General features: G+C 40.7%; 5 protein-coding genes and 1 long non-coding RNA gene across 9 annotated transcripts in view; 3 read left to right on the plus strand and 3 right to left on the minus strand.

Moving 5' to 3' along the window:
* The first annotated feature begins 1,640 nt into the window (after positions 1–1,640).
* eno4 (enolase 4) lies at positions 1,641–16,215 on the plus strand. 3 transcript variants are annotated; one of them, XM_007903592.2, is made up of 13 exons: positions 1,641–1,990; positions 4,356–4,484; positions 5,455–5,645; positions 7,050–7,189; positions 8,496–8,662; positions 9,928–10,059; positions 10,594–10,662; positions 10,876–11,034; positions 12,035–12,160; positions 12,639–12,834; positions 14,049–14,116; positions 14,785–14,902; positions 15,466–16,215. In XM_007903592.2, exons 1-13 carry the CDS (start codon positions 1,805–1,807, stop codon positions 15,537–15,539), a joined length of 1,755 nt encoding a protein of 584 aa, XP_007901783.1. In that variant the 5' UTR covers positions 1,641–1,804; the 3' UTR covers positions 15,540–16,215. The 3 variants fall into 3 exon arrangements, with proteins under 3 accessions (XP_007901783.1, XP_007901786.1, XP_007901784.1); XM_007903595.2 differs by lacking the exon at positions 10,876–11,034; XM_007903593.2 differs by lacking the exon at positions 4,356–4,484.
* Positions 16,216–16,253: 38 nt separating this feature from the next.
* shtn1 (shootin 1) lies at positions 16,254–62,632 on the minus strand. Of its 2 annotated transcripts, XM_007903596.2 has the most exons (18): positions 62,322–62,632; positions 60,073–60,125; positions 56,025–56,085; positions 52,152–52,246; positions 47,351–47,519; positions 46,505–46,602; positions 45,474–45,555; positions 43,002–43,096; positions 41,401–41,547; positions 38,306–38,459; positions 37,012–37,120; positions 36,345–36,433; positions 33,903–34,000; positions 32,674–32,733; positions 31,221–31,332; positions 29,348–29,543; positions 28,820–28,857; positions 16,254–17,074 (listed from the first exon to the last, which is right to left on the minus strand). In XM_007903596.2, the coding sequence occupies exons 1-18, from the start codon at positions 62,377–62,379 to the stop codon at positions 17,055–17,057; spliced, it is 1,734 nt and encodes a 577-aa protein (XP_007901787.1). In that variant the 5' UTR covers positions 62,380–62,632; the 3' UTR covers positions 16,254–17,054. The 2 variants fall into 2 exon arrangements, with proteins under 2 accessions (XP_007901787.1, XP_007901788.1); XM_007903597.2 differs by lacking the exon at positions 28,820–28,857.
* On the plus strand, positions 62,185–78,022 carry LOC121849461. Its single transcript, XR_006085225.1, has 3 exons — positions 62,185–62,219; positions 64,024–64,148; positions 77,910–78,022. It is a non-coding gene; the product is annotated as an uncharacterized LOC121849461 (long non-coding RNA).
* On the minus strand, positions 67,740–97,378 carry atp6v1ba (ATPase, H+ transporting, lysosomal, V1 subunit B, member a). The gene is made up of 14 exons (XM_042336597.1): positions 97,221–97,378; positions 82,994–83,049; positions 82,077–82,175; positions 81,434–81,527; positions 80,086–80,163; positions 78,880–79,019; positions 76,297–76,398; positions 74,943–75,040; positions 74,202–74,325; positions 72,471–72,621; positions 72,207–72,289; positions 71,116–71,220; positions 69,961–70,090; positions 67,740–69,734 (listed from the first exon to the last, which is right to left on the minus strand). Exons 1-14 carry the CDS (start codon positions 97,327–97,329, stop codon positions 69,589–69,591), a joined length of 1,515 nt encoding a protein of 504 aa, XP_042192531.1. The 5' UTR covers positions 97,330–97,378; the 3' UTR covers positions 67,740–69,588.
* A 16,462-nt stretch (positions 97,379–113,840) lies between these two features.
* Positions 113,841–120,451, minus strand: vax1 (ventral anterior homeobox 1). The gene is made up of 3 exons (XM_007903598.1): positions 120,208–120,451; positions 116,386–116,573; positions 113,841–114,317 (listed from the first exon to the last, which is right to left on the minus strand). The coding sequence occupies exons 1-3, from the start codon at positions 120,449–120,451 to the stop codon at positions 113,841–113,843; spliced, it is 909 nt and encodes a 302-aa protein (XP_007901789.1).
* Positions 120,452–140,917: 20,466 nt separating this feature from the next.
* kcnk18 (potassium channel, subfamily K, member 18) overlaps positions 140,918–144,179 on the plus strand; it is a 10,970-nt gene continuing 7,708 nt past the window's right edge. The window contains exons 1-2 of the mRNA XM_007903639.2: positions 140,918–141,146; positions 141,803–141,943. Coding sequence (XP_007901830.1) covers positions 140,918–141,146; positions 141,803–141,943 — 370 coding nt within the window. The remainder of the gene's footprint in view (positions 141,147–141,802; positions 141,944–144,179) is intronic.

Raw genomic sequence — 144,179 nt, forward strand, 5'->3', positions numbered from 1 at the left:
CAGAGTAAGCGATACTGTCACCAGAATGCATTAAATAAGATTCCCAAGGAAAACCTTTTATCACTTGGTCCACAAGGTATTGCCGGAGCATTCATCTGAATAGCGTAACAGTGAAGTGATAATCCCTTATGCGGTGAAAGCAATTTTGAGTCAATCTCTCTCATCAATTCTTACTGACCAGGATCCACTGGTTAAGTCTATTCAGGAGTCAGAAAGTATTTCAGAGAATTGTAAAGTAAAACGTGAGAGGCTCATCTTAAAATTGTATAGTGCATATCTGTGATTCCCCACTAGTCGATCATTCTGACATATCCCTTCCAGGCACATTATCTTGGCAACTAAAATGAATTTTAAGAGGTTCGTTCCCAATGACTTACAATTCAGGGGGTGGGGGGGGGGGGAGAGCAGATCCTAGTGCATTGCATTCTGCAGAATTTTGTGACACACTAACACTGTACAACCTCCAGAGCTGCGGAGGGGCACGTGGTTTGTGCTTTGGGGGTGGTCTTGGCGTAACAAGACCTGGGCACGTTGACCTTCAAAATAAGCCGTCACTGACACGACTAGCGAAGCCGTTTCAACAGAATAAATAACAATCGCATTTCAAGAGAAAAAGGACAATACTCACCGTGATATATTTGCAGTTCTTTTTTTAACTTAAATGATAGTTGATGTTTCCCCCTCCCACTCTCCCAAAAAATAAATAATAATAATAATAGTAATAATAATAATTTGGTCACTTCAATCCACGGCTGTCTGCGGGGGACGCTCCTGCTGTGCGCGATTGGCCGCCGGGTCTCGCCCACAAAATACAGTCAGTCACTACACTTTACGGCGTATTCCGTGAATCGCTTTGAGGCGTCTCGAAGACGTGATCAGACGCCATATCAAACGCAAGGATTATTATGATTATTACTGTTATCATCGTGATTATTATTATGATTACTATTGTTATTATTATGATTACTATTGCTATTATTGTTGTTATTATTATGATTATTATTGTTATATTATTATTGTTACTATTATGATTATTATGATTGTTATTATTATGATTGTTATGATTGTTATTATTATGATTGTTATGATTGTTATTTGTTATTATTATTGTTATTATTATGATTGTTATGATTGTTATTATTATTATGATTGTTATTATGATTATTATTATGATTATTATTGTGACTATTATGATTATTGCTGTTGTTATGATTGTTATGATTGTTATTATTGTTATTATGATTATTATTGTTACTATTATGATTATTGTTGTTATTATTATGATTGTTATTATTATTATTGTTATGATTGTTATTGATACCAATTCAGTTCGCAACAGTGTATCACCACAGGAGAGGAGAGCCACGTGACGTGCAGTGAGGGGGCGGGGCGAGAGGGAGAGAGAGTGACAGGGGGTGGTGGGTGACGGACCACGTGACGGTCCCACCCCCCCCCCCCTCGGCCGGGCACCTTATATGGGACAGAGCGAGCGAGAGCGGAAGACCACGTGACAAACACACGAGCAGAGTGGTTGGCTGGGCGGGGCGGGCGAGAGCGAGCGAGCACGTGGACAGCGCGCGCACGCACGCACGCACGCAAGACCACGTGACGAGCCAACGGCTTCCCCTCCCGCCATGAGGTAGTCGCTTAGCAACGAGACGCTGGCGGGTGGGTGAGTGAGCGAGTGAGTGAGTGAGAGGGAGAGAGACGGTGTCGGTGCAGACGCGGCGGTTGGATCCGCTCCTGTACAGTGCAGCACCGGACGGGGTTTTGCTCACGGGGACCGAGGCTTGAACCCGAAGCGATGGCGGCCCAGTCTCCCGCCGGCTTCGTGCCCTACGGCAGGCGGACGCCCAGGGAGGCCCGGGAGCGGCACGAGCTGAAGCAGCAGGCGGCCGAGTACTACCGCGGCAACCAGGTGGTGCAGGAGATGCAGAAGGTGCTGAACAGTATGTTCAGCCAGAAACCGGGGGATGTTTTCGGGCACTTGGTGGGTATTTTTTTTTTTTTTGCCGCCCCCACCCCCCCGCGCGCGCGTGTGTGTGTGTGTGGGGGGGGGGTATCGGGGGTCTGGGGAGGAGTGGGGAGAGAGAGAGGGGTGTGAGAAGTGGGGGGAGGCGGTCAAGGAGGGGCAGAGGGGAGGAGGAGGAGGGGCGGAGGGGAGGAGGAGGGGCAGAAGAGGAGGAGAGGGGCAGAAGAGAGGAGGTGGAGGGGCAGAGGGGAGGAGGGGCAGGGGGGAGGAGGGGCAGAGGGGAGGAGGGGCAGAGGGGAGGAGGAAATGTGGGGGTGGGGCAGGGGAGGGAGGAAGGGAGGGGGAGTGGGTGAAAGTGGGGGCAGGGAAGAGGAGGGGCCAGGGTAGAGGGAGGGGGAGGTGTTGGGGTGCAAAAAAAATTAAAAAGAAACAAAAAAAACACCCCCCCCCCCCCTCACACACACACACACACACACACACACACAGAAATGTCTGCAAATTAAAGGATATAATAATCTCTCACCGCAGGCAGGCGAGACCCTCGTCCACCCATCCAGGCGCGCTTCCGCAAACTCCCTGCTCGTCAGGGGTCTCCCGAACTCCTCCCTCCACAGGCTGCAGATCATCCAGAACTCTGCAGCCCGTGTCCTCTCCCGCACCGGGCTCCGCGACCCTCTCACCCCCATCCTCGCCCAACTCCACTGGCTTCCCATCACACAGAGGATACAGCTCAAGATCCTGGTCCTCATCTTCAGAGCCCTCCTCGGCCTTGCTCCTCCCTACCTCTGTGACCTCCTAAACCCCTGCCAACCTGTCCTCTCCTCCTGCTTCACCTCCCCCGCCTTTCTTGCCCCACCATTGATGGGCGGGCCCTCAGCATCTCTGGCCACACCCTCTGGAACTCCATCCCACAGCCCCTCCGCCCCTTTCAAGATCTTTCTCAAGACCATCCTCTTCGACTGTGTCTTTGGTCACCCTCCAACCCCCACCCTCCTCGCGCCCCCATCCCTCATGATCCTAACCACCAGGTTGGGTGCGGATCCCTGACTGTCCAGCGCCTCGGGACGTCCTCCTGATGTGTAAACGTAATTTGCTGTGTGGTGATGAGTGGGAGGGAGATGGTGGGTTCCAAAAAACAAACGAGAAAAAAAAACACCACCATGCGCCCACACACACAAATGTCTGCAAATTAAAGGATATACAACAAGATTCCATTTATAAAGCGCCTTTCACGTCAGGAGGAAAATGGTGAGGGGAGGGAAGGGAGGGAGCGAGGAGGGGGAAGAGAGTCGAGAGGGGAGCTGAAGGCTCGGTCAAAGAGAAAGGTCTTGAGACCGGCCTTGAAGGAGGAAAGGGAGGAGGCGGCGAAGGCACTGGGGGATGGAGTTCCAGAGCCGAGGGGCTGAGAGGCTGAAGGCCCGACCACCGATGGTAGGGCGGTTGGGGCGGGGGACGTGGAGCAGACCAGAGCCAGAGGAATGGAGGGTACGGGCAGGTAGGTAGGGGGATAGTAGGTCGGAGAGGTAGAAGGGAGCGAGGCCGTGAATGGCCTTGTAGGTGAGGATGAGGATCTTGAAATCAATCCTCTGGGGATATAAAGGATATAATAATAATCATTGCATTCTGTACTGTAAAATGGTTTTGACTGTGTGTTTTGTGGGCAAAATAAAATACTTGCTGGGAAAGGGTGGTTGATTCCAGAACACTGGAACCTTTTTTTAAATAGCAGCTGGATGCTTTGTGCTGGGAGGACTATGGGATACAGGTGTCTACTGGAGGGATGAGATCAGGTGGGTCAATCTCGTGAGTGCATGTCAGCTTGGCTCAGGGGATGGCACTGTAGACCTTACTTCAGTAGCTCTGTGCATTCAAAGTTGCACGATTCTTCACCTGGAGAGAGATTAAGGACTGGAACAGGTTCCCAGGAAGGGTGGTCAAGGCCAAGATCTCAGAACGAGTACTTCCAACCCAAAGGCCACTGGCTCCATGTATACCAGCATTTTATCTGTTTTGACATGATAAGGCCACGCACGATCCATTTCAAACCCACACGTTGGAACACAAGTTGATTCATCAAATCAATGTGGAAGTGGCCACATCTGAAAAGCAAAATAGCTGAAAAGACGCACATTTAAAAGCTTTGAAAAGAAGTTGCGCTTACGAATAGGCAATTGCCAATTGTACTGCCAGTTGCATTTTCAATATTTTGTTTATGGATTTAACAACAACTTGCATTTATATAGCGCACCTTAAGCAGAATAGCGTCCCAAAGTGCTTGACAGTGGCGGAGCATGATGCCGAGCTACTTAAGGCTACAACTGATTTTCAAAAGCATTTTAAATGGTATATTTGGATATCTGAAATAATTTATTTTGTTCTGCAGGGTGATTATTTCTCTGCATTGGCAAACCCACCTTCAATAACCAGGTTGGTTGGAAAAGAAGTGTTGGATGCAAACAGTCAAGCAACAGTGCAAGTCGAATTGCTATGTACCATTAGGAATTTTGAGAAGGTTTGGATCGATCTCTGAAAATAAGGGATTCAATTTGGGTTATAATCGGATACTTTTGCTGAGGCTGGTCACATTCATGTTTTTACAAGTAAATTCCACATTTAGCAATAATGTTTTAAAAAGAACAGTCACACACATTCTAATATAGAATATTTTGCTGTAAAATTGTGATATTGTCACAATAAACAATATCATGCCCCTGATGGAAAGCAGGGTTCAGAGTGCTTCCGACACCTATGTTGAAAAGTATTGCTGAACATATGATTTTTAGGAATCATGGTACAGTATTTGCATTGTTTGTCTACGAACTAGTTTATCAACAAATTAGTGCATTTTCATGACACTTGAACAAATAAATGATCCCCTGTTTTGTAAGTTTACATGCCATACCTTTCCAATAGGTCATAAGGCATGGAATACAATTTTATCAATGTAAATTATAAATATAATTCTATTATGAATAAAAATACTTATTTGAAGCAAAAAGCATCAATGTATTTAAGTGGCTAGAATAAGTGGAAGAAACTCTTTTGTCGTGTCAACGGATGCCTTCATGTCTATCTGAATCGTAAAGCAAGTAGAACCTCAGTCTAACAACTCGTTCAAAAAATAGATAATTATCTGGAGTAAATAATAAATATATAAATAGAATGTTGAACCTATTCCACACATTGATCTATTTGATGTCAATTTCTTTATTTGAGCTCTGAAATTGAATAATTCTGATCAAAATGTCCTGCCTTCGGCAATGTAAATATGAGCCTGTTGATGTCCAAATCTGGAAAAGGCTAAATTTTCTGTATATTTATGCTTAAAATTAGAGTGGGATTAGATATCTCATATGGGGAAAAAAAAATGAATGCAACCTTGATGGCTGAAATGGCCTGCTTCTGTGCTGTAACATTGTATAAAATATGTTCTGAAACTATTTGATTCATTTTACAGAGTATGCCTTTTATTCATTTTACAGAGTATATGTACCGCCACCTTGCCCAGTTTTTGCACTGCCCTTTCCCCAACATCATCCGACACTGGGGAAGCAAGTAATGAGAAAAAATATGAATCTGCTCGTATAGCCTTGGAATGGATTAATGATCCACTAAACTCCATGCTGACAGGAATTTTGCCAGATAACCAGGCACAAATAGACAAACAGTTGAGGTATAATCCTTTGAATCTATCTTTTCCAATTCTTCATTACTCCTTTAATTCACTATTTCTGCACCATAATAGATTTTTAATCAGTACAACAACAACAACAAGATTCCATTTATAGAGCGCCTTTCACGTCGGGAGAACGTCCCAAGGCACTGGACAGTTGGGTCAGGACCCGAGCATTGGGGGAAATGGTTAGGGTGAGGGGAGGGAAGGGAGGGAGCGAGGAGGGGGGAAATGGTGAGGGGAGGGAAGGGAGGGAGCGAGGAGGGGGGAAATGGTGAGGGGAGGGAAGGGAGGGAGCGAGGAGGGGGTAGAGAGTCGAGAGGGGAGCTGAAGGCACAATCAAAGAGAAAGGTCTTGAGATCGGCCTTGAAGGAGGAAAGGGAGGAAGCTGCGAAGGCACTGGGGGATAGAGTTCCAGAGCCTCGGGGCTGAGAGGCTGAAGGCCCGGCCACCAATGGTAGGGCGGTTGGGGCGGGGGATGTGGAGCAGACCGGAGCCAGAGGATCGGAGGGTACGGGCAGGTAGATAGGGGGATAGTAGGTCGGAGAGGTAGGAGGGAGCAAGGCCGTGAATGGTCTTGAAGGTGAGGATGAGGATCTTGAACTCGAAGGTGCCATAGGGAAGTCAGAAGAAACTTCTTTACCCAGAGAATGGTGGGAATGTGGAACTTGCTACAAGGAGTAGTTGAGGCAAATAGCATATATGCATTTAAGAGGAAGGTAGATAAGTACATGAGCGAGAAAGGAATAGAAGGTTATCCTGATAGGCTTAGATGAGGAAGGGCAGGAGGAGGCTCATGTGGAGCATAAACACCAGCATAGACCCATTGGGCAAATGGCCTGTTGTTGTGCTGTATATTCTATGTAATTCGCATTTTCTTTAAAAAAAATTAAAATCAATAGATTTTTCAACTTAGATATTATATGGTATGAAAAGTGTACCACTATAAGTCGGTGTTCTATATAAAAAACAATGATATAAGAACATAAGAAATGCAAGCAAAAAAAGAGCAAGGTCCACTTTGTTCGCCTTCCACCTTCCTGGCAGTCGCATGCACATATGTCCCAAACTACCTATATATTATTCCCATAATGTTATTTCCTAAAAGAAAACAATCTTATCTGTGTTTGAAATGATATGTCCTTTGCAAACATCTGTGGTCAGAGGAGAGAGTTTTTATACCATTAGGAACAATTAATGCTGTGTTTACATTACTTTTGTACTGAAATCTGGGTTCATCAGTACAATTCAGAACCGTATCTTGTGGAGCTACTTTTGGAGCATTTTGATCGATATAACTGCAGTCCACATACATCATTGGAAACCAATGCTCTCAAATTTAACATTATTGGATGCTCCAATGGTTTCATGCAAAAATACTAACATATGACTTATGTTACACAGTGAATACTTTAAACAAAAATTGGAAGAGTACGAAGAGCAAAAGAAAAATGAACCTGAGCCAGTGGTGGTAGAAGAGCATGATGTGACCCCAATTCCAGTTGTCAGTTCTTCATTAAGCAAGAAAAAGAAAGCTCTCAAGCGTTTGTATCAAAATTGAATATACCTTATTCTCAAAGAATGCAATTTTGGAAAATTAAAATTGTTCTTACTTATAATAATAATAATCCTTGCATTTGCTATAGCGATTTTCACGTCGAGAGGACGTCCCAAAGCGCTTCACAGAACACACTGTAAAGTGAATTGACTGTATATTTGTGGGCGAACGCGGCAGCCAATTGCACTCATTTTGCTGCAGTAGGCACTTCCCTGTTGTAGATCCGTTCTCCCAGCAGTTGAACTTATTCCACACCAAATTACAGTGTTGAAGCTTTCTGGAAGCAAAATTACTTAACACTACTTATTGCTGAAAACTTCGACTCACAATGTCAGCCCTCTGAAGAGCCATTCCAAGGCCTTTGGGTGAATTCCATGTGGATCAATAGATCCTTTTTATACAGGACCTTGATTTCCCTGTGCCATTAAGGAGTTATAAAAAGAAAATTGTAAAAATAAGCAGAAGTATCAGAAAGGCAAACAAAAACTTCTATTCCATTAGATTATCGGGCTATAGCAGGCTATTGTCTTCTTGTCATGTCTGCTGTTAAAAACTGACCAGTATGGAGGTGAAATGATACAAATTACTTAAAGATTCATTTGGCCCATGTGAACTTTATTTTGACTCTACGGGAACATGAAACTGAACAAATAAGGAAGAACTGATAAAAATTGAAATCATGCAAAATTAAAGGGTATCCCTACAATGTCCGTGCCATTTCATCTAAATGCCCAATCAGCTATTGACACTGAATCATCTGCAGATGAATCTCTCAATGTCAACTTTGAAAATAGGTGAACTGAGAAGCATAGTAAGTGTAAATGTCTGGAAAAATGTATTTGATGAAAATCAATTTCAAATGTAAATTTACATCATTTCAAATGTAAAAAGGATTTCTGTAATGAAATATGCTGAGCACCAGGTGTTAACATTTCAATGCCCATAAACTTTAATAATTTCATTGTGGGCAAATAAATTTTAAAAAAATTAATTCAAAATAGCCAAAGGAAAATGTCTTAAACTTGTGTTTTCGCCCACAAAATAAAAGTCACTACACTTTACAATTTATTCTGTGTAGTGCTTTGAGACATCTCAAAGACATGACAAGGCACTATATCAAACAAGGATTTTTATTAATATTTACTTGTTACTTCTCTTGATTTTAAAACGATAGTAGCAAAGCTCTCACCATTAAAATAATTTTCTTTCTAAAACTTAGTTTTACTTCAGAAATATGTTGGATTTTTTTTCAGAAATAGATCAACTTACGTTTATAACTTGTTGCTTTTTAGGCAAGAAGAGTGTTGCTGTGGAGAAGCCAATTACACCATTTGAGCCACCAGAACTGGTGCTCCCTGGTAGTGTGGCTTTTGGTGCAGTATCACTAGTCTTTGCAAAAACAGTGGCCAAACTCAAAAACATCCCCCTGTATATGTATATGTCCACAATGAATCAACAGGTACGAGGATAGTACATTTGTTAGAATTTAAATGTAATGTGTTGATTTGGTTAAAAAGTGTAAGTACTGTAATTTATGAATTGCATCAGTCACACACCACAACAACAACAACAAGATTCCATTTATAAAGCGCCTTTCACGTCAGGAGGACGTCCCAAGGCGCTGCACAGTTGGGTCATGATCTGAGCAGGGGGGAAATGGTTAGGGTGAGGGGAGGAAGGGAGGGAGCGAGGAGGGGGGGAAATGGTCAGGGTGAGGGGAGGGAAGGGAGGGAGCAAGGAGGGGGGAAATGTCAGGGTGAGGGGAGGGAAGGGAGGGAGCGAGGAGGGGGAAGAGAGTCGAGAGGGGAGCTGAAGGCTCGGTCAAAGAGAAAGGTTTTGAGACCGGCCTTGAAGGAGGAAAGGGAGGAGGCGGCGAAGGCACTGGGGGATGGAGTTCCAGAGCCTCGGGGCTGAGAGGCTGAAGGCCCGACCACCGATGGTAGGGCGATTGGGGCGGGGGACGTGGAGCAGACCGGTACGGAACAGAGGGTACGGGCAGGTAGGTAGGGGGATAGTAGGTTGGAGAGGTAGGAGGGAGCGAGGCCGTGAATGGCCTTGTAGGTGAGGATGAGGATCTTGAAATCAATCCTCTGGGGGATGGGGAGCAGTGGGGGCGAGCGAGGGCGAGGGTGGGAGTGATGTGGTCGCGGTGTCTGGTGTGGGACAGTACACGAGCTGCAGAGTTCTGAATGACCTGCAGTGTGGAGGGAGGTGCCAGGAAGGCCGGCGAGGAGAGAGTTCCCATAGTCCAGCCTTGAGGTGACAAAGGCGTGGACCAGCAACATTTAAGTCATGTAGCTGAACAGAAAAGAACAGCTTAATGTGTGTGGTTCATAAATTGATTTTCAGGTTCCAATGTTTGACTTGTATACCAGATTTCATGGTAATGTTTTGTAGCATACTTTGCATTACATTTTCTGGGTACAAGTAAAATGGTATTTTTCAGTGAAATATGTAGACAGTGACTGATAAGTACCCTTTGGTGACATATGTTCGACTGCAGATAGTCTCTACTGTTCGGTATCCGATATGACAATCGAAGTTTTTTAAAAAAGGCTTTGGATAAAACTATTGTGCTGAAGTTATGGGGGTAAGGGGAAGAGGGGACGGAAGGGGCTTTGCTCAATCCAGAAATTATTCAACAACAAAAAACAGATTTAGTGTATTTTTTTATATGTTTCAAGCACGACTTTCTAGAGCTCCAAATCTTTGTTCTTATTTAAGGAATCCCCAAAAGAAATGCGAATTCCGATTCCTATGATAAGTTTGTTTAATTGTGGGATATCATCTGGAGGAAAACTATGCTTAATCAAGGAAATGATAGGCGTTCCAAAACCTGGTCTCAGTTTTAAACAGGTAAATCATTATCACATTCTTATCACACGTCTTTACCTGGTTGTGAATAATCCTTTAGATAAATTGATCATTTACCTCACAGCTGTTTGTGGGACTGCTCATTAAAAACGGCAAATTGCATCTGTATAGTGTCAGGTTGGGAGGAAGTCCCAAAATGCTGGACAGTGAAGGGGTTTTCACCCAAGGGAGTTGGGATCCTCTGCTGCAAATGGTTTGCTTACAATCACCCTGTCTCAGTTGGTAACACTCTCACCTTCGAGTCAGAAGGTTGTAGGTTCATGCCCCATGTCAGGACTTTGAATTCATATAATCTAAGATGACCCTCCAATGTATTTTTAGAGGTGCTGTCCATTGGGTGAGATGTTAAACCAAGGGCTTGTCTACCAGTTCAGTTAGGCGTGAAAGATTCCAGAGCATTTCTCTTGAAAAGAGAAGGGATTTTCTCCCGGCGCTAAATAATTGCAAGGTCCTTTCCTCTATTCTGCACTGTTGCTCTTTCAGAAATAATTTAACGATTTAATCATTCTCCTGCAGGGTCTTAAAATGATGATCGATCTTCACCAAAAAATTCTAATGTTGTCAATACCACCACAAAGAAATTTGGTAAGAATATAGTAAATACAGTATGTAGCTGTAACATTTATCAGTCATCACAATACAATCAAGAAATCATATTCAGCTAAGAATAAATTGATTCTCACATTTATTTTGTGTTAAGATTAAAATAGAGGAAGCGTCTAGTATTTTTTTGATGGAGTTAAATCTTTCAGAGGTAACAGAAATTTTTAACTGAAATAATGTCTCTACACTATTTAGCGTGAAGTATTGTCTAGTGCTGGCTGTGTACTTAAAGCATGTGATCGACTGGAACAGCCTTTTGAAATAATCGAGGAAGCATGCACTGCACTTGAATTAACGCTAGGGGAAGACTTCCATTTGATTATCAATTGTGCTGCTCATGAACTGATGGATTATGTGAGTTAACTTTATGCTTCTCTACCATGCAATACATTTATGCAAGTTTAAAATTAAAAGAGAAAAAACTTCCCTTCTAATATTGTTATTCATGATCACTTTATTCAACACACACGTTCCAAAGTGAGTGCTTCCTAGTAAGAAATGATCCACTTTGAAAGCTTTCCTCAGACCAATAATGTGCCTCAATATTAAACCCCAGTCGCGTGCCCTGTGCTGAATGAATGTGACCTTGTTTTCACCAGTTGACTTTACTGTGTGCAAAAAGATTACTGCTGGTGCCTATGAAACCTATCACTACTTGAATGTAAAAAGAATAATTTGGTCACTCAGTCCACCACTATTTGTGGGACACCGCTGTGCGCAATTTGTTGCTGTGTTTCACCCACAAAACATTCAGTCAATTCATTTTACAGCATATTCTGTGAAGTACTGTGAGACGTCTCGAAGACGTGATAAGGTGCTATATCAAATGCAAGGATTGTTATAAGGATTATAGTTATCTGTGAAGTTTAACTTGTTGCGGCATTTTAGGGTTATCAATAAGCTTTTAGTTGCTAAAAAAGAGAATAAGTCTTTGTTGGCTTTTTATAATTTTATCTAAATTGCACACAATTAATTCCCATTTTTGAATGTAGCTTTTTAAATATTTTGTGCACTCAGTACGTGATGTCAAATGGGCTGCCTGTGTATAGCATGCATGCACAATGCAGAAATAATGGCCACTATACAATATTTGTAGTCGAAAAGATTGCTAAAAATCAAAAACACATTTGAAAAAAAGTTAAAATAAATGTTAATATTATCTATGATTTTTGTTAAAAAACAAAAACAGCAACTCTAGATTGAAGCATTAAAAACATACAATTTCTTTCTTTCTGGTTTTATGCTGTAGATATATGCCAAGTGTGATTCAGTTGACCTTGTACCTATTACCATTCTATACAATGACCTCAGCTATGGTTGAATTGAAGGTGAGAATTTTTTTTTAACTTTCTAGACCAAGGAGAAATATGAAATTATGAGTGGAGTACTAAAACATCCTGATGAAATGATGGAAGTGTATGAGAACCTGATTGCCAAATACCCATCAATTATTGGTTTGATAGATCCTTTACGAAAAGAGGTTAGTATTTGTGAATTCAAATTATTTAGACGAGTTGAACTTTGGTCAAATGAGAATTGAACGTGGATTAAATGAAACAGTTATTTATGAATGCTGTATATCTAAGCTTAAGAAATATTGTGGTCAATTCAAAGTGCAAAGAACCGTAAATTGAAAGTTTCTATTTAAAAATGTAATATAGGACCTATTGTGGCATATACTTTTTTCAATGTCAGTTTAAGATAAATTGCATGTTTTATAGAAATGCTCATTGCTACATATATGCAGTACAAAATCACATTTGTATAGCACCTTTCAGTCTGGAGGATGTCCCAAGGTACTGGCAAGTCAGGGATTTGGACCCGAGCTGGTGTTGGGATTGGGAAAGGTGGAGGGTAGGAGGGTGGCCGTAGGCACGGTCGAAGATACTGAATATGTTGAATGTATATCTTTTTAGAAATCTCCTTACAACTAAGTTTTTTTTTATTATTTTGCTTAGGATGTTGAACAGTGGATTTCACTGTGCAGTGCTTTTAGTTCCCAATGTTATCTCATAGCTGATGTAGCATCAAAATCAATGGTCAAGCTCACAGCAGAGCAAAATCTCAATGGAGTCAATTCCACTTGTTTGGTCTTGAAATACGCTAACCAATGCACACTAACTGACCTCACTGAAGTAACTAAAGTGATAGAAGGTGAGTGACAAAAATTGAGAATATTTGGTTTCCTATACAATTTAATTCAATTCAGAAAAATATTATGTTATGTGGATCGGTGTCAAAGTAATTAATAAACTTCATAAATTCTATTAGGGATGATAACCAGAAACTCAAGAGCATACTTACTTAACAGTAAGAAACTACTACTCAACAGCACTTATTAATATCTAATCTGATATTTAGTATTTTTTATTACGAATTAGTAATTATAATGTCTTAGCTTCTCGTTATTGCTGTTGGCTGTTTGTTATTATTGTCATAATTTATTCAATCTTTTTAGTTTTCTGCATATTGTGTAATAATCCAGATTAAAAAGTAAAAATACTCCCCCAAATATGACTAAATCTAGTAATAATTCATTATTGCAATTTTATGATACAGATCAAATCACAAACAATGAAGTTAATGGAGCTCTGATCCCTGAATATTGAACACATCATTCTGAAACCTTCTATTAAGTTTCCTCTTAACCTTCTCTGCTCCAAGGAGAATAATCCTAGTTTCTCTAACCTCTCCTGATAATTGAAGTCCCTCATTCCTGGTACCATCCTGGTAAATCTTTGCACCCTCTCCAATGCCTTGACATTCTTCCTAAAGTGTGGTACCCAGAACTGAACACAGTCTCTCGCTGAGGCCTAACCAGTGTTTATATAAAGGTTCATCATAACTTCCTGACTTTTGTATTCTATGATCTATTTACAAAGCGTATATCCCGTATGATTTTTAACAGCTTTATCTACCTGTCCTGCCTCCTTCAAAGATTTACTGATATGAACCCCCAGGTCTCTCTGTTCCTTCACCCCATTTAAGATTGTCCCATCAGCTTATATTGTCTCTCCTCATTCTTCCTCACAAAATGCATCACTTCGCATTTCTCCACATTAAATTTAATCTGCCACTTGTCTGCCCACTTTACCGGTCTGTTTATATCCTCTTGCAGTCTTCTGCTATCCTCACCGTTTACTACTTTTCCAGCTTAGTATCATCTGCAAACTTGGAAATTGTGCTCCCTATACCCAAGTCCAGGTCATTTATTAAGATCAATAAGGGCAGTGGGCCTAATATTGACCCCTGGTGGACACCACTGTCTTTCACATACAATAACATCTCGAAACGCTTTACAAAGAGGTACAAAGATCAAAGTGCTAGAGTGGCTGAAGCTCAAACCTAAAACCCACTTTTTGTTGCAGAGCAAGATCGTAGATTTATAATTGGCTGCACCGAGGGAGAGACCGCCGATGACAGTTTAGCTGACATTGTAAGCAACTGAGACGTCTAGAAGACGTGAAAAGCGCTATATCAAATGCAAGGATTATTATTATTATTATAATATAAAAGATCATCATGCCTCTCCATTCTAATGATGGTTATCTTATTTTTCTTTGCACCTTTAATCATCAGACACTTTGGGAGTTATGGAAAGTCCAGAAAACTAACAGTACTTGAGTTAAAGATTCGAACAGGGAACGGAACCTCAAATATATCAGTGGGACGAGCAAAAAACAGCTATATCAATTTACATCATTAATCATCAATGTATCATTTTAACCCCTTGGTGGGGAATAAGATCCCTCATGGAGATTAAGAATGAAGAAGGTCCTTCGAGGCGTCTCAAAGCGCTTCACAGACTATTCTGTAAAGTGAATTGACTGCATATTTGTGGGCGAAACGCGGCAGCCAATCCCTGCACAAGGGAGGTTTCTTTACCTGCGGTTTGAACTTTCTACAATATGTAAACCATATTGTACCAGATTGATCTATAAAAAAGAACCTGCCGTGTAACAATACGGTTTTCAAACAGAACTCCCATCACTAATTACAATTTAAAGTGATCATTATTAATTAGGTTTTCTCTTCAGTTTTATAACACCCTCCCCTCAACTAGCCCCCTCCCCCCCTAACGATTGTCAGTATTTATTCCTTTAGGCTGTTGCTCTAGGGGCTAGCCTCATCAAACTGGGAGGTCTACATCATGGCGAGCGGGTGGCAAAATACAACCGTCTGCTGGCTATAGAGGAAGAATTGGCCCACAGGGGAGCATTGGGTATGGGCTGCTTCATTTTATTCCCTTTCAGTCTGTAGAGAATGGGAGACAAAGATTGTGGGAGGAGTAAGAAAAATTGCTCAGCTGGAGGGAATGAGAATCCTGAGAGTCAGCAAACCACACTCTGTCCAAAAGAAAAGAAAGCATCTGGCAAAAAACTGCACTGGTCCGCGTAACTGACAACTTAATGGTACTGGATGCACACATAAATACCAATTGGTTTCAATCAGCAGACTATATCAATGCTCATTTTATTATTGTCCTGCTGAATTTAGTACCTTCACATCAATACCCGTCTCCTAATTTGAACGCCAGCATTATTATAATTGAATTTGCAGTCCACACAGCTGTAAATGTTGAATGCATTAGATTTTCCGGTTGCAGCCAGTGTTCCGTGTGCCTAGTATTTGCTTACAATACTGTGTCAGCGAAGAGTAATTAAGACTGGCAGATCAAAAGTTCAGTAAATGCATAGCAAACTTTTGGGGGAATTCTTTGCTTATATCGTCCATTTAGAATCTGTACCTCAACGTTATTTGGTGTTAATTTGTTATTTTTTGCAGGTCGTGTATCCAAGCATCAATTTCCTGTCGTCGCCAAAGAGATTCCAGAACCTGAAGCTGAACCAGAAAGTTAAACGCAACTTCAGGAATTCTGTGCAGCTCTAAAGATAGCACAAAATTGTTCATTGAAAATGTTCTTTTACTTACAGTGAACAGGATGTAACAGTGGAAATATCCTTGTTCAAATTATAGACCTTTTCTTTTCAGATTTAATTTTAAAAAATTCAGATGAAGAAAGAAAGCTGGTTGTGGATAGTTACGTAATTCCATTCAAATGGTATCATAGTTTGGTTTACAGAAATTTAAGTAGCCCATTTTTTTGCTGTGGTAACCATTCTTTCATTATTAGAAGAGTAATTTATATGTATTTTGATTTGTTAAGCGATCATATGAACTCGAATAACTCCACGTAAATATGTGGTGAACAAAATCGTTTTGTAATTACTAATATTGTGTAATTTTAGGAATGGATATAATACCCCTATATTTTATAGTTAAACCAGTTAAGTAAAAATGAAAGAAATTGAATCAAAATGACAGATGCTAGATTTAATGGTAGTTGCTATTCTCTCATACCTTAGACTGTACTGATGGAAATGTCTCATTAATAAGTATGTTTTATATTTAGAGCAAAAATCACACTTCAAGTAAACTGGTCTCTGGACAGGTGTATTCAGCTCTCAGTTATGTTCTCATGCAGTGTACAACGAGCAAGAATAATTCTTTAATAAATATTCTTCAAAACAAAAACTGGAAATTAAGAGACTGAACTGCCATTATTTGTACAAAAGGAGCATTATATAAAATTTTATTTTGACAAGGTTATTAGCTAAATTAGAAAGGAATAACACGGTATTTGAATTAACACAATGTGACAACACATTCGGGTGATTGAGAGCAAAAGAAAATGGGATCTATCATGCTTTGATCACTAAAATAATTTCTCTTTTCACTACTTGTTTATAAGATACCTTTTTTTTTGCAATGGGAGTCTGTTGGATCCCAGTATGTCTATGAGATAACATCATTATTCTTTAATCGAAAATTAAAATGAATATGCAATTATTTTGCACAAAGACCTACAAAAAGCGGAACAAAGATTAACCCATTGCTCAAGCATAAAATCATTAATTCTGAGCATACCATACAATCGTTGTTTTGCACACAAATTCAAACGAAATATATTTAAGCATCTGATTCATTTATATACTTTTCTCATGGGATATTCTAATATATAGCAGGAGTTTATTAAGCATCATTTAATCTTAAAAACTGAAAGTGCACTGCAGTTGATTTTTAGCATTGTACATTGTTTAAATTTCTTGCAGTTTTCAGAAATAGATGCTCTATTCTTAAAATGTTAAACACAATCTCACAGTTGATATAGATATATAATGAAATACACGTAGAAACTTAGAAAAGATTCATCCAAGACAATAATTTGATTCCTCTAATTAGCCAATTTGGCCTTAAGTAATTGTTTTTCAACAGTTTGCTAAGTACCGTAATCCGCAATTTGCTGGTCACTATATTGTTGGCTGCCTGGAATCGGGGTGATTGGATTGAAAAGGATTTCTTCATTGGTACTTTTAGCTAAATCTCATCCTGCCTACAAAAAAAAAGGAAGGTGGTATTAGTTCAAAGAAGACAGAGGTCAAAATGGTGTCACTTTCTGTGTTCAGACATGGTTTTAACATATCTTAAAATATTCTAAAATAATTGTATAAACAAACATTGATTTTCCAATAGACATTTCTACAATGAGGTCTGAATACTGCAATATTAAAACCACCCTTCAAAGGCCACAGTGTCCTAGAAAGAGGATGTTTTCTGTGTGATATTTGACTATCAGCGAGTACTTATGCAGATCTTTGTGCTAGGAGATAGCTGGAATGAAGTGTGCAAAGAGAGTAGTTTGTTGTCTGTGGAAGAAACCGACTTGATGAATGAAAGATTTTTTTAATTCCATGATTTTTTACACTACGAATCGGGAATATAATTCAAGACAGAGAGTCTGGTCTCCTTAAATATCTAAACTCAACTTGCGTAGTTGCCAGGCTGCGTCCACACAGTTTCCCCTCAGAATTCAAATTGGTCTAACGAAACTACATCAGCTTCTTTTGAATCAGGAGGAGTGATTGTATAGCTTGCTCACTGACGAGATGCAGTGGGTTCTTTTCGTTTCAAGAAATCCATTATGTACAGATAGCAGCTCCAAATCATCCGGTGAGTTTTGGAAGCACAATAAAGGTTGTGCAACATATTCTGGCGAATTTTACACAGCTTAAAGGTCACTAACGTGCGACAACCAACTTGCAGTGAAAGTTTATGCAGATAAGAAATGGATGGTCCGGATATTTTATTCAAGATAATTATTTTCCTGTACTGCAAACAGTTCGATTTTGCAAATAGGTTCTGCAAATAGATTCGATTTTGTTATGGGTGGTGATTTCATCATAGCACAGCTTTTTCCAACTCTGTTCCACTCATTATTTTATAATCTCCCTTTCAGCAAAGACACAGCATTTATAAATGTACTGTTCTGGTGAACGCTCCTATTAATTGGTTTGCATAACATAAGATACTAGCTCCCCAAAACATACATGTGCAGTCTGAAAATGCTACCCCTCCTTGTCAGACAATAATACATTGTTAAAAGTCATTACCAAGAATCAATCTGTTAAAATGTGCCAATGTCAAGTACATTTAACAACACTGCGGCTAAATGGATTGGCAATATATTATTTGAGTATTAGGCTCTCACACTGAACATTATTGAACGGGAAATACTCTTAACATGACAAACTCTGGTAATCTTTCCTAAATGAAAATTATTCCCGATCATGGCTCAGATGATTTCCCCCCCATGTGGTGGGCTCAGAAGCAGGTCTCCTTTTGTGCACATCTAGTTGTGTGGCATCACATCAGAACAGGGTTGTTTTATTCTTCTCTCTCCCGCTCCTGACGGGAACATTTCTCTAGCTATTGGTGTGTAACAGCCTTTTGTTCCAATCCCAATTTAAAGGCTGCCAGTAGGAGGGAAGAAGGAAAACTGTGAGCGCCAAGTTGAAGTTGATTTCTAGCAAATGATTTTCGGATTTTGCCACGGGCAGAATTTTAATTCTCAGTGGGAATTCAACATGTAGTTTCAAGTGGCTTTCATGTCAAATTAAAAATAATTCACGTGACTTCATGCGACATATTTTCGCCCACAGTGATTTATTTCACTTCGCAGTGAATTTTGCGAAACGCTTTGAGACGTCTCGAAAATGTGACTAGGAGCTGTATCAAATGCAATGATGATTATTATTATTATTCCGTAGAAAAAAAATCGACCAAGTTGCAGAATTCAGTTTCCTCTGACTTCTACTTTTCCACAATCATGGTGTAGTTGAATTTTTTTCTCTCTCTCTCGTTAACGGATCCTATAGTAAAGCAACAGGGGGTTTTGTTGCGTACCTCCTTTCTCCAGGCAGAAACGGAGTGGGTGGGTGGGGGAGATCAAAATCTGCCTGGATGAAGAAACGGACTGCAGAGGGACTGGATTAGAGACACAACATCAGCAAAAGAAATGGGAGAATGCGAGCAGTAAAAAATAATGATCGGTGGGGTGGGGGTGGGGGTGGCGAGAGGAGGGAAACAGATGGAAAAAAGCAGAAACAAATGAAAAGCATCTATAGCATTCAGAATGGCAGCTGTCAGAAGACGCTACACAAGAGGGAGGTCACGTCCAGAGCGAAGCAGCGACGGAAGAAACTGAGCGAGGGCGTCTGCATTCAAGGAACTATACCGCAGAAAGAAATATCCTGAACAGATTGAGAGTAACAGGCGATAATCTGTACATGTTAAACTTGATACAGGAAACTGAGAGTAAAGCAAAACAGTGTCCCGAGTCCATGACTGGGAGCACTCCAGACATAATATCGTATTGCACTGGCTTACAAACAGTATCTTACGAAGTTGAGCTGTACCATGCTTTCAGTTCGAAAGATTAAATTTCCTTCAAGGTTAACAATGTTACACTGTAATTGGAATAGAGAATGATTTAAGATCATATTTCCTGCTATTCTGATAGCAAGTGCACTAACTTGCTAACAGATTCATCGGAACAAGGTGTTCCTCCCTACAAATCAACACTTTAAAGCAGATGGCAATTATAGAGATGCAAACAACCAGTAAACGATGAAAGGATACCTTTTCCTGGTGTGTACAGACAGCAGTCAAAGGTACAGCCAAACAAGAGAGAAAGGGAACTAAGAAAAGCCGTCAAACCTCAGCAAAGCCGTGTACAAAGCAGAATGGGGGAAAGATCACCTGGCAAAAGGGTGAATGAATGAGGCTAAATTACAGATGTTCAGAAATATAAATAAAAGCAAATGTGCATCAAACTCAGAATAATAGTCTCTTTTGCTGACTGTAAGGGTTGCATTTGAAATGAGTATAGGGCTGTCACATTACATAGTACAGAGCACAAAACTGTCTATAATTCAGAACAATTTGGCTCTAAATTGGTACTCTCATTCGAGAAAGGCCGAAAGGCTGGCTGGTGAGGGAAGTGGAAAACGTAACAACAGGGAACTTTTGCTCTACATCGAGGTGTCCTCACATTGAAATCCCTCCATGGCTTCGCCCTACTCCATCCCTGCGTCCTCCCGCAACTTACCGGCCACGCGCTCTCTGCTCAACTCACACTGCCCACTTTCACGCCAATGTGGGGGGAAGGGCAAATTTACAGCCATTCTGCCCTACTTAAGAAGATCACAACACCAACAACAATAAATTACATTTGTATTGCGCTTTTCACGTCAGGAGGACGTCCCAAGGCGCTGGACAGTCAGGGAACCGCACCTGAGCTGGTGGTTGGGATCAGGAGGGGTGGAGGGGGGGGAAGGGTAGGAGTAGGAGGGTGACCGAAGGCACGGTCAAAGAGGAAGGTCTTCAGACAGGTCTTGAAGGAGGCAAGGGAGGAGGTGAGGTGGACGGAATGTGGGATGAAGATTTGGTTTGGATGACGAGGGATCTCTGGAACTCCATCCTAGAATCCATCCACCTCGCCTCCCTTTTCCCACCTTTAAAACTTGCCAAAGGGCCTTATCTTTTCGACCTTACTTTCAGTCAGCTTTTCGAACTGAAGTCTGAAGTGCAGGTTAAATGCNAAAAATTAACAAGAAATCATCTCCTGAACTGTTAGCAAACTTACCCTTAAATGCAAGAATTATTATTTCTGTGGAACAATTCAGGAGATTACAACAAAATCATAAGAATACTAATCCTTGCATTTGTTGTAGCGCCTTAACACGTCATCGAGACGTCTCAAAGGGCTTCACAGAATATAATGTAAAGTGAATTAACTGTATATTTCGTGGCCGAAACTTGGCAGCCAATTGCGCACAGCAGTGTCCCACAAACAGTATCGGATTGAGTGACCAATGTATTATATTATTATATTTTTAGAACAAATTATTATCTCCGGAAAAGCGATCCGTCAATTGACTAACTACTGGTCACTGTAAGTACATTTATGTTTTTTTGCTACTATTTATGGCTCTTGGTGCTTTTTTAAAAAAACACACAACTGTTGTTTTGCCTGCTTTATATAGTCCAAATTGTGGATAAATATGTTGCTTAAGTCATTGCACTGAGAAAATGCAACTCATTTGGAGAATCAAACCTCAGCCATATATACTCACAGCAGGGAGTTTGCATTAGTGGATGGCAGCAATCCAGTTATTGATGGGTAGCCAAAATAGGCTGTAACAAATGCTTTCAAGTTATCATTCCTGATCAAAAAGGTTAGAACTAGACTATAATTCATCCACACAAAAAAAGAAAATCTAAGCATCACTGCTGCCTTGCAAGACAAAGCTGAGCTTGTTATGTTAAAAACCAAAAGCAATTGCAGTACGCATCCCATTGTATGCTTCGGCAAGTGTAAATCCTGCACACGCATGCACACAACACATGCACACACACACACACATGCACACAGAGCAATATTTTTGAAAAGATGCAACAGTCTGAATGTGGCTTTGTTACTGAGCCCGGCGCAATTCTATAATATGGGCAGTAATGACTCCTTTTATTCCTCCTCAAAACAATCACGTCATCAATAATTACATTGCAGCAATCGTGGTATTGCAGTACAGATCCTGCAGCTACACCCGATCACATCTTCGCTTATGCAGTGGGACCTGGAATATCTGCCCGCTGATTATCTCCCATCTGTTCATCCTTCTGACTTGGGCACCCGCAAGTGCAAAGAAATCTACCGAGTGAACCGGGCACAATCTGATTTTCAATCACCAGCACAGATTTCTGTTTGAGTGAATGTTAGAGTTTATCAAAAACTGGCTTTTAAAATCCACCTCCTGCCTTGCAAATCCCTCCCAAGGTCTCGCCCTCCCTATCCGTGCAATCTCTTCCCACCCATGCCAAATCCGCCTAATCCCCAAGACCTTCCTTTTTGATGGTGCTTACGGCCACCTCCCCCCTCCGTCCTCCCCCTGGCTCAGGGTTAGACTCCGCCATTGTCAAGCGCTCAGGGACGCTACCCTGAATGAAGGGCACTATAGAAATGCAACTTGTTGGTGTTGTTCCAAATCCACTGCGTCCCCACTCTCTGGAACTCTCTCCCAAAATCCTTTTGCCTTGATCCATCTCTCCATTGCTTCCAAAACCCTCCTAAAAATATCTCTTTGATAAACAAACTCTTCCCTCCCCTGCCAGCTCTCTGAAGTGTTTCAAGACGTTAATCTGACATGAAGGCGCTATTCGATAAATAGCAAGTTGCTAGAATGAGGAATGACCCATTTCCTATTTAATACCTGTAATAAGCTCTTCCCAGTCAGGAAAACCAGTCAGTTCCCCATTTGCTCCACAATCCATCCCACAATTCATCTTTGCTGCTATTCAGAATGAAAAATAAAGATCCCTTTGTGCTTGAGTTTAACCTTTAGAACATTTAATACAGTCAGCGGTTGAGAAGCTACAAAATAAGAAGGACTTTGTTCTGCACGTCATGAATAGTAGCTCAAAATAACAACCGTTAAATACGCATCCCAGGCTGCACAAGAAAGACAGAAGCTTGAGGGGCTGCAAATGTTGAACTAATTCTTACATTTGAAATAGAGCCTTATCAGGTCTTCGAAACGTCTCAAAGCATTTGGGGATTTAGTGTAAAGGGTATGTATAGGAGAATGCGGAGGCGAAATTGCACACAGCAATTGTTCCACAATCAACCATGAAATGAATGACAAATGGTTAGTCAAGGATGCTTGGGATCAACTTCCTTCTCTTTTCGAGTACTGCTGTGAGATGTTTGACGTCTACCTGAACAGGCAGACATGATCTTGATTTAACGTTTCTTCCGAACGATGGCACCTCTGACAATTCAACACGCCTCCCAGTGCTGCACTGGAGTATCGGGCCTGAATAGATAGGAACAAGCCGACAGGACTCAGACATTAATTTAAGCCTGACCCAACCTCACAACACAACAATTTTAAATATTGATTGATCCTTACGGGAAAATAAAACGTACTTTCAGCACCTGCATTTATTTCAATACAAAAACAATCTGGAATAGGAATACGTTCCCTACTGTAACGTCAAAGAGGAATTCTGTCGAGTTAAGACACTGGCAGTGGAGAAGGAGAATTAAATCCTTTAATTGCGCAAAATCATCAGATTAATCAGTCATCTCCATGTGGTCCTTTCTATCAATTGAGCCCTTAAGTGGCAGAAAGCAAATGTTTACCAAGGGCTGTAAGGACAACAAGTATATTGCCAACACCTTCCAGCTAGAATCACCGCAGGAAACACGGGGACTTATGTATTCTTCTGCTACATGAAACATTTCCTATCTCTGTTGGACGACTGGTGTGTTCCCCCATTCAAATTAGAGTCCAGCTGAGATAACTGCTTCCATCAAATCTTTTATACCGAGTTCTCCACAAAAACGTAGCTCACAAAAGGAGACAGCGCCAAGCAAGAACCAGTGGGAGGTGAGGCTTAAGAAAGCTTCAGGTTTTCTGTGCTGGATATTGGATAGTGATCAAGAATGAGAAACCTGGTGGGTTTGTCCTCTGCACCCCCCCCCCACCCCCCCGCACACACACACACACACAGACTGAGAGACATTTATGTGTGTTGGAAACGGGGCATTTCCGAGGTTATTCAAAAGCCTTGGAAAACATAATTGAAGCTTTCTGGCTTGCCTCTGAGTCGAAACAAGAGAGCTGGGGACCCAGTTCAAGCCAGAGCAGAAGCCCAGAGTCTGTAAACACAGCGCAAAACAATGACATTGTGAATCAAACAGGTTTTTTGTTGCTTCAGTTTTACTGCTGTTGCCACAGTCCAGCTCTCACTTTGTGCATGCCACAGGTGCATGTGTCGGACTACATGTACACGCACCAGCACAAAGCGTTTTTTCCACCCAATTGTCATATCATTTCTTCCGTCTTTCTTCTTGTTCTGAAACCGATTATCATAACCTTACCTCACCCCCCACCTCTACCCAATTCAGCCCTTCTCATACCATCTCCCTCCACAATGGGCTCTTGAACAGAGTAACCTTTCAAAGGTTGCTTTGCCCACAAAATACACTTTACAGTATATTCTGTGAAACCCTTTGAGTCATCTCAACGATGCAATAAGGCGCTATATCAAACACAACCATTATTATTACTCGAAACACTTCTGGATTGAGAATGAATTCGCTGAATATCCTCCACATGGTTTTGGCAGCTGGATTGCAGCGAGATTCAAATTATTCCAATTCTCTCTCCAAAAAATAAGAAAAAAGAAATAGTAATAAAAATTTGGTCACTCAATCCACGACTGTTTGTGGGACGCTGCGGTACGCAATTGGTTTCCGCTTTCACCCACAAAACATACAGTCAATTCACTTTAAAGCATATTCTGTGAAGCACTTCGAGACGTCTCGAAGACGTGATAAAGCGCTATAACAAATGCAAGGATTATTATTATAAATTGTGAGTGACAGTGCCAGAGAATGATTGCCTCTTATTCCAAATCCCTCCACCTTGACTGGGATTAGCTGAGCAAGCTGAGACCAGGGGCCGAAAAAAATAACTCGCAGAAACCTTACAAGCCCAGCTGACATGAAATAAAGACTCCACCGCAACAAAATGCTTTCTGTGACAATGGTTCTGTAGTTCCCAGCACCTGGTCACTTCCACCTCTGACCTAATAAGTGCTTTGTTTTTTTCGTCACCTGCTGACTCAGTGATGAAAAAGTAGGAAGCTCCAATCTACTAATTACTAGCCACAAGCAGGGATTTATATAAAGACACAAGGCTCCCCAAGTCTCCGCACAGAAACTTACCCTAATAAGCATTCATTATAATTTCAGGGGAATAAAACAGTCACTCAATTCAAAATGTTGTGAACACAGTCCTAGTAACAGTCATTTATTTGCAGGTCGCTGCAAATAACTGGGTTTATTGCCCGTGGTCTAATGTGCTCCTATTGTTTGACGTACGGTTTTCGTGGTGGGAAGGGGGAAAGGGAGGTAAGACAAGAGTTAACAAAAATTGGTGAGTAACAAAATAAGTGGATGTCCTAATACAGCACAGTACAGAAAGACCCACACAGTAGATTTAATGATTTACCCTACAATCGGAAGTCACGCTCAAATTTATGCTGGTACTTACAGATACCAAAAGGCTGATGTTCAGAAGTAAGCTTATCAATAATGATAATAGTATTAATAATAATTCTGGCATTCGATAGGGCGCCTTATCACGTCGTCGAGGCGTCTCAAAGCGTTTCACAGGATTAAACCGTAAAGTGCAGAGAGCGTGTATTTGTAGGCGAACTCAGAAGCCAATTTGGGCACAGCAATTTTTCTGCAAACAGACATGACTTTGTCTGGAGGTGGTGGGGGGGTGGGGGGGTGGGGGGGTGGCGGGGGGGAATTGTCGGCCAGAGCAAAACTCACCGATTGCATAAACTTTCAAGAATTTCAGCTTCAGCTATCGCTTCCCGTGCATTTGATCTGCGAGGAAGTGTACGCTTTCATGTATGTAAAGCATTTACTCAGCCCAGTAGGAGAGGTTTTTAAACCAGGTTTAACACCACGGGTTTTCCCACAGCACTTTACAATGCAGGACGGGTCAAATACTCACAAGGATTATTACCAATTATAGGCAAAAGTGTTTCCATGCCCTTGGGCTGTTGAACAAGTACAGTCAAGTTAGTAGTGGTGAGCTGTTGATAACGTTGATATTGGAGAACATTGGTCAGGCTCGACACAAGGTAAAGCTTTCAGGGTTTGGGAGGCAGGTTCTCTCCTGGCTGGCAAAATGAAGTGTAACTATATGGTTTGCCTTGCTTCAATAACAGATTCCTTAATAAAGATATTCAATGGCTATTGCATTTGCCTACAAATACAATGACTACACTTTACCCTAAATACTGCGAAGTGCGTTAAGACACTGACCACCTGATAAGGCGCCATATCAAACTGAAAGATTATAGTATTTATATACTATACATTGCACAGACACACTATATCAGATAGATCCCCTTGTATGGTTTGTATTTGAAAGTTTATTATAGTGCTACAATAATCTGCGGATTTCCCTCTAAGCCAGAAAAAACATAAACAATATATATATTAAATAACGTGGCAAAATATCAGTATACCTGAACTTTAGTGAGGAGCCCAATCTCTTTAAAGATCCTATACGTCGCAAAATAATAATAATTCTTGCATTTGATATATTGCCTTATGGCTTTGAGATGTCTCAAAGCTCTTCACAGAATATACTCTGAAGTGAATTGACTGTATATTTTGTGGGCGAAACATGGCAGCCAATTGCAGGAGGCTGCGTCCCACAAACAGTCATGGATTAAGTGACCAAATTATTATTATTTTTAATTTTTTTTTGAAGGAATCAGCCAATCGACTAACAACCAGGTTTGTACTTACTGCTAGGTAAACAGAGGCCCACCGAGTAAGGAAATTCGGCCAACGTTTCTCCCTGCCCAGGAATCGAACCCAGGTCCTCTCGCTCGCGAGGCGAGTGCTCTCACCACGAAGCTACTGGACTCTAAAATCATCATTTGCGATCAAATCTGTACGCTTAACTCCAGCAGTTCAATGGTTAACCGGGGAAAGTGAGAACCTGCTTATTTTAACAGCAAAGAGTTTATCCCGAAGTGTCATTTTTCAATCGGTTAATAAGCAGGCAGTGGGCTAAATGAGAAAGTGCACGTAACTCTTTTATATCATCTAACAACCGTGACAGGCTGGAACAGCAAAATGCAAGGTGCTTTTCAGTTTCAATTTAACATGCATTGTGCCTGCATTTTGCCCAGGTTTATTTCATTTCCTTCCCGGTTAAGGTAATTTGCGCCTCATTTGGTAGAATAAATTATAGAGGAGGATAAATCATTGGCACCTTCGCTGCTTTGGGGATAAAGTTAATAAGAACCTAATCTTTGGAGCCCAGACAGAAATCCGCACACCTTGACAAAAGACACATCCTGCAAACACTCACTTGCGCAAATCAAATTTGTTCCTGTTATTTGTCCACTGTACAACGGGCATTGTGGCTCGCAAACGGACTGTGAAATAAATTTAATCAGCAAGAACAGGATGCTGGTGTACAGCACGGCCCCACCTTACATGGTCTGGACTCGCTTTGCTCAGCAAATTTGCTCAGCAAAATCAGTTCAGCGGCTGGAACATCTGCTCACACGCTCACACTCATACATTGAACCCACTGTCCAATTTGTCTCTCGGGTTTCACGATTCCTCACACCATTCAAGAAATGATCACTTGTCCTTACAAAAGAGAGAGCGAGAGAGAAGGACAGACAGAGAGAGAGAGAGAGGAAGAGAGAGGCGGAGAGAGACTGCTACAATGGAATGCAAGAACATCAGTAATAGGACATGGATCAGGAAGCAATTTCCGTTCCTATTTGTACTGACTTAACCTCTTTTAACTCCCCTATAATCGTTGAGAGGCAAACACCTGTAAAAGCTAGATTTATTTCACAACAGTACAAGACATCAAAGCTTCAATTACCAATGACTGCAACCAACTGATCTCCCCCCACTAATTCACTTACTCACTTTTTTTTATGTTGATGAACTATCGGACATCCTAGTACTGTATGCGACAGAGGACAGAATTACTGTCACTTGAGTAGAAAAAACAAACACGCTGTTTTTTTCACAAAGGCTTATACGCTAAGACTGAAGTGTTCACCTTTAAGTTGGGGTTAATATGACACTTGAAGTCACAACAGGAGTCACCGAGTTCATTTCCTTTAGCTTCTGAGTTTCATTTTGAGTCAACTAAACTTTTACATATATTATATATACTATATATTATAAAGTATTATATATATATTTAAAAAAGTGTGGCATTTGGACATGGGTGATATAAATTATCAAGTCATAAATAGATAAATTCAATTATCAACACAAATTGGGTTTATCTATTTATCTATGAATCTGTTCAATTACATATATATATATAATATTGCCTTTACTTATCATGTTTCAAAAATGGAAAACAATCACACAGATGGAATTTGTTGCAAGTAAACTTTGATGTAAATTTAGCACCAATGCTTTTCTAGCATAGTGGAGATGTAATAATCTAAATGTCAGCAGGTAAATAATAATAATAATAATCTTTGCATTTGATTTAGTATCATTTCAAATATGTGAATTTCCATGTGTCGGTGACACACATGGAACTCTCAGTCTGGTTTGTATACTCTGCAGCACATGGATGGGTTTCCCAATGTCTCAGACACCCAGATGGCCAAAACAAAAATTGATGCAGCAACTCGGCACATCATTATGGGGTCTTAATAATGATAATAATCCTTGCATTTGATATAGCACCTTATCACTTATTCGAGACGTCTCAAAGCACTTCACAGAATATACTGTATGTTTTGTGGGCGAAACGCGGCAGCCAATTGCGCACAGCAGTGTTCCACAAACGGTCGTGGATTGAGTGGCCAAATTATTATTATTTACTTTTATTTCAAAAAGGGATTATTACACCCCAGAAAAGCGATCCGCCAATCGACTAACAACCAAGTTCCTACTTACTACTAGGTAAACAGAGGTGTGTGGAGTAAGGAAACTTGCCCAAAGTTTCACCCTGACCGGGAATCGAACCCAAGTCCACTCGTTTGCGAGGCGAGTGCTCTAACCACTGAGCGACAGGACTCCAGGGTCTTTAACGAATTTCCCAGGATTTTAATACTCCTACTCAGCAGACCATCTTGTTCGTGGTGCTGCAAGAACTAAGTTATTCTGAAATGGGCTGATTATTGATGAAGATGGAGCACCAGAATCATGTACCTAGTTCTCTTTTTTTCTTTACTTCATACATGCAGGTTCTACAAAAAAATTCAAGATATCTGAGTAAGTAACAGGACACAATGAGAATTACTCTACAAGTGCAGAGAAGGAATGCCTTCTCGGGCGGCATTTTCCCTGGCAAAAATTGCCGCAGGCTATTTTCCCCCCCCAAATGTGTGTTCAAAAGTATATTTAGAGACACAGAAAGCATGAATTGTTTAGCGGAAATTAACAGCGAGGAACAACAACGACAAGAACAACAAATGACATTTGTATATTGCCTTTGACGTCCCTGGAAAGGGCTGGACAGTCAGGGATTTGGACCCGAGCTGGGGGTTGGGATCAAGAGGGTTGCAGGGCGAGGAGGGTGAGGGTAGGAGGGTGATTGAAGGCACGGTCGAAGAGGAGGGTTTTGAGACAGGTCTTGAAGGAGGCAAGGGAGGGGGAGAGGCGGAGGGACTGTGGGAGCAGAGAGGCTGATCTAAAACAACAAATCTAAATGCACCGGAGGCTTCGATCAGAACTCACAGATTGTTAAGGCTTGAGCAGTCATCTCCTTCCTCTTGACTTGGACCTGAATTGGGAAGAGGCGTTTTGGGGTTCGCATTCTTGCTCAGCTCCCTCTTCAAATGGGTGCGATTAAACCCCTTTCTAATGAATTCGTTTCCCGTGTTTAAGGTGGGCATAGACTGGGACATCATTCCCATTGTTCCACGTGATGAACCTGAAATAAAATACATTCGTGACTCTCCACTTAGATTTTTACCGTTGGATGGGGGTTTACCGTTGCTTCAACTTTTAAACACAGTGCGCATACTTCAGTTAAACCAGTAAAACGCCCACAAAATATACCAGTCAATTCACTTGACAGTATATTCTGTGAAGTGCATCGAGATATCTTGAGGACGTGATGAGGCGCTATATCAAATGCAAGGATTATTATTATTATCACACTATTATCCCACTACGCCTCAGAGCACCTTCTCAAAAACTCCTGCCCAAATAGCTTTGAATGGCTTATGTAATAATATAATTATTATTTTTGAGACATCTCAATACACTTCACAGAATATACTGTAAATTGAGTTGACTGAATATTTTGTGGGCGAAACGCGGCAGCCAATTGCGCACAGCAACGTCCCACAAACAGCTGTGGATTAAAGTGACCAAATTATTATTATTATTTACTTTATTATTAAAAAGGGATCATTACACCTGGAAAAGCTATCCATCAATTGGTCCTATTGCTTGAGAGGTGAGAGCTTTAACAACTGAGCTACAAACTACTCTTCTGCCGTTATATTATACGGTCTGGAATGCCCTGCCCGAAAGGGTGATGGAAACAGATTCAATCACAACTTTCAAAAGGGAATTGGATAGTTACTTGAAAAAGAAAAATTTGCAAGGCTATAGGGAAAGAGCGTGGGAGTGGGACTGATTGGGTCACTCTTCCAAAGAGCTGGCACAGCCACGATGGGCCGAATAGCCTCTTTCTGTGCTGTAATATTCCATGATTCTAAGATTATCAGAATGAAAATGTTTAGCCCTCTTTTAAAAGTTACGAATTAGACTGCTTAGAATGGAGGAGAATTTCCGCCCAGGTCCAGATTTGCTCTATTTATGCAGCATTTCTGAGGGTCCACTATTTAGTAAATTGTTGAATTCAGTGGTTTGAGGTTGAACCCTGTTTTCCGTTGTTCTCAAAAAACAAACCTTATAGAAAAACAGCTTCAAAATGAAGGCTGTGTTTGAGAATTTTGCCGAAATCTTGTGGCTCTGAAACACTATATAAATAGAGTAAATCTAAAACCAGGTGGAATTTCCACCCCCTTTTTCCACGGTCAAAAATGTCTATTTTATAAAAGCTAACATGAACGATCTTCATTCAGAAATGGTTTCACATGAACTAAAATAGGCTTATTTCTATATTTACTGAGTCGACAACAACAGCTTGTGTTTATATAGCGCCCTGCACACAGGATGTACCTTGGAGCACTGTAAACAAGCGAATGGCATCTTTCACAACAACTTGGATTTATATTGCGCCCCTCACGCAGGGCAGAGTCTCAGAACGCTTGACAGTGGCAGAGCCTGACACCGAGCCAGTGGGGTGGTGGTGGGGGGGGGTTATTGTATGTATGGTCTTCAGGCGTGGACCTGAAGACGGTGGGAAGGAGAGGGCAAGGCGGAGGAATTGAGGGAGAGTGTTCCAGACTTTCGGGGCTCAGTGGCTGAAAGCGCGGCCACCGATGGTGACCTTTTAGAAGGGATCACTTGATACAACAAAAGATTGCTATTTTTTTTACAAAAAAGAGAGAAGGCACTGAGCAATGAGGAAGATTTTCCACATGTCGTGCAGACCCGCAGCAATTCCACACCAGACGGAAACCGAAGGACTTGCCGTGATTGACGTTATTCTCTGTCGATGCTTTCCTGACCCGCAGAATCCTCTCCAGTTCATTTTCCTCTGTGACCTCTTTAACAGTTGTCAACGTTCCAGCTTTACTCGATTTCTTCAGGAGAGAAGCAACAAATTATACACAAATACAGTTTAAAGTCAGAGCAATGGAAGCTGGCTCCTCGGATTATTTGCCTTCATAAACTTAATGTACACTTAAGAGTAGTTGCCGTTAAAGCAGGAAGGACTAACAACTATTTCAAGGTCAATAAATACGTGCAAGGAGTGAAATCCCACCTGGTCCTAGATTTACTCTATTTAAAGGTAGCTTTTCAAAGTATGCAGAGTTTGGCAACCATTTTTGATAGAGTCGATCGGAAAAAATTATATCCACTGGCAGGTGGTTCGGTAACCGGGGACATAGATTCAAGATAATTGGCAAAAGAATCAGGGGGGAGATGAGGAGACTTTTTTTTAATATACACACAGTTGCTGTCTGAAATGCACTGTCTGAAAGGGTAGTGGAAACAGATTCAACAACAACATTCAAAAGGGAATTGGATAGTTACTTGAAAAAGAAAAAACTTGCAAGGATATAGGGAAAGCTCAGGGAGTAGGGGGCAGGGGGGGGGGGAGTGGGACTGATTGGGTCGCTCTTCCAAACAGCCGGCACAGGCACGATGGGCCGAAATGGCCTCCTTCTGTGCTGTAATATTCTATGATTCTATGAATTGTTGGACCTCAGTTTTTACTTTCAAGCTTGTTTCCTGTCATCCTTAAAAACAAGAAATTAACATAAAACCGACTTCAAAACGGAAGACTCAATTTGAGAATTGGACAAAAGGAGTATATCTAGACCCGATAAGATTTGTACGCAGGAGTGTTTAAGGTGAATCGCCTCTTAAAACAGGTCACTGTTTGCACGTGACTTTCGGATGAAGAATGTTTTTGGCCAATATGATCTCACCCTTCCAGGATACCAACACTGTCATCTTACTGTTGTTGCAGCGTCTCATCATTTCTTAACTTATTCCAGTGCACTACCATCCTCCTGGTACCGCTTCCAATGATCAGTTACCCGAGCTACGTAAAGAAATATATCCTGGTTTCTGCACTAAAACTGCCTTTCACAGCTCGGACCTGCGACATCTTTTTCGGCTGTCTTGGAAGAGTTGACAAGGCTACATTTTTTTTTGTGAATGAGTAGATGATCGACAATTACCCCCAGTCAAAGCAAGCTAGTATTCCGTCAAAGGGGAACTTTTACATTAGGCTCCTGACATTCTCTCTGGATTAATTCAAAAACACCAACAGCAAAATCACAAACAATCAATACAGCTACATCACTTTGCTCCGATCCATGTTAACCTGACGGTTATTAATTTGTCAGAACAAAATTGTACAGTTGTTTCAGAGAGAGAAAAAGAGAGGAGAGAGAGAGACCCTTAAGCCTTACCAACATTCCTTTGAGCTCCTGTACAGCACTTTCCTGAGACTTGCGCATGAACACGGGAGGCTAAAAACAAACAAAGGGGAAGCAATTAACAGATCACCTGAAAAACTGCGGCAGCCTGGCTCAGTTGTTGGTAGCACTCTCGCCTCGGAATCAGAAGCTCGTGGGTTCAAGCCCCACGTCGGGTCTTTGAATTCACACAGTCTAGGCTGACACTCCAATGCAGTGCTGGGGTGTGTGCCACAGTGTAAGAGTTGCCGTCCTTCGGCATGAGATCTTAAACCTAGTCTGCCTGTTCGGGTGGGCTCTAAAGACACCCGTGGCACGATTCGGAAAGAGAAGGAAATTTCTCCCAATGTCCTGGCTGACAATCCCACAAGATAATATTCACTTATACGTCTGTCTGTGGGATGCTGCAATGTGCAAACGGACTGCCACATTTATCTGCAAGATACAGTCACCAGAATCCTGTGAAGAGCTTTGAAACGTTCTCTTGTTGTGAAAGACGTTATACCAAACCGAAGGATTGTTATTACTACTGTTACTTAGTGGGCTGAAAAGGATTGCCTCACTGAAATAATCTGACATTAGTTTTTTTTTAAGGAGAATAGCGATTGAATGAAAACAAAGCAATGTGCTTCAGTGCAAACCGTTTTCGGGAACTGAAATAATAGAACGAAATAGCATTTGCTGCAAAGAAAACGAGACAATAATGTGCTTACAAGTTATAACATTCAAACTGTTTGAAACCTTGAAGAGTCTCGACTGACTTATTTAATCTGATCTTCAGCACGTGCAAGTGATGAAGATCAGATTTAGGTCGGCCGAAAGGCATCTTTATAATAATAATAATCCTTGCATTGATAGAGCTTTATAATGCCTTCGAGACGTCTCAAAGTGCTTCACAGAATATACTGTAAAGTGAATTGACTGTATATTTTACGGTCAAAACTATACGGGCATCCAATTTCCTCTTTCTATGCCATACAATTCTATGACAATGAAGCGAAATCAAATTGAAATCCAATTAATGCTTTCAGACAGATGTTAATTCACTCCTGAACTGTTCGTACACTTCCACAGTGCGGGTTTCAGTTTAGAATAATGTGCAATGTAGTGAATCACGTTTGAAAAACGAATAATACTCCTTGCATTTGATTATTGCAAAAACTGGCTATTGCTTGGCTTAGTTTTGCAAACTAAAGGTAACAAGAAAAACCCATTGCTATTACCCTGTCCGTGTGCTTAACTTTCCTAAGGTTAACCCCCTTCTTAATTCGTTCCATCATTTCATCGACTGCTTGTTGCTTCAAGTCCTCCAAACTGCCTCCTGTGCATCAGGAAAGATTTAAAGCATGATTAATAACATGATAAAACTGTACAACTCCAATATTACAGGTATTCTGTACACATGCATTTTTTTTGCCCACCCATAACTGTAGATGCATGTACTGTACTAGAATGGCATCTGTGCCCGAGTTACTCTGTTAACTGGTTAATATGGTTGTTAAAATAGTGGGATCTCTGTGGTGCTGGGCTATCTGACAATTGATGATGTCTGGAAGGATGATGCAAGTCAGACTTGGGAGATATAAGTACCCTCATCCCCAGTAGCCAAAGCCCGAGTTGGTAGAAAATGTGAAGAGGCTGCGGACAGTTGAGTACTCGTCAGTGAGTTACAGAAGCAAGCTCTGGTTGGGGAAAGCCATCCTCAGCAAGTTAAGGGTTAACGAGTTTAATAATATCCCGGAAAAACTTTTCTTTACACAAATCAGATCCCACTTTTTGAAGATCGTCTGCTGAACAGTGCAGAACGGAGAGACGCTGGGAATCCAGGAGAGTGAGAACATTACTAAGTGGGGGAAAGGGAAAAACCTAAGCTAAAACTCATTAATCCACACTAAGAAGCAGATTACTGCCAAAGAGCAATGAGATCAACTGGCAGTGCAGACATTAATTAATATGCGGTGAATGTCTGCATGGAACATGAGCAGATGAAAGGGTTTACTGTCTGAGCGCTTAAATTGCCGCTAGTGGTCAAAGAGTGGGTGGGAGCTGATCGGCAAAGCCAAGCAGAAGCACTGTCCTTTCACCTCTGGGATCCGGGGTCAAATTCAGCCCAGACGGATGGGAAGAGGAGTAAAGGGAAAATAATGAATCCCATCTGATTACTGCAAGTGTCCTGAATGGAACAGGTTCAGATAGCGTCAACACAGCTCCAAGTGCGAACAAGGTTCACGCACACAACAGACTGGCCAGAGTGTGAATGTGACACACACTGACAATCTCAGGTTACCTATTAGGATTCTGATGTTCTCGACTGACCTTGTGTTTAAGGCAACAACAACAACTTGCATTTACACAGCCGGGAAGCGTCTTGGAGCGCTTAACACTGGCGGAGCCTGACACCGAACCTGGGGTGGGGGGGTGGTGAGGGGAGGGAGGAGGTGATGGTAAGGATTGGAAGGTCTTCAGTCGCGATCTAAAAGAAGGGGAAGGAGGGGTCAAGGCGAAGGACCTGGGGGAGAGGGTTCCAAAGCTTCGGGTGGCTGGAAGCGTAGTGGCTGGAAGTGCGGGTACCGATGGTGGAGCGGAGGGGATGAGGGGCAAAGCAGAAGGCCAGAGCCAACCGAGCGGACACAAGAGTAGAGAACACTTATTCTGAACCACACCCATGCTGTTATCAGTTTGGAAGAGCTCCTTACATTCAATTGGTCCCAATAATGGAATACTTTCCTTTTTCCAGGACAAACGTTATTCAGCCTTGATAATAAGGATAAATTAAAAGATTCCAGCATAACTTTATAAAATGCTTATTTATCGCCCTCTCCTCAGTCCCATTTTGCAACACGTACTACAGTGGTTCAGTCTGTGGTCCGAGGCACAGGGAGAGGAATGTTTAGGTGTTGTTTTTTCCCCCCACGCAAATGCAGATTTAGAAACATAGAAACAGCAGGAGGCCATTCAGCCCCTCGAGCCTGTTCCGCCATTCTAATAAGATCATGGCTGATCTGCACCTCGAGTCCAATTATCCGACCCTCTGGGATTTAATTTAAATCTTTAATTTAAGACTTAGAAATTTGCCTCTTTAATGCCGGCTTTTGCCGCTTTGCCTAAACTTGCTGACTTTCGGGGGCCGGGCTGTGCACATCGCTGAAGCCGAGGTAAATGCCTGCAGTTTAGTCCAACAGTTTTTTTCTTTCAGCCGACGGCTAGTTAACAAAGAAGGTGGGCCGAACTCGCCCTCTCATAAAGCGCGTCAAGAGAGCGAGCGTGGGGGCAAGACTGCATTGCAAAGGCAACAACTTCTCAGCTAATGCGTTTGTCAGCTGGTGACACAACGAGCCGTGAACTAGGTGCTTCACGAGCGCAATTGTTTTTAAACTATTTGAGCTCGGCCAGCTGTACACCGCGAGGTGTGAGCTCAGACGTCAATGGATAAGGTGACCTTTTGGGCGGTCCATGAAACGCAGTGTAAGTCCAAGCTGTTGTTGTTGTTGCAATTATCTTAGATTTAATGGAAAAAAGTTCAAATTAATTCCAGCATTGATGTTACTACATTTCCATTCATTCCCCTCCCTCCCTCGCTCTCTCTCCCTCCCAAACCAATGGTCCTTTATTTAAGGTCTTTTCAATGAAACTAACAATTACAGGGTTTCCATATTGTTGCTTACCCAATGTATTTGAAGAGTCCTTTTCAGTACCAGACACATTGTATGATCGGGAAGCCTGTTGCCTTTTATAAACCAACGCCATAAGATTTCTGTTGGAATGAATAATAATAATAATCATAATCATGATGATAATAAGGCTATGCATTTATACAGCAGCAAGCCAGAGGCAAATTACTCTACAAGAAAAACATACAGCACAGCACTGAACTTCTCCAAAGCACTTTAGCAACGATGTTGGTGCAGCCATAAGGTGGAAGACAAACAACACACACACAAACCCTAGCGGAAAATCTTCCAAGATGCCTATAAAAGTTGAGGTGAAGTTACAATTTACATAGAACGATATGCCATGGAAATGGACAATTTGGCCCAACCGGTGTTGTTACTCCATAGGAGCCCCCGCCCCATCTATTCACCTCTCCCACACGCCATTCGTGAATATTTTACAAGCAATTCCGAGTATAATGTCTCATATTAAGTGATAAGATGTAAAAACAGAATCTTCATTTAAGACAGGCAATCCGATTAATATTATTAGCATTGTTGATTACTTCAACATTTTAATGCAGTGTAAGCCTAACATACATTGCAAAATTGCACAAATTCATTGCTAAGAGTTGTAGTGGGTAGGTGAGGGGGGTGAAATACTACTTGTGAGAGTTATTACTTGAGTGGATTTGAAGTTGTGGTCGAAGGAGGTGGGAGCGGAGGTGGTGGTGGAGGAGGCGGAGGCTGTGGGTTGGCTGCGAGGTGGATTTGCTTCTGCAATTCGTCAACTGTAATAAGAGAAATGCCAAAGAAAATTCTCTGTTACTGTGGCAATAGTCACAATGCAAAGCGATCAGCAATCAACCGCCTCGGAGGGACACAGAAAAAGGGGTGAGCATCATCAACATCACTAAAGAACAGTTACGGGCAGAACATGTAATAATAATAATAATAATCCTTGCATTTGATACAGCGCCTTATCGCATCTTCAAGACGTCTCAAAGCACTTCACACGATATACTGTAAAGTGACTGTGTGTTTTTGTGGGCAAAACATGGCAGCCAATTGCGCACAGCAGCGTTCCCACAAACACCCGTAATTAAGTGACCAAATTATTATTAATTGTTTGAGGGGATTATTATCCCCGGAGAGTGATCCGCCATTCGATTAACAACCGGGTTCCTACTTACTGCTGGGGAAACAGGGTTTTTCTGTTGCAAGAGAATGACCTTTTCCTTTCCTTTAATATTTAAGAACGATTTCCGATAAAATACTTCTTGTGCTGAAGCAATGTAATAATAATTCTTGCAGTTAATATAATACCTTTCACAACCGGGGCTGGAAAGGGCAGTCAAAGTCTTGAGACAGACAATAAAAGTGTCTGTCTGAGGGAAGGGGGGAAAGAGAGTCGGAGGGACTCCGGGATGGAGTTGATACAATATGCATTTGATATGCAAGGATTTACACTAATAATCCTTGAATGCGACATAACGCCCTATCACGTCTTCGAACACTTTACAGAATATATTATAAAGTGAATTGACTGTATATTTTATGGGCGAAACACGGCAGCCAATTACATACAGCAGTGCCCACACAAACAGTCATGGATTGAGTGACCAATTTTTTTTCTTTCGGAAGGATTATTACCCCTGGAAAGTGATGACTGAAAGTGCAGTCAAAGTCTTGAGACAGACTATAAAGTGTGGAAGAGAGTCGAAAGGACTCCAGGATGGAGATGATACAATGCATGGATTGTTACGGTTATTGGAAGCTCTTTCTATGGCTTGAGTTTTTCACGCCGTATCACGTCTTCGAGACGTCTCAAAGTGCTTCAGAATATACTGCGAAGTGAATTGACTGTATATTTTGGGGGCGAAACGTGGCAGCCAATTGCGCACAGCAGCGTCCCACAAACAGTCGTGGATTCTATTCTTGGCTCTCTGCACTTTAGCTGCACTTAAACCACTTACTGGTATGTTTCAGATCGTTCCCTCTCTGCTCAGAGATTTTGCATTTTAACTCGAGTTCTTTCTTGTCTTCCTCCAAAAGGTCCAGCCTTTTCAGCAGAGCGATCATCTCCTTCTTCATTGGTAAGTTTTTTAACTGTTCTTCCTTATCCTCCATCTTACAGCAAAAAAAAAGCAAAGGTCTTATACACATTCACCGCTTAAGATCAACACTGTTCATCACTCAGTGACCAGACCAACAAATACTATATATTGTCTTTACTTACAACAAAGAAAATTTGGCATATAGTGTGAAGCCTATATATCTATAATAATATAATCCTTGTGCTTGATTTGGTGCCTTTCTTAATGCAAGAGATATTTCTTGTAGGGAGCACTTCACAGGATTACTGTAAAGTGTAGTGACTGTGTGTTTTTGTAGGCGAACCCACCAGCCAATTTGCACACAGAAAAACTCCCTTCTTTTGACATTGCGCTGGTGGAAGATGACTGTAAGGACCTTTGTGATGCTGTGAGGTGGAAGGAGGAGACTGACCATAACATTATTATGACAATAATAATAATCTTTGCATTTGATATAGTGCCCATCGTTGAGACTTCTCAAAGCAATTCACAGAATATACTGTAAAGAATAGTGATAGTGTATTTTGAGTTGATTGCTGTATGCTGGGGGCGGAGGGGTGGAAAGAGGAAATTAATTTTTATACGGGCGTTTTATACACCAAAAAAATTGCACTAACTTCCAAACAATTGGCAGAAGGATTATTGTTTTATGGCCTTGTTGTGCGGGCAGACAGTCACAGTTACCCTAGTCTTTGAAACAATCCTAACTTTCCCCATTAAACATTTGTTTGCCTTCATATTTATTCAATATTTTGACATTAATACAAGTAAATTAACTACAACATAAATAATTTCCAGTGAAAAGTTTAAAAACGAACGTCTTCAAACAAGCTTTCGTTAGACAACGTTGGGCAAGTTTCCTTACTCCACACGCCTCAGTTTACCTAGGAGTAAGTAGGTACCTGGTTGTTACTCGATCAGCAGATTACTTTTCTGGGAGTAATAATCCCTTAAAAATAAATAAATAAAAAAGAATAATTTGGTCACTCAATCCACGACTGTTTGTGGGACGCTGCTGTGTGCAATTGGCTGCCGCATTTCGCCCACAAAGTATACAGTCAATTCAATTAACAATATATTCTGTGAAGCGCTTTGAGACGTCTCGAAGACATGATAAGGCTCTGTATCAAATGCAAGGATTATTATTTATTATTATTTCATAGTGTTAAACTGCCAATAGAACATAGTGGCGCGGCTTTCACTAGTTCTTTTTGTTTCATTTTTGTATTTATTTTCAGCTTCCTTCGCAAGTCTCTCTCAGCAGAAGCTGCAGCAAGTTAGCGAAGCCATTTGGACTATATACCTGTACATTAAAACCTGATTCAGCAAAAGCTTGTACTTTCTGGTAATGAGTGATGGACTGCGGGCACTAAGGTGCAGCGATTATTGTCCCAAGTGCTCATCCTTCAGTGCTCATGTCTTCACACGGTTGTTTAACTAATATTAAATAATATAAGAACCGGTTCAAGAAAATTGTAGTCACCAGTTGAACCAAGTCATCCACATACCACTTTGAAGCTGCTCTATCAGAGACTCTCTATAGCTCATTCAATCGCGCAAGGAAATGTTCAGCAAAGTTTCTCCCAAAGGAGTAAATCAAAATCAAGATCAGAATATATAATGTGACTTGATCTACATTATGCAACCATTGGCTTTTCTTGGTATGACATTTCATTGGTCTCAATAGTTCTGAACTGTCCTGCTCAATTAATACTGTGAGCCCTCATCTCCGACCCCTCCATGACACCATCAGTGGCCATGCCATCAGCCGCTATGGGTCTCTGGAACTCCCTACCTCAATAACCTCCACCTCACCCCATCTCTATCTATCTTTACATCCCACCTTAAGACCCATCTCTTCGACCGCACCTCAGATCACCTCCCCTCCCCAGTCTCTCTTGCTCAGTGACTATCCTGTGTGAAGGGTGCTGGATAAATGCAAGTTGTTGTAATCCACAAGGCATTTAATTGTCTCTATCTATTTTTTACCCTCCATTCCAAGACAGATACTCGTGCACTTATCCAGCACTTCCAGGTTTTTAAAGACTATGTTACCTCCACACCCATTGTTAAGCAAAATAGTACCGAAACCAAAGCCCCAAAGAACCAAACTAGACCACTAACTGGGCTAACTGGATGGTTCCAGAGTTGGACAAAAAGCATACAAGAAGATCATGAAAGAGCGCAACTTTGTGTTTCAGATTTCCAAAATCTACAGTATTTTGAGTTTTATTTATGGTTAATTCACTGCCACGTCTCTTCTAGGAATGTCTATCTTGAAGACGTTTTGCTCTTCTCTTTAGATGCTGCCTGACTTGCTGAGTGTTCCCAGCAATCTCTGTTTTAGTTTAAGATCATAAGAGAGATTTGGGTGAAGAAGGTCTTTTAGCCGATTTGATCTCATCCTTTTAAAATATCCACCCTATTGTTTTCCCATCACAGCATTAAGATGTCTCTCCAGCGGTCTGGACTCAACCACCCTTCCTGGTAAATAAAACTTTTTCCAGTCCATAACTATCTTTTGTGTTAAAACAATTCTCCATCTTTCCAATAGCTACAGTGCTCAAAATCTATCCAATTTCCTCTTCAATTTCCCAAACCTTTTCTCTCCCAACACGTGCCATTGTAAAGAATATAATGACATAACTATAATAAAAATAATCCTTACATTTGATGTAGCGCCTTATCACATCATCGAAATGTCTTAAAGCACTTCACACAATATACTGTAAAATGAATTGACTGTATATTTTGTGAGCAAAACACGGCAGCTAATTGCGCACAGCAGCGTCCCACAAACAATCATCGATTGAGTGACCAAATTATTATTATTGTTATTTACTTATTTCGAAGGGATTATTACTCTCAGAAAGCAATTCGCCGATCGACCAAATAGGAATGTGGTTCACAAAATTCTTGGATAGGCAAGCTGACAAATGAGTTAGATTGTGTTCTATTCATTATTTTCTCCTTACCTCCTGTTTGTGTCGAATTCTTTCATTCTCGATGGTCCCAGTCAGAACAACAACCTCACGCAGTGCTTCCAAGAGCTGCTCACTCGGCACGATTTTTTCCATCAGGAACTGACTTTGCCTTTTAAGTTTCTTTTGCTCAACAAGCATCTGCAAGAGACAGGTGTACAACTTAACCAACATCTAGAATGATAACGATTTACATTTGTATAGCGCCTTTCTCGTCGGAAGGACGTCCCAAGGCACTGAATCGAAAATCGACTCAAGTGCAATAATTTTAAAAATCATCATCACACCCGTATCCCAGATCCCACCCACATTGAAACGGAATCCACACTGACTAGGAAGCTATGCTGAGATCTCGATCACAACCTGCCAACCTCACCACCGATTTAACTTCAGCGGAAAGTCATTCAACTAATGGGGTCTAGAGATGGCAGTTTCTCTCGCAGTCCAATACAAAAATTCCCAAACTGCCGCACTTATAAGATTTGATTTAGCAACTTATCGGGTCGTCAAAACATTTCTGAGCATTTTGTAGTGATTTACTGCAAAGGTGTAATGATTGTATATTTGTAGGCAAACGTGGCAGCCAAATTTACGCACAAATATCTTTGGTCTGCCGGGAATCTGACACATGCAGAAACCCATCACGATGCTTAAGGGTATCCAAAGCAAATTGAGAATTCCATGCATCCCACCTACACATAGAAATCCCTGAGATAGAATGATGGAATGCGCTTTCTCTCCTGGAGGGATGCATCCTGCTTACCTAATTCCAGAAAATATTAGGCGCAGGTTGGCAAGAGCCAAGGCTTGGGGGGGACCCCAGATTTTGCACTGGGTAACTGCTGGAGTCTAACCAGCTAAAACACATAGCTTGCCATTGATATCGCTGTCTGGCAGGCTTTCCGCCACTGTGCCCCTCTGGAATTCCATCCCGCAGTCCCTCCGCCTTGCCCGTTCCCTTGCTACCTTCAAGACTCATCTCAAGAGCCTCCTCTTCGATCGTGCTTTCATTCTCCCTGCTTCGCCTTCTATCCTCTACCCTCCCCGACTCTGACCCCCAGCTCGGGTCTGTCACTCTGTCTGTCCAGCGCCTTGGGACGTCCGACGTGAAAGAAGCTATACAAATGTAATTTCATTATTGTTGTTGTCTGTCCTGCTAGGATCACTCTAACTATTAGAGCTTTGGCTGCAGGGTTAGCCGGGGCTGAGTGGGATGACTCCCTGCCCCCAGTGACTGGTTTGCCCTACCAGGTCCTGCTAATGAACCAGGCTGGGCTGCGCTGTCATCAGCAGTGAGTGCCGTGGAAAACTACAGGCTCGCCTTTATCAGCAATCGGACTACCGAGACCGCCATAGAGGGCTGGTTCGATTCTGATATTCTGTTGCCAGGCATGTCACCTTGGAGCCAGCTCAACTCCAAGGAGACCTCGCTTACCTCCACCACAAAGAGGAAAGTCATGGAAAAATAATGAGTTTTTGGCAGTTTTCTGAAGATTTATCATTGACACAGTTATGACTGAAACACAATAAGGAAAGCTGAAGCTACTAATTCAGTAGAATCTTCTTGATGTATGGGTGGTTGCAGATTTTCATACCTCGTGTGCGAAGGACTCTGCCTTATTGCGAAGGTCTTTCTCCAGCTCCAAGCTTTGTTCCATGTCTTCATACTCCTCCACAGCCAATGCAGACACTAGGAAAGCCACAAATGCCCAAATGGCGTTCAGTTAATGTGTAGCCTTCCAAGAACTGGAAGCAATGTTGCAAAATTGAACAACAATAATAATCCTCAATGACATGATGATGCACTATATTAAATGAAAGATTTCTTCTTCTTCTTCTTATTATTATTATTATTATTAAATGATTGCACATGTTCTCGGATCAGCACGTTGGGATGTCCTCCTGACGTGAAAGGCGCTGTACAAATTTTGCATTGTATTGTATAATTACTCAAGCCAATTCGGGTAAACAAATAATAATACTTAATCAGGCACCGCTCGGCTGTCAGGGATAAATCTTGACAAAAGTATTCTATCCTCTTGCTAAAGAACAATGTACGATTTAAACAGACACATGCCGCCAGCAAACACAAGCACATTAGGATCCGAATTTAATCAGCAATGTATCTGCAGCAAATGTGTCACAAACACCATTTTCCCTTTAGCACGGCTCTCTCTGTTTGTATTTGCATCGATTTCTGTTTCATTAGTTATTACTGTTGTTTTTTTTGCTGAAATTAATGAATTTTTGGGTTTGCATCTTCTGCATCAGGTTGGGGAGAAATAATCCTTGCATTTTATATGGAATTATAATGAACACTGCAGCATAGAAACTTCCCAACTCATCTGCAACAATACTTATGTTCTACACAAAACCCCTCGCCTCCCATTCCCCACACCTACTCCCCTCTTCTCCTGCAAAAACACATCAAGTTTCCTCTTAAATACATCAATGTTCTCAGCTTCTAAACCACACCTCCCAGCAGTCAGTTCCACATTCTCACCATTCTCTGTGTAAAGAAGTTCCTCTTAAACTACCAGAAAAACAAAATTTTAGAAGGAACAGGGAAATACAGTCAATTCACATATTCTGTGAAGCACTTTGAGACGTCTCAATAAAGTGATAAGACGTTATGTCAAATGCAAGTATTATTGTCAATATTATTTCAGATCGGCTACTGGCTATTTTACATTTATGCCCACTTCTTTTAACTCACCAACAAGTGGAAACAGCTTATTAACATCCGTAATTAATTCCTATATAGTTACCACCTGCAGTCTCTTTACTGAGGCTCACGTATTTAAACATATTTCTATTGATAATTCCCACTCAAGTTATAACTACGTTTCGCCCACAAAATACACAATCACTACACTTTACCGTATATTCTGTGAAGCACTTTGCATCGTCTCGAAGACGTGATAAAATGCTATATCAAATACAAAGATTATTATTATTATTATTATTGCAGAGTCCTGACATAGCTAATTTGATTGCAGTTGGGCTCTGTTAAAAAATGCCACTTCTCTTTGATATTAGAGCAGTTCTGCACTTTCTATCTGTTTTCAAATGTTCCAATTTCACTGGCTTTGGGCACAATCGGCTACTTCTCCTACAGTGTTCGAAGAATTTTATGCTAAAAAGAAATGTTTTCACTTCCACTTTCCAATGCAGATCGCTCTGATATCATACAGAGGTACGATGAACTGACATACACTTCCATAATGATCTCAGCCCTGGTCTTTCGTTTCTTTTCTCTTTTAAAGGAACATTTTAAAAAAAAAACACTACAGGTAAAACGTGTTTACAAGCAACAACAAATTCACGTTGGGCGAATAGCTCAAGTGCTGTAACTTTAGTTAAAAGGTTTATTCGGATATTTCACTGATGGTCTTAATATAATAATAATAATAATCCTTGCATTTGATATAGTGCTTTTCACGTCAGGAGAACATTTCAAAGCAATTCACAGGTTTAACTATAAAGTGTAGTGACTGTGTATTTTGCACACAGCAATGTTCCCACAAACAGCCATGAAGTGAATGGCCAATTTATATCTGAAGGATTGTTGGCCATGACATCGGGAGAAACTCCTTTCTCTTTTTTAATAGGATCAAGGGATCTTTAACGTCCATCTGAACTAGCAAAGGGGGTCTTAGCTTAATATCCCATCCAAAGCACGGAACCTCTAACAGTACCCCCCCGCTCCCCCAGCTCTGTATTAGTGTGTCAGCCTAGACTGTGTGAGTTCAAGGTGCTGGGGCCTTGAGCCTCAAACCTTCTGACAACAACAACAATAACATTTTACAGCGCCTTTCACATCAAGAGGACGTCCTAAGGCACTGGACAGTCAGGGATGCGCGCCCGAGCTGGTTGGGATCAGGAGGAGTGGAGGTGCGTGGAGGTTAGAGGTAAGGAGGGTGACCAAAGGCACGGTCGCAGAGGAGGTTCTTGAGACAGGGGTCTTGAAGGAGGCAAGGGAGGGGGCGAAGCAGAGGGACTATTACAGTGACGCCACTGTTCTTTTGAGCAGGGTAGGTTTGTGAAAGGTAGATGGAAAGTAAAACCTTTATTGTATTTGGACAGAACTTCATTTTGTTCCACAGCTTTAGTAGTCAAAGCAGTATTTCTCTCTTTTTCCTCTTGTAGCTAGAGAACAACAAGAAAGAGATCAAATTTGCATTACACAAAATATCACATCGATACGACCTTCCTTGGCTTTACTCCACCAGACCTGACTAATCTCCTGCAGCCTTGCACTCTCCCACCTTCTTGGTCTGGTTTGTCGTTCATCTCTCACTCTACACTCTCGTCTGAAACATTTGTTTCTCTCACAAACAAAATAATCACACGACTTCACTATTCCTCTCCGCTTCCAAAAAATCCCGTCCCCACCTGTTCCACTGTGCTTTCAATCGTTAGCTAAATCTCTCACACTTCTTGCTCAGTGTCCCCCTCTTTCTATTGTTAAGCTGTTTCTTTCACACCAACAACAACAAGATTATATGTGTATAGCGCCTTTCACGTCGGGAGGACTTCCCAAGGCGCTGGACAGAGTACAGCATTTCAGACCCGAGCTGGGGTTGGTGGGGCGGTGGGAAGGGAGGGGAGGGGAAGGGAGGTGGCCGATGGCATGGTCGAAGAGGAGAGTCTTGAGGCGGGACTTGAAGGAGGCTAAGGAGGGGGCGAGGCGGAGTGACTGGGGGATGGAATTCCAGAGGTTGGGGGCAGAGTGGCTGAAGGCTCTCCTGTCAATGGTGGGGCGGGTGGGTCGGGGGACGTGGAGCAGGCCAGAGCTGGCTGAGCGGGGGGAACGGGCGGGCTGGTAGGGGGTTAGGAAATCACAGAGGTAGGGTTAAAGCAAGAGGACACGCGTTTATAGTTGCAATGAGCAATTTCAGGACAAACAACAGGAAGCTTTTTTTTTATCCGGAGAGTAATTAACAACTACCAGGAGCGGAGGCTGAGGGCAGGACACTGGAACTCGTTTAAAAAGCAGCTGTGATGGGATGATGGCATGTTGATTATTCTGGAAGAAAGAGACCAGATAGACCGAAAGGCCGTTTGATGGGATACTTTTTTGACCTCAGTTACTTACTTTTTCGTTCATGTCTTCCCAATGGCTTTTCAAATTTTCTAGTTGAAAAGAAAGTTCCTTCTTTTCCTCCAGGATGGACACCAGCTTGTCCCGAAGTTCTGTGTTTCAGAAATATACAAAGTTGTACCAAGTCTGTGGGTAAAAACTAGGCTTTTCATCTGCAAGGAAGTATACGGGGAAACCTCAGCTGTGTCTTGGGTCCATAAAGTTGGACCCAGCATCAACAAGAACATCCACAACTTGCACTCATTTAGCGCCTTCCACGCAGGGTAGCGTCTCAGAGTGCTTTACAGTGGCGGAGTATCATAATGGGACTATGAGAACAACAACAGCAGCAAATTACACATTATATAGCGCCCTTCACAACGGAAAGAGGTCCCAGTGCGTTGGACAAACAGGGGTTTTGGACCCAAGCTGGGAGTTGGGGTCAGGATGGGTGGAGGGCAGTGTGGGGTGGGGTAGGAGGGCGGCCAAAGGCACGGTCGAAGAAGAAGGTATTTTGACGGGACTTGAAGGAGGCAAGAGAGGGTGTGACTAACAGGTTTATTGGTCAACATTGATGTCACTTCTAGCTTCCCGTGTGCTCTAGCCAGCTTCCCACATGTGTCTACACGCAGGAAACTCAGTCCAACTCATTGGTCGGAGTGCACCACACTCCGGTAACCGCGAGTCCACAGGACTTATATTAGGAGCATTACAATAACGCCAAATTACATTTGTATAATTTGTATAAACTCCTTTCACGTCAGGCGAATGTCCCAAAGCGCATTGCAAAGCACATCGTCTTGTGTTCCTTGATTCAGGTTTATAATTGTATTAAACTCTATTGACTTCTCAAAGCCTCACCGCTGATCTGCTTTTGGCATTCCTCAGATACACATCTTGACTCCTTGTCCGATGACGTGTTCACATCAGAGTCCTCATCCGAAGTCAGGTCCAAAGGCACAACCTCTTTTCCCAGCTGCGCCATGTACATCGCGCTGATCCTTTTCAGATTCTTGTTGTCTTTGTTCAACTGAATATATATATATATAGAGAGAGAGAGAGAATTCCAACAGAGTGAGCACATTTTCACTAGACACACTGACAATCAGAACAGTCACCTAAAAAATACACAGTTGCTACACTCACAGAATGTCAGTTCAAAAATGCTTACTTTTTTTTAAAACAGTCCACGGTCAATCAATCCACGGCTGTTTGTGGGGACGCTGCTGTGCGCAATTGGCTACTGTGAGAAGTACACAGTTAATCTACTTTGCAATGTATTCTGTGAAAAGTTTTGAGATGCTTTCAACGACGTGATAAGGTGCTATATCAAATGCAAGGATTATTATTATCGTTATCACACTTCACAGCATAATCTATAGGCTTTGAGATGTCCTCCTGATGCTACATCAAATGTAAGGATTTTTATTATTAGATTCAGGGTTTTTCACTTCGGGGGGATGTCAGAGTGCTTTCCACCATAAAGTGTAGTGACTGTGTATTTTTTGGAGGTGATCTGTAAATGCTTTTGGTTTTCCTTTGCAAGAAACGATTCCTTGTTGTATGGCTACATTAAGACTCAATAATAATAACACTATAATAATAATAATCCTTGCATTTGATATAGCGCCTTAACACTTCTTCGAGATGGCTTAAAGCGGTTCACAGAATATGCTGTAAAGTGAATTGACTGTATATTTTATAGGCGAAATGCGGCAGCCAATTGCTCAGGGCAGTGTCTCACAAACAATTGTGGGTAATAATCCCATTTTTTAAGGGATTATTAACCACAGAAAACCGATCCGCAAATCGACTAACAGCCAGGTTCCTACCTACTGCCAACTGAACAGAGGTGTGTGGAGTAAGGAAACTTGCCCAACATTTCGCCCTGCCGGGAATCGAACCCAGGTCCTCTCGCTTGCGAGGCGAACTCTCTAACAACTGAGCTACAGGACTCCATGACTCAATGCAATTGGTGCTGAACTTCAAGCTTCAGCGCACTTGGGAAAATCTGAGCAATGAACTAATGCACTTATTAAAGTGCTCGGCACAATAACATTCCCATCAGAGCTCGCCACATATCATCCACTGTCGGATGTGGGAATCAGTTGATTTCTGGGTAGAAAATGATAGAAAAGCGCTCAAAACTAGGTTCGCGATCTACCGTGCAAACTCGCAGCAATGTTTGGTAATAATAATAATTCTTGCATTTGATATAGCGCCTTATCACATCTTCGAGACGTCTCAAAGCCCTTTACAGAATACACTGTAAAGTGAATTGGCTGTATATTCGTGGGCGAATTGCGCACAGCAGTGTCCCACAACAGTCGTGGATTGAGTGACCAAATTATTATTTGTTTATTTCATTTATTATTGTTGATTGATGAACGAGCCAAAACATCATCACAATGAAAGTAGAGTAGGAAATCTCACACTTTGTTTAAAGCTACAATTTGAAATTTCCTCTTTAACACAGTATTTTTCAACTGAAAACAGAACAAAGCTTTCACTTAAAAAAAATCACACGCTTGCCGTTCATAAATGAGATAAATTGTGATACTGCAGGAAAGGGGGAAGGCTGCCTAAATATTTGAACACAAATGATAAAATCTGTACAATCTGAATCGCCAGGGGAAGGAGAGTAGGGAAAGTCACTTCTCTTATTAGCAAATTTATTCTGATTTACAGTGATTTTCTACATTGACATTTTAGTTTTTTATGCGATAAAATTCTAAAAAAATCTAATTAAGCGCAATTGTCTATCCTCTACCCTTGAATTTCCGTGATCACAGTTTGAATTAATTCAAAATAATTATATTGTGTAGACATGTTAATAGGCTTTAATATATTATTACTAATCAAAGACCTAAGTTAACTCCTTGGGAAAGGACACAGCTAACACCTCAAACCAGCGTCACCAATGGCCTGATTTCTGCAACAGCCGAAGAAATTGCTCAGAAATGGCATACATTAGTGATAAAATTCAGCTTTGCATTTGCTCTAATCCATTTACTGATGAAGAAGCCAGAGGGTATTCATATGCAATCAACTAAACATGCCAGAGAGAGAAAAAAACACTCTGAAAATAATGCACATCTGATGAAAAAGACTATGTAAAATTATATTCTTTTTCATTCATCAGTGACTGGGACCAGAGGTCAGTGTTAATAAGTCAGAGTTCCATATTTCTTGTTTCATGCCAGCACCAGGAAAATCAATGTTTTCAAGAGGCAATTTACTTTCAATTTTCAGTAAAAGTCAAGTCTGTTCATGTATATTATATTCATATAAATAAATTCATATATATATGATCAAAATTCTGAGCACTGCATTTATATTGTGAAATTCCTAAGTCTTAGGGAATTGTGCCAAAGTTATTTTTTATTGTCCAGCTTTAGAATCGCACAGCATTTGAGAACAAAATCTCTAATAAAGCAACCGTGTCTGTCTTGTTTTTTAGAAACTATGATTTTTGGGGACTTTTGTAGGTCAAGATCAAGGATGCCAGTGTGGGGAGAAATGAAATACAATATCTTACAATGCAAAATCAAGCATTAGAGGTGTACAGAGTATCATTGAATTCGATGCATGTACAGCAATACCCCTATTGTGCTTGGTAATTAGTGTTGCATTCAGTCTCATGGTGAAATCCAACACTAAAGATCAGACGATGGAAGGCTTTGTTTTTATGTACCTGTAGCAATATTGAGGCTGTGTTATTTAAAGGGGAGAAATGCTACTACATGTCAACACAGTCAATGTCACCAGAGTTCAAAGCAGACAGGAATTTGTGCCCTCAGGAATAGACTGGAAACCTCCACTAAATTATANTTTTTGCTGTAAATTCATGTGGTACAAGTATCAAGAGACATCGCAATATAGCACAGTCCACTCTTCATCATGACAATGTACAAGCAACTCAATGGGATTCGAATAAACATTGTTATACTGGAGATGGAAAAGCGTTTGCAGGGAATTGAACAAAAACATTTGGATTTCTTGCCAAAAGGAAGTTAAGACACTTCCTGGATTTGATATCTGACAGTCAGTCAAGCAGATTGGCAACAGTCCTGGAAATTGAGGAGGGAATCAGAGAGGCAGAGCTGGGAATCATTGACACACATGTGAAAACTGATCCCAATTCTTGCAGACGATGGCATCATGGCAAAGCACATAGATAAGGCATAGGATAGTCTTTCCAATGCTGTTAAAAAAAATCACATGATTGTTTGAGGAGGAAACCAGGCAAGGCTGAATAGTAGAGATGCAAGAATGGACTTTCGGATGGATTACATTGGTGGTGGCTCAAGGAATATCGTTTCAAAACCTTTTCAGAGACTGGGTGATGAGGGAGAGTGCATGATTATCATGGTCTGTGGAAGGAGCGGGCTTGGTGACAATGTGCTGCTCCACTCCCAGAGGCTGTGATTGAAGCAGAAAGCCTCAATGCATTTAAAAGGAAACTCGATTCATTCACAAGGGAGAAGGGAATCGAGTGGTGGGAGGAAACTCATGCAGAGTATAAACACCAGCAAGGTCTAGTTGGTCCAAATGCCTGTCATGGTGCTGTAGATTCTATGCAATAATTAAATGACCCTTCAGCTTGGGTCATTCGGTACCACTCTTGTTTCTGGGGCAGAAGGTTGTGGGTTCAAGCCCCACGTTGGGACTTTAAGAGTTCATAGCCTAGCGTACAGAGAAGCGAAGCATTTGTTGGAGGCGTTGAATTTCATATCTCATATGCACGTCCAGTTATTTGGTGGTAACTGGCTGGGGTGGTCAATGACAACAACAATAACTTGCCACTAACCAGCACCCTTCATGCAGGGTCGATTAGCAGACACTGGTTAACGACAATGATAACGGTGACAGCAACACCAGAGGGAGGGTCGTTGTGTTGGAGTCAATGCAAGACATGTGCAGGGACATCAGAAGCATAAAACTCCCTTTACTCCAGAAGCTCAACTGATGTAACCCTTTCCAATTCTCACAGCTAGGGGTGTCAACTGGCACGCAGGAACAATTGTAAATTGAAATTATTTGGGGGCAAGTGCAAAGTCAAGCATTTGGTTCTAGTTTTGAACTAGTTCAGGGTCAGATGTACAGATACAGTGGTCGTCCAGTCATGTACTCCCTGTATTAATGGCATTTCGAAGAGAATGTCTGGCTGGGAGTGGCTGTACAACTCCCTGTGCTGGCTCCAGTCCAGGATGACATATCACTGATTGTTCCTTTCAATACGATTTTGTAACAAAGGGCAAAAATTTGGCAGATGAAATAGTCTCGGCTTTGATTTGAATTATACAGTGAATACAATCCTTACTCTACAAAGGTCGCCTCTTGTTCAATTGCAACTGCATTATATGCTATTTAATTCAATCCAAATGCTGGAATAAAAAAAAACAGACTTGTGTGTGAAGAGAACATCAAATCAATATTACAAATCAATATTAGAAATGCATTTGAGCTCCTTGAAAGTAACGCAAAGTTTCTCCAAGCTGATTTAGGGCTTCAGGGAGTTGAGTGACAATTTTCAACATTTTATGGGCTTTAGGGGAGCGATAACTACATGCACACATATCAGTGCCCAGCGGTTGGAATACGTTCTCCTTCAAAGTGATTCTGTTTGATAGAGAGCATTAGACGACAGAAGGCACTGTACCTTTGTGGCCAACACCTCTGCATTTTCGCGGCAACTCTTCTCAATCTCCAGGTGATTTTGCATAGCGCTAACTTCCTCGACCACCAATTGTGAAACTGGAATAAAAAGAATCCGCAATCAATTCACTTCCAAACCACCCTCTCCACCACCGCCCCAAGTTTAACAATTGGCTCAGCGTATTTTGAAATCACCTCATTCCAAGTATATTTTTCCAACTTTGCCGCAAAGAGTGACCGGAAAACATCCATAACCTTGACATTTACAGAGGTAATCATAAACTGTAGCAAACACAGGCCAACTGAAACCACTTAACTAATTAGCAGATGCTGTCACAGAGAAAACATGAATCAACACTGTTATTACAAGTGGCACATTTGAGTGGCATCTAATGATGAGCTTGATACTTGCATTATAATCACAACCACAGCATCCCATCAGAGACTAAAAGCCTCTGATGATGCTGAGCGCCAGTAACTCCCCCCCTGAAACCTTCACAGCTCCTGGCAATCTCCTTGGCAGGGCCCCCTTCTCAGTTAATGACATGTTAAGTATAATTACTGGTAGGCATTGTAAATAAACAGGATTGGAACTGAAATTGTACAAGTGCATAAGACAATCTGACACATTGAAAGTGGCAGGCTTAATTGAGAGTTTCTCTGACTGCTGCAGATCATTTAACAGCATTTCTCTCAGGACAGTGATTATAACTGTGGAGACGGGCAGCATAATGGTATCAGACAAATGTGAGCATTGCTGACAGTGTAGTGAATTAAATTGTATCTACTCTGTGAAGCGCCTTGATGAAAAGTACAAATGCCTTGGTGGTCTTATCATTATAACACAATGCTCATGTTGTCATCAACCTTGCCACTGTCAATTGAAAAGAAATGATTGTGTTGAGGCTTTCTATTGCTGACAGTGAATAGAACCAATTTTCAGAGATCTATGAAATCATGTAATTGGGTATAGAATGCAGCTGCTTCGCATACAAACTGCCCTTGGTAAACAGAAATTTCACACAATATGTGTTCATGCCTAAATACAAATCAAAACGCAACAGAAGCCAAGACAATTTAGAACTAATAAAATAGCTGCAACTCAGGTATAAGAGTTGGAGTTTGACCAAATAGCAGTTCTTCATTTCAAGTTAATGACAGACCAAGGTCGCTTTTTAATACCGATTTCCACTCACATCAACTTTAACCCCGCATAACCCTCTGCAGAAGACTGAACAAAAACGCCCTTCAGCAAGCCACGTCGCCCCACTGAGGTTTGCACGGTTGTATTCTTCTGGCTTAATTGCACTGCTTCAATTTATAAAATATTGGAAAGACATGCGGCTCAGTAACATCCTCGCCAATGGCCAATTCAAGTTCCTGCAGGAGCATTGCATATGGCAAGTGCTTTGTGGGTTTGAATGCGACCATACAGGTCTATATGCAGCTCAAGCTTCCTTATGGGAACACCCCAGCAAGGAGCAGACTGCCTCCTCTTCCCAAACTCCCAAAGAACATTGGGACCAAGTGATTTTATTCCTTTCAAAGGCATCACCTTCAATAGCTCAAGAGCTTCTTCGAACAAGCACTTTGAGACGTCCTGCCAAAGTGAAAGGGATGACATGAATGTAAATTGTACGGCTTTGTTATATTCAAGTCTTAAGATGTTTTTGTGATGCGTGTTATTCACATTTCCAAATCAGTACAGTTCAAAAACTTACTTGTAACAGAGGCAATCAAAATCGAAACAGGAATAGAAATCATGATGGGAGATTTACCATCAAGTTATCAACTGAGATGGAACCTCGCTTTAAGGTCTTATTATCCAAGGGAGACAGTGATTGTCATCTGTGAGGGCACAAACCTAATATGGGGCTTGAATCCACAGCCTTGTGACTCAGAGGTGAGAGTGCTACAAGCTGAGCCAGGCTGACACCTCACAACATGATGCTTAAAGCATCATGTGGAGTCCTGTAGCTCAGTGGTTAGAGCACTCGCTTTGCAAGCGAGAGACCTGAGTTCAATTCCAGGCAGAGGGCGAAACCTTGGGCAAGTTTCCTTACTCCACACAGAGCCTAATAACAATCCCTCCAAAACCAAAACCAATAATAAATTGGTCATTTTCAATCTACGACTGTTTGTGGGACATTGCTGTGCGCAATTGGCTGCCGCGTTCGCCCACAAATATACAGTCAATTCACTTTACAGTGTGTTCTGTGAAGCGCTTTGGGACGTCCTCCCGACGTGAAAAGCGCTATATCAAAATGCAAGGATTAAAGTGTAATTTTGTTGTAGATTTCCAGATGCTTTGTGTTTTTTTCAACTAGGGAACAAGTTATCTTTAATGGATAGCCAAATTTGCAGGACTCTGTCCTCTCTCACTTTCTGGTGCGAAACCAGGAACAACAACGATTTTCATTTGTGTAGCGCCTAGCGTGTCGGAGTGCTGAACTATGGCATAGTTTGACGAAACTCTGGGAGAAAGGACAGATGGCTGTAGTAGGTGCAGTAGAAGAGGAAAGTCTCGAGGTGTGATCTGAAGTCAGAAAAAGTGGGGGCGAGGCAGAGGGAGGGGTTCAAGCAGGGAGTTCCAGAGCTAAAGAGAAGGTGACTCTGCCGATACCATTAAGCCATTAGTCAACGAGAGTCTTGTTAAACCAAGTCTGGTCATCACAAATAGGAGAGCAACTTCCACTTTACAGACCCCCCCCCCCCTCAATGGAAAAACATTTCTGGTGGTGGTTCAGCCAAAGTGAAGTTATTTTGCAGCTTCGATAAACTGGAAACAAAATAATTTGTCAGTTTGCAAGCAACAGCACAATGTTTCTCTTTCCTATCTCTAGTCATTTGCTATTTTCCACCAGCAGTGTACCATAGCAACGGGAAGGTAAATACAGTAATGACTTCGGAGTATATAGCGAGAGGAGTCATACAACAATAGTCCTGCTTGTTAGTGGTGACTGAATCTGCATCTTGCAAATAGAGGAATATGCAGCAAAATGAATCCCTCTACAGAATCCTAAAACGTGACAGTACAGAAACAGACCACTTGGCTCATTAGGTCTGTCTGCGCTAGCATTTCTCATCACACGAGCCTCCTAATGTAATCCCACTCTCATACTCACTCCTCAAACCCTTTCATACTATTATTATTCAGTAAACTAGTTTCTAAATTGAACTGGCTGACCTTGCCTCGACATCCATTTTTCTAACCTCCCCTTTTAATTCCGTTAAGTTATCTTATAGTAGTTGTCCCCTCTCGCCACTGACTCTGACCAATGGAAATAATCTTATTGTTGTTCACCCTGTTGCAACCCTTCATAATCTCGAAGACCTCGATCAGGTCAAAATGTAACTATCTTGGCTTTGGTGAAACAGCTCCATTTTCTCACGTCTTTCCAGGGTATTCTACACCACTGTTCTACACAAAACAAATCAGGGTTTTTTTTTTGTCAGCCGGGTGTCTGACTCATGCGGAAACCCATCACCATGCTTAAGAGTATCCAAACCAAACAGAGTTATATGCATCCCACCTACACGTGGAAATTCCAGAGATATTAATTGGAAAGCAATATGCACTCTCTTCCTGGAGATTAATTAATTAATTAATTAATAATTAGTGCTTAACTAATTCCCGAACGTATTAGGCGCAGGTAGGCAAGAGCCGAGGCTTGACAAAAAAAAGCTAAACAAAAAATCAGCACTCAAAGGGATGAGAATAAGTAACTTTTGCATGCAGAGCTCAAGCACTGGAGTCGTTTAAATAACAACCTCATGCTGACATGAGTTGAATGAGTATTCTAGAAGAATGAGGTCAAATGAGCCAAAGGACCTTCTTCATCTAAACCAACCTTGTGATCTTGTGATATCAACTGACCTCTGTGAAACTCTTTGACTTTCTGTAAAGCTTCATGTTTGTCTTGAAGCAATCTTGCGTTCTGTTCAAAAAAAGAAAAGACAACGCCCATCAGAATTACGAACATTAACAACAACAAGATTACATTTGTATAGCGCCTTTCACGTCGGGAGGACGTCCCAAGGCGCTGGACAGTGTACAACATTTCAGACCCGAGCTGGGGTCAGGGGGGGAGAAGGGAGGGGAGGGGAAGGGGGGTGGCCGATGGCATGGTCGAAGAAGAGGCTCTTGAGGCGGGACTTGAAGGAGGCTAAGGAGGGGACGAGGCGGAGTGGTTGGGAGATGGAATTCCAAAGGTTGGGGGCAGAGTGGCTGAAGGCTCTCCCACCAATACAAAAGTGAACAGTGTTACGTGAAGATAATATTGACTATAATAATATATAATAATCCTTGCATTTGACATCATCGAGACATCTCAAAACATCTCAAACATCTCAGGGTATACTGTAAAGTGGATTGACTGTGTATTTTGCGGGAGAATGGGGAAGCTAATTTGCATACAGCAGTGTCCCACAACTGCCCTGGAGTGAAAGACCAAATTTATTTGGGGGATTTCTTGGCCAGGACACTGGGAGAGAAAAACTCCCTTCCCTTTTCGAATAGTGCCACAGGATCTTTAACGTCCACTTGAACAAGCAGACCGAGCCTCGGTTTAACATCTCATCCAAAGGATGGACACGGACTGTCTCCTTCACTAGACTGGGAGAAGGTCATCAGTTGACCGTGGTATGAAATTGTTAAAATTTCCCCAATGAAGATACTAGATCAACGAAAAAATTAATTTTCAAACCACAGTAAATTTCACTTATGTTGAAAATTCACTTCAGCAGTATTTTTGACCAGATTTATGATTTAATATTACGATGATTGATGACGGTGTAAATCATAGAATCACAGAATACTAGAATTATACTGCCCAAAAGGAGGCCTTTTGGCCCATCATATCTGTGCTGACTCTTTTAAACAAGCTATTCAAATCAATCCCACTCCATCACTCTCTCCCCAAAGTCCTGCAAACTTTTCCTCCACAAATAATTATCTAAAGAATGGAGTCCTCTGGAGTTTCTAAAAGTATCAGTGAAAAGCTAAATTGTATGTTCAAGTAAGATCCCATCTGTCTGTTCTTCAGGTGAATGTTTAAGATCCCATGAAACCGTTTGCAAAGAGAATTATGAAGAATCCTCCGGAAAATAAGCCTCATGACGTCTGCAAGATGGTGTTGAGCAAAGAAATAGCTGCCGCATTTACCTACAAAGAATCACGAACTACAGTTGAGATATCACAATGTAAGGCACTGCATAAATTCAAGTTATTCATTTCTTATTTCATTTTGTGGAGTCCTGTAGCTCAGTGGTTAGAGCACTCGCTTTGCAAGCGAGAGACCTGAGTTCAATTCCAGGCAGAGGGCGAAACCTTGGGCAAGTTTCCTTACTCCACACAGAGCCTAATAATAATCCCTCCAAAACCGAAAACAATAATAAATTGGTCATTTTCAATCCACGACTGTTTGTGGGACATTGCTGTGCGCGTTCGCCCACAAATATACAGTCAATTCACTTTACAGTGTGTTCTGTGAAGCACTTTCGGACGTCTTCCTGACGTGAAAAGCGCTATATCAAATGCAAGGATTATTATTATTATTATTCTTTTACATGTTAAATACACCTTTAATGAGGCAGAAGAGCATTAATGGGAATCGTTTGTATTGCAAACTGTAAATCAACTAGATCAAATAAAATAATCCAACAGTGTGCAAACTAAATGAATGTTTCCTTCTTTAATGATTATGTGTAGGGCAGAGAACAAATCGCGTATATCAAAACCGAATTGTTTTATATAGAACAATCTAAAGGAGAAGCTTTGCGGTCCACAACGGTACTGAAAGAGAAATTGAACAAGCCTCTGAGATCTCCAACAAAAAGAAATTTAGCAAAGCGTATTCTTACAAAACCTTGATCTCTTCATATGAACTATTCAGAACAAAGTGATTTATTTTAACAATCTCAGTGTTTAGCGATGCTAAGACAATCCTCACGGCTGCCTTCTGTTTGAAAGCTTGCAGCCAAATTACCATCCCTTCATTTAAAATTATTTAAAAAGATGGAAAGAAAAGTGCAATATTAAGATTTCACTTCGGGATCAGAGAAAGCAAATTCAAAAGGGCGAAGCATTTCAGTGTGAGCGTAATTTTCACAAAGGTTGTCCCTCAAATTCAAAGTATTTGGGTAAGAACTCCAGAAGATAACAAAAAATGGTAACAGTGATTTTTTTTTCAAGGATGTTTATACAGAAAAGACAAAGTGTGAAGAGAAAAAAAACCTTGGTAGCAATACAGCTGAGAGGTAATCTGTTTGCAGATAGCTTTCCGAAAAGATTGATATATTTGACAAACGTGTTGTCGATTCTTTTTTCATGGCAACAGCAGCGAAGGATAATTGCAAACAATCACGAAGATGATGAACTGCAATGTTTGCCGCTCGATGACGCTGATGAAACATTCTATTTAAACGCCGGCAAAATGAAAATCCACAACACAATTTCAACGTCTATCTCGATTTTGGTGCAATTTAAGCAAGAGAAGCCTTGTTAACTGAGTAGCTATGTTTGCCATAGGAAATGGCTTGCCCGAATAGAAAATAATTCCCTTTTCAAAGACTTGACAACACTATATAAGGTGCTATATCACATGCAAGGATTATTATTATCATTCACATTATTTATGAAATTAAGTGCATTTTTAATACGTATATTAAATAACAAGTATTTTACCATGAAAATACAGCTTAATTGCTTACCATCAATTATTGGTAGTAATACTACTGCTAATAAAGCTTGAATTTGATATAGTGCCTGATCTCATCGTAGGGGTGCCTCAAGGTTTTAACTGTGAAGTGTAGTGACTATGTACTTAAGGGTGAATGTGGTAGCCAATGTATGCACATCAATGTGTAGCTTTGTGCAAACTAAATGGTTACAGTATAGCCTACACTAAGGTATGCTTTCGGGTACGATAACAATAAATATTCGGCTCAACATACCCTGTAAAACTATTTGTTCTTCACAAGAGGAGGCACTTTATCCCATTTGATCTCCTCCTTCCAGAATAGCCATCCTCCCTTTATAATAATAATAATAATAATCCTTGCATTTGACATAGTGCCTTATCACATCTTTGAGACGTCCCAAACTGCTTCCGCAGAATATACTGTAGAAATGGATTGTATATTTTTGTGGGCAAAACACAAGCACCATTGAAGCATCAAGCTGTTTTTTTCAAATGGGTCCAGCATCCTAACCTCAACCACCTCTCCTTGCTAACCTGTCTTCAAAAAAATAAGGGATTTAAGATTTGTTCACAATTCTACACAATCTTAAAGTTTAGGGCGAGAATGGGCACCTAGACTAAGACCGTGTGGATTTTCACCCCGAGCTTATGAAACAAGAGATAAAGTTAGGAGTCAGAATTTTAAATGCAGCGGGTAGTTTATGGTAATAATAAATAATATTTTTGCCCATTTTTTAAGAGACGATTATTTTTTCAGGTTACGTCACATCAACCAACTTTAAAAATCTTACACACGTTTTATCCATAGAAAACTGTATGCGAGATTTAAAAAAATGCAATATTCAAATCCTCTGTGTACAATACAATTATAATAATAATAATCCTTGCATTTGATATAGCGCTTTTCACGTCGGGAGGACGTCCCAAAGCGCTTCACAGAACACACTGTAAAGTGAATTGACTGTATATTTGTGGGCGAACGCGGCAGCCAATTGCGCACCGCAATGTCCCACAAACAGTCGTAGATTGAAAATGACCAATTTATTATTGTTTTTGGTTTTGGAGGGATTATTATTAGGCTCTGTGTGGAGTAAGGAAACTTGCCCAAGGTTTCGCCCTGACCTGCCTGGAATTGAACTCAGGTCTCTCGCTTGCAAAGCGAGTGCTCTAACCACAGAGCTACAGGACTCAATTATCTCATTTAAATCACTGACGAACACTTACCTCATTCTTCACCTGCTCATTTTCCTTGATGAGTTCCTCATATTCGATAGTTGCTGAAACAATCGGAAATAAAGGACATTTTCATGATTATTACTGAGTCTCATCACACAGTGTGTAAAGCAGAGTGAATCAGGCCACGCTTCTGCTATTGTAACGCTGTAATTCATGCAAGGGGACTACAACAACAAATTACATTCGTACAGCGCCTTTCACATCAGGAGGATGCCCCAAGGCGCTGGACAGTCAGGGATCCACACCCGAGCTGCTGGTTGGGATCAGGAGAGGTGGAAGGTGGGGAGGGGAGGGGTAGGAGGGTGACCGAAGGCACGGTCGAAGAGGAGGGTCTTGAAACGGGTCTTGGAGGAGGCAAGGGAGGGGCTGAGTAGGGACTGTGGGATGGAGTTCCAGAGAATAGCTTAAGACGTCAGGTACCTTGATAACAAGGTGAGCCAGGGCAGACTTGATGGGCTGGATGCCCTCCATCTGTGCTGTATGTTCTGTTATTTCTATGCTTCTAACATCCAATGCGCGATTATGCACAGACATGAAATGTTAACAGTCGAAAGGTCTCAGAACTTTTACATCTACTCATTGAAATTCCTCCTTGGCCTTGCACCCCCATCTCACCCAAAATGCAACCTCCGACAACCCTATTGTCTCATCTATGTCCGCTCATCAAACACTGGACTGCTTCACGTTCCCCTGTCCTATCCGTTCCATGTCATCCACTTTAACTTGACTGTCAAATGCAGAAATACGTCAACCTGCCTCCTTTATAGCAGATACATTTGTCCAGTAAAAATGTTGAACTTTCTAAAATTAGATTTCAATTCAAAACATATCCTGGGTTCTTCTTTTTTGGTGGGGGGGGGCACGTCAAAGGAAATTTAAAAAAATACAATCGTTAAAATTGAGAGAAATTAGGAAATTATATACTTTTCATTGTTCCTGTAGATTAGTGCATATCCTCCAGTTTCACTGGCATTAAACACGGTTAACATCAGGTACACCTACAGGCAAAATGTAACACACCCTAAGCCTCAAACATTTTAATTCTACTGCACTAAAGGCAGAGTCCATTTCCCTCATTAACCATCCTTACAACCTATCAACAACAGCATTAATCCTTATCAACATTGTACCATATCATATCGTGTGTTTCATAGACTTGGACCCATTAAATACTGTTCGAGACCATGCCAAACATTTTTTTTCACATAGGTATCTTCAAGTCAATTGGGGTCTAGATTGACGTTATATATTGCACTTCAGACTGTGCAAAATTTGGCACATCTTAACCAAAAAGCTTTCATTGTGAAAACGTTTTTTGCTGTAAATTTGTTTGAGAACTTGAGAATTTTGCAAACTCAAAGAATGAAGTTTGGGGAGATATTTTATTGAACCCAGCTTGGGTCCCACACAATGAATCCTATACACTCCCCAAATTCTTACAACTAAAATATAATAATAATAATATTGGCATTTGACAGAATATATTGTAAAGTGAATTAACTGTATATTTTGTGGGTGAAACACGCCAGTCAATTGCACGCAGCAGTGGCCCACAAACAGTCGTGGATTGAGTGACCACTTTTTTTATTTTAATTTTTTTAAGGGATTATTACCCTCGAAAAGTCATCCTTCAATCAACTAACAACCAGGTTCCTACTTACAGCTCGGTAAACAGAGTTGAATTCTTAATTATAAATATAATTTATAGCATGAAGAAATCGAACATGTAATCAAGTCAAAGCAAAGAATACAACCAAATCCCCTTTGATCTGATCAGCGTTGACTTTGAAGTGGACCATGTCTTAATAGTTTCTTAAAGTATTTTAATTCAACACACAAAATTATTACAGACAGGGAGAGTGAGAGGGAGAGAGTTTTTAAAACGTTTAAGCTTAATAAGAGTGCGATGCATGGCGAATTTTTCTTAAAGAAATCCAACTTTTTAGAGGAAACAGACTCTGCGTTGTCCAGTTGCCACTAAAGCCACAATCTGGCAATTATTAACTTTAAAGAGAACTTTGCAAAGTACTTCAAGAGAAGCCCAGGTTTTATAGTATATAGATATATCTATATATATATATATACACACCCTGCCAGAGATCAGAGCTAAGGGGTGGTTGGGAGGGGAAAGGCAGGTAAATGTAAAATCTTTAGCCCATTAGATGGGACACTTTAGAAACTGTTGAGTGATTAACTTTCTGAACTCAGCAGTTTGTGACTCCAAAGTCTGCACGTACCTTCCTTTGACAACACGGCGATGTTTTTGATATGTTTTGCTTCCTCCAGAGGGTCCATTTCAGTCGGTTTCTTGTGGATCGGGCCGAGAAGGAATTCACCTGTTAGCACCCAGTCAGTCAGTCACTCACTCACTCTGTCTGTCTCTCTGTGTGTGTCTCTCTCTCTCTCTCTCTGCGCGCAGTGGCTGTTCTAACAGTAAAGTTAAAGCAAGTCACTAACTTAACTGGAACTCACTTAACTCTCACCCACTCACTCTTCTCGCAGCAGGTACAGCTTGCATCGTGAAACTTCAGGTCCAAGAACAAATGAGGAAGTCAGATAAGGCTAAATAAAAAAAGAAGCCTATTGTTTTATTACAAGGCAATAAAAGCACACACACACACAAGTTAGCTGATAGTGTAGCACTTCACCCATTGATGATGGTGTGGTCAAATCTACAGTAACATGCCTCAAAGTCACCACAATTCCCCCCTCCCTCCTATAAATACAGGCTAGGGAGAGCTTTCCATTTAAATTGTGCTCCTTTACTCAAGAGATTGAGGGATTTATGGTTGGAGGCAGGGGAGGGAGAGAGAGAGAGTCACTTTTGTCTGTATTATGTTGTGAGCATCAAAGAAACACCAAAGGCAAATTTCAGCAGATTTTAAACCTCAGCACTGCACTGACCTTCGATTTGACTCTTGCATTCGACATTTATGATAGAGGAAGTATGGGAGAGAGGGCATAGTTTAAGTGCAGAAGAGTTACCAATGGAGTGCAGAGTAGGACTGAACTATCTGGTAGCTCTTCCCAGGAACAAATGACCTTCCATTCGGTTATTAGTCCTGCTCATATAACGTTGGGAAACATAATAGTCCATTATGTAGAGGGGTCTCATTGTAGATTTAAGCCAGAATAGCTTGAAAGGTGTTGCTACATTCGTTTTTATTTGGCCGTGTTCAACCACATAATAGTAATATCAATCCTTGCATTTGATACAGCGCCTCATCACGGCTTTGAGATGTCCCAAAGTGCCTCACACCGTAAAGTGAACTCACTGTATATTTTTGTGGGCGAAACATGGCAGCCAATTGCACTAGATATTTACGATTTAGCTACAGAGCACTCCGAGACGCTACCATGGCCTTGCCCCCTCCTACCTCTCTGACCTGCTGACTCCCTACCAACCTGCCCGCTCCCTCCATTCAGCAGGCTGCAACCTGCTCCATGTCTCCCGCCTGACCCACCCTACCATCGGTGGCCGGGCTTTCAGCCTCTCTGCCCCCACACTCTGGAACTCCATCCCACGGTCCCTTCGCCTCGCTTCCTCCCTTGCCTCCTTCAAGGCCGGTCTCAAGACCCTTCTCTTCGACCGTGCCTTCAGTCTCCCTCCCGCCTCTCTGCCTTCTCTCACCCCTACACCACCCCTATCCCACGCTCGGGCCCTGACATCTGACTGTTCAGCGCTTTGGGACGTCCTCCCGACGTGAAAGGCGCTCTATAAATGTAACTGTTGTTGTTTTGTTGTATAAATGCAAATTGTCGTTGTCGAACTCCCCAAGGCATTCCCCAAGTCCTCTTAAAATTTCCAGGAACTTCCTTTTTAAAACTCTATGGCAACAGTAATTGATTCATACACAAAAATAATGTACAATCAAAAATCTTAATGCGATACTACGCTATTCCAAAAAGGTCACCTTCTTTGTTTCCTTTTACCAACAGGTAAGACTTGAGGAAGACTGCTCGTAGTCCTTAGATCCACTATTTGATTATCGTTACAAATGGTGTACAGAATGTAACCATTAATTGGATAAAAAAGGGAAATGAACTTTGTTTGATGACAACAGGTAAGGCATTGCCATTGGTATTGTTCAGTTACTAACACTGCAGATTACGTTTTGTGTTGTTCAACATTTTTCTAACTCCATATGGACTTTCTTCTTATTATAATTATTCTAGACTGGACTTGATTAGTTTATACACAATTGTACGCAGCTTCACTAATTCTGGGAAATAAATGCACTCAGTGGGGTGATCCATTCAAAGAAAAATAAATAAAAAAATAATAAAAATTTGGTCACACAATCCACGACTGTTTGTGGGACGTTGCTGTGCGCAATTGGCTGCCGCATTTCGCCCACAAAATAAACCATCACTACACTTTACAATATATTCTGCAAAGTGCTTTGAGACGTCATGAAGATGTTCCACTGTTTTGGGACGTCCTCCCGACGTGAACGGCGCCCTATAAATGTCATTTTGTTGTTATTGTTATTATTAAACAAGAACAACTTGACACAATATGGGGCCCTCAGAACATTCACTGTGAAATGCATATATGCTTTATGAAGTCAAGTTCATGCTAAATAGTTTGGTAAGTGGGTTTGGCTTAGTTGGTAGCACTCTCATCTCTGGGTCAGAAGGTTGTAGGTTTTAGCAGTGAAATCAGGAGGCAGTTTTTCACCCAAAGGAAATCTGGAACTCTCTCCCCCAAAAGGCTGTGGATGCTGATCCATTCACATCTTCAAGACTGAGGTGGATAAATATTTGTTAGGTCAGGGTATCAAGGGATATGGGATGAGGGCGGGTAATTGAACTTGAGTTACAGATCAGCCATGATCTTATAAAATGGTGGAACAGGCTCGAGAGGCTGAATGGCTTACTTCTGTTTCCGTGTTCGGACCCTTCACTAGAACCTGAGCTCCTCCATAAGATTGACATTGCAACACAGCACTATGGGACTGTTCTAAGATGAGATATTTATTGGGTGAATCTGATAGTTCAAGTTAATGATCCAATGATACCATTTCAAAAGCAAGAAAGTTGTTTTGGCCAATGATTCCTCCCATTGTCAAAGAAATGGTTTAGCTGGTCGCTAGATCCTGGGATGTCCTCCCGACGTCCAGTCCCTGCCTCCCCTCGTTCAAGGCACATCTCAAAACATTACATCTCATGAGCACACCTCTAGGTCATTGCTGACTTTACCAGCTTCCTGCACACATAATAATAATCCACCCATTTGATACAGCGCCTTATTACATTTGAAGGGATCACCCCACTGAGTCTTTGATACATCTCAAAGCGCTTCAGAGAATTACTGTACAGTGAATCGACTGTGTATTTTGTGGGCGGAATATGACAGCCAATTGCACACAGCAGCGTCCCAACAAACAGTGATTATAGGCTTCGTCATGAAATGGGTAAAGGAGATGTGTCACACACAGGATGTTCACTGTCTGCAGTCTCCGTTCCCACAGAGGAGAGCAAATCATTCCCCCACCCTCTCCCAACAACAACAACAAGATTACATTTGTATAGCGCCTTTCACGTCGGGAGTATGTCCCAAAGTGCTGGACAGTGTACAGCATTTCAGATCCGAGCTGGGGGGGAGGGCGGGTGGGTCGGGGAGAGGCCAGAGCCGGCTGAGCGGAGGGAACGGGGGTTGGTAGGGGGTTAGGAGGTCACAGAGGTAGGGTGGGGCGAGGCCATGGAGGGCTTTATAGGTGAGGACCAGGATCTTGAACTGGATCCTCTGAAGGATAGAGAGCCAGTGGAGTCAGGCGAGAGTGGGGGAGATGGGGTCATGTAGTTTGGTGCGGGAGAGGACACGGGCTGCAGAGATCTGGATTATCTGCAGCCTGTGGAGGGAGGAGTTGGGAAGGCGGACAAGTAGGGCGTTTGCATAGTCGAGCCTGGAGGTGATGAAGGCATGAACAAGAGTATCAGCGGCCTGAGGGATGAGGTAGTGGCGGAGTTGGGCGATGTTACGGAAGTGAGGGAAGGCAGAGCGGGTCATGGCTTGAATGTGGGTGAGAAAAGACAGTTGAGAGTCGACCAAGACCCCTAAGTTTCTGACTGGCTGGCGAGTTGTAATGTGCAGCCACGGAGGTTGATGCTGCCAGAGCCTGAGGTGTTGAGGCGCTGGCGCGAGCCAATCAGGAGCGCTTCAGTCTTGTTCACATTCAACTGTAGGAAATTTGCCCTGATCCAGGACTTGATGCAGCAGTGGTCCTGGAGTTGAGGGTGGAGGCAGAAAGATACATGGGGTCATGTCTGCGGATGATGTCACCAAGGGGGAGCATGTAGATATTAGAGAGAGCCAAGGACAGAGCCCAGGGGGATGCCAGATGTGACAGAGCGGGGGCTGGAGGAGAAACCGGAGGCAACAAAGTGGAGACGGTGAGAGAGATAGGAATCGAACCAGGCAAGGGCAGGTCCGTGAAGATTAAGTAAAGCAGAGAGGCAGTTTATGAGGATGGAGTGGTCGACAAGTGTCGAAGGCAGCAGAGAGGTTGAGGAGAACAAGGAGGCAGAGGGAGCCCGGATCACAGATATTCAAAATGTTATTAGTGGTCATTACATTTGAGTCCTGACTACATAAACTCATTGCTTGTCGGCCTCCCCAACTCCTCCCTCCACAGGCTGCAGATCATCCAGAACTCTGCAGCTCATGTCCTCTCTCGCACCAGGCTCCGCGACCCTATCAACCCCGTCCTCGCCCGACTCCACTGGCTTTCCATCACACAGAGGATACAGTTCAAGATCCTGGTCCTCATCTTCAAAGCCCTCCACGGTCTTGCTCCCCCCTATCTCGCCGACCTCCTAACCCCCTACCATCCTGTCCGCTCGCTCCGCTCAGTGGGCTCCAGCTTGCTTCACATCCCCCACCTCGCCCACTCTATCATTGACAGGCAGGCCTTCTGCCATTCTGCCACCCTCTGGAACTCCATCCAGCAGTCCCTCCGCCTTGCCCCCTCCTATAGCCTCCTTCAAGACCCATCTCAAGACTCTCCTCTTCAACCGTGCTTTCAATCACCCTGCTTCCTCCCCTGCCCTCCACCCTCCCCAATCCCGACCCCCAGCTCGGGTTCAAAACTCTGACTGCCCAGCGCCTTGGGATGTCCTCCCAACGTGGAAAGCGCTTTACAAATGTAATTTTGTTGTTTTTGTTGTTGTGAGCAGGTGGAAGGACAGTGTGAGTTCAGGGAGAACTGGTCAATCAGCCTTTCAAGAGCAATTGTAGATGAAGCCGAAGGTGTACTGCTCTTTCAACAACAACATTACATTTTGTATAGCGTTTTTCACGTCCGCACTGGACAATCAGTGTTTCGGACCCTGATTTCAGTGACTACAGGTCCAGAGGACACTCTCATGAGCAGACTTGAGCTCCAGTGAGGTGTGTTATAATGGGGTTGTCCTGTGTGCAGTAATCTGAAATGAAATTACAGAACTCAAACACGGAAATATGTCACCTGGAGGAACTTGTTCTGATACAATCTACGTTTGGAACTGTTTAAAAATTCTGGTTAGCAGAGGAATTCTCGCTAGGTTTCCAGGGCTGTATTCTCAAGGAATCCCTGTACATCAAACTCTCATGTCTTGCAAAGTAAATTCTGGATTTGTCACTTACAGTTGTAATATTATTCCTGACAATGTTATATGGCATCAATTTCTTTATTGCGTTTTCGTCATACAATAAACACAAATCACAAAGTCAGCGTGCTCTTGATAAATCTATGTAGCACATCAATGAAATAATAATAATCATTAGATTTGATACAATCCTTGCCAATAAGGTACACGATCCTTAAAACAGCAGATTGACTACGTAATTCTGGAATATTCTAGCACATTGGATTCCATATTTCAAACATAATTCACTTTTTAAAAACCACAGACAATTAGGGAAAGCTGAATATTGTACACAAGGCTGATCAATTCACTTAATTTTGGAACTACATCCAGTCACAAGCTGAAGAAATTGCAATTAGTATACGGTAATATACATAAAGCTTAAATGCAGACAGGTCCACAGAACAAAGATATATTGTAGAGCATTTAAAGTGTCATTAAACAGTTTCACATTTTGACTGACGTAGGGAAAAGGCAATATCAAATCATCTTCACACAAACAGAATATCACATTGAAATGTTTTTGCACTAAAACGAATATCTCATGTTACAATAATCAATATGCTTACGTAGTAACTCTTCCTAATCAGTTGGGAAACAAATTGCAACCTTGTAGAGCCTTTAATGAAGTCCAAACATTAGTTGTATTGTAATTTAAGTTGCTCACACGACCACTACAAGAGCACAACACACACAAGTCCAATGAAATTGTAACCGAACAAGTCAGTTCAACATTTTTTAATGAAAGTCAGCTTTTAAAGATGAGGATCAATGGTTTAAAAGAGTGTTTTTAGACAACAAAGGCAAAGAGTATGAGGAATGTAAATGTAGAATTTTTTAAATTATATATGTACTTAAAATTGTAATTCATTTTAAAGGAACACAAGTAGAATGCGTTACCAAACGTAACAGATCAATATCAATTTTAATCTGATTTTTCATCCAGCACAGAAATAAAATGCAGGAAAATAATCAATTAGTTTGTTATAGAAAGTAATTTTCTCTTGGTTTCCTATTTTTAATTGTAATTGAATAGAACAGATCAATCTGCTATGTATTTAGGATATTCTGGCATAATCAGCAAATCCAGTTAATCACTAACTTTGATTTAATTTAAATTATTTGATATAAATTACAATTAACAACAGAATTACAGCCATAACCCGAAAAACACGACTAGAATATGCACGTTGTAAATGTAGGTAAGCAGAGCTCAAATTCAATAAGTATGTTCCATAGTTGAGATGAGCTCTAATTATATAAACATCAAGTGCTTGATTTCTTCCTATATTGCTGATAAAATACCAAAGTAGCAACTCAACACAAAATTGACCACATTTTCCATATACAAAAATATCCTAAGTTATACAGAATTTCCATAAAGTCAAATTGTGTTGGGTTGACAGTATGTAAATAGTTACAATAAATCCCTTAATAGCCAGCCAGGCTGCCTCTGTTTGGGACATCAGATTGAGATTAAGTTGCATGATACACTTTAGGATCAGTTGAAGGGATTGGTTTCATCTTCAATGGATACCAATCTGCATTATTCATTAATTTAATTATGTTTTACAAACACACGAGGAAAGAGAATGTAAACAAATTAACTTCCCATCAACTACCACGGTAAACATATTTCTGCAAGTTGTAATATGCTTTCAGTACCAACAGATTAGGCTTTCATTTCGGGAGCAGTTGGGATTTGTGGATTCCACACACTTATTTCATTATAATACTTTCATCTTCAAATTCTTACAATAAAAATGCAGACATGGGCTAACATCTGCTGGAGTGTGCACAGAATGCTCCACTGAAAGAACCTACTTCTATGAAGTTTGGGGAGTGGGGAAATAACTCTCAAGTGAATTGGAAACTTTATTGATGCTTGGCAGCAGAATCTCTTGGGTAAAACTCTGCCACCGTACTTTGAGTAATGCGTTTCAACAGCTCCTTGGGGAAAATTCGGAGCAACTGCCATCCAATATCCAAGGTTTCAAAAATGGTTCGATTATCATATGGACCTAAATAGAACAAAGCAGATCATCAACATCAATCTTTTGCTCATCCGAATTTGTTCTTCATAGCTTTTTTAAAAAATGTGTGTTAAACAGTTAAGCAATGTGCAACTAAAATCAACATTTAATTGAAAACAGCTATAAAGACCGTATAAGATCTCGTAACATTGAAAAGCAAATTAATCTCTCCACATGAGAAACTCATTCAGGTTTGTAGAGTTATTTTACATACCCTGTGCAATAAAATTCCTCTCAAACTTCTGCAGAAATTCTAAGTACAGAAGGTCATCCGCTGTGAGAGCTTCTTCACCAACTACAGCTTTCATTGCTTGGACATCTTTGCCAATGGCATAACAAGCATACTGTGGATACAGAAAATTCCAGCAATCACTCAGTAATATGTAACTCAGTTGAATTTACAAACAAAAGCACTTATAAAACACTTTATATAAAAGTTCTCATGTTATTTGATTTTGCTCACAATCGTTCACACATTTCACTTTCATATACAAAACCTCAAATTACAAGCAGTTGTGCTGGTCACCTCACACACGCTGAGAACTTGGTCCTGACTGGTTGAACCTATTTGACTTAAGAGTCTTAGAGCATGAAGAGGAGAGATTTTCACTAAACATTCTGGTTCCCAATTCTAAGTCCCGAGCAGTGAAACATTAGTCCTGTAATTTATTGGACTAATGGTCAATTCACTTTCCAGTACATTGTCAATGGACTCCTGTAGCTCAGTGGTAAGAACACTCATCTTTCAAGCAAGAGACTTGGGTTCGATTCCTGGCAGGGTGAAATGTTGAGCAAGTTTCCTTACTCCACACCCCTCTGTTTACCTAGCAGGGACGCTGCTGTGCGCAATTGGCTGCTGAGTTTTGCCCACAAAATATACAGTCAATTCATTTTATAGTATATTCGGTGAAGCGCTTTGAGACATCTGAAAGACTTGATAAGGCGCTATATCAAATGAAAGGTTTATTACTGTTATTCTGTGAAGCGCTTTGAGACATCTCGTAGATGTGTTAAGGCGCTATATCAAATGCAAGGATTATAATAATTATTATTATAGAGAGAATGCTGCTATAGTCTCACTTGTTGAATAGAAATGGGCTCAGCCAGCCCCAGAATTTTCTCTTCAGGTAAAATAGCTGACTCCCAGGTCATTAGGTCGCCACTATCACATCCTGCTTTGCACATGCGGAGCAAACAGGAAGCAAATTTGGCGGAAACAGATGGTTGCGTGGATTTGCAGTGAAACCAGTTATTGCCCCTCTCTATCAAGCTTTATGCATCCAAACACATCATAACAAGGCCCCACTGTATTTAGTGTTAGATTTTGTCAAACTTTCAAGGAGGCCAATAGAGAATTTGTAAATCTTACCAGCTGATTGGATACTTCGGCATGATCTTTACGAGTCATGCCCTCTCCTATGGCAGACTTCATTAATCGAGACAGAGAAGGCAGCACATTAATAGGAGGATAGATCTGCAACACAGTAGTTCAGAAGACTTTGTTAATTTACTGCATTGCCTCTCAGATGATCAGGTGGAGCAGGTAATGTTTCTGGATTTAACAAGAGGTGCGTTTTAATTAGGACAATCAGTATCATCAGTGCTCGAGAAAAATGTCCGCTAAAGTGTTGAAATCTGTTTAAAGCATGGCTGGAAAAGGGCATTTCAAATCAGACCTCAACAATTGCTATGGTTTTCTTTCAATTGCCCTTCAGTTATAACGTGGACAATACGGTAAACTGTATGCAATATGGAGTGATCTTTACTGAGTGACTTCCCTGGTATTTTGATATTTGGGAATACTGCTTTGGTTATCCACCACTTCTGTGGCCCACATTAGACATTAAGCTATGTAGCTACAAACTGATGGCTTTCCAGACCGGTGGCAAGTGTCTGGCTCTTGGGCTATTAAAGGGATCGTTGGAGATGCACTGTTTAATTCTGAAGAAATTTATTTTGATACAAGACTCTGTTCACAATATGTCTCTCTCCAACTTAGCCATTTTGCAGAATGCCAAAACTCACTCAAATTGTGAACTCTCACCCACAACTGAAATTTTTAATTTGTGCCAGAATTTGTATTGTAAGCACTGGAATCTGCCACTGAAGTCCCATTAGTGGCAGATTCCAGCGAGTGAATGAATTTCTATTTTTTGGTATCCTAATTCTACTGATCAGAATACGAAAACCCATAAGAAAATGGTCTCACGCGTACAAAATAGTTAGGAGCGGATTAAAAGGTTTTAGTTCCAAAAGTTCGATGGAGTCAAGTTGCAAGTTACCAGTAGTAGGTGCTATTATTGATCATAATTCAAATGTTTTGTGAGGTCTAACTCTGCTGGTATTGATCCTTCGTCCATTCACTTTGCACTAGATGTATCTACAATTTATATTAACAAAACTGTAAATACGAAGGCCTCTTTTCATAGATAGCTTCCAACAATCTTGAGTTAATCATACCTGTCTATTGTGTAGCTGACGATCAACGTAGATTTGCCCTTCTGTGATGTAGCCAGTTAAATCAGGGATAGGGTGAGTGATATCTAAAGTGAGAAAAAACAAGGCAGATTTTTCAACAGCTCGAGAAATTTTTTTAAAAAATGGTTACTACATATACACTCCCACTTGATCTCAATTTAAAGGAAAATGTATATTTTCTCACATTAAGTGCAACATATTGAGATAGGAGTTCATTCTACACTTGTTTGTGAAAACTTTACTAACCATCGTTGGGCATGGTAAGGATAGGAATCTGCGTGATGGAGCCACTTCTGCCTTCAATACGCCCAGCTCTTTCATAGATTGTCGCCAAATCTGTGTACATGTAACCAGGGAAACCACGACGGCCAGGTACTTCCTCTCGGGCGGCTGAAACCTTTGATATTATAAAGAGAAAACTTACTTCGTTATAAACAAAATACACTGAACAAAATGACAGAATTCCTTTAAGATCTGCTGAATGCATAAACAGAACGGACAACGAAAGGAGAACAAAGTTACCAATTCTAACTGGTTGACATCCAAAGAAATTCCCGTCAAGTCTCTTTTTTAACGTACTACTTCAGTCTAAAGGAAAACTATTCATTTCAATAACCCCGTGTAAGCTTAGATAATAAGTCTTCTTTTAATATAAAAAAAGACATTTCATACCACTTCAGGAATCTTTGAAATACTCCGAACTCCAGTGAGCCCAAAGGGTTGGGAAAAAAGCAGTACGTGTTGCACTACTTCACCATTAGTAGTTTATCAAAACCGAAGGCAGACACTGTATTGCATCAAGGTCAACACATTTTCAAGCTCAATGCTAACTATTTTAGCTTAGGTTGAGATGCAATTTAGTAGATTGCTTCAAGATAACAAATGGAACATTTGTTCTTTGTAAAACAGCCGTCAGTAAGAAATAGATAGAAATACTTTTAATAAAGAAGCCTCCCTACTTCAGTCTAAAAGAAAACTATTCGTTTCAATAACCTCTTGTAATCTTAGATGGTCAATGCTAGATGAAATAGTTTATCATACTAAAATTGCTCTTTTTTTAAAAAAAGCTATGTGCTGTTTTAAGGCTGAAAAAGAAACACCCAACAAAGGCAAACAAATACAATAAATTAGATGTAGATATCACAATCAGAGTAAGCACTTCAAACATCTTGGAAAATTCTCTAATTGTTCTTTGTATGGATTTACTATGTGTAAACTCAAGGGATTGTGAGTGCTATCTACACTACAGCAGTAACATTTTCAAAGGACTGTAATGTCCTCCAGTTATAGTGAGTGCTGTTTTTTTTTACACTGTCACGCAATTCCACACTAAATTTGTACTAAGCCTCTTCCATATTCTACAGCAGGTTACAGGTTAGGAAGAACTTCAAAACCCAGTAAGTCCATTTAAGGCAAATGCACAGGATTTCATAACTCATGAGATTCCCTTCCTGCACCCTTCAACTTCCATTTCACTAAAGTTGATACAAGAAAAGGTTTATTTTAAAAATATTAAGTAATCTCACATTTCAAGAAAATAATGCAATGAATTAATATTCGAAGAAGGGCAGCAATTTTAAGACCGCAATAAGATATCCTCAGGACTAAAAGGCCTATATGCGGATTTTCAATTTATATTAATATCCTTCAGCTTTAATCAATTACCTTCAGGGATCAGATATTTCAAGTTTTTATTATTATCTTTGCCTACGGTTGGTTGCCTATCAGCAAATTGAGTGATTTAGTGGAGCCCATGATAGACAAATTGTATATTCAAGTGTCATAAGCACATCAAATGACTTCCTGTCATTGTATATTTTATGATTCAATTTCCCTGAGCTATGTTTATGAACAGCTTCAAATGCTCAACAAAAAGATTTAAAATTAGGTTAAACATCACCACCCGTGTCTAAATTGAACATTTCATACATTGTTCCAGCAACCCGGGTCCCTGTAAGAAATTACTGATGCACATACCTCTCTCAGAGCCTCAGCATAAGAACTCATGTCTGTTAGAATAACCAACACATGCTTTTCACATTGATATGCAAGGTATTCTGCACAAGTGAGAGCGAGACGAGGAGTAATGATACGTTCAATACTGTAATATGGAGAAACAACTCATTCAGTATTCAGTTTAATATAGTACCAGAAATTCATGTATTTCAACCCAGTTTATACAACAATTAAGAGAAAAAATCACATCCACGCTTTATTTAGCTGAGAGCTTTTTACCCATCTGGAAGCTTAAGCAAATCACACACTTTATTACGGTTGAAATGAATTTTCCAATGAAAAGAATCTTCCAATGGGTGAAAAAAAAATCAAAGCAGTATAATAATAATCCTTGCATTTGTTATAGGGCCTGATCACATCTTCTAGACATCTCAAAGCTCTTCACAGAATGTACTGTAAAGTGAAATTACTGTAGGCAAATTTTGTAGGCAAAACACGGCCGCCAATTACACTCAGCAGTGTCCAACGAACATGCATGGATTGAGTGACCGCATTTTTCTTCAAAAAAAGGGTTATTATCCCCGGAAAAGCGATCCACCAATCGACTAACCTAGGTAAACAGAGGCGTGTGGAGTAAAGAAACTTGCCCAACATTTCGCCCTGCCCGGGAATCCAACCCGCGTCATCTCACTTGTGAAGCGAGTGTTGTAATCAATGAACTACTTATAGAAGTGTTGAATGTTATTATATTAAGTTACTTACGTCGGATCATTTGCAAGATTCAGGAACAGACAGACATTATCCATAGAACCATTTTCTTCAAAGTCAGACTTAAAGAACCTTGCAGTTTCCATGTTAACCTGTTGTACATTGTAAAAATGGAATAGTCAACCAAAACCTTGAAACAACTAACAACTGCTATTCTCAAATTTTCACAAGATCACGCCATGGACTAGATACTTGAGTCCAAGTGGAATTCATAATAATGATAGTTAGGCAGAAGAATCGAGATAGAATTTCAATCCTACATTTTCAGAAAACCAGTGAGAGAGGAGGTGACAATAGAGAGGTGAGAACTGACTCTTAATAATAATAATAATCCTTGCATTTGATATAGCGCTTTTCACGTCGGGAGGACGTCCCAAAGCGCTTCACAGAACACTGTAAAGTGAAATGACTACATTTGTGGGCGAACGCGGCAGCCAATTGCGCACAGCAATGTCCCACAAACAGTCGTGGATTGAAAATGACCGATTTATTATTGTTTTGTTTTGGAGGGATTATTATTAGGCTCTGTGTGGAGTAAGGAAACTTGCCCAAGGTTTCGCCCTCTGCCTGGAATTGAACTCAGATCTCTCACTTGCAAAGCGAGTGCTCTAACCACTGAGCTACAGGACTCCACTCTTGGTATGGGAGAGGATGAATTTCACATTACATTGAAACATCTGAACTGAAAGTATCCCTTAATGGAAAATTTAAGAAACAGTTAAGACATTTTCAACAAACTTCCAACTACATCAAACTACATTATTGTAACCGGACTCCTCACAAATTTTGTTTTTATAAATGTATGCAGTGTACTTGATATGTAGCGGTCTAATGTAACCTAGTGTAAATTAATCCAGATGAAACTGAATTACCGAATTCTTAACACAAGATGTATTTGGGATATAAAATGTTGAAATTCTGGCCTTCTCAAAGAGGAAAGAAGAGCCACTTTATGGATACGGTATTAACACCTTGGCCTCGTTTGTCATTCCACTAGTCGAAGCCTTCTCCTCTCTTATATAACTGTTAGGATTTCTACAATCAGATCAATATAGTCTCATTCAACCACTTTCCTGCATTTTTAATTGCTGCTCTTTCTATCTGGATTACAAGCTCCATTCTGGTTCATTTTACTGCATTGAAGACAATGTAAACCAAATCCTTCCCTTCACATGACATTCCACTGACCTTCAGAGCACAGGGAATTGTGGACCACCAACAGCTTCGACCAGAGCTATATCTGCCACTGTACCCTTCCATCGTTAATAGCAACACACTTAATTGGCACACCAATTAACAAGATCTACAACCACAGTCCCCTCCCAGTTCCCTTTTTCAATTCACTTACACCCATAGCGGCAAACACAATGGCAAAATTCTCTTCACTGTAATCCATGACATCTTTAGATTTTTTAACCAGACCAGCTTGACGGCAGATTTGGGCAGCAATCTGAAAAAAAATAGAACACATTCGCTTTGTAGTCTGTGCTTCACCCTGTTCTCACTTTTCAAGCTTAAGTGAGTTTCTGATTAGAAAGGCTCCATGCTATGTTAAAACGTTAAACACACATTGGTTTGATGAAAACCTTTAAGCTAACTGAAATAACCTTTTGTTAAACCACGTCTGTCAAAAAATCTATGGGAATCATGTGTATTCACACACCCATTAACGATGAACTAGCTCATTTTAAACAAGGTGAAATATGTATTATATACCACCAGCTTTCAGTGAAGCTGGAAAGGAGACAGATAAAAGCCTTTGAGATAGGTATCAAAAAGATGAATCTTGTTGACAATCTTGTTTTATAAGGGGAAAAAAATCAAAACTGCAGATGTGTCACAGTAACATTATTATATTTTAAGCTTTAGACAAATCCATCTCAAGTAGATAGAAGAGTTATCCCTTGGTAGATCAACCCTGAACTCAATTGTGAAAGGGAGACACGAATTTTCATGAAAATCACAGACTCCAATGTACTTTCTCATACCAACTATTTAATGCCCTCTCTAAATGATTTGACTTTTTGGAGGTTACAAATGATACAGTTAAATATTTCATCACATCCATTGCCCATTTATCAATTAGGAATTTCTAACCTAAATAAAAAATGCATTTTAACAACATATTAGGTAATTGATACATCAGCATTACCCGTCTTGTAAATTAGATGATGTAGAAAAATGTCATATTATACCCAAGTCCATTTTCAAATATACTGAAATAAGTCTACTTTTACTGAAGAAAATTTACAACATTTCTATTTCACACACAAATTTTCAAGCAGAGTAAGCAGCTAGCTGAGGTTCTATTTGATTGGCATTTGCAGATGTTAAGTTTACAGCTAATAACTTATATTGTTTTCTTTTAGATCTAATAGTGGTGCTACACTGTTGCAAACTGGATTTATAATAATAATCCTTGTATTTGATATAGTACCTTAACATGTCTTCGAGATGTCTCAAAGCACTTCACAGAATATACTGTAAAGTGAATTGATGTATATTTTTTGGGTGAAACATAGCAGCCAATTGCACACAGCAGTGTCCCACAAACAGTCATGGATTAAGTGACCAAACTTTTTTTGTTTGTTTTTTTGGAGGGATTACCCCGGAAAAGCGATCTACCAATCGACTTAACAACCGATTTCCTACTTGCTACTATGTAAATAGAGGCATGTGGATTAAGAAAACTTGCCCAATGTTTCGCTCTGCCAGGAATCCAACCCAAGTCCTCTCGCTGGCGAGGCGAGTCTAATCACTGAGCTACAGGACTTCAGAAAATTTCAAATCATACCCAAGTCACATTTTCAAATATGCTGAAATAGGTCTACTTTTACTGAAAGCAAAATTTACAACATTTCAATTTCACAAGCATAGTTATCGATTTGTTGAGGTTCTATTCGATTGGCATTTACAGATGCTTAGTTTATAGCTAATAATTTACATTTTGTTTTCTTTTAGATCTAAGAGGACGGAAATAATTTAGTTAAAACTCCAGTGATATGAGCACTTCAGCCATCAATCAGAAGTTTACAAATGGAATACAAACTCCAAAATCAATCAATCATCAAGATGTATGTAGTAAATAAGAAGCCGTTGCCTCTTTTTAATCACAGTTGTAAAAGGTACAGCAAAGGTTCAATTGGATGATACGAAGAATAAAAAGCTGAATCAGTAATAAGAATGAAGAAATTGAAGATCAGAAAGCCAGAAAGAATGGATAATGATAATAATTTAGATACAATGTGGTATAACTGACCACAGCAGAATTAAATTAGAATTGGGAGCTCTAATGAGGAAGCTATAAGCAATGGACAGCGCGTCAAATTGTCCTGTAAGTATTTTATGTTCACACTATGTTGTCCCTTCTTGGAAGTTGGTTTCATTCAGCAGGTTGACTGTCCAACTAGAGATAATAGCTTCTTGAATTTTATCTCAACCAACTGACCACCTGAAAGAACTCAACATACCAGCTGGCGTGCATTGATATTTTCAATCAATCCGCCTTGATAGCATCGATCACGATTCTACACTTTTTTTGTTGCTCATATGCACCACCATATTCCAAGACAAAATTAATTATTATTGCACACAACACTCATGCTTTTCCCCATCATACATCAATTTCCAATTGAATCAACTATGTGGGTCAATGAAATACTAGTAACATCCTGTACAAAATAATGCAACCAATAAACGCAAAATACAGATCAATTAAATTGGATAGCTAGAGTTTTGTTTTGCCTGCAAAATGAGCTTGTTAACACAATTCATCTCAGAACAAGATATCTAGCGAGGTTTCTATCTTTTTTTGAAGCACTTCTCGAAGGCATTTATCCATCACCTTGACCATTATATTCCCAGTGAAATATTCAGCAACAGTCAAGCTTACTTCTTATTGCGATAGTTATGAATCACTTAGTTTACCAACCTCATTGTGTGGCAACCCTGCAGCAGAAAATATGGGAATTTTTTGTCCTCTGGCAATACTATTCATGCCATCTATCGCTGAAATTCCTGTCTGGATCATCTCCTCTGGATAGATACGACACTGTGGATTTATGGGCTGACCTAAGATCCAATATGTCAAGCAAACAAAGACTAAATTAACGAACAGTATTATGTGATGAAATTAATATATTCAACAATTAGTTAATCTTAGTTCAAGGTCCAAATCAAGTGCAAAAGGATTTGCACAATTTACCTACAGCAGCCTATTAGTTACTAAATTCCCATTTTGAAGTAATCTGACAAGTTAAGATTTTTGCAGTGGTTATATCCTGAAATTCCAGGATTTTATCAATTATGGATAAAAACTAAACAATACAATTATATGATTAGACTCATCATTTTTTTTGTTTCTGGAAAAGGCATTGATCAGGTTTTCTATTTCCCCAAATTCAGGAAAAGAAATTTCTTTTACAATATAATAATTCTTGCATTTGATATACCCCTTATCGCGTTTCAAGACGTCTCAAAAGCAGGACACACCATAAAGAGTAGTGACTGTATTTTTTGGACGAAACGCAGCAGCCAATTGTGCACAGCCGTGTCCCATAAAAAGTTGTGGATAGTGTGACTCATTGTTTAAATTTTTTTTTAAAAAAGGGCTTATTACCCCAGGAAAAAGCAATCTGCCAATCGACTAACAAACTAATGATTAACTAACTCATTTAAACATCAATTTTTAAAACATTATTTTGCGCTACTAAACAGCTTCCAGTTTGTAAGGTCACTATAGAGGTCACTTCCTGCACAGGAAGTGAAATCTGTTGGCGACTTAACGACCATTTTTGTAGTTGAAAAAGATCCAAAAGAATAAAGGAAAAATAAATGTCAATATTATGTGTTGATTTTTTTTAATCAACCCTGCATGAAAGACGTTTTATATATGTATATATAAACACAATATATAATATATATAATATATAAAAAAGTAAGCTGTTGCTTGGCTGTTAATGACTTCTGAAATGATCTAGCAAGCACATTACTTTCTTTAAGAGTAATTAATGAAAATATATTACAGTATAAAGATACTGTAATTTTATCGGAAAATCAGCAACATTTCAGATGAGGGTTAAAATTCAATTGACACAAAACACAAATCACATTTTGTTTGAGGTTACCAATAGCTCACCCATAATATCCAAATAATCTTCAGCCAGTACTGTAGGTCCTCTGTCAATTGGTTTCCCTGAACCATTGAAGACTCTACCTGTAAAGGAACATTGCTTTTTGCTTGATTACTCATCACCAAAATTAAAAATTATTTAAAGTCTGTTTCACTTACTTACCGATCAATCCAGCAAGACTGTTGAACTCCTTTTCCCAAGGACAAAAAAAAGCTTGTATCTAATTGATGTATCTAGCTTGCAAGCAATTTTGTGTTGCGTTTGCAAACAATTACACAAAGAAACCATTCTTCAAAGACTAAGACAGTTTATTGCAAATTGAATTCAGATTGTAAAAAAAAAGCCAAGCTGTTAAATTCTCATAGCCTGGACATTCTGCAGTGAAGTTTAAAATCATTAAAATAGTTAGTTTAAAAATGTAAAGTTCCAGAATCTTTCCCCTTGGAACCCTTGTTTTTTTTTAATGTCCTTGATCTAAACATGCAGACATGATAAACTGAGAAGCAGTGAGTGTTGAGCATAGTTTTCCCTATTACCTATGAAATTACTTTAAAGAGGCTGCAGTCTCCCATTAATTACCTAAGAGGGATTTGAACAAAGACTACAGCCAACTGATGACATACAGCAAGCTAATGGCCACTTGAACACAAAAAGATGCACAGCTAAAAGCTTCCTTTTAATAACTTTAGCTTATGTGTGCAACAGAAAATGGCGAATCCACTACTGCCTAAACTTTTAGTAACCTTTGGTACCCTACAAGCAATATTTCACTATTACAACCTGAAACCACACAACAGAGGTAGAAATATTCCTCATTATGTTAGATTCCACTGGTTTTGAAGTTACAATACATTTCTGAACAATGTGGTGAATGAAAGAAAAGCTTCAAACACTGTGGTTCATTTCTGCTATGGTCAACATGACAGTATTGTAATTTTATGTTTAAATTGCCGTTCAACTATTAATTTCTTGCAGATTCAAGACAGTGCACACTGTCTCACATGGCAATTAATCTTTAATTAGGCAGTTTCAAAATAGATGTGAAAAACACTGCACAGAAATGTGTTTTCACTGCTTAAAGTTTAATCTCCTTACAGGGCTTTTAAACTATTATAGAAATAGAACCAGGACATTTAAAATATTAAGGTCCTGTAGTACAGACATATTGAAAAAAGAACAAAGCACCTGGAATTGATTCTAACCTAAATATTTCTTTGCAAAAGATTGAGATTTTGGCAAAACAACATTAAAATTCATTGCTTTTTAAAAAATCTTAAGTAATCAATTCCATGATTGATTTTAAAAGAAGGTTTCTGGCAGGCCAGCTTTATACAGATAACAGGATCTACTTACCGAGCATGTCCTCAGACACAGGTGTACGAAGAATATCACCTGTAAATTCACAGGCTGTTTTCTTGGCATCAATACCTGATGTTCCCTCAAACACCTGTGCAAGAGAAGTGATGAAAGTACAATTCAAAGATCCCTGTTTCTATTTTTTTTAAAAAAGAGTAATACACAATATATAATTAATTGGAAGCATGGAAACAAAAACAACAGACCATCCTTCACTCTGTTAATTTGTTTTCTGGAGGGAGATTGTACTTTCTATGGGAGGTTTAATTAGATAGTACAAAAATTACATTAAATCTGAATGGTGAATTGCTGAAAATTCAATTGATGTAGTTTGTCCATTAAAGAAATATCAATGAAGCTAACAACAGTTTGCACTTATGTGCCTTTCACAAACCAAATGTCTCACCAGTGATTTACATAGGTGGTGTGGATCACAGAGCAAGTCAAGAAAAGAGGGAAAGAGTACGAGAATGATGACTAAATGTACAGCAAGAGATTTTTTTTAAGGGTTTTGGCAATAGAAAGCTTGAATACAATCAAGTTATATATTTTAGATTCATTCCAACCATCATAAATAATGCAGCTACAGTAAACTTGAGAATTCATTCTAACATTACATAATTTCAAGATAAATACCTACCTGTACTACAGCCTTATTGCCGCTAACTTCCAGAACTTGTCCACTTCTGATGGAGCCATCAGGTAGAGTCAGATGCACAATCTCTGCATATTTAGGAAACTGATCATGAAGAACAAAACAATTAGAAACAATATAATACCCCCTATTCTAAGACAAATTACAATAACAAATTCAATTCATACTACACATTGCATAAGTTAATATGCAATTGTAGGTTAAATGAGAGATCAAGATTCTCAAATCATTTATTGTTGATTAATCATCTTTTGGCCGCAATAACTTCCGTAAGGTATTGTAACAGTACTGATTTTTGTAAATTGCAATGCTCAGCATTACTGGATCATTCTAAGCTTATCCAACCACATTTCCTTTTAGTCCAAGTCCAACATAAGAATGTTTAATTGAAAAATTAAATTTCAATAGTTCATTATTTCCAATATTTGCAATTGCCGTGGTCAGCATATGAGTCATCTTTAATAGTTTTACATCGTTGGATAGCATCAAAATACATGTAAATGTCAGCGTAAATGATTAAACAGACTTCAGTGCTAATTATGAGTTATCTTTATTAAGTAGTCTATTGACACCCTCTTTAGCTCTCGTGGTTCATTTGTTGGGTTTCAATTGCCACTTTTTGCCCAAAGTTCCACCTAAACTTAGCCTGTAAAACAATATTTTCTTAAAATGTATCTTTATTTAGTAGAATTGTGGAAAATTGTTAACAATTCAATCTTAACATGGAAGCCATTTCTCCACAGTTCTTAAAATGAACCAGCTTCCAAATTAAGACCCAATTTAATAATTTTCCACTATCCTGCACCATTTTACATTAAGACAAAACAGGTTTAGAGATTAAAATAGAATTCCAGGCAATAGGTGAGTTTAACATTAACATTCAGTTTTTACAGTGACAATACCTTTACTTGGTCCAAAATCACTAGTGGTCCATTAACCCCAGACACAGTTCTGTATGCTGCAAAAAGAACACAAGATAAAATATTTGATCACAAAATTCTTACAATTTTCCAGAAAATGTGGTGTACATTTTATGGAGTTAAATATAGATCAGAATCAAAAGGAGTTTCAGAAGCTATTTTACATTGTTCATTATTCGTCATTTACTGGTTTTAGTTTCTATACCAGCATGGCTGGACAAAGATCATAGACGGGTAACAAATAGGTTACGTGAAAATTAAGATGTTTAATATTTATATTGAAAATGAATGTGTAATAATTGATACAATCACTCAAATCATTGGTGATCTTACCAAATATCACCGTGATACACACAGGTGGTCAACTGTCACCGAGTCTCATTCAATTGTTAAAACAGAAAAAAAAACTAATTTGTTGCAGGATGTCAGTTTGCTAAGTTTCCAAGGAAGTGAGAAAAATGGCCTATTAATATGTAACTGCAACATTCAGCAGTATTCCATCCATCATGTGATGGAGCAAATAAAGAGGCACACACAAGGCTATTACCTTGCCCTTTTCATTTACATGGGAAAATATTACCCATGCAGACAGAGGAGACAATTTGACTAGGTTTGACATTTGTTTCTGATCAGCCTTCTCTCACATCTGTGGTGGCTGAAGTAAGGACTGCATTGTTTCGATAGGCCTCTATCACGCTTTGCTTTTTGTATAATCCGTCAATCTCTTCACCAATATCAAAGCTGCAAGGAAATTAGAACAGACCAGCTCTACTGCACTGCACTAAAGCTTAGCGGGGTGCATCCACTATGCAACTAATTAGGCTGCAGCCAACAGAATAAACCTGTCAATGTTCGCTTGCTGTTTCCCACACACACCTGCATTTCATCCACTAATAAGCAAACATCAGGAGAGGAAAGGCAGATTGTTCAAGCATGAAAACCGTATAACAGTGTTGCAAAATCAACTACAGTATTTCTTTTTTCAGTTAAGAAGTTCCAGAACTTAACACATAACTATTTGGGGGCACAGCAAACCATTCAGTTACTTGTGGAATTGTACTATCATTAAATTAGGTGTAAATAAGTTCTGCAGAACATTTAATACAATTAACAGATCATTTTTAAAGACTTCTGCTTGGTCAATTATCTTAAACAGATCCTTTGTTTTTATAACATTCCCCATGATCTGCTTTTGACATTTTCTAAAACAGTACAAGTTTGCCACCGCACAATAAGACCCCAGTGCAACTACTCAATTCTATAATGGACAATTAAACTGACTGTCAACAATACGGAGGAAAAAAGGTTAACCAGGTATGGTGGCACCATGTCTAGAAATAAACAATCTGAAGTCACTGAATAGTGCATTTGGTCAACTTAATTATATAAGAGGAACTATTTATAAATTGGTTGGCGTAGGAATTACACTTTTGCTGCAATTTTAAGGTTTTGCATTTACTCAATATTTCACTGTGCAACATTGATTTCTATTAAAAACAGTTTGGAACATGGCATTTAATTCTGTGAAAGACCAGAATATATAATTTTCAAGTAGGTTATTAAGTGGGATCAGCTTGGTATAAAGTATCCACTTTAATGCTATGTTTATGTAAAGAAACCATTTTGTTTTGCTTCAAAATTACACTTAGATTCGATCTCTTTCTTTGCACAATTTAATTCAGTACTTTTTATCCATAATCCATCTGGAAGCACCGTTTCAATTATAAATAAAAACTCACTCCACCCCTTCTCCACTTGAGCTCAAGTACACAACCCCCTGTTTAACATGCAGCTCCTGAACAGGTCACAAGGCCGCCTGTTCAGCTGCCAGCAGCTTTTGTGTACAAAGATGTTAATTGGTTCTAATCCGTTCATAGAAGCTGTTTTGGTAGCCTGACCCAGCACCCTGAAGGACACCTTGGTGTGAAATACTAAGGGCTCATTCAAGTAAGAGTGAAAGGAAGCAGTGTGCATTCCAACACATTTGATTTAAAAGGCTGGAGGGTACAGCATCCTTCTAAACTGAATAAATCTTCCAAGCTGTGGTAACAGTGAAATATGCTCCCTTCAGACATACACTCTGCAAAAATAGCCTTGCTTGGTTGAGCTGCAAAACATTCTTTGCAAAGAAATAACTTTAATCCTGTTCAGACAGGAAAAAGTTGCATTTAATTTAAAACAGAATTAAACACCAGTCTTATTAATATTGGGTCAATATGTTATTAATATTGGGTCAATAGGTTATTATTAGGTCAGTACACTTCGCTCACATGCCAGCTACAAAACATGCAACAGCACAAAATCAGTATAGAGTGAAGAATGATCATAAAACAGCACAAGAAAATTGGTCCTCTTCCAAGATATCTTCCCATCCACCCACTAAAAATCCTGAACAACTAGCTCTATGATGCAAATCTCCCCCCCCCCCACACACACTCTCTCCTAACACATCCTCCCCCACCCCACTTCGTAAGCATTTCACACTCTTTTGGAGACTAATCAGGAATTTGTCCTTCTGTGCATCAACTCTGTAGGATTTGGGAACTTTAAGGTTAATCAGTTAGCCAATTAACCATCCTCATTTAGTGTTAACCTCCAAAGAAATGCTACACATACAGTAAATGCAGTACAGTAAACTGGACGAATTATTGAACCTGCTGATTTCAAATTTGTTTTTCAATCGATCAACCATCTTTGCGTAATACTCTTTTGGTGAAATTCACAATCATGCTGTGATACTGTAGTTTATCGTATCTAGAACAAATTTAAAGTTTAGCCATGCATTTCCCTTATTTTGCAACTAGGATTTCTCAATATCTTGTACTCCAGCAATGATTATTAATACGATGCCACTCCATCTCTTTGCCTAGAATTTGTAGAAGTAGAATGACTAAACTGAAGTTAGCTGTACAAGCCACGTGCAAGGAAAAGCACTAGGACCCAAAGATTTCTCCTAAAGTGTACTGCTAATATATGGGTAATTAACACAGTATTGTACCCAATGTCGAATGCAAAAATGCAAGTTCAGAATTGCTGTGTGGAACATTGTACCACCCGCTGCTGAAGAAATAAATTAGGAAATTAACTCCACAAGGTAGCAGTTGCAAACATTCAATGCCAGCTAACTAGGAAGGACATCGACTGAACAGAATCTGAATGGCTTTGTTCTGTATCCCTCAAGAATATTACACTTTTTTTAAAAAAAAGTTTAAAATAAGTTGCATTTGGTCTAGCCTAAGAGAGTCAAAATTGCAGTTTAAAATTTCCAAATTACACTTCATTTCAGAAAGGGGGAGGAGGAAGACCCACAACTACCCAGTTTAGCATATTTAAGAAACCATTTGCCAACATGAAAATTTACTTTTCACAAAGCACTAATTTTTAGCATCATCAAAAATTAAACTTCAATGAACATGTTCTAAAGTACAAAGTTAAAGTTTCAGATATTCAAGTTAAAAGGAGGCATTTACATTTTAAAATGCAGTTTCAACCACTCACCAGTTTCTAAACATTTTTAAACATGTTTTTAAATTAAGTTTTATTTAATCAAAACCAAGGATTTCCTACTCTGGAAAGACATTTGGCAATTCCCATCTGTGCCACTGCTGCCTCACTCTTTTATTAAGAAGAAAAAAAAGTATTAGCTTCCTGTAAGAGTTTAATAAAATTAGATGCCAATTCTTCAAGCTTACTTCTGAAGCTGAATGTTAGAATTTTTCCGGATCCTGCCATATAAAACATTTTACATCCATTAGTACATCTGAATTCATTCATTTAAAATCAAATGCAGGTCCAACAATTTGCATTCATATGTCTTTCATAAAAAAATCTTAAACCACCTGACAAACACTGGTGGACAGATTTTGAAATTTAGCTCCAATGACTAATATTGTCATTCACTAATTAGTTATAATAAATAACCAATTTGTAATGGGCAATTATTTTTGGGGTTCTCATGGTCTGAAATGTCTACTCATAACTTTACTCCTTGTAACTTAATGTTGAGCATCAATTGCAATAGTTACACAGTTCATATAACCTTTAATCCTAGGGAACATTATTCAAAGTTCGCCACAGTTGTATTGAAACTGGATCTAATTTATTCTCTCTTTGGCAATTTCAAAATCCTTTAAGTGGAGATTTAGGTAGACATTTTGGATAATTTTCTTTCTCTTTCCCTTTAATCTTGGAGCTACTGCAAAAGTAGCATTTTGACCCTTTGGAACGCCATCCCACAGTCCCTTTGTCTTGCTCCCGCCCTTGCCTCCTTCAAAGCACGTCTCAAGACCCTCCTCTTCGAACGTGCATTCGGCCACCTTCCCAGCCCTCCACCCGCTCTGACACCAACCCCCAGTTCGGATCCAATTCCCTGACTGTCCAGAGCTTTGGGCCGTCCTCCCAATGTAAAAGGCGCTCTACAAAAGTAATTTGTTGGTGTGCCAGAAAACATAAAGAAATATTGCAAGTATCAATGCAAACACTGACAATTTCAAGTTTATCGAGCGGTTCTGTCTACTTCAAGGAAGTACAAAACACTTCTGAAAACATCACATTCGTAAAACGATGTTTGAAATAGATGTGTTTGAAAAAACGTATGCAGTCAGTCGCGGTGACATGAAGCCTCCTATGATTTCAGTTGATCCATCTGTGCCCCAATCCAAATTCTTCATATAATAAATATCAACTTGGGCTACTCAACCTTTAACCAACACAGCTAAACACTGCTACAATGCGGTCATATGGCTCCAATAACTTAGACATAGCACTATGATAGCACCAGAATGGACAACTGCTGACATTGTGTAAAAACAATGGCAGTGTTCAACATTGTTGACTCCCAACAATTTGGTCCTCTCTAGTCCAAAGATACTGAAACCAACTGTAACATCCTGCACTATATTTTGAAAAAAGATCTACTTTGGTATAGGAGGATGGATACCCATTATAGAACAATTACACTCTTGCCTTTTCCATTTTACCATTAACCGTACTGTATCCCATATATCAAATAGGCAAATCAAAACTAAGGACTTTTCACACATGCCAAAACAGAATGAAATGCGATAAAAGGCAACCCTAAATAATTACTCAGTTGTGGCAGTAAGCAAAATCCAATCTTTCTGCAGTATTTGTGCATTACAATAGGCAATGAAAATATGATGAATCAATACAGGTAAATCTACTATCAAGCACAAGCGCATATAACAGAAGTATATGCTAGCCTTTGATAATTAATACTGTGCACTTGAATAAAAAGGTTGCATTAAAGGAATACGGACAATTCATTTTACACTACCATGATAGATATGTATATTATGCTTTCCCATAAAACATTTTTTTTAGACACTGACATTCTAAGAGTAAATTGAATTTTATTGCATCTTTAACAGGTCTGCATGCACTGTAATAGGATGCTCTTTGTCACAGCAGTCTTGATTATTGATATTTAATACCATGAATATGAGCCATTACAAACAATTCACCTTTAACTGATATTGTTTACTTGTCTGTATATCTGAAAGCATGTCACAATACTACTTATAGCTCCAGTATCAATTTCCATGCCATTCAACAAGAAAATGTTTAAGAAACTCTACAGTTATGTGGTGCAAATATACACTTTCATTTTCATGGCAAATGGGCACCAAAAATTAGATGGCCCTGACACAGCTCAACAACCATTTTTGTTTGTTGTACTGTGCGTTTTTGTAAAACATCTTCAGAGCAGTGAACTCAAACAAGTTTCAACATATTGGCAGCAAAGAAATCGTATTTGTTATATGACACTTGAAACATTTCTCTTCGACCATCCGACAACAACAAAAAATTACATTTTTATAGCACCTTTTACGTCAGGAGAACATTCCAAAGTGATCCACACCTGAACTGGTGGTTGGGATCTGGAGGGTAGGGGTAGGAGTGGGATGGAGTTCCAGAGGGTGGGGGCAGAGTGGCTGAAGGCCTGCCCGCCAAAGGTAGGGTGGGCATGGCGGGGAAATAAAGCAGGCTGGAGACCGCTGAGTGGATGGATTTTCGATCTGTTTCTTCATTAAGACCAGAGTTCTGGTCTCAACTACATTTTTTGTTACCCTGTTCCAGTTCTTATTCAACCCCTGTATAAAGAAATACTTCCTGGTGTCTTCCCTGAAATTGCTCTTATGTAACCCTGAATCCGTAACCTCTAGTTCTGTTGCCTTGGTGCATCTGAAAGCAATGTTCAGAGTTTACGTTCTCAATCCAGTTTAAAATCTCAAATTGGATACAGGTCCTATTTGAGTTGTGGCTTCTCAAGGCCCTAGTATATCTAATGGTTGCACCTAGCTCATTCCTCCAACATCGTTGTTGCTCTCCTCTTGTGCAGTGATCAGAGTCTGATTCCATAGTTCTACTAAAGATGTAGCCTCACTAGAGCACTGTATAGTCTGAGAATGATTTTCAGGGATCTGAAACTCAATTGATTTAGCAATGTAGCCCAACATCCCATTTGCCTTGTTCATTGCTGCTAGTTTTGACATGTTGAGTAATGAGTCAAATAAACACCCTAGGTCTTTCTCTGCTTCCCCTTTGGCAAATCCCTAAGTAACACGTGTCTGCTGAGTTTATTTCCTATTTGTTCATCTTACATTTATCTGTATTGCACTTCATCTGTCAAGAGGCCGAGTCTGATTCCATAGTTCTGTCTACTTCGCTGTCATCTGCAAATGTAATTACCTTGGACTTCATCTGTGAATCCAAATCATTACTGTAATCAAAACTAGCTTCTAGATCAAAAATGCCTCATGTACATCCATATCTAATCATTCTTGACTAGCAATGGATCCCAAATAACTAACATCCCTTCTTGAGCACTAGATTTCTCTCACAACCACTTATTCCCAGTCACAGGTTCTTATTGCACAGGGCATTAAGAACCCCAATTGAAGTTGAAAAAAACAGAAGTGAAGATTGCTAAAATTAGATTTCATTTATTTAAAGGGATTAGAAGCACAGTACAACAACAACAGAAATTACATTTGTATAGTACCTTTCACGTCGGGAGGACGTCCCAAGGCGCTGAACAGACACAGAGTTATGGACCCGAGCTGGAGGTCGGGGAGGGTGGAAACAGGGAGATCGAAAACAGTCGAAGAGGGGGGGTCTTGAGATGGGCCTTGAAGTTGGCAAGGGAGGAGGTGAGGCGAATGGACAGCAGGATGGAGTTCCAGAGGGTCGGGGCAGAGTGGCAGAAAGCCTGCTTGCTAATAGTGGGTGAGCGAGGCGGGGAGGTGAAGCAGGCTGGAGTCCGCTAAGCAGAGGGAGGGATTAGGAATGGTATGGGGTTAGGAAGTCAGAGAGGTAGGGGGGAGCAAGACCATGGAGGGCTTTGAAGGTGAGGACCAGGATCTTGAACTGTATCCTCTTGTGCAACGGGAAGCCAGCTGGGCAAGGATAGAGGTGATAGGGTCGTGGAGCCTAGTGTGGGAGAGAACACAGGCTGCAGAGTTCTAATCCCCCACATCCAGTCCCTCACCAGCACTGCTTTCTTCCACCTCCAACGCATCGCTCGTCTCTGCCAATACCTCACTCCAAAAGCCGCTGAAACCCTGATCCATGCCTTTGTCACCTCTCAGCTGGACTATTCTAACGTCCACCTCGCCAGTCTCCCATCCACTACCATCCATAAAATCCGGATCATTCAAAGCTCTGCCTATCCCAGAGAAGATCGATTTCAAGATGTATTCAAGATCTCCCTTGTATTCAAGTCCCTGCACTCCTCTGCACCCCCCTACCTCTCTGACCTCCTTTCTCCTCAAAACAGTACCGGTTGCCTTCGTTCCTCTGGGTCTGGCCTCCTCCTCGTCCCACGAGTCCTCCGCTCCACCCTCGGCGGCCGTGCCTTCAGCCACTTCAGCCCAGGACCTGGAACTCTCTTCCTCACTCCCTTCGCCTCGCACCCTCCCTTCCTATTTTCAGGTCTCTGCTGAAGACCTTTCTTTTCGAGCAGGCCTTTGGTCACCTTCCTCTCGCTCCCTTGGCTCAGAACCGGGATTCGTTACTGTAAAGCTCTCTGGGACACCATCCGGCGTGGAGGGTGCTATATAAATCCAAATTGTTGTTGTTGCTGGTGGATGATCTGCAGCCTGTGGAGGGAGGAGTTGGGGAGGCCAACAAGCAATGAGTTTGCATAGTCGAGCCTCGATGTAATGAAAACATCTATGAGGATTTCGGCGGCCTGTGGTGTGAGACAATTGAGGAGTCAGTCGATGTTGCGGAGGTGGGAGAATGCAGAGCGGGTTATGACTCAGATGTGGGGTAGAAAGGATAGTTGAGGGTCAAACAAGACCCCAAGGTTCAGGATTGGCTTAGCAAGGTGAAGTGCGCAATCATGGATGGTGATGCTGTCAGCGCCTGAGGTGAAGAGGTGCTGATGGGAGCTAATCAGGAGAGCTTTGGTCTTGTTGACGTTCAACTGAAGAAAGTTATCTCTCATCCAGGACTTGATGTCCGACAGACATTCTATCAGGACAGCAGTGGTCCTGCAGTCAAGGGTGGAGGCAGAGTGGTAGAGTTGGGTGTCATCTGCATACATGTGGAAGTTAACCATGTCTGCGGATGATGTCACCAAGAGGGAGCATATAGGTATTGAAGAGGAGGGGACCAAGGACACAGCCCTGAGGAACGCTGCACAAGACAGTACAGGGGTTAGAAGCTATTTGTGGAGATGATGTGGAGGCAGTGTGAGAGGTACGATCTGAACTAGTCAAGGACAGAGCCATAAAGGTTGAGGTGGAAGAGGATAGAGTCGTCGATGGTGTCCAAAGCAGCAGAGAGGCCAAGGAGGATGAGGAGGCAAGAGGGAGCCCTGGTCGCAGATGGACAGAATGTCATTTGTCACTGTGACCAGGGCCGTTTCTGTGCTGTGGGTGGCACAGAAACCACTAGGCATTTCACAATAAAATCTGCTAAATCATGCAGCTCAAAACTCAACAACTGTTAAGAATGATTTTTTTTTAAGTTCTCAAGAGAGCTACAGAATTGGTTCCACCTGGAAACTGGCACACATAGTCCAAATTCAGCATACAATTGTAATATGTTGAGCTCTCTCCCAATGAGTCATGGCAACAGAGATAAGTCAGGTGGAAAGAAGGAGAAATTAACATGTTAAAGCATAAAAGTACTCTGGTTTACAGTAAAAGCAATTTCTTTCAATGCCTAAAGGAATGTAATAGCAAAACATTTAACAGAATTTTACATGCTTTAACAACAGAAAAGCACAATTGTTAAAATTACTTCTCAGAGAATAATGGTTGTTCCCAGAACTTAGAAGATGGAATGTGTTAGAGGTTTAGTCAATTCATGCCAATTCAGATATTTTGTATTTAAATTAAGCAAAGTCCATTAAATTTAAGGTTCAGCAAATGTCTTAATTTCTTTCCTTGTCTTCAGTGCATCTCTAAATAGTAATCCTTGCATTTGATATAGCGTCTTATCACATCTTCGACGCGTCTCAATGCGCTTCACAGAATATACTGTGAAGTGAATTGACTATATTTTGTGGGTGAAACGCAGAAATCAATTGCACACAGCAGTGTCCCACAAACAGTCATGGCTTAAGTGACCAAATTATTATGATTTTATCTTTTTGGAGGAATTATTACCCCCGGAAAGCGAGCTATCAATCGACTAACAACTGGGTTCCTATTTACTGCTTGGTAGAGGCGTGTGGAGTAAGGAAACGTGCCCTAAGCTTTGCCCTGCCTGGGAATCGAACCCAGGTCCTCTTGCTCACCCTATGAAATAAGTGAATGAAAAGAACAGAAATGTAAAGCAAGCACTAAAGACATTAGCTTCTTGCAAAATAGCCATAGAAGAGTTTTGAAAGTCACATTGTGTAAATCTTCCAAACAATGAAACTTTACTGCAATCCTAAAGCGTTAAATTGTTTTAATGCTGACAAAAGCAAGACTGATTGAATAATGATTTCACAATGTTCTCATTTCCCCTTATCAACCATGACTACTTTTGAAATTTATAGTCTGAAAGTCACAATAGGGTTGTTGTTTTGGTTAGCTCACTATGTACAACTGTGCAATTCGTTAAGTGGTTTTCAAAATATTTTGGGTCAAAAAAATGATTTTTAAGCTATAATTTTTTTTTCCAAATGCATGTACAGGGTGACCTAAAAGTCGTGAGACCATGACAATGTCTAATAAGTCTTAAAGAAATTATGATATACACATATATATTTTAGAAACAAAAACAGAAGTTGGGAACACTCAGCAGGTCTGAGTGTTTTGAGCAGCTTTTGTGTTTTGTATATATTTTAGATAAGAGGGTAGTTATCACAACTGCATTTCATAGACAATAATGTAAGAACATAAGAATTTGCTAGGCCAAAGAAGACATAGGTCGATGTAGTTCGTCTTCCACCATCCTGGCAATTGCCACCATCCTGGCAGTTGCTTGACATGTTGCATCCCAAACTATATACTGGTTCCTGAAGTATTATTATTGAGCAGAAATCTATCTAATTTGTTCTTGAAACAAACAGCATTTTCTCCTGCCACAAGAGAGCCTGTTCCATATGTTGACAACTCGCTCACTGAAGTAGTATTTCCACAGATTTGGTCTGAATTTACCCCTCCTTCAATTCGCAGGCTGTATCCTCTGGTTCTACTTTTCAGTACAAGATGTGCCCAGTTATTAATCTCACGGATATGAAATGCCACAAAAAAAGCAAGCAGTCGACACCACAGTCAATGCGGTTTTATATCCTGAGCACTACCTCTTATTTGACAACAAAATTTACCTTGCATGACAAGTCAGTATCCTTCATCAAATTCTCCTTCCCCCAAACTAATGAAGCAATCAATGTTAATAACCTGGCCAATATAAAAAAAACTCATATTCCAAAGTGGAATCCCGAAATCGATAGGGCCCAATAGGTGATTCTGTCATATGCATGAGATATAACCTGGACCCATAATTAACACCAAAAAATTAAAACCATTTAAAAACAACTTTGTATTTAATACAGAACCCATAACATAGCAACATCTCAAAGTACTTTACTAAAACAACAACAAGATTGCATTTATAGAGCACCTTTCACGTCGGGAGGACGTCCCAAGGTGCTGGACAGTTGGGTCGGGACCCGAGCAGGGGCGAAATGGTCAGGGGGAGGGAACGAGGAGGGGGTAGAGAGTCGAGAGGTGAAGACACTTTACAGTGTATTCTGTGAAGTGCTTCGTGACATCTCAAGTGATAAGGTGCTAAATCGAAAACAAGGATTATTATTAAAATTGTCTACGAAAGGTTGAAAGCATTTAATTTGTAACAAACTGAGCAGTCGTCAGAACACAACACTACTGGACCTCATTTATACAAAGGTCCAGGTATTTGAGTAATTTGTTTATTCATGAGATGCACTGGCGGGAGTAAAGCATTCAAATTCACAGAGTGCCACCTGTATGAAAAGTACCAACTCAGTTTCCCAAACTTTTATCAGACTTTACCACATTGGTTTCTCTTGACTGTATTGCTGACTTTCCTTACCGAACTTGGTTACCAAAACTGGGGCAGAAAAATATAAACAAAGCTTTCAATGATCATGAGAATATGCTCTATCCAGTTGGAATAGGATCAGTCCGAATTGGCCCAAGAACTCCTTGCTTTATGGAAGTCCAGATGAGATTGCAGATCAAAAAGTAGAAAAGTATGCAAAACTGAACAAGTCCACCAAATTAAGTCTCTGATGCATTCACATCTTTCTGGGACCCAAGCCCAAAACAAGCAACTATGAAGAAATGTTTTTTTTTCTTAATAGATAAAACCAACACCTTCTGCTTCACAACCATTATTGTGATAGCTTGTGCAAAGAAAACTATCCAAGGTCACGTATTCAGATGTTTATATGGCAATGTTTATATATTACAAGTTGTTGTGTACATATTTAATATATAGTAACTGTATATTCTGCTGTTTGGAAAGCTGCCAATGGAGGCACCTGAACTGACTGAATATGTATTTCACCATGAAATTAGTGAATACCTTTAGATATTTTCCACATGAATCAATGGTCAAATTTAGTTTATCACAGCATCAGATCCTCTCAGTGTTTGGACGATATAGCTTAGCATCAATCATATGGGTATTTAAACTGCTGGTGACTGCACAAAGTGTCAGTGAATATTACAATATAAGCATCAACCACTAACCTGTCACTTTAGAGTAGGCACCTGTTATCATGAGACCGGTTGCTTACTTAAACAACTTTTTAAGAATGAAAACACCAAATCCTATGTTGGGCTGATAACAAACTCAATAATACTCTACCATGTTCAACAGATATTTTTTTAAAAAACCTTTACAACAAAACCTTTTTACAATCCCTAGAATAGACAGACTTAAAAATTAATAATGATCATCCTTGCAATCAACACAGCATTGTCCCACGGACATCCAGGAAACAAATGACCAATTTTATCGAGGAGTTTGTTGGCCAGGACACCAAGTGAAACCCCATATATCTTTTTGAATAGGGCTACGAGATCCTTATCATTCACCTGAACATGCTGATTAACGGCTCATTTGAAGGACAGCACAATGTTCCCCTGCCCAACACTAGACTGGCATGTCAACCTAGACTGTATAGATTTAACGTCTCAATGTGGGGCTTGAACCCACAACTTCTGATTCAGAGACGCTACCAATTGAGCCAGGCTGACATCTTAAAAGCCCACACCGCCTGGTTTCTTGATGAGTCCATAGCTAACGTTTAGCTCCCAGCCCATGCATCCGCGCTCGCATTTCAACTGCAAACCTTGTTCGAAGAAGTCAAAGGGAAATTTGAATCTTTGGCACTGGGCCAGATCATCATTTGAGAATAAAAAAACAGGTTATACAACATTGAAGCTGATTTCTCCCCTAAAATCTCCCCCCCCCTCTCCAGTTTCGTCCCATCACTAGTTTAATTCAATTTTAAACCACGTAAGGCAAAAGCAACACCTCTTTCTCCCCCCCCCCCCCTCTCTCTCTCTGCTGCTATTTTTCACCTCTATAAAATTTAAAGGTCTTGTGTCGCATCTGTCACATGATAGAGTCACATGAATGGCTGGAGATTGGCTGTGCGCCTCTCCCTCTCTCTCAATCACTCACACACACACACAAACCCAGTCTCTGGATCAAATTCCCGGAATATTCCAGATCAAAAGAGCGGACAGAGCCGAATCTCCAGTCCAGGTGCCCCCGACGAGAATCAACTGACTGATCCGTCTCCCTTTATTTATTTATTTATTTATTTTGGGGCAGTGGCTCGAGGAATTAATTGAAATGCGCATAAACACACACATATGTACTCACACACATACACATATATATATACACACACACATATACATAAACACACACATATACATACACACACATACATACACATATATACACACACACATACATATATACACACATATACACACTACATATACATCCACACACATGTATATACACAAACATAGATATATTACACACACTATATATACAAACACACATATATACTGAGACACACACACCTATATGCACTTAGACAGAGACACATCTACACACATACATAGACATACACACACACACATATACACACACATACATAGACATACACACACATATATACACACACACACCCGAACCATATACATTTCAGAGAGACAGACAGACAGAGAGGGTAAGAAAACAAGACCAAAACCAAACCCAGAAAAAAAACATCTCATGGTTTTTCTTGTCTTTTATACACACACACACATATATATATATATATAGAGAGAGAGATTAACAAAATAAAGACTCCAAAAATAAAATGGCACAAATAAAATACGATGAGAATGACGATCCCGCGGGTCTTTTATTGTATTTTATTTTAATTTAATTGTTTATTTATGGGCTGCGCTTCTTCACCCCCCGAAAACCACCCCCCAAAATGAAAGGAAGCGCCCGCTGGAAGGGCAGAAGAGAGTCTCGATATCCTCTCTCTCGGGCTCGGGAAGCGGGAAGGTCCCTGACCGACCCCCCGGAGGAGGAGAGAGGGGGAAACCTGCCGGAGCTCGAGCTTTTCCTCAGGGCCCGGGGGGTGGGGAGGGGGGGGGTGGGGGGGAGAGTGAGGTGAATCGTTAATAAAACCACAGTAATAATCCCCCCCTCTCCCTCCCTCCCTCCCACCCACCCATCGAGTACATACTGAGCCTGGGCTGCGACAGGTAATTTCTGGTCACCGCCTGGGCCTGTTCCCGGGCCGCGGCGAAGTGAGGTCCGTTGGCGGCCGCCGTTCTCTCCATCATCACCGACATCTTGGTCGCTCCGGCTCGCGCTGCCTCGTGTCATGTGACCCAACCCCCCCTCCCAAACTCGCGCGCGCACGCACGGCCGGACGCGGCGTGCGGCTCCACGTCCTGCGTCACCGCCGCAGAGCTGGACGTCTTGCCTCGCGAGCCCCGCTGACGTAGAGGGAGCGGTGGGGGGGGGCGGGATTGGAGTGCGCGTGCGCACTTGGAGCCCTTTCCTGCTCCCATGCACACTGCCACTGCTTGATGATAATAATAATAATAATAATCCTTGCATTTGATATAATAATAATCCTTGCATTTGATATAATAATAATCCTTGCATTTGATATAATAATGATTCTTGCATTTGATAATAATAATCCTTGCATTTGATATCATAATAATCCTTGCATTTGATATAATAATGATCCTTGCATTTGATAATAATAATAATAATCCTTGCATTTGATGATAATAATAATAAATAATGATCCTTGCATTTCATAATAATAATAATAAATAATGATCCTTGTATTTGATATAATAATGATCCTCGCATTTGATAATAATAATCCTTGCATTTGATATAATAATGATCCTTGCATTTGATAATAATAATCCTTGCATTTGATATAATAATAATCCTTGCATTTGATATAATAATGATCCTTGCATTTGATAATAATAATCCTTGCATTTGATATCATAATAATCCTTGCATTTGATATAATAATGATCCTTGCATTTGATAATAATAATAATAATCCTTGCATTTGATATAATAATGATCCTTGCATTTGATGATAATAATAATAAATAATGATCCTTGCATTTGATAATAATAATAATAAATAACGATCCTTGTATTTGATATAATAATGATCCTCGCATTTGATGATAATAATAAAGAATAATAACCCTTACATTTGGTATAATAATAATCCTTCATTTGATATAAAAATAATAATCCATTTATTGGATACATTAATAAGAATAATAATCTGTGCGTTTGATGTAATGATAATAATAATCCTCGCATTTGATATCGCATTGTATCACGTCTTCGAGACGTCTCAAAGCGCTTCACGGAATATACTGTAAAGTGAAATTGACTGTATATTTGTGGGCGAAACTCGGCTGCCGATTACGCACAGCGGTGCCCCACAAACAGTCATGGATTAAAATACCCAATTATTTTTATTTATTCATTTTTTGAAGGTATCATTTCACTCTTTGAGAATAATCATAATCCTTGCATTTGGCCCGCTTTCTCTCCATAGCCCTGCAATCTTGTCCTCCCCAAATACCTATCTACTTCTCTCTTAAAAGTTGTTATTGAATCAGCTTCCACTACCCTTTCAGGTAATGCATTCCAGATCCCAACAACTCGCTGGGTGAAAAATGTTCCCTAACCTCCCCTCTGTTTCTTTTAACAACTATCTTAAATCGGTGTGCTCAGGTTACTGACCCACATGACAGTGGAAACAGTTTTTCCCGGTTCAACCTATCAAATCCTCTCATGATCTTGAAAACCTCTATTAAATCCCCTCTTAATCTTCTTTGCTCTGTGGAGAATAATCCTAGTTTCGCTAACCTCTCCTCATAACTAAAGTCCTTCATTCCTGGTACCATCATGGTAAACCTCCTTTTCACCCTCTCCAATGCCCTAACATCTTTCCTGAAGTGTGGTGCCCAGAACTGAACGCAACTGAGGCCTAAGCAGCATTTTATAAATATTCAACATAACAACAACAACAACAAAATTACATTTATAGAGCGCCTTTCACGTCGGGAGGATACCTCCTGACTTTTGAATTATATGCCTCTATTTATAAAGCCGAGGATTCCGTATGCTTTTTGAACAGCTTTATCCACCTGTCCTGCACCTTCAGCGATTTGCTTACTTGGACCCCCAGGTCTCTCTGTTCATTTGCCCCCTTTATGATTGTACCATCTAGCTTATACTGCCTCTCCTCATTCTTCCTACAAAAATACAACACTTCGCATTTCTCCACATTAAACCCCATCTGCCATGTTTCTGCCCATTTTACCAGTTTTACCAATCTGTCTAAGTAGCGCGCTTTAACGTGTAAATAAAAAGTCCACCAAAGAAACAAGACAGTTTTGCTTGTTTTAAATAAAAGACAATAATTAAGGTTTATTGCAATTATCAGGGTGCATATTTGAGAGCTGCACAGTACTCCAGCAGTAATCTATCCAGCCAAGGGTGTGCGCTACCCAGATGCTAAATTGTTCAGGGTGGAAAGTGAGTGGCATGACTGGAAGAGGGCAAATGCATCCTTTATGTCCCAAGTATTTAATAAAAAGCTAGAAGGGAGAATTGAACAAAGTTCAGAAACGCCTTAAAAACAAGGTTGTGATTTGCTGTGGGTTTGTTGTCACAGAAACCAGTCCTGTAGAAATGCCAATACCTTTCACTTGGAGGGAAAGAAAACAATTACTGCACTACATTGTGTACCTACTTATCGGTAAACACCCAGAAGTTTTGTGGTCCTGATTTATTCCTTCTGATTTTAATTGTTTGAAGTGGGGGAAAGATATAGCATTCTCACAAAAAACACAAGAATGTTTCTGAAGTGCAAAAATAGAACTACGTGGCAGTTAACTTATTTTTGGTCAGCCAATGGTCTGACACACACAGAAATCCTTTGCATGTTTAAGAAAAAAACAGTTCCAGCTACCAAGCACTCAGAGAAGCTGAGTTTCCGTTTGCCAGTTCTGCACCGCCCAACCTTGTTGTCAATGGACAGTGGAGTCCTGTAGCTCAGTGGTTAGAGCACTCGCTTTGCAAGCGAGAGACCTGAGTTCAATTCCAGGCAGAGGGCGAAACCTTGGGCAAGTTTCCTTACTCCACACAGAGCCTAATAATAATCCCTCCAAAACAAAAAAACAAAAACAAAAAAAAATCGGTCATTTTCAATCTACGACTGTTTGTGGGACATTGCTGTGCGCAATTGGCTGCCGTGTTCGCCCACAAATATACAGTCAATTCACTTTACAGTGTGTTCTGTGAAGCGCTTTGGGATGTCCTCCCGACGTGAAAAGCGCTATATCAAATACAAGGATTATTATTATTAGTATTATTAATGCCCAGAGAACACAGGTGTGTACTGGCAGAAACCAAGGCATTAGGGCTTGGGCATACAACCAGCAGTTTCACAAGACAAGAAGACGAGAGAACAGTCACTAAAATAACAGCCTCTAGTCCTCCAAAGTTCTTCAATCTAAAGATATGGATAGAATCTCTTGAGTGAGAGGGAAGTATACAGATAGTTCATTGTAATCCATGCTACATTTCTAAATGCCTATCACATTCCTGTGGAAATCATCTAGAACAACAACAACCTGCATTTATATAGCGCAGTGCTTACCACTCATCTATCACTTATTTGGAAATATCTATACTCTTCTGCTTCAGGAAAAATATATGGCACATTAACTCTGTTTGGTCTGTCTGATGTATTTGTTTTAAGAAGGAACTAGTCATCTGATTTTGAATTGCTGTGGTGATCATTACTGTATTTTATTATCTTTAACAGAACTTTGAGACATCTCCATTTGAAATGGAGTCCTGTAGCACGCTCACCTCTCAAGCAAGAGAACCCGGGTTCAATTTCCGGGTGGCGCAAAACCTTAGGCAGCTTTCCTTACTCCACACGCCTCCGTTTACCTAATGACTTCTTTGATTTGGAACCTTGTTTCTGTTGACGAACTTCAGTAAGTAGGAACCCAGTTGTTAGTTGATTGGCAGATTGCTTTCCAGGGGTAATAATTCCTAAAAAAAATGTAATCACTCAATCCACAACTGTTTGTGGGATAATGCTGTGCACAACTGTAAGTGGGATACTACTGTGCACAGTTGGCTGCCTCATCTCACCCACGGTCAATCTACTTATATATTGCGAATCACTTTGAGACATCTCAAAGGTACTATAACAAATGCAAGTATTCCATCTTTGGTAAATTTAAAATCACAAAGGTACTGACATCAGCATTGCTTAGGTGTGTGGGATTCAATAACTCCTGTGGATTTCATTGTCTGTGGTCAATAGGAGGAATAATTCTATGTAACCAATGGTACATGAATGTCTTTAACAGCTCATGGAATTGAATATTTCATCTTATTAAGGGATTTGTTGACTTCAAAGAAACTTGCACCTTCAAAGCACTTTCAAAACTGGCGCAGGTGCTAGGCAGCCAAGGTCAGTTGTGTGTGTTGTAAACAAGGAATGGATTTGTGGTTTCAAGGGCTATTTTGATGGAACACATTGAATTACCTTCTTCGCGGATTATCAATAGATCGAATTCAATGTTAGCTTGTAGCTGTCGCTGCTCTCATGCTGTAAACAAAATGACCTTAAACAAAAAAGAATGCAGAAATAGCTGAGAGGCAAAATGAGGAAATTAAGGTCATTTTTGAGTTTGGGGAAGTTGCTGTAACAACACTCTTTTTACAGATTGGATTGAAAGCAATTTATAGACTTGACATTATCATTGAGATGAAAATGAAAGTGACAGCAGTGATGGAAGTCTGCCACCATATTAAGTCAATTTCATTTCAAATTTCACAGATGAGGTCAAGATTCAAGTAACAGTTAAATACAATGGTCAACTAATAGAAATCGAGGTAGATACAAGTATTCCAATTATACTCATTTCAGAGGATGTTTAGAGATGTAAAGATCAACAACAACAACAACTTGGATTTATATAGCACCCTCCATGTCGGACAGCATCTCAGAGCGCTTTAAATCAGATTCAATGTGAAAAGTAATAAAACCTTGCAGGAAGTTTACAAATCTTAAGACCAAGCAATGAGGCTCAGGGATCTGACTATTGATCTAACATTTGTCAGTTGTTTAGTCTAAAGGCCCTTCATTTTTTAGCTGAAACCAAATGAATATTATCTCCCTTCAATGGAAAAGGTTCATTAGTGTTCATTCAGAAATTTGAGATTGTGCAACTACTTTAATCTCATCTCCCTCTGACAGATAGAGAACTACTTTACAATTCCATACAAATTTACGTTCATATAGAGTCTTTCATATTAGGAGGAGTTAATGAAAGTGACTTGCTCTGTCAAAGAGCCAGCACAGACTCGATGGGCCGAATCCTGGTTTGGCACCCGAGCTGAGGATAAGAGCTGAGGAGGAGTGAGGAGAGGAGAAATGATCAAAAGCATGGTCAAAGATGTAGGTCTTAACACGGACTTTGAACAAGAGAGTGGATTTTGCAACAACATCAACAGTGCCCTTCAGGCAGGTAGAATCTCGGAGCGCTCAGATACATGTGGGAATAAAGAGTATGCCTAGAAAGGCTCAGGGTTATCAGGAATGGCCTACCTAGAAGAGGGATTGAAGCAGAATCCACTGTAGCTATCAGGCTTGAACCCACAACCTTCTGCCTCAGAGGCTAAAGTGCTACCAACTGAGCCGGACTGATACATAATATTTAAGGTCACTTCTAATTGTGAAAACATTTTAAATTCAGTCTTGATTTGGAACCTGGTTTCTGTTGACAAAGTTCAGAAACCCAGCTTCCAAATTAAGATTAAGTTTAAGATTAACCCAAAATGTTACATTTTACGACAAAACTAGCCTTTTACAAACTGGGTGGAATAATAACAATGATATATATTGCACTTGATATAGCGCCCTATCACGTCTTCCAGATGTATAGAAGTCTATTGCTACACAATGAGTCATTGGTCTATTATTCATAATTGGTAAACTTCTGTACGTGAATTCTCCTGCACAACAAGAACTTGGAGTGTGCTGATAGTTGCAGCAGACAGCTATTTCTGGCACAAAATCAGACCAACAGGGAAAGAAAAAATCAAATAATTTTGAAGCATTGGACTTGAAGGGGATTACTTCATTGGGAGGGTAAACACATCCTTTCAATAGATAGTTTTATATAGTCAGTTAATATGAGGTATTTGTGGAGTGGAGCATCGTAGAAAATATCAGCCCTTCCCCCCTTATATGAAGTGCTTCATGTAAGTGGCAGATTATAATTTGACAACACTAAAGACTATGACTATGGAGTGAGGCAAGCATTCCATTGATCCAATGTGGTCATCTAGCAAGTAAGTCAGTGCAGCAGGAGCAAAGCTACTCCATCACACAAAGGATTGTATTGTAACTTGCTGACATTAATTCTTATGTACACCTCCCGCACTGGGCTCTGGAATCATATGGTTGACTCCAGAGTCACTCAGAATCTGATTTGCTATCTGAATGAGTCATCGTTTCACCTACACAGTCACTACACTTTACAGGAAATCCTGTGAAGCACTTTGAGACATCCTTCAGATGTGAAGGGCACTTTGCATCAAATGCAAAGATATTATTATTTTTTAGTTTATCTTTGAAATCAAGATAACTGCTAATAAAGCACTTAGGCAATTGATGTATTTAACAAACAGGCTACTGTCATTTCTGATGAACCGCGTCTAAATGTACTACTGGGGTAAGTTTAAAAAGTTCATGGTTGCACCATCTGCAGTTACACTAATCTGAGAACCTGGATTTGTAATCACACCTATGATACCAAAATATCTAAACACGCTTTCCAGCAACTATTGCCAAGTGTAGTGACCGTCAAGTAGCTTGGGTCAGGCCTCATTAAGGCAATCTCAACGCAGTTATACATGTACAAAGTCATGCTTGACTATGGGAGGCCATATGACATAGTTTACCTGGACTTCCAAAAGGTGTTTGACAATGTATTACTTTCTTCACATACTAATGTTACTGGGTGTCATGGACAAATTGCAGACATGGATTCAAAAGTGGCTGAAGGGAAAGAGACAGGGAGTGGTTATTAGGAAAGCTAAGTGAAAAGTAACAATAATAACGTGATTTTATATCACAGTCCCTTCATTCAAGAAGATTCTTGGAGTGCCAATCATTTGTGGTACTCAGGGAGCCTGAACAGGGACTTCTACTGTTCTTTATAAAATATTAACAACAACAAAATTATATTTGTATAGTGCCTTCACGTCGGGAGGAAGTGCCAAGGTAATAACCTGGTTTCACAAACAGAACACAAGATAGTTAAGTTTGCAGAGGACACCAGGGTGGGCAGAGGATGCAGCAATACTTTTACAAAGAGAACTGGAAAGAATATGCACATGGGCTAAGGGGCAAACAATGTTCAATACAACTAAGAACAAGGCACTGCATTTAGGAACTAAAAATCAGAGCCGTGTATATTAATCCTTGCATTTGATTTAGGCTATGATGTCAAAATGTCCCAAAACGTGTGTAAAGTGCAGTCACTATAAATAAATGTGGCAGCCATTTGTGCAGAACAAGGTGCCACAAACAGCCTCAAGGAATGACCAGTTTTATCTGGGGGATTGTCAACCCTGACACCCTTTATCTTCTGTTCCAAATAGTGTTGTAGGATATTTAACATCCAACAGCTTCTTTAACGATTCATTTGAAGTTTAATATGCATAAGGTAACCGTTTAAAAATGTAACATGGTGGCTGCAGTTATAATACCAGACGGTGTGCAAGGTTATAAGTGGCTCAGAGTCTGTATTCCATTTTAAATCTAAGGTATGGTCTTAAAAATGTAGATGAAAATCAGAACTCATGGTGTCTTCTTGAAGATATTGAAGTGACTGAAACTAGGAACCTGATTTATGTGAAAAAGACTTGTATCTTCTTGATAATGCATAACAGCAGTTTTTTTGGAATAATAATAATCCTTGCATTTCGCGTAACGCTTTATCAAGTCTTTGAGATGTTTCAAAACACTTCACATAATATACTGTAAAGTGAATTGACTGTATATTTTGCGGGCAAAACGTGTTAGGTGATTGCACACAGCAGAGTCCCACAAACAGTCGTGGATTGAGTGACCACATATTTTAAATTCTGAAGGGATTATTAGCCCCAGAAAACAATCCGCCAATCAACTAACAACCGAGTTCCTACTACTGCTAGGTAAACAGAGGTGTGTGGAGTAAAGAAGCTTGCCTAATGTTTCACCCTAAACTAAAATCACTGCAGCACCTACAGTCAGTCACTGAATACTGATGCTAGTCCAATTAGTAACTTTGATTACACAGCATTTTCAGAGTGTGATAAAGATATCCTCAGTGTCAGTTAACTGAAATGTTAAATCTGATCGCCACATAAATAGGGCGCTGACAAGTTCTGAGCTTTCAAAAGACATGTTTGCTCTGTTCAAGTGCCCACAAAGAAATCTGAGTTGAAAATGAGTGGAATGAAACGTCCCTCTTCAGCTGGTGTGAGCGACTCAACTAATCAAACCCGAACCCTGGAGAAGCGATCGGCAATACTTTAATTTGCAGTTTGTATCAGCCGAACAGAAGGTTATGGAACTGCTATAGTTCAAGATCAGTGAAATAGATTATCTGGAGCCAAGCAAATTTACAATGCAATACAATTTACATTTAGATAGCACCTTTGATGTTAGGAGCACATCTCAAATTGCTCTCCAATGCTGGATGGCCACCCAAGCTGGGGATGGGAGTTGCGAGGGATGGAGAGAGGAATGATGATCGAAAGCATGAAAGTTTAAGCTTAATTTGAAATTCATACTACACACAGAGAGCTGACACCAATCAGTTAATACCTATTACCTTCCTCTTCAATCAAAGAAGCAATGCTACGGGCATTATACATAATGGTGTGAATGAATATGCTATAGATAGATAAGTTACCTGGTCCGGATGGGATGCATCCTAAGTTACTGCGAGAAGTAAAGGTGGAAATAATGGAGGCTCTGGCCACAATCTTTCAAGCCCCCTTGGTCACCGGGATGGTGGCAGAGAACTGGAGGGTTGGAAATGTTACTCCCCTGTACAAAAAGGGACAGAAGGATAAACCCAGGAACTACAGGCCAGTCAGCCTAACGTCAGTAGTGGGGAAACTTCTAGAGACTATAAACCGGGACAGAATGCATTTTCACTTTGAAAAATATGGGTTAATAAAGGACAGCCAACACGGGTTTGTTAAAGGCAAATCATGTCTAACAAACCTGATAGTTTTTGATGAAGTAACGGAGAGGGTGGATGAAGGTAGTGCAGTTGATGTAGTTTATATAGATTTTCAAAAGGTGTTTGATAAAGTGCCACATGAGAGACTTGAAAGCTAAATAGAAGCCCATGGTATTGAAGGGACAGTGGCAGCGGATACAGAACTGGCTGTGAGACAGAAAGCAGGGAGCGGTGGTAAATGGTTGTTTTTCTGACTGGAGGGAAGTGTGCAGTGGTGTCCCCCAGGGGTCAGTACTGGGACCACTGCTGTTTTTCATCCATATAAATGACCTGGACTTGGGTACATGGGGTACAATTTCCAAGCTAGGAAAAGTAGTAAACAGTGAAGAGGATAGTAGCAGACTGCAAAGGGACATTGACAGATTGGTAAAATGGGCAGACACGTGGCAGATGAAGTTTAATGTGGAGAAATGTGAAGTGATGCATTTTGTCAGGAAGAATGAGGAGAGGCACTATAAGCTGATGGTAGAATCTTAAATGGGGTGAACGAATAGAGAGATTTGGGGGTTCATATCAGTAAATCTTTGAATTTTGGCAGGGCAGGTAGTTAAAGCTGTTAAAAAGCATATGGGATACTAGGCTTTATAAATAGAGCATAGAATACAAAAGTCAGGAAGTTATGATGAACCTTTATAAAACACTGGTTAGGCCTCAGCGAGAGACTGTGTTCAGTTCTGGGCACCACACTTTAAGAAGGATGTCAAGGCATTGGAGAAGGAGCAAAGGATATTTACCAGGAATGAGGCAATTCAGTTATAAGGAGAGGATAAGAAGCTCGGATTATTCTCCTTGGAGCAGAGAAGGTTAAGAGGAGACTTAATAGAAGTTTTCAAAATTATGAGGGATTCGATAGGGTGAGCAAGGAGAAACTATTTCCACTGGCGGGTGGGTTGGTAACCCGAGGACACCGATTTAAAATAGTTGTTAAAAGAAGCAGAGGGGAGGGGAGAAGAATTTTTGTTCACACAGCGAGTTGTTCGGATCTGGAATGCATTACCTGAAAGTGTGGTGGAAGCCAATTCGATAACAACTTTTAAGAGAGAAGTAGATAATTATTTTGGGAGGACAAGTTTGCAGGGCTATGGGGAAAAAGCGGGGGAGTGTGATTGATTTGGAAGCTCTTTCCAAAGAGCCGGCACAGACACGATGAGCCGAATGGCCTACTTCTGTGCTGTATAATTCTATGATTCTATGATTCCATAGAGATACCATTCAAATCCCCAGCCTTTATTACTGAAACCCTTGGGAATTTACAAAAGATATTACACAAGATGAGTAATCTCGCCCAGCGCGGTTAAAAGGATAGCTAATGTGAGAAGTGGAATTCACAAACTTTGTCCAGTAATCTTTTCTCAGAATCAGAGCTGGAAGTGCTTGATACTGAAACTCAGTGCTTAAAATTGGAGTGTTCACAATATTCCCAATATTAACTCTCACATTAACGATCACGGAGACGTATTTTTTAAAAATACCGCACTCCTTAAAAATAGTTGTCATCATTTTGGAAAACATAAGGAAGCAAAGGTTTAAAATGGGCACTCACCTGTTTTGTCTCATGCGAGCTTGATAAAGACGATTAACCTTGTGATGATGGGTGTGAGCAAGTATCATTGCTTATTTTCTCTGAGCAATTAAATGAAAACTATTTCTAAGTACCCTAAAATCCGGAGTTGTACTGTATTAAATCAGATCCTAAGGAAATTGAACTTAATATTCTGTCCTTCAGCTGAGACTTCAGGTGGATGTGAAAGATCCCATGGCACTATTCGAAAAGAGAACTGGATTTCTCCCAGTGTCCTGGCCCATAACCCCCCGGATAAAATTGTTCAGTCACTTCATGGGTGTTTGTGGGACACTGCTGTGCGCAAAAGGCTGCCATGTTTCACTCACAAAATACACAGTCAATCCACTTTACAGTATATGTTGTGAAGCACATCTCAACCACATGAAAGGCGCTTTGTCAAATGCAAGGGTTATTATTATCAAAATTAATAATAATCCTTGCATTTTTGTATTCTTTTTTGCATTTTGACTCAACACCTTTTTTTTTATTTGGGGAGGACGTCTGAAAGCATTTCACAGGATACAGTGCAAAGTGTAGTGACTGTGTATTTTGCAGGCGAATTGGCCCATTTGCTCCAATATTGGCGTTCTGTGTTGAAATGCGACGCCCTTTGAAGGTTCTTTCTGTGAAAACCTATTGCATTGAATTCAAAATAACTCCAGTTTGACTCATTGCATCGGTGTCGTTTTGATCATAAAATGTCTGAAGGGTAGAATTATTTTGAACAGCATTCACAACTGTGGATTCAAGAAACGCAGACCTTCCTGTTACAAGGCTCGGGTTTCGTGAAGCAAGAGAAAATGATTAATATAATCGCCCCTTTAAAAAAAAGGTCCACTAATTAGAAAGTAGATGTTAAGTTTATTGTCAACTGGTTGTAAAATCGTGGTCCTCTAACGTGTGTGTGTGTGTGTGTGTGGAGGGGAGGGAAGGGAAACCACTTATATTATTATTAAATTATAAATTCGAGGATCATTGCAATTGTATTGCACGAAAAACATCTGCAGCAAAATAATAGTTAGGAATCTCTTTCTGGGAAGATGTGCTCGCACTGTGTAGACCAGGAGGGAAGCAGGCGATGTGTTAAACCCTCCAGCAGATCTGCATTGGGAAGCAGACCCCAAGGCTAAAGCCCTGTGGCCAACTTTATTTTATTTCGTTCCAAAAACAGCCACATATTTAGAGCTCTGAGCAAGTCACTTTGCTGGGACACGATTGCTGTTACACATTCGTTTGCACGTGGATTCATTTTAATCGGTAACGAAATTGCATAACTTGACTTTTTTTTCAAAAAAAAACCACAACAATGCCACTTAAATGGTCACTGAGAGCATTTTTTTTTCGATGCAATGAAACTTTTGTAAGAAGGGAAGTAAAATGAAGCCTAAACTGCCGGCGACTCGGTGAACAAGGTTTTTATATACCACAAAAACGCTCTGTTTCCCACACCGAGTGAGGACGATTGATCCCCAAAACATTTCCATCAATAAAAAAAAATGAAGCTAACAAAAACTCACTGTATCACTAATACAAATCGCCGGTCACCGTGTGTAACGGTACTGCCAAAGTGAAACGGAAAAATCCTCGGTAACACTGCCATTCTCCTACAAAAGACGCAGTCACTACACTTCACAACAAACCCAGTGAAGCGCTTTTGAGGCGCCCTCCCACCGTGGGAAGGCGCTGCTCAACAAATGCAAGGGTTATTATGGTTATGTTTTATTATGGTTGATATGATTATTATTATTAGGTGTTATCGATTAAAGACTGAAGAGCCCAGAATGCAAGTCCTACTCCAAATTATTTCTTAAATAAGTCAATATTTTGTGGGTAGAAATTCCAAAGCATCTGCTACACACCAAGGCAAGTCACCTGAGCTAAATTGGAAACGAGATATAAAAATGTTCACAATGCCCTTTTCAGTTGCTTTTCATCACATTTTGATAAATAGTTTTGGAAAAGTAAGTGATTTTTTTTTACACACACACACACACACACACAAAAAAAAGAAAGGAGAGGATCGTCAATAGCTTTGAACACAGGGATCCAAGTGAGAGAAAGAAAATCAGTAAACACACTCTGAGTTTAATTCATGTCATGGAAACCTTCAACTTTTTGTTGGGGGGTGTTGGGGGGGTGGGGTGGGGGGTGGGGTGGGGGAGACATTCGTTACGGATTTAATCACTGGTTTACTGCAATGAATCTTTGAAACAGGTCAACTACATTTGGAGTCAATCAGATCACGGATGGACTAATTAAATCGATTGAACTGCAGGATAGGACATGTATTAACGTTAACGTTGAGAGCAATTGACTGGACATCAAGTCAAGGCTGGAAATAAGTTACGATGTGATTTATGAATTATTCGATCGGTGGCTATTTTCTTTTCTTTTCCTGGTGAACGTCACTATGAAATACGTCGAGAAGTTTCAGTTTCGCGTCTTCCCACCCAAATTTGCCACCAATCAGTAAAATCTGGGACAAGTTTGAAATGAAACGATTAAAAAAAAACGAGAGAGAGAGAGAGAAAGAAAAAAAAATTGAGAATCAATCTGTACAATCAATACAATGTGGGGCGATGCCCAGATCTGCGGTTCACAGTAACACATTAATCATCCTTTCGAGTGAAAGCGACCCAAAAAAAAAAAGTGAGCGAAGTCGATACAAATATTAAAAAAAAATCTGAATTTGAAACCAAGTGAGACATAGGGAGATTGGGACACGACTCACCTCTGGCAAATAGCTCGACAACGCCATACACTCCCATCACCCACGACTGCACAAGTCGTTCTTCCTCACACTGAAATTGTGCTCCAATTCATTCAAAATTTAAAATAAAACAAAAACACTCTGTGTCACTCTTTGCCACAGTCATCCAGAAAGCAGGTGCTGAGCCCAGGACAGAGATGGGAGCGAGGAAGAACCTATGGCTTAACTGCAATGCAGTTTCGTGTATTGTTTGCTCCTTTAATTCGTTTTCCTGAAGTAAAGCAAAACCTTTCTGTGCTCTCTTCTTCTGCAGCGCTTTGACGCGCTATTTGCTTGATCTGCAGCTCGTGTGATATTAACGACTAAAAGAAAATGACACCTCGCATTTCATTATAGCGCCTTCCACATCGAGAGGACGCTTTCAAAAACATTTCGTGTGGAGTGGAGTGACTGTGTGTCTTAAAGGTAATAACTGCGGGGTTTTTTTTAAATTAGACCCCCCCCCCCACCCACTCACCACCAACCCCCCCCCCCCCCCACACACACACACAAATGCAATCACCAGGATCCTTTCAATCTGATGCTATTTTAGAAGAGTTGACGAAAGAGAGAGAGAGAGAGAGAGAGAAAGAGCGAATGGGAAATCTCCCGTGAAATGAGTGGAAAATTTAACAGGTGGTCGAATATTTTTTTTTAATGCATTATTATTTTTTTTAACTAAATCATTCGTGCATGGTTTGGATAGCAGCAGCTGTGAAGGTGTAGCTTTAAAGGTTGCTGTGTCGCACTTACATACATACAACAGACACACACGTACATCAGATGAAACCACTGATGCTCAGTGTAAACGTCTGTAACTGTGAAGGCGGTGGTGGTGACTGGGCAACAATTCTCACTATTCTCGTAGTCAATTCGAGAGCCCTCGTTTTGCCTCTAAAGTCACTGAATTTGCTCACAGGATGGTTTAAGTGCGTGCACTTTACGTCGACTTGACAGAGATGTGGATGATACTCATTGGGGGGGGGGGGGGGAGAAAAAATAGCCCTGGGACACAAGCCGTTTATGCATAAAAAAAATTCTTATTTGCTTTTTCCGGATCCCTTTATAAATGCTTCGCCTTAAATGTCACGGTGGCAAAAGTAAACGTCATGTCGTTAGTAGCAGCGACTTTCCCTGGGAATCTTATGGCAGATTTTGATGCTAATCAAAGGCAACTGCAAAAAAACTCACCGCCTTTTTACAAAATTGATATTGCAAACTATTATTGTAATTGTACAGAATTACGGAAAGCCACTTAAGTACTACGAGACTGCCTGAGTATTGCAAAGACGATCGTGGCTGTATATTGCTCATTCCAAAAAAAAAAGATAATTTGTTCACTCAATCCACGACTGTTTTTTTTTCTCTCTCTCTCTCTCTCTCCCCCCCCCGAATGATGACTCGAACAGGTGAATTGGCTGCCGGGTTTCGCCTACAAAATATACAGTCAATTCACTTTATTCCGTGAAGCGCTCTGAGACGTCTCCACGACGTGAAAAGGCGCTGTATCAAATGCAAGGATACTAGTATTATTATTATTATTATTATTATTATACTATTACCACATTTCAAGAGAACATTCATACATAGCAGTTTGCACTCACATCTTTCTTATTTTTACTTTGAAGTAAATATTGAATTGCACGGATGATTATGTGGCAATATTCCCACATTCCAGTCTTCAAACACAACCATTCTACCCATTAGTTCAATCATGGGGCAATAAAATAAGACAGTAATTTCCATCCTGCAGTTCGGAGCAATGAACCAAATGTACACTAAATGAATTGGTACTTTTTTTAAGAAAAATAATTAAACACGGATTTAAATTACGGTGGAAATTATGCAAATGATCAACGGAATAATATAATTAATCATCCTGATGGGTTCATCCCCTGGAACACACACACACACACACACACACACAGCTCAGGTCTGTGTCTCTGGTCTATTCGCTCACACACTCACTGTATATTTGATGTATTAATGTCAGGACGTGTGAAAGCTCACGATTCACTGGAAAAGGATACTTAAAATCCGAATTAAAGAATAGATACGGATTTTTTTTAAAAAAAACACAGCCGTTTAACATTTTGGGCTCACATATATTTTCCACTTTCACCACGTACAAAAAGAGAACAGACGACAGAGTTACAGAGAAAGTTAGTAGTAAGGACTCTTCAATCGATTTCTATTAAATACAATCACCGCCTTTCCATAAACCATTAATCTATTAATTAATTACGGACGTTAATCAATAATTTACAATAAAATACGGTTTCAGGTTTCTTTTTAACCTCTTTTCAAGTATTTATACTAGAATAAAAGCTGTACATCAGAACAAACAGCGCACTTTCAAAGGGTCCCCCCCCCCCCCCCCCCCCCACCCCCCCACCTTGTTATTTAGAATTTGGTGGCACATGTTTAAAATATACACATTTTATACAATAAAATACCAGACACTGAGCAACTTTCGTCCATGACATTTATAACAGGGTTAGGTTAGGCACAATCAACATGAAATACCCTGTGTTGTTGTTGTTGTTGTGGTGGTGGTGGTGGGAACCCGAACTTTATTCCAAGTGTCTATCGTTTCGTTGACTTACCTAAGCTGTGATTGAAAAATACAACAGGGATCTAAAGGTCCACCTTTCCTGGGGAGGGGGGGGGGGGGAAGGTTACCCTCGAAGTTTATGACCTCACTTAACTTGTGGTAAGCTCTGTCTTACTTAGTTTTAGGTGTATTGTGGATGTCCTCCCGACGTGAAAGGCGCTTTACGCATGTAACTGTGTTGTTAGCGATGATAACAGTCCATGTATTTGACGCGACAACATCACCCATCCTGTATTGCTGGGTTTTATTGCTTGTGTCCCTTTACTCACAACCAAACACATCACTGCCAGGCCCCCATTTTTTTTTTTTTTGAGGAGGGGTAAATTGGCTTGAACTTGGCATGTTGGGGATCAGAAACGTTTCTCTGGCTAACATTAACATGCATTTTTTGCTTTGAATTTATTCAGCTTACAACCAACCAACCAACCAACGTTATGCAGGTTTGGAGGTTTCCAACTACACATATATATATATATTTCTTTTTTGTGGGTGTGAAAATCCAGCTTAGGTGAGTCAACCGAGAGAAGATGAAGATCTCACGACAATGACCATCAGTCCATGAGTTTCTTGTCCATCCCTTCCCTTTTGCTGTTCCTGGAATAGGGCTCGAAAGCGGAAGAGCTCAGGTATCGAGCCGAGAGCTCCTGCAAGTTCCCTGTCAATGGCCCCGTCACCGTCAGAGGCGACGAGAGCCTGTTGGCCACGCTCCCCAGCAGGGAGGGGACGGGTAGACTGAAGACGTTGTGTGCGGGGTGGGAGCTGGTTACAGTCGGGGTTCCCACTGTGAGTGACGAGGCGCTCAGGGTGGTCCCGATGCCCACCACGGGGCCGCGCAGGGCCGAGCCCAGGTTGTTGGGGGCGCAGGGTAGGAGTCCCGACAGCCCCGGGGGAGAGAGCAGCCTTCCTTGCTCCAACAGCCGCAACACACTGCAGGTCGCCGCCGTCTCCGAGGCCGTCGATCGCACATCGGAATCCTTCCCCTGGTCTTTCTTTTGCTTCGTGCGTCGGTTTTGAAACCAGACTTTCACCTGTGGGGTTTTTTTTTTTAGTAACACCGCGTCAGTACATGCCATTCATTTGTACCCACGTATACAATTTGCACCCAGTAATAACATTTTTTTTTACCATTTGTACCATTTATACTATTCACCATTTGTATCATTTACCACTTGTACCATTTACACCATTTACCATTTGTACTTATTTATACCATTTGTATACCTATTTATACCATTTGTACTTATTTATGTACCTATTTATACCATTTGTACTTATTTATGTATACCATTTGTATACCTATGTATACCATTTGTATACCTATTTATACCATTTGTATACCTATTTATGTAACATTTATACCATTTGTACCTATTTACACCATTTATACCTATTTATATCATTTGCATCTATTTATACCATTTACACCTATTTCAGGATTTATTGCTCTGCAGGATAAATAGAATTACTGAACTTTTTGGGGGGAGGGAAACAAACTCCCCCCCTCCCCCCCCACAATTAACCTCGCAAAACGAAACAAAACATTCTTCAATGATTGAAGAGTTCACTGCGCTTTGGGCAAATCGCTCGAAAGGTGAATATTACAACCCAATAGATTTTTCAATCCCCCAAAACGCACTGTTTTTACTTAATCTGCAGGTTCGAGCTGATGCCAGTCACCAAAAATGTAAATACAAACACGAAGAAAACGCTGATGTTAAAATATAAGGCCTCTCTCTCTCTCTATGTCTATGGCGTATATCTATTACATACACAAGAAATGTATGCAATAGACACACAATTATCAATCACGTTAGCTTCGTGGGGAAATCTTGTTTTCCACCAGGATATTGTCTCTTTCAGTCATAATTCTTGAAATATTAAAGTGCAGAAATGGTCAAGAGAGCTGCTGCCAACGTTAGATATTTTACTCAGGAAATTAAAGGTTTTTTTCTGGCGCTGCACGTTATTAAAACGACACTCATGACAAAGCGTTGCAAAAATATTGTGGTTTTACTGATAGTACCATCTGGCCTATCGTTAAAAAAAAGAAGCCTAAAGAACCAGAATGATTTTTTTGCAGGAATTTAATAAAAAAATACAACTTCTTTTTAAAAAAAAGTCCAATGTTATATTTCTATATCACTGATTGACCATCTTTCTTGAAGGACATTTCGCTCTTCCACTTAATTATACAACTTTGGAACTATTGAACATCAACGTGACGTTGCATTGGGTGTAATATTAATACCCAATTCACGACACAACCCTACAAACGTGTTGTAGAAAGGGACTTGGGGTGAAACGGTAAAATCCTAAATATTGGGACTATAACCATCACATTTTCACCATTAAATGGGAGACAGCGGCAGGGAAAAGTGCCAACACCTTCCAGTTGTTTCTCCTTTTTTTCTTCAATATACAACAAATAATCTTTATCGATGCTCAGGGGGGCATTGCAGTTGGAAGACTGAATGCTCCCCTCCCCCTAGAAATTCATGCGCTTTCATTCATTCATTAGAGGCGGCGTAAAAGTGTCCAATCTATTCCCATTAGCCCAGACAGTCTCTGTTGATACGAGAGATTAAAACAAGAAAGGAAAATGGAATTTAAAATCAAATAGGAAGTCCAATAAGTGAAGAAATGGCAGATCAAATAGCACATGGGATGATCTATTTGGGTGTGAACTTTGGTCAGGATCCAAACCTCTTTTGGGGGGTCAACTCCCCACTTTCTCCCCCCCCCCCCCCACCTCCTCCCCTCTCATCGTTAACCCAGCGTAACCGTTCAGGTGCTGTCGGTTTGATCCATCGTTTAGCTGTGTATCTACCCAATCCTCCACAAACCTTGCAATACCAACACACACACACACACACACACAGAGAAGTGTGTGCGGAACATTTTATGAAATAAAAAAAAACCTTTTAAATTTTTTTTAATTAAAAGAAAGTCAGATTCACAAAAAGTGCCGAACTAAGTACGCATTATGGGGACATTTAAAGGGCAGATGAACAAGTGGTGGACAGCAGGTACCAGGACCTCAGAAATGACCTTGCATATATATATATATACACACACACACACTGAACATATATCTACCTGAGTTTCCGACAAGTTGAGCTGTCGAGCTAACTCTGTCCTCTCACGTCCCACCACGTATTGACAGCGTTGGAACTCCATTTCCAATCGATATAGCTGCTCAGCTGTGAAAGATGTTCTAGTGCGTTTGGGTCGATCCAAATCCAACCCTTTGGGTAGAATGATTTCTCGTATGGATCCCTTGGCATCTGCGGGGTCAAATACAGTTGTCCAGTTACTTTGTATCCATGCAACTTTTTTTTTGGGGGGGTGGGGGGAAGAAATGGGGGAGGGTCAGTCCGGTCAGTGTGTGTGTGTCTGACACTTGCGGAAATCCATCATTGTGCTTAAGAGTATCCCAACCAAATTGAGAATTTGACACATCTCTCCTGCACTTGGAAATGCCAGAGGCAGATTGTTGGGATGGTGTGCACACTCTCTCCCTGGAGGGGATGCCTTGTGGGTACCTAATTCCGGAAAGTATGAGGCGCAGGTGGGCAAGAGCCAAGGCTTGGGGACCCCAGAGCATCCACACAACTAAACCACCCAAACATTCAGTGGTCAATAGACGCAGCCAATGCAATCCAACTGCACGGGTACAGCAGTTGGTTGATTTTACCATTTGCGGATTAAATCCACAAGGCATTATATCATGAAATAACACGGGATGTGTGTCTAAAGACCCGCTGTGTGAAATTAGTTGACGACCAGTAAGGTTTTAATGGACTTGCAACCACGACACACTCAGAAACACATCACAGCCAACCTGATTGCATGCAGCAACACTGGGAATATTGGGGCGAGGGGGGAAACTAGTAAATATTTTCGAAATATTCGGTTTTTTTTTCTAGATTCCAATTTTGTCTGATAGTCAACATTAATCAGCACTCTTCCTGGGTTCTATTTGACCAGTGTGTTCAGTTAGATTTCCTAATTTCTATTTATATAAAACATAACCGAATCAGTACTACTTTTACGACAATCAAAGTGTCATCGCTTGTCCAGTAAAATGTCAAAAAATTATCTTTTAACTCAAACCCTCCCCCTATCGAGGCCAAATGATAACCAAGCTGAATGTTGCTCTCCCTAAAAGCATCATTTATTATTCATTTCGTGTTTCGGTCTCGTTTAATACTTTTTTTTTGAAGTCCAGTACGAGAGAAAAAAAAAGCTTTCAGTTTCAAACCTTAAAGACAATGTTTGACACCCAATCTAAGATGATGAGCGCCCACGATCTGATTCAAAAGAAAATAAATTGAACGTGAAACCTGCTCTATTTGCTCTTGGGGCGGGTGGGAGGAAAACTGCCTTGAAACCAGGATTGCATTGCCCAAGGGTGCTTTGAGAATTTGAGGGCAAATGAAAGGCAACGACAACACAAAAAAAAAATGCTTGGACTTTCAAGGCAAATTTCTGCTTAAAACTGCAATTGGCAAACGTCTTCAGTTTTATCCAGAATCGTGGCATTTTTTTTAACGTTGCATCTTCTGTTTGGACCTGACGTTCCTCGTGAGGGTCAATCGGCCACAGAGGGATTAACCATCATTTTTTGCACCACGTATTACTTGACTGTATTATACATGTTGACGTGACGACGACTTTTATTCCCTTTCAATGACCAAACGTTAAATGAGACCAAATTACTCCTTCTCTTCCCCCTCCGCGTTGTTTTTTTATTAAAAAAAAATCAACTCACTTGTTTTATCAATCACCTGGAAACCACACATCATCAACAACAACAACAAAAAAACTCACACCTATTTCAATTAACTTTATTTATGAAATACACAGTCTCTCTCTCTCTCTCTCTCTCTCTCTCTCTCGACCGAATGAATGAATGAATATAAATCCACAAGCCGCACACATAAGCAAAGCCGGGAAGATGTGCAATGAGATAACACGTTTCAGAAGAAATTAAACAAGAGAAAACATCCAGTTAAAAAAGGTGTTTTTTTAAAAAAAAACAAGACTGTGAATGAAAACTACTCCAGACACAAACTAAACTTTGGGGGTGGTGGTGGGGGGGGAGAATTAGAATTGCTCGCTATGAAATGGCTGATGTAGGGAAATCTTATTTCTCCAATAACTTCTATTCCCACGTTCGCTTCCCAGTGAGTTGGGTTAACATCAAGTTGGGGTGTAGTGCAATCTCAGAAATTAACGCGAGTGAATCAGACCTAATTACTGAAAAGCAATGCGGTGGGTATTTATATTTGCGATTATTATGGATTATTGCGTTTACGATTCCAACAGCCGACAGACGTGGGGCTTCAGCAAAACATATCCCGGACAGAATTCCTAAAATTAAGACTGTGAGAAGAAGGCAATTGATGCGCCTCTTTACAGCACTCCAGACAGAAGGGTCTTGGTTTAAAATAAAATACAACGCGATGACCCCTCACCTCGCTAACAGCACACGCCTCAGTCGCTTTCAGTAATGTGTTAGTTTTATAACCCCAGTTGGTCGCAAGTTTTTTTTAAAAAAAAAACAAGTGTGACCTGAAATGCTCCAAAATATGTTGCTATCTGCCAAGCACCGAGTTTGTACCAATCGCCCCCCCCCCCACCTCCCCTTTCAGTGCACATCATATACGTTTGGTGTTTTCCTTTGTTGTGAATTGTGCAGTTTATTTTATCGCACTGACCAGCGAATATATTGTCATTGTATAGATAGATAGATGCGCAAATTAGTACAGTATCCATACAAGTCATCACATCGATTTTACGATACCAATAAAACAACAAGAGTAAAAGAAAACAAAAACCATCGAGACGTTGACCGCTGTATCAGTTCTGTCGGGGTTTTTAAGTGCAATTTCCTTGCCTGGGTAACAGGCTATTTTTTTTTAGAGAAAAAAATATAAAAGGTAAAATGGCAAAACGTCAAAGCTGCAACTTTTTCTTCCGTTGGAAGCAACTTAATTCAATGAAAAGGTTGGCGTGCGGGAGATATTTGCACTCAGACAGAGACAGACACACACACACACACAGTTGCAAAACATCTTATGTTCAAACCTACAACCGATCGCTTTAACTACAGAATGAGAATTCCCTGAATCAGGAAACAGGAACCTTTCATTTCACTGAGAATTACAGAATTTGCTGAGTCTGAAGAAGAGGAAATAGACAATAATTTTTTTTGGGGGGTGAGGGGTTGAGGGGAAAGAGAGGAATATAATTATATAATTTTTTTTTTAAAAAAGCCTCGTTTTTTTGTTATTGTTGGCAATCACCCGATTGACTCGTTTCGGTGTATTTCCCATTCTTCACACTGCTCGCTCGCTCGTTCGTGTAGTGAATCGCTTTTGCGAGCGGATCAGTGAGCAAAATGGGCCATAAAATAAAATAAATCAAGGGACACATCGACAGTAAATAAACGCACCGATACACACGTTTCGGAGGAATGCTAAGAAAAAAAAGTTTGCACTAATCGACACACTGGTGAGTTTCCCTCCGGATTATTATCACTTGCTGGGGGTTTTTTTTTTGTCCTTAATCGTCTCCCAGCATTTATTTAGAGATGTTGTAAAAATGACAATTTAATGCAATATTGTGTGTGTGTTGGGGAGGAATAAATAGCGTTGAAAAAAAAATAGAGTGTTAAAAAGAAACAGTGCTCAATTGGAAGTTCAATCTGAGTGAGCTGAGCTGGAAGGCGTTTGCAGATAAATCAGTGCTGTTTATTTGAAAAGAAAAATAATATAAGAGAGTGAGAGAGAGAGAAAAAAAGCCACACACACACACACACACACACACGCACAAAAAAAACCCCCAACCAACCACTCACCCCCCACCCCACCACCTCCCCCCCAAAAAAAACCCCCAAACAAATAACGCACTCACCTCGTACAAGAATTCTTCTGCAATAGTCCGGGTCTGTGGCGTTGGCTTTGGTTTTATTGCAGTCCTCGGGAGCCGCGGAGACGGTGAAGGTCTCTCGCTGCTGTTCCTGCATCAACGGATTCCGGTGGTTCCCGTGAGAGTCCCTGACACCGGGCACCGACTCTTTGCCTTCCCGGAGCCCGTTCTTTAACCCGGTGCTCGACTCGGCTTCCATTAGTGGCTCTCGGTTGCATCTGACATCCATCGAGCGAATGAATGAGTTGAGGGTTTGGTTCAGGAGGAGAGAGAGAATTATTATTATTATTTCTCTCTCTCTCTCTCTCTTTGCAAGGGCAGGATGATTTTTTTTTGGGGGGGGTCGGGGGTGGTTGCTGTAGGAAGGAAGGAAGGAAGGAAGGAGGGGTGATGGTGGTGGTGGTGGGGGCGGTGGGAGAAGAGAGCCGAGTATTGCACAAAATATATATATATATAGATTTTTTTTTTCTTTTGCTCTGCAGTTGCTTTGGCTTTTCGTTCTGTGGATGAAATGTCTGTCGACCCTAAAGCCGGGTTGCAGGTTGCAGTCCTGCTCGATCCGAAGGCCCGTCCTGTTCTGCTTGTCCAAAAAAGCTTCAGATAACACCCCCCCCCCCAACCCCTCACCACCACCACCACCCCCCCAATGATCAACACTGGGGCTACATAGCCTTTCAAACCTCTCAGCCTCTCAGCAGATTCAGTGCGAGGTCACCACAGAGCTCCCACAACCAGACACTCGCCGTTTCACTTGATTATGGGTAATTTTACAGCCCCCGACATTGACGTTACCCTCATGAATATAACACTGAGTTGTTTTGGATAATATACCCCAGGTCTTAATAGCTGGTTTCTCTCCTTGTCTTCAATCAAGTCGAGAGGAGCTGCTAAACACAGTCCACTGATTGGTCTAAGAATGCAACATATTTATATATATATACACACGCACACACAGAGATATATATATATATATACATACATACATAGAGGGAGAGAGTTTCAGGAAAGTTCTGGGCGAATTGGTGCCAGATTCACACCGTGAACAGCCATCTCTCTAAAGCCTTGGACTGCTTTTGAGAAGGAGTTTCCTGGACTGAATGTTGAGAGGAAAGAGGGAGAGAGAGAGATGAAAGAAAGGAAGAGAGAGAGAGAGAGGGGTGGGGGTGAGAGAGCCAGTTTGGGAGCTTATTTTGGTGTGGGGGGGGTGTTGGGGGTGGGTGTTGAGGTTTGCGGGTTGAGAGAGAGAGAGAGAGAGAAGGGGAGGGGGAGAGAATCTTTTCAAAATATATCCACAGGACAACAACCCAGTCCGGAAAATCCTAACTAAAGATTCACTAAATGGGGAGTGGGTGAGTGAGTGGGTGGGTGGGGAAGGAGGGAGGGTTGGGGGTGGGAGGGGGGGGGGGTGGGGAGGAAAGAGTTTCACCTCAGTTATTTCATTGTCAGAGCAACAATATACCTGGTCTCCAGTCTGGAGAATAATCCAATAAAACCGAGGATTTAAGTCCACAATGAACCAATTCAAGTGAATGACTGTGGCTGCTCAAAGCACGACCCTGTATCCCTGCCCACCAGCCTCAGCAGAGCACAGACTCTCCCCCCATTCATTCTTTTATGGGAAATGAAGGGAAGGAAGGAGGGGAGGGAGGGGAGGGGGAGAAAAGGAGTGAAAGATGGCAATTATCTAATTGAGCTATTAACAAACAATTCTGCGAGTGTGGCAGCGTTGGTAGTGTTTGGCAGGACGGGGTGCAAAGGCCACATGTCGCTCTAAACCTATTCAATGGGGATCTGGGATCCCTTTTTTTTATATACAATATATATATATATTTTTTTAAAAAAAAATTCCCTCACCCTTTCTCCCCCTCCAAATAAAAAGCAAACTCATATGGTGAGTTGCCCGACTGACTGACACCACAGCGAGATTTAAGGAGACGAGACATTTCCTCGTCGTTTTTTTTTCGAAAAATTAACCAAAATTCATCCCATTGATTTCACAATCTGTTTTAACAACAGGGAAAAATGTGTGTGTGTGTGTGTGTGTGTGAGAGAGAGTATATGGTCGATCCTACCTCCACTGGTAGGAGTTTTGAACACGACTTTGCCTGTTAATCGCACTTTTCTTTCTGTAATCTAACTTTTTTTTCATTGGGTTCACCCATCTTCGAGGAATTTATTATAATAAATTGATGGCAATAGAAATGTTTGTTGCCAGCCAGCACTGGATTTTTAAAAAAAAACATATGTAACTGGCATCATTGCGGTTATAAAGGTGCACCTGAAGCTATTTATTTATTTGAAATAAAAATGGGTTTGTGATTTCAAAGAGTAAAGTCAAGTAAAGTAAAGTAGCTAAACGTTTTGTTTTTAACCCTCCAAAGTTGTGAAGTGCGGAACATGTGCACAAATTGAGTTGCAAAATGAGACTACACACACCTTATTTCTGGAGAGAAGATAGTATCTCTATGTATATATATATATATATATATATATATATACATATATAAAACGGGAATCGAAAATCTGCTCTTGTTCTCTTTTCTCTTTCGTTGCGTCTTTTGTAGTGAATTTTGTCTCCAAAAGGTAAAGTTGTAACAGAGTATTTTTTAAAAAAATAAAAAGTATACACACGCGCATAATCAAACTATTCCCTTCAGGGACATTGTGGAACCGATTTACTTTCATGATGCAGCGATGGACGAAAGGAAATAATACTTATTTGAAGTTTTATATATTATATACAGTATATATATATATTATATAAATGATAGTCTTCCCTCTTTTATCTTTGAATTTGTAGCAAACAAACCTCTGGGGGGGGGGGGGGGGGGGGGGGGGGGTCAATGCAAGATACTGTCCAGAAGGCAAATGCAATGAACCTCCCAACATTATTTTTTTAATTTGTAAGTTGTTGAGCAATTATTTGAGTGTAACTCGGTAACATCCCACCCAACCATGTCAAGATGCTGTTTGAAATAGTTTCGCCCACAAAACGTACTTCACACAAATTCACTCGATTCACTCAAACGTTGACTAATTTTCCTCTCTCCATAGATGCTGCCTGAGCTGCCACTTCTGTGTTGGTATCACTGGACACACTATACTCTGCGAAGCGCTTTGAGACGTCTCGACGACGTGATAAGGCGCTGTATCAAATGCAAGGATTATTATTATTATTATTATTATTATACCTTCACACATTATGGCAATTGGGATGTGACTGGCGTCAAGTTTGCACCGAGAGAACTTGTGCAAATGTGTGCAATTTCCCCCACGAAATATATCTTCTGCAACAATGCGCCGTTCGCTGTTAATTTAACGATTCCCCCCCCCCACACACATTTGCCACACGAGCGCAAGGCAATCGTTCAAGAAGAATGTGATTTTATTTTGTTTCGGTTGTAACTTGGCTTAAATTGCAGCCCCTCCACCACCTTTCCACTCCCAGGGCTGTGCCAAAAATTGGCTGGGGAATTCGCCTACGAATGCACAGTCACTACACCAATATTCTCTTGTGTAACGTGGATTTAAAGGACAAGTAAATTTGTCACAAAGTATTTTAATATACATACACACACACACACACACCCGCGCACAATTAAACAATTTCCTTCAAGAGGATTTGGGAACCGCTATATTCTCAACAATGATAATATTTGCCATTTCAGAACTGTTTCACTCGTCGTTAAAAATCCCGTGAAAAGCCTTCGAATAATAAGGCTCTGTGGTCAAATCTTCAGAGCCACTATATGGAGGCGAATGAAGCCCAAGTGGAAGCAGAAAAGGTGGTGGAAAAACCCCAGGAATTGTCCCTGATCTGAACTAAAGTGAACAGAAACCTACAAATACACAAAATGCATCATCTGAATATATAATATATATATATATATTTATATAAACACACACATGCAATAAAAATGCTAAATTATTTTTGCTTCGAGGCAATATTCTCACTGATCTTGATCATATTCTGCCGGGGGGGGGGACGGACCCAATTCCTAAATTAACTCTAACCTTGGCACCAAAAATACAAGTTCTTTTCATCAGCTTTTCCCCCCATCGGAGTGAGTGTGTGTTGGGTCCAAGACAACACTTGTGCCCTTATCCTCAGCACCACTTGTGTTGTGCCTCAATCTCAAGGGTGCTTAATGATTACTTTGCATTAAACCCACTGAACTGCAAACATTGCACCGTTTCTGCCCCCCCCCCCCCCCCCAAAAAAAAAGCCCAGAGATAGCCATCAAGAGGCAAAAACTGACTGCACAGCCCAGACCCGACTCAGGCTTTCGTTCTCACAAATTACCTTAATTGTGGCTTAATCATCTCTCTCTCTCTCTCTCTCTCTCTTTCTTTCTCTCTCTCTCTCTCTCGACTCTATGGTTGCCCGAAGGCGAGGCAGTAAAGGCAACTAGTGAGTCGTTCTGGGCAACTTGTTTTGACATCTCTCCCATTGAGAAGGGGGGAGTGAGCGAGACATCACTGTTCACTCAGCGCTCTCAGGCGGCTGCACACACACACACACACACACACACACACACGCGGAGTCAACCATCTCCTTATCGATAAGTTGTGGTGGAAAAAAATAATTCGAATGAAGCTGAAAATTTATGAGGTTTATTCCACTCATATCTAGCATTAATGTCACACTAACTAACTAACTAACTAACTGACTGACTGACTGACTGACTAAATAAATAAATAAATAAATAAATAAATCACTAACTCACTAACTCACTAACTCAATAACTCAATAACTAAATAAATAACCCACTAACCCACTAACTAGATAATAACTAACTAACTAACTAACTAATAACTAATAACTAACCAAATAAATAAGTAACTCAATAAATAAAGAACTCAATAACTCAATAACTAACTAACTAGATAATAACTAACTAATAACTAACTAACTAACTAACTAACTAACTAACTAAATAAATAAATAAATAAATAAATAACTCAATAACTCAATAACTCAATAACTCAATAAATAACTGGTATTTCCTAAGTCTAGTTTGGTGAGCTGCAGGTTTGCACTCTCGGGAACTGACGCCACGATTTGCAAAAGTGTTGCCAAGCCATAAATTGTCAGACCCAATATTGCACAATTCAACACCTGAAAGACAGTTGATCAATTCTAGTGATTTCCTCCCTCCCGCCCCATCCACATCCTGTCAAACGCAATTGCAACCGTGGAAACTCGAAGTGCCAAGTGATTTCCAGGCGAAATCCACAATCGGCGCACATTATTCGGTAATAACAGCAATAACCTACTCATTGGGAGATATCACAGCCTTGCCAACTGTAATGCAGAGAACATTACCGATTCCCATCCCAAAAGAAAAAAACTATTTTTTCTACTTGTGTGTGTGTGTGTCTGTGTGTTTTTTTTGTTAATCCACAGAGAGAAAAGCAGGACGACTTGATTCATCTCTGATCGGGATGGACTTCATCTCCCAGAGTCAGTACTAAAAAGGAAGCTTTGGTTCTTGTTGACTAAAGCAGCAGACGCCCAGTGGGGTTGAAATCTTTGGACCAGGGTCCATTGGCAATCAATCACCTTGAAAAGTTCTCCAAGCGCCCAGTTCTCCTGCAGCTCAGGGGGTCGCTAAGCGAGAGGACACGGGTTCTATTCCCGGGCAGGGCGAAACGTTGGGCGAGTTTCCTTACGCCTCGCACGCCTTTGTTTACTTAGCAGTAAATAGGACACCCGGTTTCTTAGTTAATTTGTTGGGTGGGTGGCTTTTCCGGAGGTAATGATCCCTTCAAAATAAATAAATAATAATAATTCGGTCCCTCAATCCACGACTGTTTGTGGGGACTCTGCTGCTGTGCGCAATTGGCTGCCGTGTTACACCCACAAAACGTACATGCAGTCGATTCACTTTACAGTATATTCTGTGAAGCGCTGTGAGACGTCTGGAAGACGTGATAAGACGCTGTATCAAATGCAAGGATTATTATAGTTCCTTTCCTCTCCAGTTGGTTACAGAATCAAGAATTGCCTACAAAATATACAGTCACTAGACTTTGCAGTAAAATCCTGTGAAAGACTTTGAGATGTTCTCCTTACGTAAAATGCACCATATCAAATGCAGGCGTTATTGTAACTAGGCAAGAACATGGTTTTGCTTCTATAATAATATAATAATAATTCTTGCATTTGATATAGCATTTGACGCCTCCAAGCGCTTCACAGAATACACTGTAAAGCGTAGTGACTGTGTATTTTGTGGGCGAAACATTAGCATGTATCCAATATTATAAAACTGGCTTTTGCACAAGAAAAATGGAGCAGATATTCTTCACTCTGCTAATGTTGAAGACTACATATGAATGTGAGGGATATCAAGGTTAAGTGCTATGAGATGCTGCCTGGTGTGAAGGGTGCTGTAAAAAATGCAAGTTGTTATTATTGAATTAACTTTATAATAGTTGTATTTGATATAGATAGCATCTTTCACATTGAGAGGCAGTGTTAAAGCACTTCTCAGGATTTTACCGTAAATATATGATTGTAGGCAAACACGATAGCCAATTTCCATACAATAATGACTCCACAAAGAGTCATGAGGTCAACGAATAATTTCAGCAGTTTGGTCAAGTGCCAGGCCAACCAAACAACCCAAAAACTATATGATATAATACATAGGTAGTCAATATAGTACATAGATAGTTTGGGACATATGTGCCTGCGACCACCAGGAAGGTGGCAGGCGAACTCGGTGGATCTTGGTCTTTTTTCATCGAGCATTTCTTATGTTCTTATGTAAATTAAGACCAGGTAAAATTTTGGGACTCCAGCTCCTGAATTTCTGGGTTTACTGGTGTACTATGGTCCTTACAGTACACCAGTTAAACCAGAACAATACTTTCAGCTGCAATGAGACAGTAGAACAGTTTGATTTAGCACCTTATCACTTTGTTAAGGTTCACTCCGTAACATCGCCCGACTACCTCATCCCTCAGGCCGCTGAAACTCTTGATCATGCCTTCATCACCTCCAGGCTCAACTATGCAAACTCCCTGCTTGTCGGCCTTCCCAACTCCTCCCTCCACAGGCTGCGGATAATCCAGAACTCTGCAGCCCGTGTCCTCTCCCGCACCAAACTTCGTGACTCCATCTCCCCCACTCTCGGCCGACTCCACTGGCTCCCTATCCTTCAGAGGATCCTGTTCACGATCCTGGTCCTCACCTACAAAGCCCTCCATGGCCTCGCCCCACCCTACCTCTGTGACCTCCTAACCCCCTACCAACCTGCCCGTTCCCTCCGCTCAGCCGGCTCTGGCCTGCTCCACGTCCCCTGACCCACCCACCCCACGATTGGCGGGAGAGCCTTCAGCCACTCTGCCTCCAACCTCTGGAATTCCATTCCCCAGTCACTCCGCCTCGCCCCCTCCTTAGCCTCCTTCAAGTCCCTTTGACCATACCATCGGCCACTCACCTTCCCCTCCCCTCTCCTCCCTTCACCCCCCCCCCCCAGCCCCAGCTTGGGTCTGAAATGCTGTACACTGTCCAGCGCCTTGGAACGTCCTCCTGACGTGAAAGGCACTAAACAAATGTAATCTTGTTGTTCTTGTTGTTGTTGAGATCTTTACAGGGTTTTTCCTATAAAGTGTAGGACCTGTGTATTTGTTGGCAAACAATTTGCATACTGCAGTATCCCACGAACAGCCGTGGAGTGAGTGACCAATCTTATTTGGGGGATTGTTGGTCAGGACACCGGGAGAAACTATTTTCTCTTTTTAAATAGTGACAACGGGATCTTTAACATCCACCCAAACAAGCAGAAGGGACCTCGGTTTAAAGGCACGTCTGAAGTACGGCACCTTTGAAAAATGCAGTATTTTCCAGCGCTGCATTAGAAAGGTCAGCTTAGACCGGGTCTCAATTCAAAGTCAGCTCTCCACTCAAAGTCCTGACATGTGGTTCAAACCCACAACCTTCTGGGGCAATAGTGCTACCAACTGAGGCAAGCTGAAAGCCTTCATGGGATTCTGATTCTTTCTGTGTTTTGTAACATAAACATTATTTTGAACAGTAACAAGTGATATTCCAGTTTATTAAATTGTAGGCACAACAAATTGTGATGTATTTACATCTGTAGTATCATAGTAGTTAGAAGTTTGGAGTATAATAATGTACCAGGTGTTGAAAGAAGCACAGGATGAATCCCTCTTTAACCATCATATGCAGAAGATATCAATGAATATGAAGCTGACTTTTCACATCTAAGATAAGAACCTATATAAAAAAAAACAAATCCTGAATAGTTAAGGTACTGACTTTGCACTGTGAGTCAAGAAGGAGAATAAGAAAGACGCCAAAATGACTCAGCTATGATTAAAAGACAAATAAATATCAGAGGGAGGGAATGGGAATGAAGCTGGTGGAAGGGGAAATGTAAAAACAAGCAAACCACGTTAACTCACTTAACAAAAGGTTTTGAATTTAGTTTTAATTGTAGTTTGTAGCGCTAGGGTTCATATTATAATAATAGTAATTAACCTCACATTTGATACAGCACCTTATCACATTGTCAAAAAAGACTCAAAGCTCTTCACAGAATATCACTGTAAAGCCCAAGATCACAAGATTGGTTCAGGTGAAGAAACAACGGCAACAATTTGAATTTATGCCGCCTTCGCAAGGGGTAGTGTCCCGGAGTTCTTAAGAAAGTCCTTTGGCCCTTCCATAATAACTCATCCTTCCATAATACCCATCCTCCCATCAAGCATCAATTTTGTTTTAAATGAGTCCATGATCCTATCCTAACCACCATTCTGGTGACCTGTTTCAGTCATTAATTACCCAATGGGTAAAGAAATGTGTTTCGGTATCTGTCCTGAAATCACCCTTTGCAAACTCTAGATCTCTATCCTCTTGTTATTATTATTATTATAATAATAATAATAATAATAATAATAATACTTGCATTTGATATAGCGCTTTTCATGTTGGGAGGACGTCCCAAAGCGCTTCATAGAACACACTGTAAAGTGAATTGACTACATATTTGTGGGTGAACGCGGCAGCCAATCGCGCACAGCAATGAACACAAACAGTCGTAGATTGAAAATGACCAATTTATTATTGTTTTTGGTTTTGGAGGGATTATTATTAGGCTCTGTGTGGAGTAAGGAAACTTGCCCAAGGTTTTGCCCTCTGCCTGGAATTGAACTCAGGTCTCTCGCTTGCAAAGCGAGTGCTCTAACCACTGAGCTACAGGACTCCACGAGTTCTGCTATCTCAGTGAATCCTAAAGTATTGTTCTGGGTTTAGTTTTTCAATTCCATTTAAACTTTTATATACTTCTTTAAGTCCCCTTGTGAGACATCTCCTTTCAAGACAAAGATCCAGTGGCTGTATATTTTGTGGGGGAAGGCGGCAGCCAATTAATAATAAAAATAATCCTTGCATTCGATATAGCGCCTCATCACATCTTCTAGACATCCCAGAGCACTTCACGTAATATACTGTAAAGTGAATCAACGGTATATTTTGTGGGCGAAATGCAGCAGCCAATTGCACACAACAGCGTCCCACAAATAGTCGCAGATTCGGTGACCAAATTATTATTATTATATATTTTGAAGGTATTATTACTCCTGGAAAAGCGATCCGCCAATCGACCAAACCAGGTTCCTACTTACTGCTAGGTAAATGGAGGTTTGTGGAGTAAGGAAATCCGCCCAACGTTTCGCCCTCCTGGGAATCAAACCAGGTCCTCTCGCTAGCGAGGCGAGTGCTCTATCCACTGAACTACAGGACACAACACGACTGTCGAGTAAGCCCCTTCTTGGCTAGCATTCTTGCCCATCCGCGAGAATGGGTTGTCCAAGGGGCCCCCCTTGGGAGTGAATGACAGAAGCCATCAGCGGTATTGGGGCAACACATGAGGCGCTGTGTGGAGCCCACAGAACAGTTCGAGTCCAGGCTAAGTAAGAAGAAAATGGAAAAGGTTCAACGATCGGGAACATTCTACCACTTAACACCAGATCACCTTTACATTTTAAAGCCTTACATTAACATTAAGAATTTAAGTGACATTCAGATACTGATGAGAAGCATCTTATAAAAGCATTTAATGCAGAAGCTCTGCTCTGTCTGAGGTTAGGACGGCAATGTATTAACAGTCAACTTCAGTGCTGCCCTCTTGCTCCACTCTCAAAGCAGACGCCAGGAATAAAACAGGGCAATCGGGTGAAAAGTCCAGAAGTCCAGAAGTGTCTCTACAGAAACTCTAAGCTGATGCACATTCAGTTGTTTTCTGAGTGAGTTAACTAGTACAGTATTACAAACAAACATACAAAATTGGATTTGTGCAGCGCCTTTCACATCGTGAGGACATCCCACATCACACGCAGTCACTCCACTTTACAGTATATTCTGTGAAGCGCTTTGACGTGATAAGGCGCTGTATCAAATGCAAGCATGACATGATTGTAAGCGAATGACCAATTCTGTATGAGGGAATTTTTGGTCTGAAAATAACAGGGAATTTTAATAGGAATAACAGTTACTTTGATACTGTTGCAGCGGTATACTGCAGTGCCCTCTGCTGGAAATTAAAGACTTACCAATGCATGTCATCAATAAATAAGAGGTTAGCACCTTTTTATGGAGAAGAAACATTTCAATTATTCAATAATAAGAATAATCCTTACATTTGCGATAGCGCCTTTCCCGTCAGGAGGATGTCTCAATGTGCTTCACAGGACTTACTGTAAAGTTTAGTGATTTTGTTTGGTAGGAGGATTGCAGGAGGATATCTACATTGTAGGAGGATATCTACAATGCAATATTCACTGCAATGCAAAGCAACTTTGAGACGTCTCGAAGACGTGATAAGGCGCTATATCAAATGCAAGGATTATTATTATTATATAACTCTTTTTGTTAAGCGCTTTGAGACATTTTAACACGATTATTTATTTACGACAAATCATCAACCCTTTTGGAAAGATGTCAATCAACCCATGTCCCATCTGGATTGTGAATCGGGTAGTTGTTCAATGATCCTGTGTCATTATTTCAAAGAAGAGTTGGGAGTTTGCCTGTTGTTCTGGGTAATATCTCGCTCTCAACCAAAATAGTGAACCCCGATTACATACTTTTTACAAAGCAAACAAAATGAAACCTCAAATTCTCCCCATTTGACTTATTATTCATAATAATCCTTACAATAGACATAGCGCCTTTCATATTAGGAGGACGTCAGAGAATACTTTATTGTAAGTGTATTGTAAAGTGCTTTGGGAAGTCCTCCCGAGAGCAGTGAGTGTATTTTTTTAGGCAAAGGAACAGCCAATTTGCACCCAGCAATGTCCCAGAAACAGACATGAAGTGAATGACCAATTTGATCTGGGGGTTTATTGGCTAGAACCCCAGCAGAAACTCTTCTCTTTTTGAATAGTGCCACAGGATATTTATTGTTCATCTGAATAGGCAGGTGAGACCTTAGTTTAATGCTTTATATAGTGGTAAAAATGAGATAAAGAAAAAAAATCATGCAACACTCAATTTTCTTATCAAACTTACTGTGCAAGGTTTCAGAGTTTGATAAGAGCAACAGTGCTCTGAATTTCCAAGCATTGATCAGAAGCAGTGTTTTCTGTGAATTACAAGTGTGTTGTTAAGATCTGGGTGTAAATATCGACTGCAGCTCAACGCTGATTAACCAGAGGAACAGAAATCATTTTCCCCAGACAATTACATTACATTTCCATCAGGTGGCAGTAAGTGCATAGACCTATTATAAATGGCTATTTTCTCTTGCATTAAATCAACAGACAGATTTGCCAGAGCGCACAATATCAGCATCAATTAACAAAGTGCATTTTAAAAAGCATCTTTCACCCTAAAAAGTCTCAAAACATAGTGATGGATATGGGGATGGGAAATATGAGTTGCAAAGAGTTGGTCCAAAAGCACGGTCAAAGAGATATGTTTTTGAGGGGTATCTGAAGCCAGAGAGAGAGGTAGCAAAGTGAATTAGTTTTGGAAGAACGTTCTGGAGAACGGGCGGTGGAATAAAGGGAGTGGGGAGCAAGCAACAGGCCAGAGTGGGAAGAGTGGGAAACATGGAGGTGGAGTATATTCTGTCGATGGGGTGGGAGCGAAACCGCGGAAGGATATGAAGACCAGACCAAGAAGTTAAAAGACTAGATGCTGGGAGCAAATGGAGCTTGGTGCTTGTGAGGATAATCGGTGTGTGGAACTTTGTGTGGGAGAGAACCTGAGCTCCAGATACGCAACATGCATTAAAATGGATCTAATTCAGAACCCAGTGAAGTGTCGGTCACATAAACCTGGAAGTTATGTGGGCAAACAAGCAACTCAGTAAGCTTAGAAGCACCACACTCAAGAGCTTTCAAAGCCTTAAATTGCATTTAAGAAAACAGGACAAGAGTAGTTGGCCTAAAATAGAGCAATAATAAACCACAAATCCATTCAGCCACAAACTCCAAATCATGCATTAAAAGACGTTGAAAAGATAATTGAATATAAGCATTAGAGAGAAAGCACGGTCAGTCACAAAGCAAAGTGAAATTCTGATGATAGCTGGTGTTAGCACATGGATTAATATTGGGCCATCAACTTGCTGGAGAAACTGGAGCACATAATAATGTGTTGCTCCTGCAAAAACTGGGATCTGTAAACCTGCTGTGTTTCGCCATACTTACTCCCAATTAACGACAACTTGAATTTACACATTGTCATTCGAATAAAAGAAATATTGTAAAGCACTTACAAAGCGATTGGAGAACACCAAGAGAAAAATAGGAAGAGGAATTTACAGATGATTCAGTGCCCTGTCAAAGAGAGAGCTTCTTAAGTTGATTTTTGAAAGTGGTGAGAGAGAGAGAGAGAGAGAGAGAGAGTTAGCAAGAATTGGATTTGGAAGAGAGTTGCATAGAATAGGCCCACATTGATGTGCTGTTCAGATTGATTCAATCCATTAGTGCTTTGGTGTCATTTTCTACTTTAATAAACGAATCCTACACTTCATATAACACCTATTGCATCTCAAAGGGCCTCACAAGCAATTACTGTAAAGTGCAGTGAATATTTTTGGACAATCGCGGCAGCCAATTTGAACACATGAATGTTCCCCCCCCCCCCACCCTAAATAGCCACAATGTGAATGGCCAATTTTGACTGGCGAACCGGTGGCCAGGACACTGGGTGTCCAGTGAATTGGAGAGTCAGTCTAGACAAGGAGCTCAAAGTCCCGATGTAAGGCATGATCCCACAACCTTCTGATTCAGAGTTGAGAGTGCTACCAACTGAGCGAGGTAACTAGGCCAACTGGGAGTGCTGCCAACTATTGGTAATTAGGCTGACACCAAATTACCAATAGTAATTACTCCGTGGAACCATTTTATTAAAGGTAAATAATTTCAATCAACCTATGTTGATTGAAGCTTCCGAGTTCAGTCATCCTGGCGAGCCTCGCAAGCAAGAGACCTGGGTTTGATTTCCGGTCAGGGCAAAATGTTGGGCAAGTTTCCTTACTCCCACACGTCTTTGTTTACTGAGCAGTAAGTAGGAACCCGGTTGTTAGTCAATAGGGCGGATCACTTTTCTGGGGGTAATAATTCCTTCAAAAAAAAATTAATAACAATAAATTGGTCACTTCAATCCACGACTGTTTGTGGGATACTGCTGTGTGCAATTTGGCTGCCGCGTTTCACCCACAAAATATACAGTCAATTCACTTTACAATATATTCTGTGAAGGGCTTTGAGACGTCTCAAAGACGTGATAAGGCGCTATATCAAATGCAAGGGTTAAAATTATTATTCACAGAGCCAAATTTATTTACAGTACTGAAAAATAGACTGTTATAAACTCAAAGCAACAACACTGAAGTCTCAATGATAACAGCTGTGATTTCATTTTTTCCTAAATGCCTTAATTTGCTGGAAGAACATGGTAAGAAAGCTAGCAAACGAGAGTCATCTTCTATGATTTTAAAGGCAGCAGGAATTGGCTTTGAAATGACTGGCAATAATTCTCATGAAAGAACTGGTATGATACCCCAGGCATTGTTTTGGAAAGAATTTAGCTGCTTCGAAAAATGACGCACAAAATGAAATGTAGCCACAAGGGCGATCTCACACAGCGTGCTGTCAAAAGCATCGTTTTATTGAAGGTGATGTTTGACAATTGCTCACAATTACTAACTTCATGTGATTTACAATGGGCGTTTAATGCATTCAGAGTACCTGTGGGAATTATCGAGCAGAATTAAAGGCTTTCATTCCAAGCATAAATACATCAAACCAAATTTTGTGAAAATAATGGGACTAAGACCTTTTTTTTGTTTGCCAAAGGCTACCAAATCACAGATATTGAGAGACAGAAGATTTTTTTGCATTTTTTTATACAATAAATAATATCACATCATACATGCTGTCATTTTAATAATTAAACAGTGTACATTGACGTTGATGATGTAAGAGCATTTTAAACACAGATGATTCACAATGGGGCACAATGGAACAACTTGTTCCTGGATAATGAGTTACCTTCGAGGTGAAATAATGCCGTGTAAGAATAAAAGAATATAAATAATAATCCTTGCATTTGATACAGCACCTTTCACGTCGCACTTTACAGTAAATCCCTTCATAGGATTTACTGTAAAGTACAGTGGCTGTCCATTTACTGGACACACGTTGATAAATATGGCAGCTAATCTACACTGGGGTTGAAAGAGACCTGAAAGACAAGTTGTGATAGAGTTGGAAGGTAGAGTTGTGACACAGGTGAACAGATCTCCGGAGATGAAAATATGTACAAAACATAAATGATGTAAATTAAGGTAAAAGCTGTAATGTGGAGAGTTAAGGAGAACAAAAGTGTTCATTTTACGTTCTTTACATTTCCTGTGAGATATCAGTGTCTGTTTTGAGGAATTTGGTAGCAGCTTCCAGCCCAGGAATATTGTTGGAGATTTTTCTTCCAAGTCCAAAATGATGTCATTCTAACAGGTACATCGAGCCCGTAGTCAACAACAAAGACTATGTCTTGTGTTGTTGTGTGAACTCCACAGAACTTTGGAAATATATTCTGTGGAGGAAATATCTACAGAATTCAATCCACTTGACAGTGTGTCCTGTGAAGCGCTTTCAGACGTCTCAATGACATGATAAGGTGCTATAATCACATGCAATCTTTGTATTTGATATAGCGCTTTTCACGTCTTCTTAACGTCTCAAAGCGCTTCACAGAATAGACTGTAAAGTGAGTTGACCGTATATTTATGGGCGAAACGAGGCAGCCAATTGCGCACAGCAGTGTCCCACAAACAGTCGTGGATTGAAAATGACCAATATATTATTGTTTTTTTTCTTGTGGGATCATTATCAGGCGTATGGAGTAAGGAAACTTGGCCAAGGTTTCACCCTGCCGGGAATGAGACCCAGGTTTCTCGCTTGCAACGCGAGTGCTCTCAGTATGCTCTGTTTCCTCTTCCTTGCTGCCAAATGTTGACTTCTCACTGTGTTCCCACTGGCCTGACTCGATGAATTCCATTCCTCTTTGAGGTGGACAGTGAGCGGATCTCTGATAGTGTGTATCCCCAGGGTAGAGGAGGAGTAAAGGAATACGGACTTGCCTGCTCACCCCTCCAATCACCCCAGGGACACATTACTGCTACATCTTGCCACACAACCTTGTGAAGGTGCTTCCCTGGGCAGCCACACTTCCTGCTCTCTTTTCATCTCTCGTTGTGTCAATTTGGCTGCCATGTTCACCTCCAAAATACACACAGTCACACCACTATATCCCAGTATATCCCGTGTAGCTCTTTGAGGCGTATCCACGACATGGTAAAGCTCCATATGAAATGCTAGGATTATTTTTTAATCATTATTACTCCTGACATCAAAGTAGCTTTATTACTGTAATGTTTCATGGTAAACAAGCTGAAAGGACAGTCAGTGCAAAGAACCAGTTTAAGGCTTTCAAGTCAAAAAAAATTGAAATACTTCCTCCCTGTTGCTTCATGCTTGTCCATGGCAACAAGTTTCAAACCAATGATTATGTCTGTAACATGAATAGGATACACATTATTGAAACCCCTGTGGCAATGGGAAATGAACTGTGTGCGTTGTCATTGATGTAACTCACTCATGGTGGCAGTTCCATAAGCCACTGTCCCCTGACATCTATCCTCCATTCTTTCGATAACAGATTATATGAAATTAGAATTCACATGGCACCAGTGTAACTCTTGAGCATCACCAAAACTAACTACACTTACTGTTCACCACTCCTGAATGGCTCGCGCCAGCGCCTCTAAACCTTGGGCGCTGGCAGTATCAGCCTCCACGGCTGTACATTCAACCTCACCGAGCCAGTCAGGAACCTGGGTGTCCTGTTTGACCTTGAACTGTCCTTTCTCCCCCACATCCGCGCCATGACCGGCACCGCCTACTACCACCTCCGCAACATTGCCAGACTCCGCCACTGTCTCACCCCTCAGGCTGCCCAAACCCTCACCCACACATTCGTCACATAAAGGCTCGATTACAGAAATTCCCCCCTCATCGGCCTTCCCAACCCTTCCCTTCACAAGCTGCAGATCATCCAAAACTCTGCAGCTCGTGTGCTCTCACGCACCAGACTCCATGACCCCATCACTCCCACCCTCGCCCGACTCCACTGGCTCCCAATCCCCCAGAGGAATCGAGTTCAAGATCCTTGTCCTCACTTTCAAGACCATCCATGGCCTTGCCCCCTCCTACATCTCTAACCTGATGGCTCCCTACCAACCTGCCCGCTCCCTCCATTCAGCGGGCTCCGGCCTGCTCCATGTCTCCCGCCCGACCCGCCCTACCATCAGTGGCCGGGCTTTCAGCCTCTCTGCCCCCACACTCTGGAACTCCAACCCACGGTCCCTTTGCTTCGCCTCTCCCTTGCCTCCTTCAAGGCCGGTCTCAAGATCCTCCTCTTCATTCGTGCCCTCGCTCGCCCTCCCACCTCACTGCCTTCCCTCACCCCTACCCCACCCTTCCCCCAGGCTCGGGTCCTGACCCCTGACTGTCCAGGATCTTGGGACGTCCTCCTGACATGAAAGGCGCTCTATAAATGTAATTTTGTTGTTGTTGTTAGTCAATTGGATGATCGCTTTTCTGGGGATAATAATCCCTTAAAAAAAATGTTGTCACTCAATCCACGACTGTTTGTGGGACACTGCTGTGCGCAATTGGCTGCCGTGTTTCACCCACAAAATATACAGTCAATTTACTTTACAGTGTATTCTGTGAAGCACTTTGAGACGTCTCGAAGACATGATAAGGCGCTATATTAAATTCAAGCATTATTATTATAATGTAGTTAGCAGATAAGTCAGTCTACCTTAGTGAGATACTTCTCTTTCTCTATCTTTGCTCTAAGGCAGCATCCAAATTGTACAGATAATTACACATTGCTCGTAAAATTACTGCTAAGTATGTTTGTTTTCCCCTTGGAGAGTTCACAGGAATAATTTGCTGATTGCTGATGTCCCTACCCCAAGCTTTGTAATCAGTTTATTTGAGTGAAGCACTCAAGTCTCAAGCTGCAGCTTGCATCATCTCAGGCAAATAGGACTTTTTCTCAAGAGCGAGGACATTCTACTGAATGCAAGCTGATCCCTCCAACTTTTTTGTTTCTAGGCTTCATGTGTAGGTGTCGACCTGGCTCAGTTGATAGGTTGTGGGTTCAAATCCCATTTCAGGACTTTGAGCTCATAGTCCAGGCTGATATTCCAATGCAGCTATGGGGGGGAGGCGCCTCATTAGCTGACACATCAGATAAAATGTTAAACTGAGGTTTCCGTCTGCCTGTTCACTGGGAGAAACGCTCTCACTCTTTCTGAATAGGCCCATGGGATCTTCAATCTTTAATGAATATTTTTTGGAAACAACGATAATAATAAACATATTCTTCCGTGACATGTTAGCACACTGTAGAGATGTCTCAAAGCGAATACACTGTAAAGTGTAGGGACTGTGTATTTTATGGGTGAAATGTGCAAAACATATTCCTTGTCCTCCTTAAAGATCCGAAGGCACTGTTGGGAAAGAGAAGGGAGTTTATCCCAGGGTCTTGGCCAACAATCCTCAGATAAAAAAATTGGTCATTCACTTTGTGGGTATTTGTCTGCTCACCTACAATACACAGTCACTGGGCTTTGCAGTAAATTTCTATATCCAAAGAGCACTTACGATAATTCTATGCCACTCATATAGAGAAAGGTCTTAAATACTCCCCAGTTTTTGAATATTATTGTGCAAAACTGCAATACATCAGGTCGGCTATAATATTCAGAGATATCTAGTCAGCAAAATTTGGTTTGCAACTTTGATTTTGGGTCTATACAACATAATGCCTCACAGCGCCAGTCAACTCAATTGCAGAAAAATAGCTTTTATCTGAAATCCCCCGAGATTCATCATTTTAGATTGTGTAACCTGAAGCAGCAATAAACCCAAACCCCAAATGATACCAAGTAGCGAGAGAGAAGAGAGTGCATTTCAGAGTCAAGATAACACTTCAAAGAGAGAGATGAGTAACATCAGAGACAATAAAGGCATTTAGTGGAAAGCAAGGTTGGTTAATTAAATTAGCAATCATTAAATAAGAAGAGACAAAAAGGGCTTGAAAGAAAACTACAACTATTTTCAGGACATACTGCTTATCTGACGCACTATGCATATTCAGCGATCTATATTCTACTCAGTCACTCATTCTAATGGACTGAAAAATTGCCAAGAATTGAAATCTTTTCTGGAATTGCTGAATTATTATAGGAATTTTATGGAAAATTTGTGTTTTAACAGCATTCTGCTCTGCTTTCACTAAAAGAAACACTAATTTACAATGACTTACATTGCATTGTGCCTTTCACGTCAGGAGTGTATCTCAAAGTGCTTCATAGGATATACTGTAAAATTTAATGATAGTGGATTTTGTAGGTGAGTGTGGCAGCCAATTTGAACACAGCAATGTTCCACAAATAGCCATGAAATGAATGACCAATTTTATCTGAGGGATTGTTGGCCAGATTACTGGGAGAAACAGCTTTCTCTTTTCGAGTCGTGCCATGGAATCATTAATGTCCACCTGGACGGGCAAAGGGGGCCTCTTTGATGTTTAACCCCTGATCCTAAGGACGGCACCTTCTACAATGTAATACTCCCCCAGGACTGCGTTGGAGCACAAGCCTACACTATGTAAATTCAAAGTCCCGATGTGAAGGGTGCTGTATAAACAAATGCAAGTTGTTGTTGAGATTGCAGTAGTGGAACACTTTCAGCCTTAATTTGCGGTCAGAAAAGCCAACAAGTTTTTTTTGAAGGGAAGCAGAAATTGGCTCTGAACACAACTTGCATTAACATTCATTAAATAAATATGAACATGATAATGCAGTATGATACCATTGTTTCCAGCTGCTTCGTCTTGTACATTGCATTCAAGATGAAGCAGAATGAGATGTCCACCTAAAATGTTTTCACAGCGGACTGTCAAGAGCATTATTTTCCCAAAGGAGCTGTTTTGAGAAATATTCTTATTTATCCAATTCATAGGATTGTGAAGGATTGCTGATGCATCTGAAATGCCCGTGGCAACAATTAGGGCAAAAATTAAAGGTCATTGTGAAGAAGAATTTGCATTTTATAGCATCGTAATTTCTTTTTAAAAAAATGTCATTTTTAAAAATTTTTTTGAAGGGTAATAATCCCTTCAAAATAATAATAATTATCTCACTCAATCCACGACTGTTTGTCTGACACTGCTGTGTGCAAGTGGCTGATGCGTTTCATCCACAAAATATACAGTCAATTCACTTTACAGTATATTCCGCGAAGTGCTTTGATACGTCTTAAAGACCCGATGAGGCGCTATATCAAATGCAAGGTGTATTTTTATCCACCGGAAATGCAGCACCCCTTACTGAGTATTACACTGAAGCATCAGCCTGGACTAGTGAGCTCATGTCCCCAGAAGTGTCTTAAACCCATAACCTTCTGATTCAGAGAAAAGAACGCTAATACTAATGGAGTCAGGCTGATGCAATATTAACAGGGGGGCAACTTAGCAACCAGATTTGTACATTTTGCCTTGGAAACCCATTGCAAAACATTGAAAAAAAAAGAAACAGACCATCATTTGTTGTGGTGTGTTTTTTCGGGGGGGTGGGGTGGGGTGGCTGGGACAAAACGAATGATTGTGAAGAGATAAGGTGTGGAATTAAATTGACTGACTCCTCACCAGCAATAAATAAATAGTGATTGGGTGCACCAAGTCTGAAAGCCACTCTGTCAGAGCACTTCTGCTCAGATTTCTTTTCACCAGCCTGCATTAAAGCTCTATAAATCAATATTAATTTCTAGTAAATGTTGCTATTAAGGCTGCTTCTCGCTCTCTCTCCCCCCCCCCAACCCCCAACCCCAACCCAACCTCTCACCCTCACTCCCTCCCTCCCTCCCTCCAGCTTTGGAGAGCTGAAAGCCCAGCTAATTTACCAGCCTCCTTAAGTTTCCCCCCAAGTGTTTTGATATGCGTTCAATGGTTGGTTTATATTAAGCCAAGGCAGACCACGTCTCCATTTGCACTGCTACTTAAAGAGACTGAAAGAGATAGTAGGGCTGCTACTGTCATTGCCCACTTCTCCCACTTGGCCACAACAGAAGGATGTCTTCCCAAGATGTACCAAGTCCTGCTGTCAAATGCAAGCGACGTTGTGTTAAAGTCCTGCGAGCGATTTTCCCTCACTTGTTCCTGGTTTCCCTGCTGGTGACGTACGCTGTGGTGGGAGCGTTCATCTTCCAGCAACTGGAGAGTGGGATCAAGGAAACGGAGGATTATGATCAGTTCCTCAATAGGTTGTGGAATATTACCCTGACCTCAGAGAGTTCAAAAGGTAAGGAAGGGGTTTGCTTTGCGTCTTCCTGCAAAGAAAATAAATGTCCCCCCACTATCTCCACCCCTCTTGAAAGTAATCTTTTTTTTCCCCACACACACAGAGTCGTTCAAAGCAAAGATTCTCTTGAAATAATGTCAATGTGCTCTTCGCTTGCTGGCAAGACTGGTACAGTACAGTCTGCATTGCTGTGTGGCGCTCCCAATGATAAGTCTTCCCTGTATGTGTTTTTGTGTATCTGTAGGTCTGCGTGTGTTATTGTGTGTGTCTACGTTATTGTGTGTGTGTGTTGTGTGTGTGTTATTATATGTGTCTGTGATACTATGTGTGTGTGTGTTATTGTGTGTGTCTGTGATACTATGTGTGTGTGTCATTGTGTGTGTCTGTGATATTATGTGTCTGTGATATGTGTGTCTGTGTTATTGTGTGTGTGTCTGACTCCAGGCTTGCAATCAGAGGGGACCTGTTGCTATTCAAACAAAATACCATTCGCTCCTGCGAAAATGCTCTTGCTTCCCTCCCTTTACAATGATATACAAACGAGAGAGAGAGAGAGAGGCTTTAATCCAAGCAGCTTGCTGTCTGTCTTAGTTAGACACGGTCATTTGCAGTCAAAATCTATTTACTTACTTGTTTATTCATTAATTTATTTACAGGGAATAAGACTGCAAAGATGTTCTTCAAGGAGAGAGTGAAGATGGAGATGGAAAATTTCCAGTCACACTGGTTAATTCGTAAAAGTAACTGGACCTTTCTGGGCTCCTTGTTTTTTTCCTGTACAGTGTTCACAACAGTGGGTAAGTCAACTTTCCAGTCATTGCTACGGTTCACAGACTCGATAAACAGCTCGGATGAATTCAGTCAAGTTTCCAGGCATGTTCAGATACAGTTCAGATATAAAAGTCCTATATATATATAGATATATAGACAACGTGTTAAAAGATTCCAACTGCACTTTCAGGACACCCCACCCCCCTCCCCAGCCTCCCTGCCCTTAAAATGAAATGTGATTATTGTGTTTTATTTAGATTCTAAATTCCTGTTTGAAATGACTTTACTTACCTAACATGGCATTAGCAGTACATTTTGGAAAATGTGGTCTTCCGCCTTCAAAAATATTTACGTTTGCCTGTGTGTGTTGTGGTCTCACAAAAGGACGCAGATATCAACCCTCCCCCTCCCCCCCACCCTCGGGGAAGAAGAGCATAAAACTTGGATAACTTATGTTTTTAATAATAATGATGATCCCTGCGTTTACTTTAGCGCTTTATCATATCGTTCAGACGTCTCAAAGCGCGTCACAAGTTTGCATTGTAAAGGATTTTGTGGGCGAAACAAGTTGTTGGTGGGAAAGAGCAAAGCGTCGTTGCCACTGGTGTCAGCAAAGCCAGAAAACAATCTGTAGGCGAGTGTTTGGATGGTTTCTGACAGCAGAATAGCATATGCACACCATGAAGCTAAGCTTATATTATGAGCAGTTTGACAATTCTTTGGCAATTCATTATTTGCAGCGTCTGTTTCCAATGCAGGAAACAGGTCGGTGGATTTGTTGTGAAGCACAAATTAAAGCGCACGGATAAGCGGCCGTTGTTCCTCCTGAGAGTCTGACGCTTTTGATGTAGCGCCTTATCACGTCGGTGTGACGCCTCAAAGAGCTTCACTGCATGTACTGTAAAGTGGATTGATTGTGTGTTTTGTGGGCGTACTGCAGCAGCCAGTTGCACAGAGCAGTATCCCACAAACAGCCATGGAATGAATGACCAATTTTATTTGGGGGATTTGTTGGCCAGGACACCGGGAGAAACTCCCTTCTCTTTTTGAACAGTGCTGTGGGATCTTCTCCTTTCTGTTTTTGAACAGTGTGAAGTTCTGTAGCTCAGTGGTTAGAGCACTCGCCTCACAAGTGAGAGGACCTGAGTTTGATTTCCGGGCAGAGCAAAATGTTGGGCGGGTTTCCTTACTTCACACACCTCTGTTTACCTAGCAGTAAATAGGAACCTGGTTGTTAGTAGATCGGTCGATTGCTTTTCTGAGGGTAATAAGCTCTTAAAAATAAATAAATAAACAATAATTTGGTCACTCAATCCACGACTGTTTGTGGGACGCTCCTGTGCGCAATCAGCTGCCCCGTTTCACCCACAAAAAATACGATCAATTCACTCTACAGTATATTCTGTGAGGCGCTTCGAGACCTCTTGAAGGAGTGATAAGGCCAATGCAAGGATTATTATTATTATTATCTTTAATTTCCACCTGAACTGTCAGTTTAACCTCTCGTCGGAAGGATTATGTCTGTTCTTATACGTATGCCTAACTCGCCACTCTGGATATCTCGTCACCGAACCATTTTCCCTTGGATAGATGAGATAGCAGGAGCTTACTGCATATTATAAGTGTGTTTTTACGTCAAATTTCCCTCCACTTGTGCTTGCCCTTGTGTGAATGAGTTTCTATGTGGGTGTTGAGTGATCCTTTACAGGAGCAGTTCTTTGTGAGATAAGCCTTTTCTTGCTTACCTTTCAAACTCCATAAAGGTTCTCGTGTGACATGGAAGGTTCATAAACTCATTAAGTCATCCATATGAATTTAGACTGTCAGACTCATTAACTGGAATAAGATCTAAACGCCGAATTAAAATGTTGGGTTTGGTTGGTGTGCCTCAACAACTGTCCCATACAACAACAAAATGCTTTTATTTTGGATCTGAATATACTTTCCCGATGACAATATTCATGTGTAAGTTCACTGGTGAGAGCTTTGGGAGAAAATCAGGCAAATGGAGATCGTAGCATAGTGGTTACCGTGCTTGCCTTGTAAGCGAAAGGACCCGGGTTCGATTCCCGGCAGGGTGAAACCTTAGGCAAGTTTCCTTCCTCTACACGCCTCGGTTTACCTGGTAGCAAGTAACAACCAGTTTCCCTTGGTTGTTAGTCGATTGGTGGATCGCTTGCCGGGCTAATAATTCCTCAAAAAAAAAATTGGTCACTCAATCCATGTCTGTTTGCATATTCTGTGAAGTGCTTTGAGATGTCT

This window comes from Callorhinchus milii, unplaced genomic scaffold, assembly GCF_018977255.1.
Source record: "Callorhinchus milii isolate IMCB2004 unplaced genomic scaffold, IMCB_Cmil_1.0 Scaffold7, whole genome shotgun sequence".
NCBI lineage: Eukaryota > Metazoa > Chordata > Chondrichthyes > Chimaeriformes > Callorhinchidae > Callorhinchus > Callorhinchus milii.

Bases quoted from the DNA above. Each gene is read 5' to 3' on its own strand.
- eno4 (XM_007903592.2), top strand. From the start codon at position 1,805: ATGGCGGCCCAGTCTCCCGCCGGCTTCGTGCCCTACGGCAGGCGGACG. The intron at 4,485-5,454 runs GTTTGGATCGAT...TTCATTTTACAG, and splicing joins CCATTAGGAATTTTGAGAAG to AGTATATGTACCGCCACCTT. The intron at 8,663-9,927 runs GTACGAGGATAG...TTCTTATTTAAG, and splicing joins TGTCCACAATGAATCAACAG to GAATCCCCAAAAGAAATGCG.
- shtn1 (XM_007903596.2), bottom strand. From the start codon at position 62,379: ATGGACCCTCTGGAGGAAGCAAAACATATCAAAAACATCGCCGTGTTG. The intron at 36,434-37,011 runs GTAATAACTCTC...TCATTCCAACAG, and splicing joins ACAACTTCAAATCCACTCAA to AAATCTTATGGCGTTGGTTT. The intron at 32,734-33,902 runs GTAATAGCAATG...GTTTGTTTTTAG, and splicing joins AAGTTAAGCACACGGACAGG to CCTCCCGTGTTCATGCGCAA.
- atp6v1ba (XM_042336597.1), bottom strand. From the start codon at position 97,329: ATGTCGGTGATGATGGAGAGAACGGCGGCCGCCAACGGACCTCACTTC. The intron at 79,020-80,085 runs GTGAGCTATTGG...ATTGGATCTTAG, and splicing joins AGATTATTTGGATATTATGG to GTCAGCCCATAAATCCACAG. The intron at 75,041-76,296 runs GTAAGTGAATTG...AATGTACAACAG, and splicing joins TTGTGTTTGCCGCTATGGGT to GTTAACATGGAAACTGCAAG.
- vax1 (XM_007903598.1), bottom strand. From the start codon at position 120,451: ATGGATGTCAGATGCAACCGAGAGCCACTAATGGAAGCCGAGTCGAGC. The intron at 116,574-120,207 runs GTGAGTGCGTTA...TTGACCCCGCAG, and splicing joins CAGAAGAATTCTTGTACGAG to ATGCCAAGGGATCCATACGA. The intron at 114,318-116,385 runs GTAGATATATGT...AAAACCCCACAG, and splicing joins TCAACTTGTCGGAAACTCAG to GTGAAAGTCTGGTTTCAAAA.